This window comes from Carcharhinus amblyrhynchos, chromosome 1 (genome assembly GCF_965287045.1).
Source record: "Carcharhinus amblyrhynchos chromosome 1, sCarAmb.v2.hapA, whole genome shotgun sequence".
Classification (NCBI taxonomy): domain Eukaryota; kingdom Metazoa; phylum Chordata; class Chondrichthyes; order Carcharhiniformes; family Carcharhinidae; genus Carcharhinus; species Carcharhinus amblyrhynchos.
In genome coordinates this window covers 178,670,338-178,774,399 of record NC_137324.1, presented here as the reverse complement: position 1 = coordinate 178,774,399, position 104,062 = coordinate 178,670,338, and the positions used below count along the sequence as shown (strand labels likewise).

Here is a 104,062-nt window from a genome sequence, read left to right as displayed (position 1 = left end):
ATGAGATGTTGAACTGTTCTCCCTGTGTCTGCGTGTTTCCTCCAGGTGTTCCAGTTTCCTCCCACAGTCCAAAAGACGTGCAGGTTAAGTGGATTGGCTATGCTAAATTGCTCCTTAATGTCAGGAGTAGCAGCTAGGATAAATGCATGGGGTTTTGGGAATAGGGTCTGGGTGGGATTGTGGTCAGTGCGGACTCAATAGGCCAAATGGCCTTCTTCTGCACTGCAGAGATGCTATGACTTATACTCAGCAGGAGAGAGAAGCAGTGGTAGCATCAGGTGTCTCTGTGGCTGCTCATAACACTGTAAGAAGTCTCACAACACCAGGTTAAAGTCCAGCAGGTTTATTTGGTAGTAAAAGCCACTAGCTTTGGGGGGGTCTGCCCCTTTGTCAGGTGAGTGCAGAGTTCTGATCACAGAGTTCTGATCATACACACACACACAGTTCACAGAATACTGATTAGAATGCGAGTCTTTACAGCGAATCTTAAAGATACAGACAGTGTGAGTGCAGATAGCATTATAGGTTTCGGTATCTTGTTTGCTTTCTTGCATCTTTGTATAAACTGGATGTCTGTGTTGATACGCGCGATCTTCGTGGGGATCCTCTCCATTTGGAGCCAGTAGATTTTGCTACCAAATAAACCTGTTGGACTTTAACCTGGTGTTGTGAGACTCCTTACTGTGTTTACCCCAGTCCAACGCCGGCATCTCCACATCTTGCTGTGTGCACTGGGCCCACTCTCCCGGGATGGGTCAGGCGCTATAGAAACGCACTCCTCCCCAGCGTCCACATTGCCTCAGGAGGCGGGGCCTAACGGGCGTCATGACGTCAGTGCCACTGCACCGCCGGCGATTGGCCAATGGGAGCGCGACGCCTGCAGAACGGGTCCACCCAGATCACACTGCAGGGGCGCGCCCGAGCCGAATACAGAGAGAGAGAGAGACACGTGCAGGGGGACCGAAAACAGGGTGACACCACTGGCGGTGAGGGGGACCGGAAACAGTGCGACACCGCAGGGGCGAGGGGGACCGGAAACAGGGTGACACCGCCTGGGGGAAAGGTGAGGCGGACAGGAAACAGTGTGACACCGCAGGGGGGGAGGAGGAGGGGCGCGGGGGACCGGAAACAAGGTGACACCGCTGGGATGAGGGGGACCGAAAATAGGGTGACACGGCGGCTGTGCGGGGGACTGGAAACAGTGTGACACTGAGGGGGTGAGGGGGGACCGGAAACAGTGTGACACCGCGCCGCCCGGACCCTTCCGGCTGACGCACACGGCGAGGCAGACACCCGGAGCGGCCGCTTGCTGTTGGGATCTCGCAGGTACCGGGGAGCGGGCCGGGGGGGCGGGAGAGAGGCCGCGGGGCCCGGGGAAAGGTCGCTCTGGGCCCGGCTCACCGCCACTGGGCCTCGACCCCCGGCTGGGGCCTGATTCCCCGGGCCGGGGGCTGGGAGGGCGGAGGCGCCATTGTCCTGGGGCCTGGTAGAGATTACAGCCTGTGTGTGTGTGTGCAGACAGGGAACAGTGGCTCAGTATCAACCCCATAGAACCGAATGGAGACCTCCAACACTGAGAAAAATCAGGGAAACGTTCCCCAAAGCAACAACAATCAGATCGTAAACCCAGTATGGAATTCAGGAGAAACCTCTTTACCCAGAGAGTGGGGAGAATGTGGGACTCACTCCCATTAGAGAGTAGCTGATCTTGTTCCCCAGGGCCAGATAGGGTCTATCCCAGAATACTGAGAGGATGAGGGAAGGAATTGCTGAGGCCAAAATCTTTGCATCCTCTTTAGCCAGAGGCGCAGTCCCACCGGATTGGAGAGTAGCTAATTTTGTTCCTCTGTTTAAGGAGGGAGTGGGAAAATTGTCGGAGAAGATTCTTAGGGACAGGATGTACTCGCATCTGGAAGAGAATAGACTTACTAGCGAGAGGCAGCATGGTTTGCAAAAGGGAGATCATGTCTCACAAACTTGACCGAGTTCTTTGAGGAAGTGACAAGAAAAATTGAACAGGGCAGGTTCCTCATGGCAGCTGATACATAAGGTGAAATCATATGGGATCTGAGGTGAGCCGGTAAAATGGATACAAAACTGGCTTGGGTATAGAGTGATGCTAGTGTTGGACCTGGGTAAACACAAGAAGAAGTCTCACAACGCCAGGTTAAAGTACAACAGGTTTATTTGGTAGCACTAGAAAGCTAGTGGCGTTTGCTACCAAATAAACCTGTTGGCCTTTAACCTGGTGTTGTGAGACTTCATATTGGGTATAGAAAGCAGAGAGTAGCAGTGGAAGGGTACTTTTCTAAATGGAGGTCTGTGACAAGTGGTGTTCCACAAGGATCAGTGCCAGGGCCTCTGTTGTTTGTAATATATATAAATGATTTGGAGAAAAATGTAGGTGGTCTGATTAGTAACTTTGCAGATGATACAAAAATTGGGGGAGTAGCAGATAGTGAGGAGGATTGTCAGAGGATACAGCAGGATATAAGTTGGCTAGAGACCTGTGCCAAAGTATGGCAGATGGAATTTAACCTGGACAAATGTGAGGTGATGTAACTTAGAAGGTCTACTGTAGAAGGAAAGTCAACAGTAAATGATAGAATCCTTAGAAATATTAGCATACAGAGGGACGTAGGCATGCAGATCTATAGTTCCCTGAAGGTGGCAGCTCAGGTGGACAAGGTGGTCACGAAGGTGTAAGGCATGTTGGCCTTCATCGGTCGGGGTGTTGAGTTTAGGAATTGGAAAATCATGTTGCAGCTGTATAACTTTGGTTAGACGGCTTTTGGAGTCTTGTGTACAAATCTAGTCACCTACTACCGGAAGGATGTTGTTGCATTGGAAAGGGTTCAGCAGAGATTAACCAGGATGTTGTCTGGTTTGGAGATTATGGATTATGAAGAAATGTTGAACAAACTTGGATTGTTTTTGTTGGAGTGTTGGAGGATGAGTGGGTCTGATAGAGATTTATAAGATTATGACAGGCTTGGATAGAGTGGATAGTCAGTCTTTCTCCCTGGATCAAAGGATCAATTACTCGGGGGCATAGATTGAGAGTGAGGGGGGCAAGTTTTTCTCTCACAGGGTGGTGAATGCCTGCCAGAAGAGGTGGTGGAAGCAGATTCTATAACAGTGTCCAAAAGGCATTTGGATAGATACATGAACAGGCAGGGGATAGAGAGATATGGACCGCGTAGAAGCAAGAAAATGTTTGATTACAGAGGCATCTTTTGACACAGACTTGGTGGGCTGTAGGTCATGTTCCTGTGCTGCACTGTTCTTTGTTCACCCATGCGGGTGGTAAGAATATGGAAGTCATCCCACAGGGGAGTGGTGAGAATGTGGAACTTTGTTAAGGAAAGAGAAGGCTGTGAGATGGCCTGATAAATGTCTTTAGGAATATGAAAGAGATTCAATAAGGTAGACAAATGTTAAAGAACTCTGGGTCATAAATAAAATAATTATTAATAAATCCTGTTGGAAATTCAAGAGAAACTGTTTCATCGAGAAAGTGGAACTCACTCCCATGGGGAGTGGTGAGAATGTGGGACTCGCTCTCACGGGGAGTGGGGAGAACGTGGGGTTTGTTCCCACGGTGAGTGGGGAGAATGTGGGACTCGCTCACACGGGGAGTGGGGAGAACGTTGGACTCGCTCACACAGGGAGTGGGGAGAACATAGGACTCACTCACACAGGGAGTGGGGAGAACGTGGGACTTGCTCCCACAGGGAATGGGGAGAATGTGAGACTCACTACAGTGGGGAGTGGTGTGAATGTGGGACTCGCTCCTATGGGGGAGTCGTGAGAATGTAGGACTTGCTCCCATGGGGGAGTAATGAGACTAGAACAGGGGGTGGTTGAGATGAATAGTATAGAAGGGAAAGGTGGATGAACCCAGGAATGGAACAGAAAACTAGATAAAGAGGGGTAAGGAGAGGTTTATTTGGGGCATAAGTAACAGCATACAGGGCGAATGTCCTGTTTTGTTGCTGTAAGTTCTATGTTATTTGTACTTATCGGGTTATCAGGGTGAGGGACTTCAGTTACTGAGAGAAGGCAGATCTGAAGAATAGTTGTACACAGCTGAGAACATGAGCTCTGCCTTAGTGTCCATGGATGCCTCCAGATCTGCTGAGTATTTCAGCAATTTCTCTTTCTATTAGTGGAGAGGCTGGGATTGTTCTTAGAGCAACAACATTTAATGGGAGGTTTAATTGAGGCATTAAATTGTGAGGGGTTTGCTTGAGTAAATGGAGGAACTATATGGAAAGTAGACACAAGACCAAGGTTTAAGGGAATCAAAAGGAAAATGAGAATAGTTTGTCCCCAGTGAGTTATGATCAGAAAGAGCGGTGGAAGCAAATTCAGCAATAACTTTCAAAAAGACAATTTACCAGAAACATGAAAAGGAAAATAAATTCTGGACTAAGTGAAAGGAATACGAGAAGAATTAATTAGCTAGCTGTTTGAAAGAAAGCACAGGACTGAATGACCAACTTCTGTATTGTCTGTGCTCTGACAGTGGATCACCCAGAGTCAAAATGAGGGCACTATCCTCTCTCCATAGGCGCTGTCAGAACTGCTGACATTTTCCACATTTTTTTGGTTTCAGATTTCAGCATCCGCAGTGTTTTGTCTTTATCCTGTGTTGTCTAATTCCATTGTAATTTTGAAATTAAAAGTTGTGGGTGATTGATATGAAACCGCACTGGCTTTCCTCAGTATATCCAGGTTTAAAACGTATATTGGACCATGTTTATGTTTGATTGCACTCCTTTGCAGAGCTTTCAGATGTTTGACTACATTTAAAGCTCTATATGAATGCAGACTCTTTATGTCCTTGAGGCTGATGTTGCATTTCTGTCTAATGGTGGGGAAATCACTTCTTCCTCAGCAGTGACAGTATATCCCAAGGGCTTCATGGAGACTTGGGTCTGCCTTTTTTATTTAGTTAGGAATTTGGTTCACTTCAAACAAAAATCCAGCTCTGAAGGTGAAATGATTTATTTCCATAAGTTAACCCGAGTTTATAATTTATTTGCTGAAGTCACAGAGCCGTCCACCCAACACTACTCCTCACAAAAAAATAGATTCAGCATCTCAGCTGATTTGAAAGTTGTCAAGCACGGAATTTGGCCAAAGTGAATTGAATAGGTTTTGCTGGAGCCCGGGTCTGCTGACACATTTCTGTATTGTAACCTACGGCTTTAATATCAGGACTTCATCAAACAAAAGTGAGGTGGTAATTACACATCTTCCTAATGTGCAGGTGCTTATTTCTCTCTTGGTCCGGAGGTTAAACACTGACACTTTTTCACATGTGGGCACATTCCAAACTGCACCCTGTCCTGTGGTTTAGTTCACGTAATCTGTTCTCCCCATGTTTATTGTGTTTTGACAATGCTTGTTGCCATGTTGACCAAGGTGTTATCTAATTGAGGTCACGGAGCAAAATTTGAGAAAAGTTGTGGTTAAAAATCCAGCCAATAGAGTACTTATTCTCAGAGCTCTGTAAGTTGCAGGATTCAAGCTTGTGCATTGCTGCATTACCACATTGTTAATTCATTCAGATTAGCTCAAAAAATATCAAATTCAGGCTTGATTTATGCGACAGTTGCATTATGGCTGAAGAGAACATAGTTTGCGACATTTTAAAGTTTGTATTGTAAATTGGAGCATTGTACCCAGTCAGAAGTTTACAGGCCCTTTGGCCCAACTTGTCCATGCCACCCGTTTTCTTTTTAAACCCCGAAGCTAGTCCCAATTGCCTGCATTTGGCCCATATCCTTCTATACCCATCTTACCCATGTAACTATCTAAATGCTTTTTAAAAGTCCTCTACTACCGCTGGCAGCTTGTTCCAGGTACTCACCACCCTCTATGTGAAAAAATTGCCCCTGGACCCTTTTGTATCTCATTCCCCCTCAGTTTAAACCTATGCTCTCTAGTTTTAGACTGCCACACCTTTGGGAAAAGATATTGACTATCTAGCTGATCTATGCCCCTCATTATTTTATAGACCTCTATATGATCACCCCTCAGCCTTCCACACTCCCGGAAAAAAAGCCCCAGTCTATCCAGCCCCTCCCTGTAACTGAAACTATCAAGTCCTGATAGCATCCTAGTAAATCTCTTCTGCACTCTTCCTAGTTTAATAATATCCTTTATCTAATAGGGTGACCAGAGCTGTACATAGTCTTTCAAGTGTGGCCTTACCAATGTCTTGTACAACTTCAACAAGACGTTCCAACTCCTGTATTCAGTGTTCTGACCAATGAAACCAAGCGTGCCGAATGCCGCCTTCACCACTCTGTCCACCTGTGACTCCACTTTCAAGGAGCTATGAACCTGTATCCCTAGATGTTTTTGTTCTGTAACTTTGCCCAATACCCTATCATTAACTGAGTAAGTCTTGCCCTGGTTCTGTCTACCAGAATGCATCACCTCACATTTATCCAAATTAAGCTCCATCTGCCAATTGTCAGCCCACTGGCCCAATTGATCAAGATCTCGTTACTGCACTTGTATAGGATACTGTTGCTTACTTCATGCTGAATGTATTTTTGGATAGGGCCTCAGGTGGGGGTGGGTGACGGCAGTGGTGATTATTTGTGCTCATTTGTTACCAGCCATTATCGAAGGAAGTAAATAATTAACACTCTTACTCCTTCTCCTTCAGAAAGCAACATTGTGTACCAAAGAAATGGTGATGGAGAAGCCAAGTCCCCTGCTTGTAGGGCGGGAGTTTGTGAGGCAGTATTACACACTGCTGAACAAGGCACCAGACTTCTTGCACAGGTAATTACTTTTGTACAGTTTAACCACTGTTCTTACTGGAATTACTGCAAAAGACTTCTGTATAAAATTTCCAAAATGTTAATGGTAACGAATGGCCCAGGTGATTTAATTTATTATTGTCATGTATACAGTGAAAAGTATTGTTTTTTGTATGCTATATCAACAAAGCATACCATTCATAGAGTACAGAGGGGAGAAGGAAAGAAGAGAGTGCAGAATATAATGTTATAGTCAAAGCGAAGGTGCATTTAAAGTTCAGCCTAATATATCATAGGTCCATTCAAAAGTCTAATGGCAGCAGGGAAAAAACTGTTCCTGAGTTGGTTGGTACATGACCTCAGAGTTTTGTGTCTTTTTTCTGATGGAAGAAGGTGGAAGAGAGAATGTCCAGGGTGTGTGGGGTCCTTCATTATGCTGGCTGCTTTGCCGAGGCAATGGGAAGTGTAGACAGAGTCGATGGATGGGAAGCTGGTTTGCGTGATGGACTGGGCTACATTCACAACCTAAAAGTTAAAAATTAAAATTTAACTCTGTAGTTTGTACAAACCATTTGTAGTTTCTTGCGGTCTTAGGCTGAGCAGGAGCCATACCAAGCTGCGATACATCTGGAAAGGATGCTTTCCTGGTGCATCTGTAAAAGTAGGTGAGAGTTGTAGCTGACATGACAAATTTATTTCTTCAGCTCCAACACTGACAGTAAAACAACATCACACATTAGGTGGAATAAGTAGCTAAATTCTCTCATTAACCTACTGCTTGTTATATGTTGCCATACCCAGTGAGTGTACTTGTTAATCACTAAATTAAATTTTATATGTGATATATATACATATAATGCAACCTGTGACTGTTAAATTAGATGATGATACTTCTGAAATCTTATATTTACCCAAAAGTTGAAGTTTTTCCATGTTGTATTCACTTGTATAGCATTTACGTTTGTTGTACAAGCACCCAAATCTCCACCTGACCTGCACCAGCTGTTATGTTCTATAAAGGCTTCCTCCCACCTAGTTTCATCTCACCCGGTCCCCGCAAATCCTTCTATTTCTTTCTTTCTAATGTACTTGCCTAAGTTCCCTTTCAATACATCTCTGTTCGTTGCCTCGGGCAGCAAGTTTTACTTTGCCAGTACACTGTGGGAAGAAATTTCTCCTGAGTCCCTTGTTTGATTTGTGATTATCTTAAATTTCTGATCTTAGAAGCGGAGACATTTTCTCAACCGATACCCTATCAAATTCCTTCATTATTTTAAAGATCTTTCAGGTCATTTCTCAAGTTTTCTCTCTTCTGGAGAAAAGCCCCAGTCTTTTCTGACAGACCTATACATTCAGTATTGGTTTTATCATTGTGAGTCATTTTTCTTTTGCCTCTGTATCCTTTTATTATTACAGAGACCAGAATCTGCAGATTTCCTTCAGTTTTGATTGAGTTAGAAACCATAAGGACTTTGGACAGCTTGTCACTGTTTGTTAATGCCTTTGAGGATTAACCTTGCCTGATGACATTGTATGTCATATATTGAAAGGTAATGTCTAAGGCATAAATCGGCAATCAAGCGGTACCCAAACAGGAAAGTCTTGATTCACCACTAATCGTAGTTTGGATCTGTAATGTAACTGCTTATCCAAAATCTAAATTTGATTAGATTATTCCACCAGCATGTTGGGTTGAATTGCCTCCACCTTTATGGTTCTACTGAGAGCTTTGGCCATTGTGTTGTGTTAACTCATTGGCTGCTCTGGGTTAGAGAGATTTTACTTATGGAAAAACTCCTATTCAGGGAGACTGGCATCTTGCAGTTCTCACTAAGTCAAGTTTGCTATTGGTGTCCTTTGTTGTGACCTTTCCAGTATATCTAATTCACAGCTGCTTAGACCTGGGCAGATTAATACTGTTAACCTATGCCGTTTCAGCAGGCAGTTGAAACCACTCTTGTAGGCGTTGACATTTCACGCAAGTGACGCAGTTCTTTACCGTTGCTAAAGTTAGCAAATCTCATTAGAGGCATAAAAAAAATGCAGAAGGAAGCCATTCATCCCACCAAGCCTTTGCCAGCCTTGTGAAACTATCCTGCATTTACTCCTACTCTCCCTGCTCTTTCCCCAATAAAATTGGGGAATTTTTATTTAAGTATTAATCCAATTCCCATTTTTAAAGTTATTACTGAACCTACATCCACCACCCTCTCTGTAAGCACATTCCAGGTAATCACAACTTCTTAGCTGGATTGAAAGAGTCATGTGAGGTTTCTGAAAATACCTTGCTTGTTCAGACTAGACATCAGAGGTCCCAAGCACACAGAGAAATCTGTAGTCTATTGAAAATGCTATTGCAGAATGTTTTTATGCTATTCTTATGTCCTTGTGTCATATGTGTGCCATTTTTCAATTGCGTGCACTTACTAGCAACTGAAGCCAGCATCTTCACTTGGTAGTTTTGGTTGTGACCCTTGAGTGGTGCAATTGAATGGGTGGCTATAGAATCATAGAACCCCTACAGTGCAGAAGGAGGCCATTCGGCCCATTGAATTCTACTGACTTTCAGAGCATTTTCCCAGATCCACTCCCCTGTTCTATCCCCATAACTCCATATGTTTACCCCGCTAATCCCCCAAACCTGCATATCTTGGGACATTAAGAGGCTAGTTTAGCCACCTGACCTGCACATCATTAGATTGTGGAGGGAAACCACACAGACACGAGGAGAATGTACAAACTCCATACAGGCAGCCAAGGCTGGAATTGAACCCGGGTCCCTGGCGCTGTGAGGCAGCAGTGCTAACCACTGTGATGCCATGGAGTCCTAGTTTGAATTAACTCTACATCTCAACAAAATTATGGCTATGAGAATGGGAACTCCAGTTTCCTCCCACAGTCCAAAGATGTGCAGGTTAGGTGCATTGGCCAAGCTAAATTGCCCCTTAGTGTCCCAGGATGTGCAGGTTAGAGGGACTAGTGGGGTAAATATGTGTGGTTACAGGGATAAGGCCTAGGTGGGATTGTTGTTGGTGCAGAGTTGATGGGCCAAATGGCCACCACCTGTACTGTAGGGATTCTATGATTTGCTTTACTGAAGGTAGAATGATGTGTTTCATGGCACTGTGCGCATACATTCAATAATGTAGCATTGTGCTGTCTTTATTAGTTTATGGAGAAAGTATTAAATTGGAGATTTGGACTGAAATTTGGAATAGAATATTACACAATGTAGTTCAGTATTGTCTGCCCATTTGTTAATAGCTAGTTTTAGTGAGAGGAGGAGGTTAAATTAAATCCCAGTTACCATTGAGTGATCTGATACCAGGAATGCATGGATTGTAAAGCCAGGTTCTTTCTGATACGGTACCTTTTGTTGATCAGGCCCTTGTTTGTATAAACTTTGAGTAGACCAAAGACTCATTCCTTTTCTGTCACCATACTGATCGTTGTGTCAGTTTGGATTACCAAAAGGCTGGCACTTGGATCACAAATTTGACTTGCAAAAATGCAGGCAGTGACTGAAAGTATAACTGAAGCTGCATCTATTCAATTCACGGCAGACTTCTGTTCATCCGTGAAGATTTGTTTTGGAATTGCACTATTGAAAACTCATTGTGACTCAACAAGGCTGTTTCTGATTGAGCAGAATTGAGGTGCAGAAACAACGTGTTCAGATTTGCTGCCAAGAGTTTGAAAATGGGTGGATTTATTTGGCTATGTTTCCTGTTTTATATCATGACTGCCACTACTTGATTAAAATCAAATATGAAAAGCTGACTGGATGGAGATTACTTCTGGACACTGGAATCCTATCCTACTCCCTGATTCTTTTTGCTCCTTGTGAAACAGTGTAATCCGTGTTGCTTTCCTGTGCACCCTTTCTTATGGAGAAATGTTACAGTGAGAGGGCTTGTGTGTTCTTCAGAAAAACCTAAAAGAAGGAGAGTAGAAGATAGTTGTTCGCCAATCCTGCACCTTAAGCAGAGAAAATGTTCACCTTGTTGCGGAATGCAGTTGGGACCTCTGAGTGAAACGTGTAATCGGATCTCAAAATGGCTTCCTCTATCCTTTTCTCCTTGGCAATGGGAAACACATTAGCATTTCCAGTAGGATATAATGCTAGTCTGTTTTCACTAATTACAACAGCCTTTCATCTTAGAAACAAAGAGATAGGTAACAATTTCCAATTTGATATTGTTTGGGGAGACCTTTTCTCCTCATTGTAAGCTTAGAACCAACTGTTATTATCTCCATGTTTAAGCAACCAGGATCTCAGCCTCAATAAAACAACAGAATCATAGAATCCCCATGGAGCAGAATGAGGCCATTTGGGCCATCGAATCTATATTGAATCTCTGAAAGAGTATCTTATGCAGGCCCGTGTTAGTTTTCACAGAAGTTTCTGTGTACTTTGAATAGTGTCTGTTGCTGGGTATGCAGTTATATAATCACAATGACGCAAGGAGGCCATTCAGTCCATTAACTCCATGTCAACTTTCTAGAACAATCCAGTCAGTCCATTCTTTCTCACTATCCCCTTAGCCTTCAAAGTTTATTTCATTTAAGTACTTATCCAACCTCCTTTTGATATTGTTGATCATTCCCACTTCCTTGTGAGGGGAGCAAGTTCCAATGACTCCCACCTTACCTTTGTCAGTAGACTTTGTTTCTGTTCCCAGTGCTTGGTCTGTACTAACTTGGCATTTATCGTTTTCTGAATATATTGCAACCTAAGATTGCCAAGAAATGCACTTTTTATATTTTCTGATGTTGGAATATCCAGCGCTGTTGACAAATACTCAGAGCGTAAATCTTTCCAAGATTACTTATTAATGGTTGGTTTTTCTTGGATATGTGTGCGTCCAGGTTTTACGGCAGGACCTCGTCCTATGTTCATGGTGGACTGGATGGTAATGGGAAGCCTGCAGAAGCAGTTTATGGCCAAGCTGTAAGTACTTAAGATACTTTATGTTTCTTGCAAGCAAGGTGCTTCGGTTTTAATATCAAAATGTAATCTTATGTTGTTGAGAAGATTATTGGGATGGCTTTTCTGTGATTTGTATAATACTATGTACAGACATTTCTGTCTTTGTGCACAGCTTAGACTTTTATCCATACACAACAGCTCTATATGTTCAAGATGTGTCATCCAAGTTATCAAATAAAACATATGGCCACTTTCTTCTCTCCCCTCCCTGTGTGTATGTTTGATCCACGTTTCTCTCAAATTTTCTTATTCTCACTCCATCTCTCTTCTGTGGCCCAACTTTCGGTCCTGCTGCAGTCTTACAACAGCAGTTGTTGGACAGTGTTTAACACAAGAATACATTTTCACCCTCTTCCACCCTAATCTCAGAAGACCATGAGCAGGTGTAGTTCTACTTACAGCTTGCATTTATATCCTTACTGTCAAAGAGAGCTTTTTCATTACTCTGAAAGACTTTTGTAGAATTATACAGAATCACACAATTGTTAGAGCACAGGAGGAGCCATATGGTCCATTGTGTCTGCACTAGCCTGCTTAAATATATGGTCAACATCTTTTAAATCACTGTTCAGAATAAAGCATCGCAAGAGTTCCAAATGTTTATAAAGTTCAGTGCCAATTCCCAATTGTTTTTGTCTCTTTTGGTAGGAAATCCACAAAAAGGTGATGTCTCTTCAGTTTAGTGATTGTCACACAAAGATACGCCACGTGGATGCACATGCTACGCTAAGTGATGGGGTGGTGGTACAGGTGATGGGAGAGCTGTCAAACAGTGGTCAGCCAATGAGGAAGTTCATGCAGACTTTTGTCTTGGCGCCAGAGGTAAGTTTATAACATTAAAAATAATTTGTTTTTAATGTTTATGTTATAAGACAGTGCGAGTTGATGCTGAATTCACTGTATTTGAATACATGGTAGGAGCTAGAATCAACCATGCAGTCTTTCGAGCCTTTTCCATCATTCAACAGGACGGTGGCTAATCTTATACCTCAACTCCACCTCCTTCAACTCTCTCCATATTTGTTTTTCCCTTTAGTGTCCAAAAATCTATTCACCTCTGCCTTGAATATAAACACAGTGAAAAGTCTGACAACACCAGGTTTTCGTCCAACCTATTTATTTGATAATATACTCACAAACTTTCGGGTTAGTCCCTTTGTCAGGTGAATGGAGAGTTCTGGCCTCAGACAGAGCATATAAAGCACAGACAGTTTAGAGATTACTGATTAGAATGCGAATCCTTACACCTAACCTGCTGTTCAAGACCTGAAGTGGCTGATAATGTGAGTGGAAGGAGCACTGATCACAGTTTAAAGAGATGTGTATTGTCTCCAGACAGTACAGTAAGTGAGGTTTTGCAAACCCAGGCAAGTCACGGGGGTTACAGATAGTGCGACATGAACCCAAGATCCCTGTTGAGATCGTCCTCATGTGTGCGGAACTTGGCTATCGGTCTCTGTTCAGCGACTCTGCGCTGTCGTGTGTCGTGAAGGCCGCCTTGGAGAATGCTTACCCGAAGGTCAGAGGCTGAATGCCCGTGACCACTGAAGTGTTCGCCAACAGGAAGGGAACAGTCTTGCCTGGTGACTGTCGAGCGATGTTCATTCATCCGTTGTCGTAGCGTCTGCATGGTCTCCCCAATGTACCATGCTTCGGGACGTCCTTTCTTGCAACGTATCAAGTAGACAATGTTGGCCGAGTTGCAAGAGTATTTACCATGTACCTGGTGGATGGTATTCTCACGTGTGATGATGGTATCCATGTCGATGATCCGGCATGTCTTGCAGAGGTTGCTGTGGCAGGGTTGTGTGGTATTCAGCCTTCAGGAGAACAGTGACCACAATACCACACAACCCTGCCACAGCAATCTCTGCAAGACATGCCGGATCATCGACATGGATACCATCATCACACGTGAGAATACCTTCCACCAGGTACATGGCAAATACTCTTGCAACTCGGCCAACATTGTCTACCTGATACGTTGCAAGAAAGGACGTCCCGAAGCATGGTACATTGGGGAGACCATGCAGACGCTACGACAACGGATGAATGAACATCGCTCGACAGTCACCAGGCAAGACTGTTCCCTTCCTGTTGGCGAACACTTCAGTGGTCACGGGCATTCAGCCTCTGACCTTCGGGTAAGCATTCTCCAAGGCGGCCTTCACGACACACGACAGCGCAGAGTCGCTGAACAGAGACCGATAGCCAAGTTCCGCACACATGAGGACGATCTCAACAGGGATCTTGGGTTCATGTCGCACTATCTGTAACCCCCGTGACTTGCCTGGGTTTGCAAAACCTCACTTACTGTACTGTCTGGAGACAATACACATCTCTTTAAACTGTGATCAGTGCTCCTTCCACTCACATTATCAGCCACTTCAGGTCTTGAACAGCAGGTTAGGTGTAAGGATTCGCATTCTAATCAGTAATCTCTAAACTGTCTGTGCTTTATATGCTCTGTCTGAGGCCAGAACTCTCCATTCACCTGACGAAGGGACTAACCCGAAAGTTTGTGAGTATATTATCAAATAAATAGGTTGGACTAAAACCTGGTGTTGTCAGACTTTTTACTGTGTTTACGCCAGTCCAACGCCGGCATACCCACATCTTGAATATAAACATCCATAGCTTCTGAGGTCAAAAATTTCAAAGAACAAATACGTGGACTGCAGCGATTCAAGAAGGCAGCTCACCACCACCTTCTCAATGGCAACTAGGGATGGGCAATAAATGCTGGCCAACCAGTGATGCCCATGTCCCACCAATGAATAAAAAAGAAACATTCAGTTGTTGCTTTCAGTGAGGACCTTGAGTTTTATTCTCCGTGCTCTCAGAGGAGAATCTCCAAGCCATGTTTGACGCCTTGGTGGAAGCGTGCTGAAGAAACGGCCTCAGCCGTGAGAAGACTCGAGCCCTTTACCAATCCGTGCCAGGGCAAGATCCAGTCTCTGCCTCCATCAAGATCTATGGAGAAATGCTCCCAAACGTGGAGCATTCCCCTTATCTGGAAAGCCACTTCTCGTCTGAGGCTGAGCCGATGTTGATGTGGAAATCCAACATTGTATCCAGTCTTCAAGCGCTGCCTTCTGATACTTAAAGATGAGAGTCTTCGACTAACATTTCTGCTGATACTCAGATCCTCATGTACAAGGCAGCCAACATCCCAACTCTTTTAAATGACTTTATTATAGAAAGGATATTATTAAACTTAAATGGAATTATGACATTATAGCCATTAGTGAAGCTTGGCTACAGGAGGGGCAGGACTGGCGGCTCAATGTTCCAGGGTTCCAACGTTTCAGACGTGATAGAGGCAGAGGGATGAAGGGTGGTGGGGGGGTGGCATTGCTAGTCAGGGAAAATGTTAAAGCGGTGCTCAGGCAGGACAGATTAGAGGGCTTGTCTACCAAGGCCATATGAGTGGACTGAGAAACAGGAAAAGTATGACCACCCAATAGTCAGCGAGAATCGAAGGAGCAGATCTGCAGAGAGATAGCAGACAACTGCAGGAAACATAAAGTTGTGATAGTGGGGGATTTTAATTTTCCACATATAAATTGGGGCTCCCGTGCTATTAAAGGTCTGGACGGGGTGGAGTTTGTAAACTGTGTTCAGGAAAATTTTTTGAATCAATATATAGAGGTACCAACTAAAGAGGATGCGATATTAGATCTCCTATTAGGAAATGAGTTAGGGCAAGTGATAGAAGTGTGTGTAGGGGAACACTTTGGTTCCAGCAATCATAACGCCATTAGTTTCAACTTGATCATGGATAAAGATAGATCTGGTCCTCGGGTTGTGATTCTCAACTGGAAAAAGGCCAAATTTGAAGAAATGAGAAAGGATCTAAAAAACATGGATTGGGACAGGCTGTTCTCTGGCAAGGATGTGATTGATAAGTAGGAGGCCTTCAAAAGAGAAATTTTGAGAGTGCAGAGTTTGTTCCTGTCAGGATTAAAGACAAAGTGAATAAGAATAAGGAACCTTGGTTCTGATACAGATGTTATGACATGTATAGGCAACAGGGAGCAAATAAAATGCTCGAGGAATATAAAAAGTGCAAGAAACTACTTAAGAAAGAAATCAGGAGGGCTAAAAGAAGAGATGAGATTGCTTTGGCAGTCAAGGCGAAGGATAATCCCAAGAACTTCTACAGGTATATTAAGAGCAAAAGGATAGTAAGGGATAAAATTGGTCCCCTTGAAGATCAGAGTGGTCGGCTATGTACGGAACCAAAAGATATGGGGGAGATATTAAATGGGTCTTTTGCATCCGTATTTACTAAGGAAACTGGCATGGAGTCTACGGAAATAAGGCAAACAAGTAGGGAGGTCATGGAACCTATACAGATTACAGGGGAGGAGGTGCTTGCTGTCTTGAGGCAAATCAGAGTAGGTAAATCCCCAGGACCAGACAGGGTATTTCCTCGTACCTTGAAGGAGACTAGTGTTGAAATTGCAGGAGCCCTGGCAGATATATTTAAAATGTCAGTATCCATGGGTGACATGCCTGATGATTGGAGGATAGCTCATGTTGTTCTGTTGCTTAAAAAAGGCTCAAAATGTAATCTGTGAAATTTTAGGCCGGTAAGTTTGACGTCAGTAGTAGGTAAATTATTGGAAGGAGTACTAAGAGATAGGATCTACAAATATTTGGATAGACAGGGACTCATTAGGGAGAGTCAACATGGCTTTGTGCGTGGTAGGTCATGTTTAACCAATCTATTAGAGTTTTCTGAGGAGGTTACCAGGAAAGTGGATGAAGGGAAGGCAGTGGATGTTGTCTACATGGACTCCAGTAAGGCCTTTGACAAGGTCACACATGGGAGGTTAGTTAGGAAGGTTCAGTTGCTAGGTATACATGGAGAGGTAGTAAACTGGATTGGACATTGGCTCAGTGGAAGAAGCCAGCGAATGGTAGTGGGGGATTGCTTTTCTGACCGGAGGCCGGTGACTAGTGGTGTGCCACAGGGATCAGTGCTGGGTCCATTGTTTTCTGTCATCTGTATCAATGATCTGGATGATAATGTGGTAAATTGGATCAGCAAATTTGCTGATGATACGAAGATTGGAGGTATAGTGGACAGTGAGGAAGGTTTTCAAAGCTTGCAGAGGGATTTAGACCAGCTAGAAAAATGGGCTGAAAAATTGCACATGGAATTTAATGCAGACAAGTGTCAGGTATTGCACTTTGGAAGGACAGACCAAGGTATAACACACAAGGTAAATGGTAGGACACTGAAAATTGTGGTATAACAGAGGGATCAGGGAATACAGATACATAATTCCCTAAATGTGGCGTCACAGGTAGATAGGGTCATAAAGAGTGCTTTTGGTACGTTGGTCTTTATAAATCAAAGTGTTGTGTATAAGAGTTGGAATGTTATGGTGAGGTTGTATAAGACATTGGTGGGGCCAAATTTAGAGAATTATGTGCAATTTTGGTCACCAAATTACAGGAAGGATATTAATACGGTTGAAAGAGTGCAGAGAAGGTTTACAGAGATGTTGCTGGGACTTGAGAAACTGAGTTACAGAGAAAAGTTGAATAGGTTAGCACCTTATTCCCTGGAGCGTAGAAGAATGAGGGGAGATTTGATAGAGATGTATAAAATCATGATGGATATAGATAGAGTGAATGCAAGCAGGCTTTTTCCACTGAGGCTAGGGGAGAAAAAAACTAGAGGACATGGGTTAAGGGTGGAGGGGGAAAAGTTTGAAGGGAATATTGAGGGGGGGGGGACTTCTTTACAGAGTGGTGGGAGTGTGGAATGAGCTGCCAGATAAAGTGGTAAATGCGGGCTCACTTTTAACATGTAAGGAAATCTTGGACAGGTACATGGATGAGAGGGGTGTGGAGCGATATGGTCCAGGTGCAGGTTAGTGGGACTAGGCAGAAAAATGGTTCGGCACAGCCAAGAAGGACCAAAAGGCCTGTTTCTATGCTGTAATGTTCTATGGTTCTAAACTAGAAAGAGTGCAGAAGAGACCTACTAGGATGCTGCCGGGACTTGATGGTTTGAGTTATAAGGAGAGGCTGGATAGACTGGGACGTTTTTCTTTGGAGCGTAGGAGGCTGAAGGGTGACCGTTTAGAGGTCTATAAAATAATGATGAGCACAGATCAGCTAGATAGTCAATATCTTTTCCCAAAGATAGAGCAGTCTAAAACTAGAGGGCAGAGGTTTAAGGTGAGAGGGGTGAGATACAGAAGTGTCCAGAGTGGTCATTTTTTCACATAGAGGGTGGTGAGTGTCTGGAACGAGCTGCCAGAGGTAGTAGTAGAGGTGGGGATAATTTTGTCTTTTTAAAAGCAGTTAGAAAGTGACTGTAGAGGGTTGTGGGCCAAACATGGACAATTGGGACTAGCTTTGGGCATGGGCAAATTGGGCCGAAGGGCCTATTTCCATGCTGTAAACCTCTATGACTGACTCTAAATGTCTCAGAAATCTGGATTAGGTACAGACTACATCTCGTGGCCCTGAAGAGGTGCCATCAACACTATCTGAAATGAATTCTCCGCATCAGCTTGGGGCAGGCATGCTAACCCGCTCCTTGAAGGAACCAAGATCATCGGCATTGAGGCATGATCCTCCGAAACCAACTCCACTGGCTAGCTGTGTACTCAGGATGGCAGATTCCCGACTGCCAAAGCAACTCTTGTTCACCCAGCTCGAGTAAGAGCCCCTAACAAGAGGAGAACAAAGGAAAGTTTTCAAAGACACGCTGAAGATTTACCTCCAGAAACGCAGCATGGGTGTAAATGCCTGGGATACCTTTGCTCTGAAGTGACCTGCTTGGACGTACCTCCTGATTGAAGGGACACAATTCTTCTAGAACTCCCGAAGGCAAGAGGAGGTCCAGAAAAGGAGTATGAGAAAACAGTGCAGTGATCCTGAGTGCAAGGACTGAATCCACCTTCCAGGAACACCTACCAGATGTGTGGTGGAAGATTTGGCTCTGAAATGGGGTTCATCAGCCATTCCAGGGCTCTCAGAACCCAAGACCAGTGACATGGAGTTTCCATGGACAATCATGTTCATCAGCAAATGATCGCTGAAGAAGGAACATTTTATTAACATGATAGTATGTAGGTTTCCATGTAAAACAAAAGAGAAAAACTCCATTTGTATAGCTCCTTCTATGACATTAAAATGTCCCAAAATGCAACAGCCAATCAAGTATTTAAAAATGCAGTCACTATTGTAATGTAATCCAGCCGCTGCAAGCGGCACAATAGAGAGGCTTTCCAGGGTGTTCGCCCCTCAGCCTTTAATTATTTTTAGCTGGAGAAGGAAAAGGTTTCTTCTTTCCCAAGCTAGAAGCAAATCTAGGCAAAAGTTATGGGTTTTCTTGGAAAAAAAGTGCATCATAAAAACCTGAAAGGTGTGGGGAAAAATGAGAGAGAGCATCACCAGACACTGGTGGAAGATTCTCACCGTAACAGCTTCACTGGATGTTAGCTAAAACAGTCACAATACCAGAAAGCTGTTGTTTCACTGAACCTACAGGCAGGGTAAGGTTTAAACTATGACTCTAACAATGATCTGAGTTGACAAGATATAAGTGAACCAACAGAGGGAGAGAGGAAGAAAAATATACTGGGGTTTATCCCCTGGACCAACAATAACAATGACTGTCCTGTTCTAGCTGAGTTGCAGTTTTGTAATGCTCAGTCGAACTGGGTTCTGTCATGCAATTTGCTTTCTTCAATTGATCTGCCCCATTATTTATTTTGAATGCTGAAGTCCCAATTGTAATTTCAGCATTGGCTTGCGTTTCAGATTGGTATTTGGTAGAGTCACATTGCATTACTTAGATTTGTTGGGAGGAATGCTTAATAAGAAGGTTAAGTTTGCAATGTACAGAGAGTTGTATAGATGCGTGATGGATTTTACTGTTATTATAGAATGGATGAGGCTAGTAAAGGCAGGGTTATTACAATATTGATAGAGACTAACTTGATGCTGTTGCTGTTCTTAAAAATAAACAGGGTTCTGTTCCAAACAAATTCTACGTCCATAATGATATATTCCGCTACCAGGATGAGGTTTTCGATTCAGACGCAGAATTGGAAGAAGGTAATGAAATGAGGGGGCAGATTAACCTGGCAATGAAAGTATATTATTATCTGCTTTTAATGTCAATTTTAATGTGTTCCAATCCAGAATGTCAGTTGCAGGTTTTTCTTGACTTATTTGTCAAAATATTTGGAGCTGCTTTAACTCGGCTTGCCAAAATTGGCAATGGATTGATTACAGCCTCTGTTCACTCAGCTTCACCCTAAGCAGCGTTCTGAGATGGACAGGCGTTTCTTCCAGAAACTGCTGGATGTCCCTCAGGAAACGATAGCTTCCTTGTCATGATGAGGCAAAGGAATGCCCTTTCAGCTTTCTACAATCCCACGCATAGTCAGATATAACAGCACTTGTTTTGTGGCCACAGTGCCGAAAGGCTGAACTATGGGTCACAAAATGGTTTTGGGTTGTCACCCAACCCCTGAGTTGTTCTTTCCCAGTTAAAAGCAATGCCATCATGGGTCTGAAAGATGAGGAATTAAATTTTTTCTGGCTCTCCTGACGTCCATCACTGGGTAATAGAATCTCGACAGTGGAGAAGGAGACCATTTGGCCCAACGGGTCTGCGCCAACTCTCCATCAGAGCATCTTACCCAGGCCCTATCCCAGTAACCCCACTAATCGCCCTAACCTACACATCTGGGACACCAAAAGGCAATTTAGCATGATCAGTCCACCTAACCTACACACCTTGGGACACTAAAGGGTAATTTAGCATGGTCAATCCACCTAAAGTGCACATCTTTGGACTGTGGGAGGAAACCGGAGCAACAGGAGGAAACCCACGCAGACATGGGGAGAACATGCAAACTGCGCACAGTGACCCAAGGCTGGAATTGAACCTGGATCCCTGACACTGTGAGGCAGCAGTGCTAACCGCTGTGCTGTCTGATAGAAAAGTGACTGGGTGGTATGCCTGGTGTCACCTGACACAGCCCCATGCGTACTTCCTCACTCTCACATCCACTCCTTCAGTGCCTCCTATCACCCTTCCAGCATAATTCAGCAATGCCTTCTGTATTGCTGCACTCCTTTCCACTCGCCTGTCTCTTTTCTTTGCCTCCTGACTCTCAGCATCTTGGGTCTTTCCTTTCTCTGGCCACCCGCACCCTCTCAGCCTCCTCTGAGGCACCAGTCTTTGTCTTGTGGCCCCATTTCTCTGCAGTGAGTAATTCAATGGAGCAGGCAAGGACCCACATTTCCAGGTGCTGCTGAAGTGGGCGGTATTTGCTCTGGATGAGGAATCCTGCTGGTCTACAAGTTGTTAGTTCTTGAGTCTCAGTACCCCTGGTTATTTGTACTGTACTGCTTAACTTAGGAAGTGTTCAAACCAGAGCCCTTTAGATGTTTTGTTATTCTTGAAATGAATGCCTAAGTTAGTGGAACTCCTCTTTAAGTCAATTTGCACTTTCAGAATCTGAAGAAGATGTGGAGGAAGAACCAGAGGAACGTCAACAATCTCCTGAACCCGTGCAGGAAAATACCAATAACACATATTATGAGGCTCATGCCGTCAGGTACATTCCAAATCTCTCAAATACATTGCACAAGAATGGTGACCACAGCTGAAGGCAACAATAAAAATTAGATAGAAAAGTTAAATAGTGTGGAAGCTGAGAATCTGAAATACAAACTGGAAATGTTGGGAATATTCTGGTTCAGCAGCGACTGTGGGGAGAGAAAGAGAGATAACGTTTCCCGTGACGAGAGATCATTTACCTGTAGCAACCTGATAAGAATGAGGACATTTGCTTATTGCTGGACTTGTTCAGGTGCACATCGTCTGTCTGAGCTGTCATCCTTTTTGAAGCAACCAAAAGATATTGTGCATCAGGATTTGGGGCAGGATGTCAATGGTAAAAGGGTTGACTGAAATAGACAGATTTTTGGTATCTCGGAATCACGGGAAAGTGGAGTTGAGGGAGATCAGCTAGTGACACTGACTGACTGAGCACACATGATGAGCTGTGAGATCTATTTCTTACATTTTTAGGATGATTTTTTTTTTTACAGGAGTCTTTACTTTGGCAGCAGTGGTCAGTGTTAGCAGTAATGCCCAGAATACCAAACCATACAGAGTAGTGAACTTCCTTAGAAAACTCTGGCCTGCTGAATTATTCCAGTGTACATTTTTTTTTGTATTTTGCCAACCTATAATCCTCCTACATGTTTTATTTATTTAGGGACGTGAGCATCATTGGCTAGATCATCGTTTATTGCTCATCCCTAATTGCTCTTGAGAAAGTGACAGGGAGCTGCCGCCTTTAAGTGCTAAATATTGTGTAGGTACACCCATAGAGTGGTTAGGAAAGGAGTTGCAGGACTTTAACCCAGCAACAGTGAAGGAACGGTGATATATTTCCAAGTCAAGACAGTGTGAGACTCGGGAATTGGGGCAAGGGAGGGGAGAACTTGCAGGTGATAGTGTTCGCAATTGCATACTGCCCTTGTCCTTCTAGGCATGTTTGCAAGATGCTGTATTGCACCTTGTAGATGTTGCACCCAGTAAGTGTGATGTGCTAGTGATGGAGGGAGTGAACGTGATGGGGTGCCTGTCAAGCTGGCTGCTTTGTCCTTGATAGTATCCAGCAGCTTGTGTGGTTGGAGCTGCACTCATTCAAGTCATAAGAACATAAGAAATAGGAGCAGGAGTAGGCCATCTAGCCCTTCGAGCCTGCCCCGCCATTCAATAAGATCATGGCTGATCTGTTGTGGCTCAGTTCCACTTTCCCGCCCTCTCCCCATAACCCTTAATCCCCTCTCTTATCAAGAACCCATCAACCCGCTTCTTAAAAATATTTAGCGAGGCAGCCTCCACCACTTCAACGGGCAGAGAATTCCAGAGATTCACCACCCTTTGAGTGAAGAAGTTCCTCCTCAACTCCGTTCTAAACCGCCTCCCCAGCAGGAGCAGGGATGTCTGTTGATTTTGGTTTCCAATTTGCACCTGAGAGTTGGTGCTAATGGCTGAGTATGTGAGGGAAATGCAGGTTGTTGTTGCTGGGTGCAGTTTTTAAGTAGAATTCCTTAAACCGGCAGCAGCGCTGTTGCTTCCAAAGCTGTTTGTACAAAGTTTTGTTGGTTAACGTTATTTAGTCACACCAGCCACATTTCCTTTGAAACCGAAGCGCAGTTGCGTCGCAGTTCCGTTTTCTTTGCATCACAGTTTCTTTACAACTTTCCTGAGGGTTGCTGGAATTTGGAATTCCTTTCCCTAGAGAGCAGCAGCAGAGAGGGGCATTGAACATATTCAAGGCTGAATTAGACAAAGTGTTGATAAACAGGGAGTGAGAGATATTTTGGCTTTCTTAAAGCAAGTTTTTGGCATGCTGTGTAGAAATGTGTCCAGATTTTAACCATTGCATTTTAAAATTTTGAAGTAATGGTGTGGAGGAGACCCTGGAAGAGCCGGCTCCTGAGGCTGAACCTGAACCGGAATCCAAAACTGAGGAGACAAAACCTGAACCTGAGTTGGCAGAAAAGAGTGTGGAAGAGTTGGAGGAGAAGGCGCCATCTCCTGCCCCAGTGGAACCAGTTTCTCAAACTCCAGAGGCTCCCAAGGTTAGTATGAGTCATCCTCATTGTGTGGCTTACTCTTAGTGGCAGGTGTAACTTTTTAAGAAGCCTAGTTTTAAAAAAAGCAAAGTGCTTTCCAAGTAAAACTACTTTGTATATAGATAGGACTGCAAAATGATGTATGGATTGGTAAACTAACTCAATATTAATATTAAATCATAGTTACTAAAGGTTCAAACTAAATGGTAAGTTGTAGCAGTTTTAATTTGACCGTATGAAATAGACATGTTAAATGCAACTGCCCGATATAATTAGCACCAATAAGGTGCCAGACTGCAATCTTACCCTGTGTAAAGGCTCAGGAATTTTTATATTTAAGGGAATGCTTTATTTCTTGATAGTAGCATAGGTATGTGTTGCATTCTCTGCAGGCTTTCTCCTGGGCCTCAGTGACAAGTAAAAATCTGCCTCCTAGTGGTACAGTTCCTTCCTCTGGAATTCCTCCCCATGTTGTTAAAGCACCAGCCTCACAGGTAATCTGTGAATGGACATGCATATATATAACAATTAATTCAAATTGCTTTTCTTCAAAAGAAAAGCTTAGATATTCTGTCGTGTTTTTCAATTTGGATTGGGTAACAATTAAATAAAGAAAGAACTGCTAGCATAGCTTTGTGTTGGTAATTGTTGGTACATACCCGTGATAAAGTAATGTCGGTTGATTACTAGAGGAAGACTGCTTTTGTTTTAGGCAGGAAGTTGTTAATACAAGCCTTTCTTTTTCAAGCGTGCGTTCGGTTTGTTACTTGTTGCAGCAAGCCAATGTAGCCACTTCATTATTTTCTTTTCTTCTTCCTCCACTTTTAATTCCAGCCAAGAGCTGAAGCTAAAACGGAAACCCAAGCTCAGCCCCCACGGCCTCGTGACCAGAGACCCCGGGAGAGGATGGGCTTAATGTCCCGAGGGCCAAGAACAGGTGAGCTGTACAGATTTCACTAACAATGTTTCGAGTAAAAGTGGAACTTTATAAAGATTGCCAGAACTGTCAAGTTTGTAAGAAAAGATTGAACAGTCTAGGGCTATTTTCCTGGGAAAGGATTTGATAGGGTGGGCAAAGATGTTTCCGCTTGTCGGGAGACCAAACCTAGGGGTCGTCGATACAAGATAATCGCAATTGAACCCAACAGGACGTTCTTGCCCTTAGGAGCAGTGAGAAAATGGAACTTGTACCACAGAGTGTTTGAGGCAATTAGAGTGAATATACTTAGACGAAGCTGGATAAACACGTGGGGAAAAGGGATAGAGGATTATGACAGGATTCACTGAAATAAGGTGGAAGTCTGCATGGACTGTTTGGGCCAAATGCCCCGATTCTGTGCTGTAAATTCAATATCAATATAGGAAAAATGTGAAGTGGAGCAGATAGCTGATGGAGCCTGAGTGGATGAGTTAGCCGCCTTCCTCATTTGCATTTAGGTTCAGTGCCAACAGATGTGAAGGGCGGTTGGCTCTGTCTCCCAAGCTGCATGTGGCATGAAGTTGACATTCTCAATGCGGTACCATGGCAGCTTAAAAGCATCTTATTTTGGCATCAAGTTGGCAATCTTGTTCAAGTGAGAGAGTCTACAAGATAGTGTTAACACTGGTGCTGTTTGATGGTGTGGCTCTTTATCTGTCCAGAGGATGCTTGACATTGAGATTAGGGTATTGATATAATAAATGTTACCTTCCACAATGCTAACATTGTATATCAGGAACAGGCAACAATTCAGAGCAAACTATAGCTGAGATGTTGGGGATCTTAAAATGTAAGGGAACACAGTTGGGTGATGGGCTGGTACAAATTGGTACAGGGCTTGATAATCACAGCAGCTTTGCTCTGGACAAAAGTTAAGAGGGTGGAGAATACGAGGCCAGTCAAAAGAGGATGGAGTGCTCCAGTCCAGAGGTGAGACAGCATCAGCAAGGGACATGGCAGCAAATGGAGGGAGGTTAGGAGAGGCAGTGGGTGATGGAGGAAATTTGGAGTTAGAGAGGATTGCAGTATGTGAAATAGTCACCAGGAATCGCCATTGAGTTAGTAATGAGGGGATGACAGTGGCGTATTTAGCCACAAAAACTCAGTGACTTACCTGAGACTGCATGTTAGACAATGAGAATGGCAGCATGGAGATTGGGGGTGCTGGGGTACAGGGGTTGGTGGGGTGGTAGAGATGTGTGTCATTGGCATACATCCGGAAGTTGAGCTGTTGTCAGTGATTGGCATTGCCAAGCTGCAGCATAGACACAGGGATGAAGAGTGAGACTCCTGTGGTGCCAACACAGCGCGGGAAGAGAAACTTCAACTACAACTGAATAGGCAAGTGTGATAACTCATGAGCAATAAAGTACTGTATCCCCTTTTTGAATGTGATCATTAGTTATTTGTACAGGTATGGATGACATGTTTAAAACAGGAATGTTATTGTGTATTGCAGGTCGAGATATTGAATCAAATGAGATTGAGAACCGAAGAATTATCCGTTACCCAGATAGTCACCAGCTCTTTGTTGGCAACTTGCCCCATGACATTGATGAAAATGAACTGAAAGACTTCTTCATGAGTGAGCAAGGATCATTATAGTCCAATTTAAAATGTCTGAGTAGTCCTTTACAGAACGTGGATAGATTAATCTAGCAGACACAGTGAAACCCCAATTTTACACGCCCCAATTTAGCGCGAATTTGGATATAACACGATGAATTGTTGGGCCCTGTTTTGCTCTTTCCGGGGAACTGAAAAGCTCTTGGTTACTGCAATCTATTTCTAAGGTGAAATAATTTGCCTTGGAAAGAAATTGTGGACAGAAAACACTTGCTTCCCCCCTCCTCCCTGCCCAGTTCAGATAAAAGGGGTTCTCACTTAGAAAAAATCAACATTAGACAGTTGTTCAAAAGAGGAAATACTTCACAGTTAATGGACCCTGAAAGTGTTTGTGTAAACATCCCCACTGCCTGTTTTAAACTAGCCTGGACCTGCCAATCAAAGAGTTTGTAATGAAGCGTGTAGTGATTGTATAAACAACCAGAGCTCTGACGGACGCCGAGATCATCCGTAACATAACTATAGCACCCCGATTTGGGCGACCCAGCTTTTCGCGCGATAACATTTTATGGACCCCAACAACCGCGTTATAACGGGGCCACACTGTACTAACCTGCAAATCTCAATATTTAATCGAGCAGCAGTTTGCTGCAGCTTTACATTTATACATGTTTGAGGTCTGGTGTTGTGTGTGACCTCTTGTGCATCATAATCCCAGCTTCTGAGCTCTCCAAATCTCACAGGTGACTTCTGAATCAGTGTGGGGCCTGCTGCTACATTATTCATTTGGGGTGAAAAGGGGAAAGAAACCAAATCAATATTGTGGATCAATCAGCCCGACCACATCATATTTCTGACTGTCCATCAGATAAATTGAAAGCAAAAGTAGTAAAGGCTCACTGCTACATGGGAAGAGAATATTTAACCAGGTTATCTTGTCCATAGCCTCCTGAGTTCATTTGCTTCAGTTGTTCCACGTTCTTGTCTTTTATCTGTCCCCATTCCAAGGGTTGGCCGCACTATGAACAATTTTTCTCCACTGATTTCTATTTCCCACTGCCCTCACTGAGAGAGGCCAGTTCATGTTCTGATCTTATCCGTCCATCCATGCCATCTTGGGTCTTTGTGCACATTCTGCAGCTCTGTCACCTCACATTGCACCTGTTTCCAAACACTCCCCTCCTGTTTGCATCACATGTCCAAAACATGTCAGCTTCCTGGTTAATACTGCCTCAAGTAGATTCCTCTTAACACCAGCTTTGTGAATGTTTGGCTGTCCATAGCACACGTAACATCCGCCTGGGACCTTTCATTTGTAGTGCTGTTATTCGAGCTTTGTTACTCTTTATGATGGTCCGGTTTTCACAGCCACACATTGTTCTGGCCACACAGAGTTCCAGAAGCTGAATTTTCACTGTGATTGAGATTCTGTGTCTATTCCATGCTGTTATAAGTGATTCACAACACCGTTAATCTAAATAAAGTTAAAGTTTATTTATTAATCGCAAGTGAGGCTTACATTAACACTGCAATGAAGTTACTGTGAAATTCCCCTATTCACCACACTCCGGCACCTGTTCAGGTCAATGCACCTAACCAGCACATCTTTCAGACTGTGGGAGGAAACTGGAGCACCCAGAGAAAACCCACACAGACACAGGCAGAACATGTAAACTCCACACACACAGTGACCCAAGCCGGGTCTCTAACACTGTGAAATAGCAGTGCTAACCACTGTGCTACTGTGCCACCTCGCCAAAGTTTCTTAGTCTTTGCATCACCTGCGATGAGTGACCCACGATAATGTAAGAACCAGCTGCATGGTAATCTCTGTTCTTCAGTCTGCTAAAGTCTCTTTTATTGTTAGCCTTGTTGTTGCATTTGAAAGTTTAAATTTGTGTTTTCTCTTTGCACTGCCTAGGTTTTGGCAATGTGGTTGAGCTCCGTATTAACACAAAGAGCAGTGGGGGGAAGCTGCCCAATTTTGGATTTGTGGTGTTTGATGATCCAGATCCTGTCCAAAGAATCTTGAGTGCCAAGGTAACATCTGAACTAACAAAATTGCATTTCTGTAGTGCCTTTCGCAATCTCGGGACATCCCTGCACGCTTCAGAGCCACTGAAATGCCTTTGAAGTGCAGTTGCTTTTGCAACATAGCAAATGCTGCATCCATATCACACACAGCAAGATCCCATAAACAACAGTAACTGTAAATTAGCTGGGGGTTCTCATCCAATCGTGCCTGCTGGAAAAAGCAGCTATTTGGTCTTCAGCCAAGAAAAGGGACTGTCCTTTCCTACACAGCTCATACAATCAGGTTAAACAGGAAGACATATGCTAATATCACAGCCTCAGGAGTACAAAATAATTTACACCCGGTGAAGTACTTTGGAAATGGAATTGCTGTTGAATTGTAGGAAGCTGGCAGCCACTTTGTGCACAGTAAGATCCCACAAACAGTTAAATGCACATCATGTGGCCAGTGCAGTGGTTTAAGGTTAAATAATGACCTGGGGAGAAAACTCCCGTTCCACAGATAGTGTTGTAGAGCCTTTTGCATCTACCTAAGAGAATACACACAGCCCGAATTTAATATCTCAGCTGAATTGTGGCACCTCTGACAGCGCAGTTCTCTTTCAGTACTGCATTTGAGGTTTCAGCCTCTTTTAAGGGTTAAAGTCTGGAGTGGGGAATTGAGCCAGTGAGCTATGACCCACTGAACTGACCTGTACCCGAAACGATGCAGACATCAGAAAAATGTAGTTTTTTTTATGAAGTTGTGTGGAGTTTTCATCTAGCTGCCCACTAAACCTGAAATCTGTGTCCACAGCCCGTCATGTTCCGAGGCGAGGTCCGCTTAAATGTGGAAGAAAAGAAAACGCGAGCAGTCCGTGAAGGAGAGCGCAGGGGCGGAGATGACCGCAGGGACAATCGCCGCAGTGACAGAGGCTCTGGTCCACGGGGCATGCTTGGCGGTGGGATGATGCGGGACCGCGATTCCCGGGGACCTCCGCCCAGAGGTGGCATGGCACAGAAGCTGGGTCCTGGACCCGGGAGAGGTGGATTGCCCAGTGAAGGCCGGTTTGCTGGACCCCGTCGTTAAGAGCCACCGCTCCTGATAACTCGCTGGTGACACCACACTCTTCATTTTCTCTTCTTTCTTTGCGTTATTGTTAATTTTGGCTTTGGAATGTGACACAGCCTGTTTTTCATCTCTCTGTGAAAACAAGCCTTCTTTTTACCAGTTACATCAAAGTGATCATTTTCCCTATTTTTGGAACAGGATTTAAGCAAAAAAAAACATGGTGTAAGGACCTGGAAAAAAAACCAAACAGATGGCTTTGATTTAATTGGAACCCTTCTTAAAGGTCTGAAGATTCACCCATTTCGAAACAAAAACACAACCTCGGGTCTTTGGTGCAACTTGGCTGCTTTATTTTATAAATGTGTCAAGTTTCTGCTCAGTTCTATTGAGGCAATCAAATCGGTGCAATTTGAGAAGCTTGCCTTGATATTTTTCTTTTTAGAAATACTAGGCTCAAGAACTTGCGTTCATGCACTCATCATAATGCACTAATGGGTACTCTTTAAAGCGTCATTCGCCATGGCAACTGCAGGAGGAGACGGGTGAAAATCCAGCCACTGTCCACTATGACAAGGGAAGGATGACTGACCAGATGTGGGCTCTGAATCTTATATTTGCTGCGGCCGACACATTTTCCCACATCTGTAAACCGTAATGGACAATGTTTGAAACAGTTTCAGATGGAGATGGATTTTTTTTCTTGAACTAAAAATTGAAATACAAAAGCAATTGTGAACTCATTAACAGCCCTGAACTCGCGTTTGGTGGCATGTCTGCTAGTTTTTCTATCTACCCCACTGCAATACAGGGATGCCTCGCTGCTTGACACCAGTTTTTCTTTCCCTTGACCTGTGCAGTTATGAATGTGCAGCGAAAAATCATAGCTAAACTTTACTGTTTTAGTTCTTTCAACGTGTAAAGAGCATGATGGTGCCTTCTATTGATACGTCATTCCAGTCTCACTGGCAACTCTTCTACGGATTGTACTAACTGCTGTGTTGTACAAAGCCAAACAGCTGTAAAACCTTACGGAATCACTAGTGTGTTGACAAAATGCAAAGATGTGAAAAGCTGCAGCATCCTTGCTTGGGGGGTGGGGGGGTGGGAGTTGGGGGGCCAGGGAGAATTTAAAAAAAAAATTGAAAAAAGAAGAAAATTGCACAATCCAGTCATCTATTCCAAGCTACGTGTTTTTTTTGTACCATTCCTGCAACCTGATGGTTGTTTCTGCATGTTTGTGTTTTGACATTGGAAAATTAGGTATTTAAAATCCAAACCCATTACTGTTACCTTGATGAAAAATATGCAAAGAGTATGGTCGTGCATATAACGGTTATTTAAAGATGTGTTGCTGATCTGTACGATTTTGACCCGGTCTATATATATATACATATATACATATATAGTATAACCTCGAGGGAAAGCTACATTATGCAAAGGTTCAAACTGATTACTGCGTGTTCTTTCTGGGGAAAAAAAACAAAATGGAAGAAACAGCAGTGCGGTCAACATAAAGGATTCTGCAGCTTTCAATCCAGGAACAGCAGCTTCTTGTGCTCCATTTGTGCCAATGTTTGGCTTCACCTGAACGACAGCTTGAGAAGAAGGAGCATGAGATGTGTGGGGATAACCCGTGCGAGCTTGGTACAGGTGAAAGCTGTTTGTTGTAATGAGTGATGTCATTAAGTCACAGCTTCTAGCAGCAATGCACATTTATCAGTGGCGCAGTGATTTGTTTACATGCACAGCTTTAAGGCTGTCCTTTGTTGACTGTTCAGCAAAACTGGCAGACACATGGCAAAGTTTACTTGTTTCTAGGTGTTGATGGAAAGGAAAAAACGTGTCTGTTGGTTTTGATTTTTGTTTGAAAATTTCTGAGGTCTTCCTTGTTTTGATGGTAGTCTTGCACTATTTCTCAAATTCTGGGATACATTAGTAGTTTTTGTGTTTCCAATCTTGTTTAAACTTATTCCCAACTGATACCTACTTCAGATTTGTCAATGTGGCCTGGAAATATTGTACTTGAAGTTTCCATTGGGCAAGGAAGGGTTACTGTCTCTTTTCTTCCACGACCCCCCCCCCCCCCACCTCAAATCTTACTTGAAACCCTCGCCCTTGGACGCAGAACTTGGTTTCAGTATCGTTTGCACAAGTTCATTGCCAAGCAGTTTACCAGAATTTTACAGATTTCTGCTGTACTAATCGCTACACCTCACCAGCACTGAACTTCATCTTCACTTCAAACCACTCCTGGGAACGGACACTAATCCCAGAAAGTGCTTGCGTACCAGTTTAGTTAACTTGAGAAAAGCAGGTGAGCCACCCTTCAACCCAGCTTGCTTCTCACTCACTAAGTATTGAACAAACGTACAAAACAGAAAAAAAACAAGAATCTGGTAACATCAGAATGTGGTGACTTGTGATTTTTTTCACTGAATTTAATTGTGTGCTCTTGTCCTGTTTCCCCATCCCCTAGAATAGTCAATAATACCCCAAAAGCAAAGTTAGTAGACTTTTCCCACTGAGTGTTATTACTGGGTGGCACTAGATGCTGGTATATATTACTGTACTCAAGCAATATCATTCCATTTTGCCAATGGGATGGACTTTACCACCTTGGCTTCTGTGGGTATTATAGATAATGGTTTTTCATCTTCAAAAGCTGATATGTTTGGCCATCTTCTGCTGTTAGAGCAAGTAGTAGTTACACGTGTTGCAGGTGGCAAATCTTCATTTTTGATTTTCATTTTTTTGAATGTGTTGGACTAAACATACAATAAACTACTGATGTCTGAAGCATTCAAATTGGTCTTCAGTCTTGTCATTCCTGTCTCATGGCTTTAGAATTTACACTTTTCATGTCCTTGAGCATCCAATAATGTGCATTTTTGAACTGTAATCTCTCCTTTCCCCCTTCCTGTAAGTGATATGTTTAATATGATCATCAAGGTTCCACAAGCAGATGAATAGTGGCGGTTGAGGACTTGAATGTTTGGGCCATAAGAACACCACTAGGATGGGGGGAATGGCCATTGGGCTCCTTGACCCTGCTCTACCATTCAATAAGGTCATGGCTGGTCTGATCTTTGCCTCAACTCCACCTTCCCTGCCTGTTCCTCGTTATCCTGGACTCCCTGACGTTGCGGGCCAGCGGACAAGGAAAACTCCTGATTGTTCTAGAAAGGCTGCAAGAACTCCCACATGGCAGACTGGTACAAAAACTAAAATCAGTATGATTCGGGGTGGGCTGGCTGGATGGATACAGAACTGGCTTAGTTATATAAGACAGGATGGGATTTTACAGCCTCACTCGAGCGAGACTGGAAATAACCACCCAAGGTCAACGGAATTTCTGTTGTCCGCTCCTCGCCTGCTGCGTTTCCTTGGTGGGTACGGTGGTAGAGTTTTGGGGAGAGAGTAGTGGTGCAAGGATGTTTTTCAGATTGGAGATCAGTGCTGGGACCTCTGGTGTTTGAAGTATATATAAATGATCTGGAGGAAAGTGTGGCCTGATTAGTAAGTTTGCGGATGAGACAAAGATTGGTGGAATTGCTGTAGTGCCAGGGATTGTCAGAGGATATAACAGGATATAGATAGATTGGAGACTTGGGCAAAGATGGAGTTTAATCCAGACAAATGCAAGGTGATGCATTTTGGAGGATCAAATTTAGGTGTGAATTATACTGTAAATGGCAAAACCCTTCGGAACATTAATGTACAGAGGGATCTGGGTGTGCAGGTCCACAGTTCCCTAAAAGTGTCAGCTCAGATGGACAAGGTGATTAACGTGGCATATGGCATGCTTGCTTTCATCAGCTGGGTCATTGGGCATTGAGTATAAGAGTTGGCAAATCATATATTAAACCTTGGTTAGGCCTCATTTGGAGCATTGCATATAGTTCTGGTCACCACAATATCATAGGATGTGGAAGCTTTGGAGAAAGTGCAAAGAAGGTTCACCAGGATGTTGCCTGGTGTTGGCTATGGGGTGAGGTTGAATAAACCAGGATTGTTTTCACTGGAAGGATGGAGGCTGAGGGGAGACCCGATAGAGGTCTACAAAATTGAGAGGAACACTCCGGATGGATAGTCAGAGACTAGGCAGAGTGGAAGTGTCAATTACAAGAGGGCACAGGTTCAAGGTGAGAGGGGGAAAGTTTAAGGGAGATGTGCAGAGGAAGTTTCTCATGCAGAAAGTAGTAGATGCCTAGAAAGTGCTGCCAGAGGAGGTGGTGGAAGCAGGCACATTAGCAACATTCAAGAGGCATCTGGATGGGTACATGAATAGGGAGGGAATAGAGAGATATGGGCCAAGTAAGGGCAAGTGGTTTTTTTTAGTTAGGGCATCATGATCGGTACAGGCTTGTAGGGCCGAAGGGCCTGCTCCTGCTCTGGACTTTGTTCTCTATATCTTGTGGAATGGTCATGTGGGGTCTTGGACATCACATCCAAAAGGTAGAACCTCCAACAGTGCAGCACCTTCCTGTTACTGCCTGGTAGATACTTAATATCGAGGGTGGGATTTCAGCTGCTGACTCTGGTCTGAGTGCGATCATTGAGCCAAGCTGTTACTTGCATGTTTCTCTTGCGGGACAGCCATAACGGTGTAGATATTTACAGTAAAGTGCTAATAGTCTTTGCACACATGAGTCAGCATTTGAGGTGTTTCCAAAGAGCCTTTGGCATTGCTCCCAGTTTGCTTGCAAACTCGATGCTCACTTTCCGTTTTGCCCTGGCGGGATATAGATTGAATGATTGTTTCACCACCACTCTAGCCAATCTGCAACCTTTGTGTGAGGCTGTTGATGCAGTGATTAGGGAGGGGGTACATTTCTGTGGATATACAATTTGAAAGGCTTCTCTCTAATGGAAAATAAACGATTCTGCCAAAGGATTAATATCAAAATATATGTTTGTTTTCTCTGATCTAGAACTGGCACTCCAGCTGCAGAACTTAAATGCTGGCTTGTCAGTCAGTTTGTTCCTTATCTGTTGCAGTTGAACCTTTAACAAAATAATGTGTCTGGTTTCATAAATGTTGCATTCATATTTGTCAATTGTTTTTGAACATTGCTCTCTCTGGAACATAAGGGTTAATCATTCAGAGGTTTGTGCGTAACAATTAACTCAATTTCTTCTTCTAACTGTCCTTTTTATTGTATTGTTTTTGATAAGATAGTGGTGTTAGAATTATGTACTTAATAAAATTAATTCAAAGTGTACGGATAGCAGCTGGCCAGTGTTGTTGAGCATCGTTCACATATAAAGGCTACTACAGATGAATAAGATTGGAGTGGGCAACCAACATCCAGTTACCCTCAGTGACTCATTTGATGTAATGGAATAGCAGAAGAGTCTTGAGGGACTGAATAGCCTCCACCTGGTTCCTGTGCTCCCACACAATGCAACTTCAAACTGAATCTTGATATTGTCTTCACATCAGTCTCTTCATCAGTGCTTTAAACCTGTTGTGTCTTTCTGAAGCTCGTTTTTCCTAAGTAGAGTAATAAGATGGACCAGCAAGTTAATATTGTCTCTTGAGTATTTGATTGCTGAATTTGTCTTGGATCTTTGCTGCACCTACTTGTGTTTTGGCCCCCATCTCGCACCAGAGGATTTGCATCTTTCACAAGCTGATTCACCTGTATTCCTGGTGAGTTGAGATGCCTAAAGCAAACTCCTTTTGGAAAACTGCTTCCCAGATTCCCGCGATGGGGCAACAGGAAGGCAGCTAATAGTCTGAAATCCTCATTCTAAACCTCCCTCTCCTACCTCTGACGAATCAATCCCAGTCTCTTGGTATGTCCTATCACAGCAGTAGGACAGGTCCACCGGATGTGTTGGCACAGTGCTGTACAGTTCAAAGGCAGTGGAAAGGAGACCATTGTCAAATCCAATATCAACATCCAGGCGGTTACCACTGACCAGAAACTGAACTGGAATAGCCATATACATACAGTGGCTACAAGGATAGGTCAGAGGCTGGGAATCCTGTGGAGAGTAACTCACCTCCTGACACCCTAAAACCTGTCCACCGTCTACAATGCACAATTAGGAGTGTGATGGAATACTCCCCACTTGCCTGGATGGGTGCAGCTCCAACAACACTCCAGAAACTCAACACCATCCAGGACAAAGCAGCCCCACTTGATTGGAACCTCATCCATTAGCTTCAACATTCACTCTCTCCACCATCAACTCACTGTGTGCCACCTACAAGATGCTCGCCAAGGGCTCCGACAGCATCTTCCAAACCCATGACCGCTACCACTTTGAAGGACAAGGGCAGCCAATACCTGGGAAACCCACAGCCCTCCAAATCATGCTCCAACCTGACTTGGAAATATATGGCTGTTCCTTCACTGTTACTGGGTCAAACTCCTGGAACACACTCTCTAACAGCACTGTGGGTGTACCTACATCACAGTGGTTTGAGAAGGCAGCTCACCACCACCATCTCAAGGGGTTACCATGGCTGGAGCCTAGCAGCGATGCATACATTCTGTGAATGAATTTGAAAAAAGTAAGTATATGAATGATTAAAGTTGGTTTTAAGAAGTGTGTTTAGGAGAGGAAGGAGAAGTGGAGGGGTTTTGTTTTGGACTGCTTCAATATCATCACCTCACAAAACTCTCAATCCCAGTTTGACCCCCAGCTTTTATTTGGGGAGAGTGTTCCAGATTTCCACTTGCCCTTTGTGTGAAGGAATACTTCCTGACGTCGCATCTGAATGGCTGATATCAACATTCTGTCTTCTTGTTCAGCTCCCTCCAATCAGAGGAAATAGTTTCTCTCTATCTGCCTTATTAACTCCTCTAATCACCCTGAGTAGATCACCTTTCACCTTGAGAGAATACAAGCCAAGACTGGTTAAAATTGAACCCCGTTGCTCCTGATATTCTGTTTGATCTGTGCTGCACCTCGGGTGTGAAACGGAATTATCCTGATTCTTATTTCTCTATTTGTCCATGTTTATATTTTTTATTTCCATCGGGATTGTGGGACTGCTGGTGAGAGGTGGCTGTTTAATGGGATGTATCATAGCAATGTGAGACAGGAATGGTCATATTTTCCTGTTCCTCATTTTTGAACATTCATACCTGCGTGAGCAAAAACACAAACTTTAGAACACAGACAATATCCCACTCAGCTCTCGTCAAGCTGGCTTTCAGCTTGAAGTGGGGTCACTCCAACATGTTCCACATCTCTGTACATTTCACCTGGAAATGAAGAGAATGCTACAGACTGAGAATTTTACCATGTCACTATTATAGGAGCTAGGAACCCTCTTGAGTAAGAGTTGGGAGCTGAGGTTTTTTTTTTATTCATTCATGGGATATGGATGTCACTGGCTGGGCCAGCATTTATTGCCCATCTCTAGTTGATCTTGAACTGAGTGTCTTGCTAGGCCGTCTCAGAGGGCGGTTGAGAGTCGGCCCCATTGCTGAGGCTCTGGAGTCACACGTGGGCCAGACCGGGTGAGTACGGCAGATTTTCTTCCCTAAATGACATTAGTGACCCAGATGGGTTTTTCCAACAATTGACAATGGTTTCATGGTCATCAGTAAATTCTTAATTCCAGATATTTTTATTGAATTCAAGTTCCACCTTGGTGGGATTTGAACCCTGGTCCCCAGAGCATTACCTTTGACAAAGAGTAATCTGGACTTGAAACGTCAGCTTATTCTCTCCTCACAGATGCTGCCAGACCTGTTGAGATTTTCCAGCATTTTCTCTTTTGGTTCCCAGAGCATTAGTGGAGTTTTGGTATTAATTGTCCAGCGATAATATCACTAAGCCATCGCCTCCCTGATTCTGATTCAGATCCTTCCATGGTCTCGTTTCGCCCTATCTCTGTAACCTTCCTCAGCCCTACAACCCTCCAAGATCTCTTCACTCTCCCAATTCTTGTCCCTCGCGTGTCCTGATTGCCCTGGGCAATCACACCTTTACCTGGTGGAGCCCTAAGCTCTGGAATTCTCTCCCTAAACGTCTCCACCTCTCACTCTCTCTCCTCTTTAACCTACTTATTAAAATCTACCTCTTTGACCAAGCTTTGGTCGCTTATCCTAATATCTCCTCTGGTGGGTCAGTGTCCAACTGAGGCTCCTGTGAAGCACCTGAAGATGCAGGTTGTTGGAGGTGGATTTGTGTATAGTTGGCTGTGGCACTAGGGGAGAAACGAAGATACTGCATTAAGATTTAATTACCACGGTGAAAGTGAGCATCGTTACTTTCCCTCCTGCTTTTAGTTTCTTGCTGTTATTGCATTCCACAATAGTAGATGGTGCTTTGTGATTCTGCCCTGTTGCGAGATTTAACATTTTAAGCAGCAGTTTTAATCTGGAGTGGACGGGGGGGGAGCTGGCTGGATTATCTGGGAGGGGGTATGTGTGTGTGGGGGAATTTTACCAAGAGACGGCAGTATTCTTTCTGGTGAGATTCTCCAGATTCTACCCCACTTTAGCAAAAACAAAACAAAGGGACCTGATTCACACTGTCGGGGGGGGAGAGGTGGGTGGAGGCAAAGTTTAGCTGCACACAGAGACAGGGCGCTCTGCTCAGAATCTGAGTAAATTTCCCCCCACAAGCCCACCACGCTGGTCTCAGGGTCTGCCCCTCCCCACCCCTGATTACAGTTGGCATGTTCTACCCCTGCCCCCAGTCATCGGCCCACTCGTAACCCCCCACCCCAACAGCCAGCAGCCACCTCCAACAACCCCCACCCCCACAGCCATTACCAGAATCTCCAGCTCCTCCATCCACTCCTGGCTAACACCACAACTAAATGAATTCCGCCCCCACCCCCTTCCATGAGGCTCCCATTGGGACCTGCCACTTGGCACAAGTTGGCATGGGCATGGTGCCAAGGGGTATTGCCATAGCACTGCCAGGCCTTGTCCCTCCCCCCCCACCATGGGCTATACTTAGTTTTATGCCCCCAGGGAGACATCCACAACAGCTTCACATCACGTTGGTGCACTGTCACCATACAACAGGATGCCAATATCTGCTGAGGGGGCAGATTAGGGCAGTATGGTGGCATTGTGGTTAGCACTGCTGCCTCACAGTGCCAGGGACCCAGGTTCAATTCCCAGCTTGGGTTCACTGTCTGTGTGGAGTTTGCACGTACTCCCCATGTCTGCGTGGGTTTCCTCCGGGTGCTCCGGTTTCCTCCCACAGTCCGAAAGACGTGCTTGTTAGGTGCATTGGCCGTGCTAAGTACTATCTCAGTGTACCCGAACAGGCACTGGAGTGTGGGGACTAGGGGATTTTCACAGTGACTTCATTGCAGTGTTAATGTAAGCCTACTTGTGGCATTAATAAATAAACTTTAACAGGATCAATTATATTTAAATCTATTCAAATCTAAGTAAACAGAGTTCACACCCATCCTTGGGTTGGGGGTCAATATCACCCCCTGTGTGAGTGAGGGAGGGAAGGTGAGGTGCAGTGAGATAGTGTCACCAATCTTCCTGGATTATTCTGGGTTTATAAATGGATTTAAAGAGAATTTGGAGAAACCAGTTTGAAGGAATTTAAAAATATCTGCTTCCATATAACATTGAATTCATCTTAAAACTTTCCTGTTGATTACAGGCCTTTCTTGTCTCACTGTTATTTTCTTATCTGACCTACAAAAACTTAGTGAGAAGTCTCACAACACCAGGTTAAAGTCCAACAGGTTTATTTGGTTGCAAACGCCCTTTCATCAGGTGAGTGGGAGTTCTGTTCACAAACAGGGCATATATAGATACAATCTCAATTTACAAAATACTGGTTGGAATGTGAGTCTTTACAGGAACTCAAGTCTTAAATGTGAGCGGAGTATAATTAAGCCTTTGAAACACAACAGCGCAGAGTCGCAGAGCAGAGACTGATAGCCAAGTTCCGCACACATGAGGACAGTCTCAACAGGGATCTTGGGTTCATGTCGCACTATCTGTAACCCCCACAACTTGCCTGAACTTGCAACATCTCACTAACTGTCCTGGCTGGAGACAATACACATCTTTTTAACCTGTGCTTAACCCTCTCTCCACTCACATTGTCTGTACCTTTAAGACTTGATTACCTGTAAAGACTCGCATTCTAAACATTATCTTGTAAATTGAGTTTGTATCTATATACGCCCTGTTTGTGAATACAAGTCCTCATTTACCTGATGAAGGAGCTTGAGACTCCAAAAGCTTGCGCTGCCAAATAAACCTGTTGGACTTTAACCTCGTGTTGTGAGACTTCTTGCTGTGCTTACCCCAGTCCAACACCAGCATCTCCACATCATTATAAAAAGTTAGTCAGCTGGTAATATTGGTGGATTACAATTAAGCTGTCAGTTTTGAAAGGCCACTGTTACTTTCATTCCCCCAATTAAAATAGTAACAGGAACGGTGTTTTGGTATTTGAACTACAGCCAGTAAAGCCATTACTCACTGGAAAGTCTACAGTATTATTTATTTGCTGGTTTGCTATATAGCTTGTATATCTGATTAGTTTTAGAGAAATGCATAGATGATACGAGTTCTAGCACTCCCATAGGCTTATTTACAGTATTTTAAAATACTGTAACTCAATAATCACAGGATTTCTAGACACATGTTCTCAGCCCAGATCCCGGAACCTTCTGTAGAGTGTCAGTTACTTAGCTCTATCACTCCAGTAGCAGGTGTAAGCAGAGTGATTAAACCATTGAACACTACAAACAAGTGTGTTTGGAGACTGGAGGCAGACATAAGGATGGTCCCAGCCCTGTCTGTATAATCAATAACACTCACCTGAGGAAGGAGCAGCGCTCCAAAAGCTCGTGATCCCAAATAAACTGTTGGACTTCAACCTGATGTTGTGAAACTTCTTACTGCAAGTCACTAAAATTGTGTAAGTGGGGAGGAATACAGGGGAAAATTTGCTTGGAAAGATTCTACTTTGAGCTCTCTGAGAGTGAGAACCTGGAGAGTGGTAGAGTGATAATATCACTGGACTAATAATCCAGAAGCTCTGGCAGTGTAGGTTCAAATCTCACCAGAGCAGCTGGGGAAATTTAAATTCAATTAATTAATATTTTTCAAATTGAAAGCTAGACTGAATAATGAAACTGCCGCTGCTTGTTGTAGACTCAATTTGGTTCACAAATGTCTTTTAGGGAAGGAAATCTGCCTGGTGTGACTTAAATCGATTCCCAATCCACAACAATGTGCTTAATTCTTAACCGTCGTCTGAAATCACCTATCCACTCGGTCCAAGGGCAGGTAGGGATGGGATGTAAATAGATAGTCCAAGTGAGTGGGCGAGGGTCTGGCAGATGGAGTACAATGTTGGTAAATGTGAGGTCATCCGTTTTGGTAGGAGTATTATTTAAATGGTAAAAAATTGCAGCATGCTGCTGTGCAGAGGGACCTGGGTGTCCTTGTGCAAGAATCACAAGCAGTTGGTTTGTAGGTGCAGCAGGTAATTAAGAAGGCAAATGGAATTTTGTCCTTCATTGCTAGAGGGATGGAGTTTAAAAACAGCCAGGTTATGTTGCAGCTGTATAAGGTGCTGGTGAGGCCACACCTGGAGTACTGTGTACAGTTTTGGTCTCCTTACTTGAGAAAGGATAGACTGGCACTGGAGGGGGTGCGGAGGAGATTCACTAGGTTGATTCCAGGGTTGAGAGGGTTGGGTTGTGAGGAGAGACTGAGTAGACTGGGGCTATACTCATTGGAATTCAGAAGAATGAGGGGAGATCTTATAGAAACATATAAGATTATGAAGGGAATAGATAAGATAGAAGCAGAGAAGTTGTTTCCACTGGGGGGTGAAATTAGAACTAGGGGGCATAGCCTCAAAATAAGGGGAAGCAGATTTAGGACTGAGTTGAGGAGGAACTTCTTCACACAAAGGGTTGTGAATCTGTGGAATTCCCTGCCCAGTGAAGCAGTTGAGGCTCCCTCATTGAATGTTTTTAAGGCAAGGATAGATAGATTTTTGAACAGTAAAGGAATTAAGGGTTATGGTGAGTGGGTGGGTAAGTGGAGCTGAGTCCATGAAAAGATCAGCCATGATCTTATTGAATGGTGGAGCAGGCTCGAGGGGCCAGATGGCCGACTCCTGCTCCTAGTTCTTATGTTCTTGTGAAACCAATGGGGAAGTCCTGGAACACCCACATCTCTGAATAAATCAGAACAAGGATGAAGTTCAGGAGGAAAATGGAAGAGGACAGCTTATGACTTATACCAAAGGATCAGTACTTTGTAAACTGCAACTCAAATACTATAACTTATTAATTCTTACCCAAATTGAATAAAAACCTATCCCCTAACCTGATGAAGGGGCAGTGCTCCGAAAGCTTGTGATTCCAAATAAACCTGTTGGACTTTAACCTGGTGTTGTGAGACTTCTTACTGTGCAACACCGGCATCTCCACATCCCGAATAAAAACAGCTTTGGACGAATTGGAAAGAATTGGAGAGGATCATACAAGTACAAACCGGCCAGTCGTGAGTGGCACTGATTGAGATTATTGTCTCAAACTCAGGCAGAGATCTGAACTGTAATGGAACTAAAGTTGGAAAACTGAAATTGGAAAGAAAATGCTGGAAAATCTCAGCTTTGGTGAGTTTGTGTTTCAGGTTAGTGACCTTTCATCAGCTGTGATAAACAGCAGATACCTTTAGTGACCTCTGTACAGTTAGAAGCTAAGAACATAAAAGTTAAAAGCAAATTACTGTGGCTGCTGGAATCTGAAACCAAAAGAGAGAATGCTGGAAAATCTCAGCAGGTCTGGCAGCATCTGTAAGGAGAGAAAAGAGCTGACGTTTCGAGTCTAGGCGACCCTTTGACAAAGTTCAACAACCTTGACAATATAAAAATTGGCTGAGTCTATAACTATTGGATAGGGCTTCATTTGCAAACATTTACAATTTACTTCATTATTTCATCCCTTCATTTTCAAATGCTGTGTAATTCTGCAGCATTGTGGCGAGGCGAGGCGCTGCGTTCTGTATCGGCGAGGCGGTGCGTTCTGTGTCGGCGAGGCGCTGCGTTCTGTATCGGCGAGGCGCTGCGTTCTGTATCGGCGAGGCGGTGCGTTCTGTATCGGCGAGGCGCTGCGTTCTATATCGGCGAGGCGGTGCGTTCTGTGCCGGCGAGGCGGTGCGTTCTGTGTCGGCGAGGCGCTGCGTTCTGTATCGGCGAGGCGCTGCGTTCTGTATTGGCGAGGCGGTGCGTTCTGTGTCGGCGAGGCGCTGCGTTCTGTATCGGCGAGGCGGTGCGTTCTGTGCCGGCGAGGCGCTGCGTTCTGTGTCGGCGAGGCGCTGCGTTCTGTGTCGGCGAGGCGCTGCGTTCTGTGTCGGCGAGGCGCTGCGTTCTGTGTCGGCGAGGCGCTGCGTTCTGTGTCGGCGAGGCGGTGCGTTCTGTGTCGGCGAGGCGCTGCGTTCTGTGTCGGCGAGGCGCTGCGTTCTGTGTCGGCGAGGCGGTGCGTTCTGTGTCGGCGAGGCGCTGCGTTCTGTGTCGGCGAGGCGCTGCGTTCTGTGTCGGCGAGGCGGTGCGTTCTGTGTCGGCGAGGCGCTGCGTTCTGTGTCGGCGAGGCGCTGCGTTCTGTGTCGGCGAGGCGCTGCGTTCTGTGTCGGCGAGGCGCTGCGTTCTGTGTCGGCGAGGCGCTGCGTTCTGTGTCGGCGAGGCGCTGCGTTCTGTGTCGGCGAGGCGCTGCGTTCTGTGTCGGCGAGGCGGTGCGTTCTGTGTCGGCGAGGCGCTGCGTTCTGTGTCGGCGAGGCGCTGCGTTCTGTGTCGGCGAGGCGCTGCGTTCTGTGTCGGCGAGGCGCTGCGTTCTGTGTCGGCGAGGCGGTGCGTTCTGTGTCGGCGAGGCGCTGCGTTCTGTGTCGGCGAGGCGGTGCGTTCTGTGTCGGCGAGGCGCTGCGTTCTGTGTCGGCGAGGCGCTGCGTTCTGTAGCAGTAGGTAAAATGTTCGAATCCGTCATTAAGGAGGAAATTGCGAGGCATCTTGAAGGGAATTGCTTGATAGAGCAGACGCAGCACGGTTTCATTAAAGGGAAGTCGTGTCTGACAAATTTACTGGAGTTCTATGAGGATGTGTCTAGGGCGGTGGATAGAGGAGAGCCGGTGGATGTGGTCTTTCTGGATTTTCAGAAGGCGTTTGACAAGGTACCTCACAAGAGGTTATTGCAGAAGGTCGAGGGACATGGAGTTGGGGGTAGGGTGTTAGCGTGGATAGAGGATTGGTTGTCAAATAGGAGGCAGAGAGTGGGGGTCAACGGGTGCTATTCGGATTGGCGGATGGTGACTAGTGGAGTGCCCCAGGGGTCGGTGCTGGGGCCTCAGCTATTTACCATTTATATAGATGATCTGGAGGAGGGAACCGAGTGTAGGGTGTCGAAATTTGCTGATGACACCAAGATTGGGGGAACGGCAAATTGTGCGGAGGGTGTGGAGAGTCTGCAGAAGGATCTAGATAGGCTGGACGAATGGGCCAGGAAATGGCAAATGGAATTTAATGTTGGCAAGTGCGAGGTGGTCCACTTTGGTAGGAATAATGGTAGGAAGGACTATTACTTACGGGGCGAAAAACTGCAGCAGGCGACGGTGCAGAGGGACCTCAGGGTCCTTGTGCATGAGTCGCAAAAACCCAGCTTGCAGGTGCAGCAGGTGGTCAGGAAGGCGAATGGGATGCTGGCCTTCATAGCGAGGGGGATTGAATATAAAAGTAGGGAGGTCTTGCTGCGGCTGTATAGGGCATTGGTGAGGCCGCAGCTGGAGTACTGTGTGCAGTTTTGGTTGCCGTACTTACGCAAGGATATTTTGGCCTTGGAGGGAGTGCAGAGGAGGTTTACTAGGCTGATACCGGAGTTGAGGGGGTTGAGCTATGAGGAGAGGCTGAATAAACTAGGCTTGTACTCGTTAGAGTTTAGAAGAATGAGGGAAGATCTCATTGAGACATATAAGATGATGAATGGGATGGATAGGATAGAGGTGGAGAGACTCTTCCCGCTCAGAAAAGACAGTAGGACTAGGGAGCACAGCCTCAAGATAAAGGGGGGGGGGGCGCGGTTTAGAACGGAGTTGAGGAGGAACTTCTTCACTCAAAGGGCGGTGAATCTCTGGAATTCTCTGCCCGTTGAAGTGGTGGAGGCTGCCTCGCTAAATATTTTTAAGACGCGGGTTGATGGGTTTTTGATAAGAGAGGGGATTAAGGGTTATGGGGAGAGGGCGGGAATGTGGAACTGAGCCAAGACAGATCAGCCATGATCTTATTGAATGGCGGGGCAGGCTCGAAGGGCTAGATGGCCTACTCCTGCTCCTATTTCTTATGTTCTTATGTTCTGTGGCGGTGAGGCAGTGCGCTCTGTAGAAGCGAGGCAGTGCATTCTGTAGCAGAGGCATTGTGTCAAGTGTTCTCTACACATTTGCTGAGTATTTCAGTATTTTCTGCAGGTTAGACGGATGAAAGGCTTGGCCCTTTTCTCTCTGCACTGAGAGAAACTCTGAGAAAGGATTTTTTAAAAATCCCAGCTTGAGCTACATTTTTGTTCTGTCCTCATCACTCACTCAGTTACCCGCTTGCAAAAACACTATTTGCTGCTTCTCACCTCCAACAAAAGCTTTCTGAAGGAAATGGAACACTCAGTTCTGCAAACTTGGTCAACCTTCTCACAATTGTTTTTCTGCGTTTTAACTCTCGAATTTATGGGGGGTTGGAACCATCACAGTGGCTGATTCTGCGGTTCTGAGCTGACGTGAGTGCTACATGTTGTGGAGAGAGTCATTTGTTGCTGTTAGTAACCTGGAATCACACAGCCTCCTGTTCCATTGTGCTCCCCCTGGCTCCTGGCCAGTTGTCTGCTGTCCTTGTCCCTCACATTCGCTGAAGAACCACCCATGTCATCAAACTCATTCAGTATAACCAGAGGTTTAGTGTCACAGGGATCTGACTGGCTCCACACTTAGCAATAAACAGCAGGCAGTGAGTGCTTCACACACACACACCAGTACAGGGGCTCAGGAATGAGGAGACAGTGTGTGTTCTTCAGAAGATTAATGGTGTGCTTTGACAGTGGATGAGCTGGACTGGAGGGAATGTGTGTAACAGAACTGCTGGAGGTACAGTAACTAACCTTAGCAAAACCAGTCTGAAATTCAATAGCCCGGAATCACAGAAAGGGAGATTACTGCAGTGAGAATTGTGTAACAGAATTAAATTGCAGGGAGCGATGGTTAAAATCACTGAGAGAGACTCGGAAACAGTACCGGAAATAATTGAATATATAGTTTGCAAACTGGAGAATAAAACTGTGCAGAAGAAATCCGGTCTTTGGGAATTTAACTTAATTACCTGTAAAGACTCACATTCCAACCATTATCTTGCAGTTGTGTCTCTGTCTATATAAGCCGTGTTTGTGAACCTACTTCTCCACTCACCTGATGAAGGAGCAGCGCTCCGAAAGCTCGTGATTCCAAATAAACCTGTTGGACTTTAACCTGGTGTTGTGAGACTTCTTACTGTGCTCACTCCAGTCCAACACCAGCATCCCCACGTTATGGCATTTTTCTGTTGAAGGAATTTGCCATTGGAACAATCTCACTTTGGGAGCAGGCATCTTGGCAGTAGTTCTTTTCTATCTGTCGAATTTTTAGAAATTTGGTTTAAAATAATTGAAATTTCCAAACTTTATATTTTTATGGCATTTTGTTTTTCTGCGTTTCCAAAATGAAGAGGTCTTGTGGCACAGAAACCACAGGAGACAGAAGCTGCAGGTTCGAGTCCCACCCCAGGACTTGCTGTGTGAAGAGGGAGCATTCATTGCGCTGCCAAACTAGCTGAGTGTCAACCTGCAAAATCCTCCCAAACACTCGCCAATGGCTGGCAGTGAGAGGAGAGGGTCATGGCTGGCTGTACTTGATGGAGAGTGGCTCCCTACCAGCTCTGGTGCCAAGTCTAGGGATCTGTTCCAGGGGAAACTGGGAGGTCTGCCTTTGTACACCACTGGGTGTGGGAAGAGAAACAACAACAACCTTTCCAGTGACGAATCAATCTGAGCTCTTGTGTCTCTGAATGAAATGTTATGAACTGTTGGGGATTCTAGAAGCAGGCAGCAGGAGGGCAGCGATATGGTGGAGGAAGATGCCAAGGTTTAGGCTGCATCAGAATGTTTCAAACACACTGTCATTGGAAATGAATGAAGTTAGGGAGATGGAGGTTAGAACTGAGTAGCCTCATTAGCGATAGACAACATGGTTTCGTACAAGGGAGGTCATGCCTCACACATTTGGTTGAGTTTTTTGAGGAGGTGACAAAAATGATTGATGAGGGAAAGGCCGTGGATGTTATTTACGTGGATTTTAGTAAAACATTTGACAAGGTCCCTCATGGCAGCCTGGTGCAAAAGGTTAAATCTCACAGGATCAAAGGTGAACTAACTAGATGAGTACAGAATGGCTTGGCCATAGAAGACAGAGGGTAGCGGTGGAGGGGTCTTTTTCTGATTGGAGATCTGTGGCTAGTGGTGTTCCGCAGGGCATATGGTAATGGGTAGAGGGTAATGGGTAGAGGGTAATGGGACCTCTGCTGTTTGTGATATATATAAATGATTTGGAAGAAGATGTAACTGGTCTGATTAGTAAGTTTGCGGATGATACAAAGATTGCTGGAGTTGCGGATAGTGGTGAACATTGTCGGAGAATACAGCAGGTTATAGATAGGCTGGAAAATTGGGCAGAGAAATGGCAGATGGAATTTAATCCAGATAAATGTGAAGTGATGCATTTCAGTAGAACTGATGCAGGGGGGAGCTATACAATAAATGGCAGAACCATCAGGAGTATAGACACACAGAGGGACCTAGGTGTGCAAGTCCACAGATCCTTAAAGGTGGCAGCACAGGTGAAAAAGGTAGTGAAGAAGGCAAATGGCATGTTTGCCTTTATTGGACAGGGCATAGAATATAAAAGTTGGCATGTGATGTTGCAGTTATATAGAACATTGATTAGGCCACATTTGGAATACTGTGTCCAGTTCCAGTCGCCACACTACCAGAAGGACGTGGAGACTTTGGAGAGAGAACAGAAAAGGTTTACCAGGATGTTGCCTGGTGTGGAGGTTATTAGCTATGAGGTGAGATTGAGTAAACCAGGATTGTTCTCCTTGGAAAGACAGAGGTTGAGGGGTGACCTAATAGAATTTATAAAATTATGAAGGGGATAGATAGGGTGAACAATGAGAAGCTTTTTCCCAGGTCGGAAATGACAAACACAAGGGGTCACAAGTTCAAGGTGAGGGGGGCAAGGTTCAATACAGATATGTGAGGGCTGTATTTTACACAGAGGGTAGCGGGGACCTGGAATGCACGACCAAGTAAGGTAGTTGAGGCAGACACACTAGGATCATTTAAGACTTATCTAGATAGCCACATGAACAGACTGGGAATAGAGGGATACAAATGGATAGTCCAGTTAGGAACACATGATCAGTGCAGGCTTGGAGGGCCGAAGGGCCTGTTCCTGTGCTGTATTGTTCTTTGTTCTTAAAATGTTGGCTTTTGACAGAAGAAATAAGGAGAAACTGGAAAATGGAGAAACAGAGGCCACAGGGTGAAGGTTATTGGGAAAAGAGAGGGTGATGAGGAGTTTTTTCATACAGAGAGTTGTTCTGATCTGGAATGTGTTGCCTGAAAGGGCGGTGGAAGAAAACTCAATAATAAAGAGGGAATTGGATAAAAACTTGAAAAGGAAAACAAAGAAATCAGGGCAATGGAGATAGAAACATAGAAACCAGGAGCAGGAGGGGGCCATTCGGCCCTTCGAGTCTGCTTGCCATCATGGCTGATCATCCAATTCAATATCCTGATCCCGCTTTCCCCCCCCATATCCTTTCATCCCCTTCGCCCCCAAATTTACATCGAATAACTTCTTGAAAATCTACATTATTTTGGACAACTGCTTTCTGCAGTAACAAAGTCCACAAATTCACTACTCTCTGGATGGAGGGAGGAGTGAGACATTAAAGACTTTGGACAGGAACCACGTGTAAGAAGGAAGAAAGACTTGCATTTCCATAGCACTTCTCACAACCTCAGGATCTCCAAAGAGCCTCACAGACAATTAGGTATTTTTGAAGTGTTGCCACTGTCATAAAGTAGGAAGCACAACAAACTGTGCACAGCAAGATCCCAAAAGCAGCTGCATGACAATGACCCGATGATCTATTTTTAGAGATGTTGTTTGAGGGATAAATATTGACCAGGACAACGAGGAGAACTTCCTCGCTCTTCTTCAAGGTGGTGGCATGAGACTTTTACATCTGGCTCAGAGGGCAGATGTTGCCTGCGTTTGAGGGATACCCCTTCTGGCAGTGCTGCACTCTCTCTGTACTGCACTGTGAGTGCCAGCCTGGGTGATGTGTTCAATTCCTAGCAGAGGTGAATAGCTTGTTGACATAGTCTTGTTGATGTTAGCTGTTTATGTAAGGAAATGTGTAGCAGTGTAGGAAATGTGTAGCTGTTTGTTTAGATGCTGGCTCTCATTCTCACCCATTTCCTGGGGTTGGCAACATTGTTCTATGTATTTTCTCAGGATTCAAATCAATGCTGTGTAGAATGGGCGGCACGGTGGCACAGTGGGTTAGCACTGCTGCCTTACAGCTCCAGGGACCTGGGTTCGATCCCCGGCTTGGCTCACTGTCTGTGTGGAGTGTGCACATTCTCCTCGTGTCTGCATGGGTTTCCTCCAGATGCTCTTGTTTCTTCCCACACTCAAAGATGTGCAGATTAAGCTGATTGGCCATGCTAAATTGCCCCTTAGTGTCAGGAGGACTAGCAGGGTAAATATGTAAGGTTACAGGAATAGGGCTGGGTGGGATTGTGGTCAGGGCAGACTCGATGGGCCGAATGGCCTCTTTCTGCAGTGTAGGGATTTCAATGAAATGCTGAACTTCAGCTGACTGTCAGAAAACAATCTACGTGTGTTTAATTGTTAATGTGGGAGTTCATTATCACTTCTAATGATTTGTTCTAAACTATTAAATTATTCTTCCTCAGTCTCATATAACCCATTGACAAAAATAATCATCTGCCTTAGATTAATGCTGCTGTCATTCCTGCTGGCAGGAGTTGAGATTGAGAGGGGTTTTGGGGAATTATTCAGGGGAGGAGAGCAAAGTAAAGCAGAAACCTCAGTCTGTTGTGCTGAGCTGTAAGAGAGATACTCGGGGTGTGTGACTGGAGATTCAAGGTGTTGATGTCTGTAATTCCATCAAACTCTTTATAACAAAGCTCAGGTTCCTATTGTGTGAGCACATTCTGATCCAGTGACAGGAACATGTTTCAAAACAGGCATCACATATATCTGAACAGTTCACACCGCTTTGTATCTGTGATATTCCACAAAGGGCAGACATTCCCATTCATTGTAGCAGAGTGACAAATCGTCCATTCTTCCAAATGTGAAGCTAAATCTTGAAGCTGCTCAACTGGGAAATATCTCAAACTCCTAAAATTACTCAGACTCAAATTTCCGATACTCACCCTTGGGTTCAAATCCCTCCATAGCCGCCCCTCCTAATCTCTGTGATCTCCCACAGCGAACCTGACCTCCGAGATCTCAGCACTCCTCCAATGCTGGCTCTTCTTAAACATTCCCAATGTTAATCATTCCACCAATGTCAGCTCTGCCTCCAGTTGTCTGGGGTCTAAGCTCTGGAGTTAGAGTCATGGAGTTATAGAGGTTTACAGCAGGGAAACAGGCCCTTCAGCCCAACTTGTCCATGCTGCCCTTTTTTTAATCCCTAAGCTAGTCCCAGTTGCCCGTGTTTGGCCCATATCCCTCTATACCCATCGTACCCATGTAACTGTCGAACTGCTTTTGAAAAGACAAAATTGTACCCACCTCTCCCGAATCCCAATCCTACCTCCCTCACTTCCTTTAAGACACTCCTCAAAATCTGCCTTTTTGATTAAGTTTCTGGTCCTAATGTCTCATTATTTAGTTCAGTGTCCAAATTTTGACCCAATCCATGCACTTTGGGAGATGTTAATAAAATCTTTGTATAAGTGCAAGTTGTAATGTAAAGTTGAAACTTATATTTTGCTCTTTTAGCAAGGTATGGATTAAATTCTTCAAATATATGACATTTTTCTGCTAATTACAGCAGCAACCACTTGTAATTAATACTGAAAGTTCCCCTATAACTCACTCACCATCCTGACTTGGAAATATATTGGCCGTTCCTTCCCTGTCACTGGGTCAAAATCCTGGAGCTCCCTCCCGAACAGCACTGTGGGTGTTTCTACATGACATGGACTACAGTGGTCCAAGAAGGCAGCTCACGCCACCTTCTCAAGGGCGATGGCCCAGTCAGTTGCCCATATCCAGAGGATGAATGAATAAAACAATGGAACAAAATGACAATCTGGTCAGCCTCACATTGTTACTTAAGGGGGAGTTCAGAACTAGTGGGTCAGAGTTTGAAGATAAGGGGTAAACCTTTTAGGAAATTTCTTCACCCAGAGGGTGGTGAATGTGTGGAATCCACTCCCACAAAAAGTAGTTAAGGAGAAAATGTTGCCTGATTTCAAGAAATTAAATGTAGCTCTTAGGGCAAAAGAGATGAAGGATATAGGAGGAATGTGGGGGGAGGTATCAGGATATTGAATTTGATGATCAGCCATGATCAAAGTGAATGGTGGAGCAGGCTGGGAGGGCTGAATGGCCTCATCCTGCTTCTAGTTTCTATGTTTCCATGTCACGTACCAGTTGGCTGCTTTATTTTCTTCCTTCTTGGGCTGTCCATCAGGATTGAGGCTGGTTTGCTGGGTTCTGAGATAGCTGATAGGTTCGCTGTGTGATCTGTAGCTTCTGTCGCCTGTGGGGCTAGTGGTGTTCAGAGGGTCAGTTAGCTGATTGTTTGCAGGTTTGAGCGCTTCCTCCAATTTCCCAACTTCACCTCTTCCTGGTCCTGGTGAAGTCTCTCTCTGTGTTTGGTGTCTTAAAGAACCTTCTCCATTTTGGTTGCTTACGAGTCAGGGTCTCCTCAGAGACAGCAGGGATATTTGACCTCTTTGGAGTTGCTTTGGGGAATGTTTCTTCTCGTCTCCTGGGATTCTCCTGCCTGAACCTAGTTCCAGGTGAAGCAGCTGCTTTGAGAGTCTAATCCTGCCCAATGGGACTGGTTTTGAGTGATTAGCGCCTCGAAGCTGGGTGTGTTGACCCGGGAGAGGACGCTGCTATTAGACCATCCTTCTTGGCACCTCGATTTGGTGAATGCAGCGTAAGTGCTGCTGGTGGTATTTCTCTGGGGCTTGCACGTGTCTGCTGTAGGTTGTCCAGTTCCTGAAGAACTGCACTGGGGAATTGCGGCTGCCAGCTAAAGCCTGACCTCAGCCTTGAGATCCTGGTCTTCAATACTCTTCCTCAAAAGCTGAGTGGAACATTGGAGGTGTTGAATAATTTAATAAGATCTGTAAAATGATGAAAATGTCCCACTCTCACATTCTCCCCGCTCCCTGGGTAAAGGAGTTTCTCCTGAATTCACGACTGGATTTATTAGTGACTATTAGATATTATTGAGCCCCTAGTTCTGTCTCTCCCACAAGTGGAACCATCTCCAAATCTGCTCAATCAAACATTTTCATCATTTTACAGATCTCTATCAGGTCATTCCTCAATCTTTTCCTTCAGCGGAAAAAGCCCCAACTTGTTCAATCTCTCCTGATAGTTATAAGTTCTCAGTTCTGGATATCATCTTCGTAAATCTTTTATTTTGTTTTGTGATATCATACTGTAAAAGTTTAATGTCCTTCCTTTCCAACTCTAACCCTGTAAAAATGAAGCAAAGTGCTGGGTTCATACTTTACTGCATTATAGATAAAAACTAAAATATATTTTAAAAAGTCACACTGCATCTTTATGCTCCTTTACTTCCAGCCCACAGACTGATGTGAATCCACATGGAGAAGTATGAACACCTGGGACTGGTGGGAGAAGGGAGTTATGGAATTGTGATAAAATGCAGGAACAAGGAAAACGGAAGAATTGTTGCCATCAAAAAATTCCTGGAGGACGATGATGACAAAATGGTGAAAAAAATTGCCATGAGAGAGATTAGGTTGTTAAAGGTAAGATACCTCCCTCATATCAAACCAATAACCAACAGTCACCTGACAGCAGTAAATGATCGAATTTCCTGCGATGTGTAAAGGCAGAGTGAGCCGGCAGAGAGTGACAGGGCTCAGGATCCACTTCCTCCATAGACCGAGACAATGACAGATAATCAGGGGGTTCAGGGATGTGGTGTGAGTTGCAGATTGCCACAACTTGGTGGCTGACTTGGCAAACTCTGCCCCTTCGTAGAATCCCTACAGTGCAGAAGGAGGCCATTTGGCCCATCGAGCCTGCACTAACAACAATCCCACCCAGGGTCTATCCCCAAAACCCCACATATTTACCCTGCCATTGACACTAAGGGTCAATGTTGCACGGTCAATCTACCTTAAACCGCACATCTATCAACACTTACACCCCATCATTGTTAATAAACACACTCTCCATCTCATTGGTGAAGAATTGAAGATGCACTGAGGAACAATCTACATTAATTGCCGGGAGCCGTGGAGTGTTAGCCAGTACGAGATAAGAAAGAAATTGAGGGTAATAGTCAGCATGAAACCATCATGAACTGAACAGAAAAAAGGTCATTATTTCTTTTTGTGGGTGTGAGGAGACATTGGATTGGAACACGTCTTGTTGCAGAGAATTACCTGGAGTTCAGAAACACCATCGTTCAGCTCAGCTGCTCCCTCTGGGCTTGATGCACATTCTCTATCACAACCGATCAGCATCTCCTGTCCTTCCCTCTCTGCCAAGTGTTTAGCCAGCCTGACTCGAAATATATCGAAAATATTCACCAATCTGCCTGAGAGCAAAGACATAACTGAGTTAAAAGCAAATCTCAAATTACTGTAATAACTTCCGGTGAGGTGGAGCGGGTGGGAGGAAGAATTTTGGGAGCAAAATGATGGATTAAATGGCCAGATCCTGGGCTGTAAATATGATGTAATTCCACATTTCCAATTGTGAATTTTACTGGGACACAGCTAATACCCCACACCCCACAATGTGAGCATGAAACCTGTGATTAAATATAGTTTTGAAGGACTGTCAGAGGGTCATTGCTGAGGGAGTGCCGCGCTGTCAGAGGGTCAGTGCTGAGGGAGTGCCGCACTGTCAGAGGGTCAGTGCTGAGGGAGTGCCGCACTGTCAGAGGGTCAGTGCTGAGGGAGTGCCGCACTGTCAGAGGGTCAGTACTGAGGGAGTGCCGCACTGTCAGAGGGTCAGTACTGAGGGAGTGCCGCACTGTCAGAGGGTCAGTGCTGAGGGAGTGCCGCGCTGTCAGAGGGTCAGTGCTGAGGGAGTGCCGCACCTTCAGAGGGTCAGTGCTGAGGGAGTGCCGCACTGTCAGAGGGTCAGTGCTGAGGGAGTGCCGCACTGTCAGAGGGTCAGCGCTGAGGGAGTGCCGCACTGTCAGAGGGTCAGTGCTGAGGGAGTGCCGCACTGTCAGAGGGTCAGTGCTGAGGGAGCGCCGCACTGTCAGAGGGTCAGTGCTGAGGGAGTGCCGCACTGTCAGAGGGTCAGTGCTGAGGGAGTGCCGCACTGTCAGAGGGTCAGTGCTGAGGGTGCGCCGCACTGTCAGAGGGTCAGTGCTGAGGGAGTGCCGCACTGTCAGAGGGTCAGTGCTGAGGGAGTGCCGCACTGTCAGAGGGTCAGTGCTGAGGGAGTGCCGCACTGTCAGAGGGTCAGTGCTGAGGGTGCGCCGCACTGTCAGAGGGTCAGTGCTGAGGGAGTGCCGCACTGTCAGAGGGTCAGTGCTGAGGGAGTGCCGCACCTTCAGAGGGTCAGTGCTGAGGGAGTGCCGCACTGTCAGAGGGTCAGTGCTGAGGGAGTGCCACACTGTCAGAGGGTCAGTGCTGAGGGAGTGCCGCACCTTCAGAGGGTCAGTGCTGAGGGAATGCCGCGCTGTCAGAGGGTCAGTGCTGAGGGAGTGCCGCACTGTCAGAGGGTCAGTGTTGAGGGAGTGCCGCACTGTCAGAGGGTCAGTGCTGAGGGAGTGCCGCACCTTCAGAGGGTCAGTGCTGAGGGAGTGCCGCACTGTCAGAGGGTCAGTGCTGAGGGAGTGCCGCGCTGTCAGAGGGTCAGTGCTGAGGGAGCGCCGCACTGTCAGAGGGTCAGTGCTGAGGGAGTGCCGCACTGTCAGAGGGTCAGTGCTGAGGGAGTGCCGCACTGTCAGAGGGTCAGTGCTGAGGGAGTGCCGCACTGTCAGAGGGTCAGTGCTGAGGGAGTGCCGCGCTGTCAGAGGGTCAGTGCTGAGGGAGTGCCGCACTGTCAGAGGGTCAGTGCTGAGGGAGTGCCGCACCTTCAGAGGGTCAGTGCTGAGGGAGTGCCGCACTGTCAGAGGGTCAGTGCTGAGGGAGTGCCACACTGTCAGAGGGTCAGTGCTGAGGGAGTGCCGCACCTTCAGAGGGTCAGTGCTGAGGGAATGCCGCACTGTCAGAGGGTCAGTGCTGAGGGAGTGCCGCACTGTCAGAGGGTCAGTGCTGAGGGAGCTGTATCTCAAGTGAGATATTAAACTGAGACTGTGCCTCTGCTCTGGTTGATGTTTGGGGTTAAATCAGAGTGCTGCACTGTTACGGTTCAGTATTTCAGACAAGATGTTAAACCAAGGCCATGTTTACTCTGTCTCTATTGGAGAAGGGTGGGAGTGTAATTCCTGTTGTCATGGCCCATGTATATCCCTCAGTAAAGATCACAAAAACACTTGGTCAGAATCACTTTCATAGGCCCTTCGGCCGAACTTGTCCTTGCAGCCCTTTTCTTTAAAACCCTTAAACTCGTCCCAATTGCCCACATTTGACCCCATATCCCTCTATACCCCTCGTACCCATGTAACTGTCTAAATGCTTCTTAAAAGATAAAATTGTACCCGCCTCTACTACTGCCTCTGGCAGCTCGTTCCAGACACTCACCACCCTCTGTGTGAAAAAATTGCTCCTCTGGACCCTTTTGTATCTCTCCCCTCTCACCTTAAACCTGTGCCCTCTAGTTTTAGACTCCCCTTCCTTTGGGAAAAGATATTGACCATCTAGCTGATCTGTGCCCCTCATTATTTTATAGACCTCTATAAGATCACCCCTCAGCCTCCTACGCTCCAGAGAAAAAAGTCCCAGTCTATCCAACCTCTCCTTATAACTCAATCCATCAAGTCCCGGTGGCATCCTAGTAAATCTTTTCTGCACTCTTTCTAGTTTAATAATATCCTTTCTATAATAGGGTGACCAGAACTGTACACAGTATTCCAAGTGTGGCCTTATCAATGTCTTGTACAACATCAACAACGTGTTCCAACTCCTGTATTCAATGTTCTGACCAATGAAACCAAGCATGCCGAATGCCTTCTTCACCACTCTGTCCACCTGTGACTCCACTTTCAAGGAGCTATGAACATGTAGCCCTAGATCTCTCTGTTCTCTAACTCTCCCCAACGCCCTACCATTAACTGAGTAATTTCAAGCAGGCTTTGAGATATTTAAAAGGTGGAGAGAGAGTGCGTCAGAACCTCATATTTAATCGGAGCCGGAGGAGGCCGTTCAGTTAATTGGGCCCTTCAATAAGATCATAACTAATCTGAAGTAGCCTCAACTTCATTTTCTCCTCAGTCTCTCCATCGATTCCTTTCTCAATCAAACATCGCCCCCCCCAACTCATCCTTGAATATATCCACTGACCCATGGTCCACATTGCTCTCTGGGGATGAGGGGAGAGAATTCCAAATACTAACAACTCACATTGAGAGAAAAAAAATCATCCTTATCTCAACTTCTCAAAGCAAATTTGAAGGGTTTAGGAATAATGTTTCAAGTAGAAATTTAGATGCTAAATATTAATCTGCTCAATAATGTTTGCTTTGATTTATTATTGTCACATGTATTAACACACAGTGAAAAATATTATTTCTTGCCATCTATATTGAGCATACTGTTCATAGAGTGAAGTTTGTAGTGTTACAGTCATAGCTAGGCTGTAGAGAAAGATCAACTGAATGCAAGGGAAGTCCATTCAAAAGTCTGACAGCAGCAGGGAAGGAGCTGTTCTTGAGTCGGTCGGTACGGGACCTCAGACTTTTGTATCTTTTTCCCGATGGAAGAAGGTGGAAGAGAGAATGTCAGGGGTGTGTGGGGTCCTTAATTATGCCGGCTGCTTTGCCGAGGCAGCGGGAAGTGTAGACGGAGTCAATGGATGGGAGGCTGGTTTGTGTGATGGATTGGGCTACATTCACAACCTTTTGTAGTTCCTTGCGGTCTTGGGCAGAGCAGGAGTCCAGACCAAGCTGTGATACAACCAGAAAGGATGCTTTCCATGGGGCATCTGTAAAAGATGGTGAGAGTCGTAGCGGACTTGTCAGATTTCCTTCGTCTTCTGAGAAAGTAGAGGCGTTGGTGGGGCTTTCTTAACGATAGTGTCGGCATGGGGGGAGGACCAGGACAGGTTGTTGTTGTAATGTTCTCGCCAATAAGTTACACAAACAATCCGTTGATAAGTTCCTCAAAGAGCTGGTACAAAACAGAATTGCCGGAATTCTACCGCCCCGCCCACCACGGAATGGGAGCGAGTGAGGGGTGGACAGCGGTAACGTCCGCCGGCCTCGGGCGGGAATTTCCAGGCTCGCTCGAGTGAAGCTGTAAAACCCTGTCCAGTGAAGCAAATGAGAGCTTTCTGGACCGAACGATTTGATGATTCTGAAGATGTCAGATTTGGAAAGAAAATGAAGCTGTTAATTGAAGGCAGCTGGATATCATGAATTTAATCTTCCCTTCTGTTAATAAGCGTTATAGTCCAGTTGAATTCGCCTCACCGGTTGTTATGTAGCAGCGCCCTGCAGCCGTTTTAACGATCTTGTTGGTTAATGTGTTGTTGAAGTTATTTTAGTCTCTTTGTTTAAAGTGTTCTTGATCCTCTGGACAAGCCTGGACAAGCTTTGGAATGCAGTTTGCCTGCTGATAAAGTCTATACAGATGAAGGGCTTTCAGACCTGCTTCAGTTTATTTGCTTTGTCTGAAGGACATTGATTCGAATTCAGCAGTTGGGAAATTGTGTTCTCTGTCGTTGCAACAGACAGCCCAACTTCTTAAAACCATGTTGCTGTTCCAAACAATCCTCCTCACATCAGTCTAAACTGTTCACCTCAGACACTCTACCTGCTGCATTTCATCCTTCACCGTCTTGGGAACTGGAACTTTCTTGGCTACGCTGTTGATATTTCCAAAAATACAGACATCATAGAACCCTACAGTGCAGGAAGAGGCCCTTTGGCCCATCGAGTCTGCACCAAACACAATCCCACCCAGGCCCTACCCCCATATCCCTACACATTTTACCCACTAATCCCTACACATCCCTGGACACTAAGGGGCAATTTCTTAGCATGGCCAATCAACCAAATTCGCACATCTTTGGACTGTGGGAGGAAACCGGAGCACCCGGAGGAAACCCACGCAGACACGAGGAGAATGTGCAAACTCCACACAGACAGTGACCCGAGCCGGGAATCGAACCCAGGACCCTGAAGCTGTGAAGCAGCAGTGCTAACCACTGTGCCACCCAGAGGCAGCGATTGATTTCCTAGCTGCTTATTAAACTTTCCTAGGCACCGAATTCTGCCTCCAATCTGGAACAAACAACAGATCGCTCACTCACTGTTAGTGAGAACCAACATTCTCACCCCACTGACAGTGAGACAGATAACAAAATCCAATAATCCGGGGCAGCACGGTGGCACAGTGGTTGGCACCACTGCCTCACAGCGCCAGGGACCCAGGTTCAACGCAAGCCTCGGGTCACTCTCTGTGCAGAGTCTGCACATTCTCCCTGTGTCTGTGTGGGTTTCCTCCGGGTGTACTGGTTTCCTCCCAGACTCCAAGGATGTGTGGGTTAGGTTGATTGGCCAAGCTAAATTGACCCTACTGTCAGGGGGATTAGTGGGGTAAATGCATGGGGTTGGGGGAAATCGGGCCTGGGTGGGACTGTGGTCGGTACAGACTCGATGGGCCACATGGCCTTGTTCTGTAGTGTAGGGATTCTATGGAATCTATGATAAAGAGATACACGACTTTCAATCGAGAAAAAGAACATGAAAATTGAATTAATAAAGAGAAACTAGGAAAGGATATTGAGTTTCAATTTTGACCTATTGCTTAATTCTGCCGGAGGTCAGAGACATGGATGTTAAGTTTGTTTTTTCTCTCCACACATCCTGTCCGAGTGTAAAAAATAGGAGCAGGAGTAGACCACCTGGCCCCTCGGGCCTGCTCTGTCATTCAATATCATAACATCATAGGACCATAAGACACAGGAGCAGAACTAGGCCACTCGGCCCATCGAGTCTGCTCTGCCATTCAATCATGGCTGATATTTTTCTCATCTACATTCTCCTGTCTTTTCCCCATAACCCCCGATCCTCTTATTAATCAATAACCTATCTATCTCTGTCTTATCAATACTCAATGACCTGGCCTCCTCTGTGGCAAAGAGTTCCTCAGATTCACCACTCTCTGGCTGAAGAAATTCCAGGTCATGACTGATATGATTGTAGCCTTGACCCCCTCCTTTCCTGTCTGTCTCCGGTAAGCCTCAACTCCCTTGTCAATCAAAGATCTAACTCTTGTCTAACTCAGCCTTGAACACATTCAGTGACCCAGCCCCCAGTGACCCCGGGAAAGAGAATGCCGCAGGCCAACAAGGATAACCAAACCTCAGTAAAAATACATTTTACAAACAAATCCAGGGAACCTGATGAGGAGACTCTCCAGATATCCCAACATCAAACTCACAAATAAACTAGTTTAAGGTTTATTTATTAGTATCACAAGTAGGCTTACATTAACCATGCAATGTGAAAATCCCCTAGTTGCCACACTCCAGTGCCTGTTCGGGTACACTGAGGGAGAATTTAGCACAGCCAATGCACCCTAACCAGCACGTCTTTTGGACTGTGGGAGGAAACTGCAGCACCCAGTGGAAACCCACGCAGACATGGGGAGAACATGCAGACTCCACACAGACAGTGACCAAGCTGGGAATAGAACATGACTAAATGAAACTGAAGCCCTGTTGTACCTTTTTTCACAGTAAGAAGTCACACAACACCAGGGTAAAGTCCAACAGGTTTATTTGGTAGCAAAAGCCACTAGCTTTCAGAGCACTGCTCCTTCATCAGGTGAGTGGGAGTTCTATTCACAAACAGGGCATATAAAGATATAAACTCAATTTACAAAATAATGGTTGGAATTTATGGTTAATCAAGTCTTAAAGGTACAGTTGTCTGTTGGACTTTAACCTGGTGTTGTGAGATTTTGTTTCTGTCTTCACGGAGGAGGACGTGAATAATTTGCCGGGTGTTAGCGATGGAAAGGTGGTAGGACTGGAGGGTCTTAATGACATTACTGTTACTAGAGAGGTGGTGCTCGACAGACTGGAGGGGCTGATTGTGGACAAGTCCCCAGGACCGGATGGAATGCATCCGAGGGTTCTGAAAGAAATAGCGGAGGTTATAGTGGATGCCTTGGTGGTTATTTTCCAGACGTCGCTGGATTCCGGGGAAGTGCCGGAAGATTGGAAAACGGCTAATGTTACGCCGTTGTTTAAGAAAGGTGCCAGGCAAAAGGCGGGGAATTATAGGCCGGTTAGTTTAACGTCTGTGGTAGGTAAAATGTTAGAATCCGTCATTAAGGAGGAAATTGCGAGGCATCTTGAAGGGAATTGCTTGATAGGGCAGACGCAACACGGTTTCATTAAAGGGAAGTCGTGTCTGACAAATTTACTGGAGTTCTATGAGGATGTGTCTAGGGCGGTGGATAGAGGAGAGCCGGTGGATGTGGTCTTTCTGGAATTTCAGAAGGCGTTTGACAAGGTACCTCACAAGAGGTTATTGCAGAAGGTCAGGGGACATGGAGTTGGGGGTAGGGTGTTAGCGTGGATAGAGGATTGGTTGTCAAATAGGAGGCAGAGAGTAGGGGTCAATGGGTGCTATTTGGATTGGCGGTTGGTGACTAGTGGGGTGCCCCAGGGGTCGGTGCTGGGGCCTCAGCTTTTTACCATTTATATAGATGATCTGGAGGAGGGAACCGAGTGCAGGGTGTCGAAATTTGCTGATGACACCAAGATTGGGGGAACGGCAAATTGTGCGGAGGGTGTGGAGAGTCTGCAGAAGGATCTAGATAGGCTGGGCGAATGGGCCAGGAAATGGCAAATGGAATTTAATGTTGGCAAGTGTGAGGTGGTCCACTTTGGTAGGAAGAATGGTAGGAAGGACTATTACTTAGTGGCGAAAAACTGCAGCAGGCGACGGTGCAGAGGGACCTCGGGGTCCTTGTGCATGAGTCGCAAAAACCCAGCTTGCAGGTGCAGCAGGTGGTCAGGAAGGCGAATGGGATGCTGGCCTTCATAGCGAGGGGGATTGAATATAAAAGTAGGGAGGTCTTGCTGCAGCTGTATAGGGCATTGGTGAGGCCGCAGCTGGAGTACTGTGTGCAGTTTTGGGCGCCGCACCTGCGCAAGGATATTTTGGCCCTGGAGGGAGTGCAGAGGAGGTTTACTAGGCTGATACCGGAGTTGAGGGGATTGAACTATGAGGAGAGGCTGAATAAACTAGGCTTGTACTCGTTAGAGTTTAGAAGAATGAGGGGAGATCTCATTGAGACGTATAAGATGATGAATGGGATGGATAGGATAGAGGTGGAGAGACTCCTCCCGCTCAAAAAAGACAGTAGGACTAGGGGGCACAGCCTCAAGATAAAGGGGAGGCGGTTTAGAACGGAGTTGAGGAGGAACTTCTTCACTCAAAGGGTGGTGAATCTCTGGAATCCTCTGCCCATTGAAGTGGTGGAGGCTGCCTCGCTAAATATTTTTAAGAAGCGGGTTGATGGATTCTTGATAAGAGAGGGGATTAAGGGTTATGGGGAGAAAGCGGGAAAGTGGAACTGAGCCACGACAGATCAGCCATGATCTTATTGAATGGCGGGGCAGGCTCGAAGGGCTAGATGGCCTACTCCTGCTCCTATTTCTTATGTTCTTATGTTCTTACTTATAGTTTAAATGTTTAGTATAATTTGGTGCAGCCAAAGCTGGTGTGGTAATCTGCACAACTTTCAAGTTCTCAAAAGTACTTTGACACTTCTTTGTGTGTTCAAATTTTTTGCCTCTCTTTAACAAGCTTGTCAGGGCTTTTCAGACTTTTGAATGCATCTACCTCGCATTAAGCTGATCTTTCTCTGCATCCTATCTATGACTGTAACACTACATTCTGCACTGTCTCATTTCCTTCTCTATGAACAGTACGTTTTGTCCGTACAGCACACAAGAAACAATACTTTTCACGGTACATGTGACAATAATAAATCAGATGAAATCAGAATCAAAGGGAGCCACTACAATGCTGAAATTCAGAATGAAATTCCGATTGAATCTATTCGTATCAGCATATCAGTAAATCTCTCACTTTGTCTTAAGCACAGGAAAATCCAGGATAGAACATAGAACACTACAGCACAAACAGGCCCTTCGGCCCACGAGTTGCGCCGATCACATCAACACCTACCAACCTACAGACCTATCTATAACCCTCAATCTCATTAAACCCCATATACTCATCCAGAAGTCTTTTAAAAGACCCCAGCGAGTTCGCCTCCACCACCACTGACGGCAGCCGATTCCATTCACTCACCACCCTCTGAGTGAAAAACTTACCCCTAACATCACTTCTGAACCTCCCTCCCCGCACCTTAAATCTGTGTCCTCTCGTAGCAACCATTTCAACCCGGGGAAATAGCCTCTGAGAGTCCACCCTATCTATTCCTCTCAACATTTTGTAAACCTCTATCAGGTCGCCTCTCAACCTTCGTCTCTCCAGGGAAAAGAGTCCCAGCTCCCTCAACCTAACTTCATAAGGCATGCCTCCCAGTCCAGGCAACATCCTTGTAAATCTCCTCTGTACCCTCTCAATAGCTTCTACATCTTTCCTATAGTGAGGCGACCAGAACTGCACACAATACTCTAAATGAGGCCTGACAAGGGTCTTATAAAGTTGCAGCATTACCTCCCGACTCCTAAACTCAATCCCTCGATTAATGAAGGCCAGTACACCATATGCCTTCTTGACCACCTCCTCCACCTGCGAGGCCGATTTAAGAGTCCTGTGGACCCGGACCCCTAGATCCTTCTGCTCTTCAACACTACTCAGACTTCTGCCCTTGATAGTGTACTCGTTCATCCCATTGGTTCTGCCAAAATGGACGACTACACATTTATCCGCGTTGAAGTCCATCTGCCACTTCTCCGCCCAGTCCTGCATCCTATTTATGTCCTGCTGCAACTTTTGCCATCCTTCCAGACCATCCACAACACCACCGACCTTAGGTCTGTTTCTCTGGGAGTCTCTCGGCCTTCTCACACAGTCTCACCAAAGCAAATTCCTTTCACTTTGGCAAATTCACTTTTTGCCAAGTTTATGACCAAATTGGTGCATTATAACCAATCAAACAATTTGTGCAGATGTTGTAAATGTTTGTTCCAGGATTGGCCAAACGCTACCAAATCGTCAATATATACCCCACAGAGACATCACCCATCCTTCCACAACCTGCTGCTTAAACCCTCAGAACCTTCCGGGGTATTTTTATTCTGAAAGGCATAACTTTACATTAATAAAATCCACACAAGGTTAGGAAAGGTGATATTTCTTTGGCTGTGTTGATTAGTTGAATGTGCCAATATCCCTTCAATAATTACATTTTAGTAATGAACATGGCCTATCTAATCTCCTCACTAACATCTTCCAATTGTGAAATTGGATATGAATCTGGCTCTGAAATCGCATCGACCCTGGTGATAATCGATATTTAATTGCTGGGACCAACCTGGGTGCAGTACCATTGCAATAGGTGAGCTCCGGTTACTGTGACGCTTTTAAAAAATTTATCATTATCACATGTATTAACATACAGTGAAAAGTATTGTTTGTTGCGCGCTATACAGACAAAGCATACCGTTCATAAAGAAGGAAAGGAGCGGGTGCAGAATGTAGTGTTACAGTCATAGCGAGGGTGTAGAGAAAGATCAACTTAGTGCGAGGTAGGTCCATTCAAAAGTCTGATAGCAGCAGGGAAGAAGCTGTTCTTGAGTCAGTTGGTACGTGACCTCAGACTTTTGTATCTTTATCCAGATGGAAGAAGGTGGAAGAGAGAATGTCCGGGGTGCCTTGGTTCAACAAGGTCATTTTCCATCACAAACTTGATTGCCTCCCTCACGTGGTCTATCCTCTCTGGATTGAAGCTGGAAGGATGTTGCATTATGGGTGACGCAGCCCCCACATTGCCGTCATGTGTGGCCAGACCTTTCTCCTGCCTATCCACACAAACTAGTTCATGAGTTTGTAATAGTTTTCATTAGTCACCTGGACAGTTTCCTGGAATATATTTCTATAATATTTCTGTCTTACCCAATCTGATGACTGGAGGGTTGACGTTAGAATTTGTAGCTCCTGATTCATTCTCAGACCGTTCTGATATTTTTATTTCACTCGATGTATTTTTTAACCACTGCGAACAAACTCCTGTCCTGACTATCGCCCCTGCCATTACATTGCTTTAACTTCTCAACGTGACACACATGTTGATTTTTCATCCTATTGGAGACGTCCTGAGATCATTGAGTTTCTTTCTGATTTGTTGACCTTGCTTTTAACAGTAACGACATCACCACCTCCAGTGACGACATTGCGAACTTTAGTGTTTTTATCTGCTTTAACTTTCATTTGTGAGTGAGTGCTTTTCAAATGCTCTTTGGCCAACTCACATGCTTTGGTTTGACTTTCCTGGATATTTGTGTAAAGAAGGAGAGGAGAGTGAGGCCATTAAGATAAAGGACAGAGAAAGGGAAATGAGAGACAATAGATTGGTCAACATTCTAGAAAGTGTAAGGAGCTCAAGAAGGATAAAGAATCTAACATGATGCCTCCCAAAGGATTTCACTGGTGAGTTAGGCAGATACTGTGGGCTGAATGGCCTCTCTCTGGTATAATTCTTTGTTTCATTTTCACAGAAAAAAATTCATGGAATATGTGATGACAGACCTGCTTTATCCAAATGGAATAAAGTATGATCTTCATAACACTTTTTATACCTTTATTGTATTCTGTATTTGTTTTGTATCTATATGTGGATTGTGTAAGAAGGAGAGTTATTATCTATCTTTAGTCACCCTGGAGATATCCTCTTTTCTTAGACACACGGTCTCTTCACTTGTTGAAAATTCCAGAGATTTCCCAGAAACCTACAAACAGTTCAGGAGAAACCGATCTCATTTTCCTTCTTGTCTTCTCAGCAACTCCGACACGAGAACTTGGTCAATCTGCTGGAAGTGTGCAAGAGGAAGAAACGCTGGTACCTGGTTTTCGAGTTTGTGGATCACACGGTACTGGATGATCTGGAGCAGTCCCCAAATGGGTTAGAGTACAACAAAGTTCGGAAATATCTGATCCAGATCCTGCGAGGAATGGCATTCTGTCACAGCCACAATGTGAGTGTGGTGTCCGGGGATACACACTGTCTCACACTTCTCTCAATCTTCATCAGAGAGGTCTGAAAACAGGCAAAACTGGTCAAAACCAAGCTTTGCAAACAAAACACAAATCATAGAATCATAGAACCCTACAGTGCAGAAAGAGGCCCTTCGGCCCATCGAGACTGCACCGAACACAATCCCACCCAGGTCCTATCCCCATATCCCTACACATTTTCCCGCTAATCCCTCTAACCTACACATCCCTGGACACTAAGGGGCAACTTTAGCATGGCCAATCGACCTAACCCGCACATCTTTGGACTGAAATCATTCAGAATAATCAGTGAAATCTTCTGTTACACTCAGTATAATCAGTAGGTCGATTAGAGTAAAACTCAATCCCTGTCTCAATGTGAAAACCAGTTCACCTCCTGAATCCCCAAAACCTCTCCACCATCTACAACTCAGGAGTGTGATGGAATACTCCCCACTTGCCTGGATGGGGGCAGCTCCCAACAACACTCAAGAAGCTCGACACCATCCAGGACAAAGCAGCCACCTAATTGAAACCACATCCACCCCCTTAACATTCACTTTTTCTATCACCAATGCACAGGGGCAGCTGTGTGTATGATCAGTGCTAACCACTGTGCCACCGGCACAGACTCATAGCGCCAGGAACCAGGGTTCAATTCCCGGCTTGGGTCACTGTCTGTGTAGAGTTTGCACATTCTCCCCGTGTCTGCGTGGGTTTCCTCTGAATGCTCCGGTTTCTTCCCACAGTCCAAAGATGTGTGGGTTGGGTGGATTGGCCATGCTAAATTGCCCCTTAGTGTTAGGGGAATTAGCTGGGGTAAATGCAGGGGGTTGTGGGGATAGGGCCTGGGCAGGATTGTTGGTGATGCAGACTCAATGGGCTGAATGGCCTCCTTCTGCAATGTATGCTTCTATGATTCTATCTACAAGATGCAGTGCAGGAACTCACCAAGGCTCCTAAGGTAGCCCCTGCAAACCCACTACCTCTACCTGGATTCTATTTTTATACATTCACACATTCTGAGATTATCACAGGCGACACCAATTCAAGTTTAAAGCTGGAAGATGCTTCAGTTTGACCAATTGGCTGTAAGGAATGAAGCCTACCCAGCGAAATAAACCGTGTGCAGGAGTGGATGGGAGAATTGGGCAGTTAGATATCTGAGGGAGTGCCAGTGGAATAATCGGTAACTGGAGGATTCAGCCTGTTTAAACTACCATCTGTTTTCTTCCAGATCATTCACCGTGATATTAAACCAGAGAACATTCTGGTGTCTCAGTCCGGGGCTGTTAAGTTGTGTGATTTTGGTTTTGCGCGAACGCTTGCAGCCCCAGGGGAGACCTACACCGATTATGTGGCAACCCGCTGGTATCGGCCCCCTGAACTCTTGGTCGGAGATACCAAGTACGGCAAGTAAGTATTCCAGCTGGCGAACACTCGGAGCGAGGAGATCACTCTTAAACAACCACTGTCCAAAACACCAGCCACATTCTCACTTTCTGTCTCTCTTTCCTTATCTTACTCAGCATTTAGATCAAAGGAGTGCAGCTGGAGGGAGGAACAGATACTAAAGGAACAAACATAGCTTTATAGAACATTAGTGAGGCCACACTTGGAATATAGTGTTCAATTCTGGTCGCCACACTACCAGAAGGATGTGGAGGCTTTGGAGAGGGTACAGAAAAGATTTACCAGGATGTTGCCTGGTATGGAGGGTATTAGCTATGAGGAGGTTGGAGAAACTTGGTTTGTTCTCAGTGTAATGATGGAGGTTGAGGGGTGAACTGATAGAAGTCTACAAGATTATGAGGGGCATGGACAGAGTGGATAGTCAGAGGCTTTTTCCCAGGGTGGAAGAGTCAATTACTAGGGGCACAGGTTTAAGGTGCGAGGGGCAAGGTTTAAACAAAATGCATGAGGCAGTTTTTTTATGATGTGGGTATGCCGGCGTTGGACTGGCGTAAACACAGTAAAAAGTCTGACAACACCAGGTTTTAGTCCAACCTATTTATTTGATAATATTCTCACAAGCTTTCGAGGGGACAGCCTCTTCGTCAGGTGAATGGAGAATTCTGGCCTCAGACAGAGCATATAAAGCACAGACAGTTTACAGATTACTGATTAAAATGCGAATCCTTACACCTAACCTGCTGTTCAAGACCTGAAGTGGCTGACAATGTGAGTGGTAGGAGCACTGATCACAGTTTAAAGAGATGTGTATTGTCTCCAGACAGTACAGTAAGTGAGGTTTTGCAAACCCAGGCAAGTCACGGGGGTTACAGGGATCTTGGGTTCATGTCGCACTATCTGTAACCCCCGTGACTTGCCTGGGTTTGCAAAACCTCACTTACTGTACTGTCTGGAGACAATACACATCTCTTTAAACTGTGATCAGTGCTCCTACCACTCACATTATCAGCCACTTCAGGTCTTGAACAGCAGGTTAGGTGTAAGGATTCGCATTTTAATCAGTAATCTCTAAACTGTCTGTGCTTTATATGCTCTGTCTGAGGCCAGAACTCTCCATTCACCTGACGAAGAGGCTGTCCCCTCGAAAGCTAGTGAGAATATTATCAAATAAATAGGTTGGACTAAAACCTGGTGTTGTCAGACTTTTTACAGTTTTTTTACACAGAGAGTAGTAGGTGCCTGGAACTTGTTGCTGGGGGAAGCGGATACGATAGTGAGTTTTAAGGGGCATCTTGACAAATACATGAATAGGAGGGAATAGAAGGATACGGTCCCCGGAAGGGTAGGGGGTTTTAGTTCAGTCGGGCAGCATGGTCGGTGCAGGCTTGGAGGGGCCGAAGGGCCTGTTCCTGTGCTGGAATTTTCTTTGTTCTTTTTTCTTTAGAACAGTAGAAGGTGATTCATCCTCCCAGGACTATTCCACCATTCAGTTAGATCAGGATTCATCTGTACCTGGAATCCATTTGCTTGTTTTTGCTCTGCTTATCTCACTGAAATCTCTCAATCAGTCTGGAAAGCTCCAAGTGATACCCCTGAGCTTCTGTGTGAGAAAGTGCTTTACTCTGAAACTACCTATCTAATTTTCCCATTGTTGGGGGAGATGGTGGTGTTCTGGTAACATCACTGGACGAGTAATCCAGAGACTCAGACCGATACTCTGGGGTCACGAGTTCAAATCCCACCGTGGCAGTTGGTGGAATTTAAATTCAATTAATAAATCTGGAATGTAAAGCTGGTCTCGGTAACGGTGACTATGAAACTTTCATTGATTGGTGTAAAAACCCATCTGGTTCACGAATGTCCTTTAGGGAAGGAAATCTGCCGTCCTTACCCAGTCTGGTCCACGTGTGACCCCAGAGCCACGGCAACGTGGTTGACCCTCCATCACCCTCTGAAATGACCGAGTGAGACACTCAGTTCAAGAGCAGCGATTGGTGGGCAACAAATACTGGCCCAGCCAGTGAAAGAATAAAGAGAAAGAATTGTTCCCCTTCCCCTCCCCCAATAAATTAACACAGCCCCCCGTCAACCCCCCCACGCCACCCCCCCACCCCCCACCAATGGAAATCGTCTCTCCAGTATTTAATCTATCAATTCCCTTAACATCATCTAAACAGCCAATCAGTTCACTCCTGAAATGAACACATCCTGGTTTGAAACCAGATCCACACTAACCCGAGCAAAGCTCTTCTCGTTACTGTCTGTAAAATAATTGTTTCTAATAAACACTTAACATCAAATTACATTTGTGTAGTGCCTAATACGGTTTATTGTTGATAATTTACTTTGCAATGTAGTCGGTGTGCCTATCAATTTGCACACGGCAAACTCCCATATACAGCAATGACCTGATAATCTGGTGATTGAGGGATAGATTTTGGTCAGGGTTCTGGGAGAACTCACCTGTTACTCTTCAAAACAGTGTCTTATTTTCAAATCTCTCCTCAGCCTTTGTAATGACTTAGGGAGCCTGACTAGAAAGGAGCATTGTTTATCACAGAATATAAAGTAAAACCACTCCCATGGTGCACACACACACACACACACACACACACACACACACACCAGTCCCTTCCTGAGACTACAGTTCAGCAGGCCCAGTCCTGGGCCTGCCTTATAAAAAGGGGCGGGATGGTAAAATTCCAGCCTTGTCAGACTCTGAGAGATGCGACTGGACGATTGTAGCCTGGAATTGGTGAGGATTATTGGAGGTTTGGTGGTTACAAATACCAGAGAAATGTTAGCTTGGGGCTGTGCCTCTCCCACAGTAATACCTCAAACACCGAGCTGAGAAATGTGGGTTTTGAAAAGAATCAGCTTGTACAGCAGAGAGTTTTTATCCTGATAGAGTTGTGGCATCTTGCAATTAAATCATAAAGGCACAGAATGTTCCCCAAACAAAATAATTCAGTATAATGTGTCGGTTCAGGTACAGGAACTCTCAGTTCCTTTTTGCTTTTCCATCGCTGAATCACTGGATCGCTGTCAGTTTATTACTATCCTTCCCTGGAAAAAACATATTTTTATCTCCCAGTAACTGGCCAGGAACTAGACTAAAACCAATGAAAAGGTAATGTAAAACAACCCTGTCCATTCAAATCAGCCCCTGTGCTTACTACTGCTAATTATCCGGAAAATCCGTGTAAATAATCCCATCCCTTATTGAACAATCCCATATCCAATTGATTTGATTTGATTTATTATTGTCACATGTATTAACATACAGTGATAAATATTGTTTCTTACACGCATATAAAGCATACTATTCATAGAGAAGGAAAGGAGAGGGTGCAGAATGTAGTGTTACAGTCACAGCGAGGGTGTAGAGAAAGATCAACTTAATGCGAGGTAGGTCCATTCAAAAGTCTGACAGCAGCAGGGAAGAAGCTGCTCTTGAGTCGGTTGGTACGGGACCTCAGACTTTTGTAACTTTTTCCCAATGGAAGAAGGTGGAAGAGAGAACGTCCGGGGTGCGTGGGGTCCTTAATTATGCTGGCTGCTCTGTTGAGGCAGCGGGAAGTGTAGACATCGAGTCAGTACTGACAACCATCTCACCCAAGCCCTATCTCTGTGTTCCATCTAGAATGGCAGGTGGAGATTAATTTAGATAAATGTGAGGTGATGCATTTTTGTCGATCGAACCAGGGCAGGACTTACTCAGTTAATGGTAGGGTGTTGGGGAGAATTACAGAACAAAGAGATCCATGAGTACAGGTTCATAGCTCCTTAAAAATGGAGTCACAGGTGGACAGAGTGGTGAAGAAGGCATTCGGCATGCTTGGTTTCATTGGTCAGAACATTGAGTACAGGAGTTGGAATGTCTTGTTGAAGTTGTACAAGACGTTGGTAAGGCCACACTTGAAAGACTATGTACAGCTCTGGTCACCCTATTAGATAAAGGATATTATTAAACTAGAAAGAGTGCAGAAGAGATTTACTAGGATGCTATCGGGACTTGATGGTTTGAGTTATAAGGAGAGGCTGGATAGACTGAGACTTTTTTCTCTGGAGCGTAGGAGGCTGAGGGATGATCTTATAGAGGTCTATAAAATAATGAGGGGCACAGATCAGCTAGATAGTCAATATCTTTTCCCAAAGTTAGGGGAGTCTAAAACTACAGGGCATAGGTTTAAGGTGAGAGGGGAGAGATAGAAAAGAATCCAGAGGGGCAATTTTTTTCACACAGAGGGTGGTGAGTGCGGGGAACAAGCTGCCAGAGGCAGTAGTAGAGGCGGGTACAATTTTGTCTTTTAAAAAGTGTTTCGACAGTTACATGGGTAAGATGGATATAGAGGGATACGGGCCAAATGTGAGTATTGGCACTAGCTTAGAGGTTAAAAAAAGGGGCAACGTGGACAAGATGGGCCGAAGGGCCTGTTTCCCTGCTGTAACCCTCTATGATTCTGTATTACAGAGTATATTTACAGAGTATATTTACAGTCCTAATCCCCCTGACACTAAAGATCAATTCAGCATGGCCAATCAACCTAACCTGCACATCTTTGGACTGCGGGCGGAAACTGGAGCACCCAGAGGAAACCCACGCAGACACGGGGAGAATGTACAAACTCCACACAGACAACTGCCCAAGCTGGGAATCGAACCTGGGTCCCTGGAGCTGTGAGGCAGCTGTACTAACCACTGTGCTGCCCTTTTAATATTTAATCCTCCTGGTCTCTGTGTTCTGTTAAAATTGCACCATTCAGTTTATGCTGATACAGCTCCAGAAGGATATCAACCCTGTCAGGTTGAGGTAGTCAGTGACCTTCCCGGAATGGGAGCCACAGTGGATGATTTGTTGGTCTATTAATGTGGAGACAGATTGGAAAACGTTATTACTGAACATGAGGAGAATCTGATGGAGCTGCTGGAGAGAGCTCACTGGATAAACCCGAAACTGAACAAGAAAAAAACTGCAGCTGAGAATGCCTGAAGTCAGGTATACAAGTCACGTACGGATAACAATAGGTCTTCACTCAGATCCTCAGAAGATGAAAGGTATAGCTGTGATTCCGTGACCGGCAGGCGTGAAAGCACACACCAGCCGTTACGGTGTGATGAGTGACCATGGCCCTCACTTCACGAGTGAAGAATTCAGCTGACTCATAAAGGGTTGGGAAATTCAGCACCATATCGTCTCCGCACTGACCCTAATCAAATGGAAAGCTGAGGAGACAATGAAAATTACCAGAGGAATCATCTAGGAAGTGAGTGAATCCAGCACAGATGCCCAGGAGGCAATCCTTGGGTGAGATACACACCAACTTTAGGCATGGAAAATAATGCTGTCCAGAGGCTAATGTCACCCAAACTACTCCCCCAGAAACAAACAATCTACTAAAGACAGAGGTAGTAACAGGCGTGAGTGAAAAAATCAAGAAGAAATGGCAGGAAGTTGAGTTTCTTTTGATAAAATTGCCAAAGTGTTACCCGCTGTGCATTGGAGAGCAATAATCTCAACAGGAGTCAGGCCACTTGGCAACTTGGCTCACGTGTGGAGAAGTTGTCTCCTCGATTGCACACAGTGGAAGGAAATAATCAAATCTACCAAATCTTCTTTCACTGCAGGCAGCCAATCAGGAAATGGGATCTCACTATGTGCACAGAGTGGTGAAGGACCATCACCCCCAGAGGTCCATCAGTTCCCAGTAAGGGAAACGGAACAACAACTATAGTAACAACAAGAGCAAAGGGAACAGCACATCCTGGAGAAGGAGCATCACCCAGGCAGAGGCTCACTAGAATAATGAACAGTTTATTAATGCATGAGTGAGGTTGTGGTACAGTGGGGAACTCGGGTAACTCACTGTTACACTTGATAGGACATGCACATTTCTGTTTTGTTCTTTAGATAAAGGGGGATATTTGTATTTTGAAATGCAATCATTGTCACAGCTCCCATCTGGCTCGTTGTGTGATTCTGCCATGAGGGGCAGGGCTGGGGGAAGGGGGAGAGTGTGGGGCGGGGGGGGGATGGTGGAGAGACATATTGCAGCCTGTTCAATGAAGACATTACACGAGAAGCAGTGTAGTCTTTGAGCTTGGAACAGACTCTCTGTGTTCCTCTGTCCAAAGTTCAAATCACTACACGTTCACTACACCTCAGTTATAGAGTCATAGAGGTTTACAGCACGGAAACAGGCCCTTCGGCCCAACTTGTCCATGCCGCTTTTTTTTAAAACCCCTAAGCTAATCCCAATTGCCCACATTTGGCCCATATCCCTCCGTACCCATCGCACCCATGTAACTGTTTAAACACTTTTTAAAAGACAAAATTGTACCCCCCTCTACTACTGCCTCTGACAGCTCAAACACTCACCACCCCCTATTGAAAAAATTACCCCTCTGGACCCATTTGTATCTCTAATCCGCACATCTTTGGACTGTGGGAGTAAACCGGAGCACCCGAAGGAAACCCATACAGACACGAGGAGAATGTGCAAACTCCACACAGACAGTGACCCGAGCCAGGAATTGAACCCAGGTCCCTGGAGCTGTGAAGCAGCAGTGCTAACCACTGTGTTCCCATGCTGTCCTTTTTTTTTCCTGTTTTGTTTTGAAATAAAATCCTGCTTTTATTAACAGCCTCTCAGTTGTTGTGTGCTCTGCTCTCCTCAGCCACAGTCCTGGGCAGAAGCGCGGAGTCGGAGTATGCTGATCCTGTAAGATGTGGGAAATGGGCAGTGCTCAGCCCAGAGGGTTTACTCCTTTCCCTCTTCTTCCTCGTGCATCTGCACTCTTCGCTCTGCACTGCCGTCTCCCATTTTCTCAGACCCGCCTAGTCCCCGTTCGGGGGCCAAGTCCTGCCTGCTGGTAATTGGCACCCCGGATTTGGGCTTGGTGCCCGCGTATTGGCTCTCGCCATCGCTGTCCTGTTGCTGCCTTCCTGCTGCACCCCTGTTGGCCTCTTGGCGAGAGGCGACCTGCTCCCTCTTTCTCTTTTTCTTCTTCTGCATCGCCCCGCCTTCTGTCACCTCGCCAGGCGGGCACTCCCCCTCTGGCACCCCCTGGGACACAGCGCCCAACTGGAAGCCCAGCCTGTACCTGGCCAGGAGCTGGCACTCCTGCTCCTCGAACCGGAGCAGCTTGGCACTCATTGTCACACTATGGCGGGCATCTCTGTGGCCAGTGCGTCCCCTGCAAACCCGTAGCAACTCTTCATCTGTTAGGCGTGAGGCTGAGGACAGGTCGAACTTATCATCGGCCTCACTGTCACTGGAGCTGTCCCGATTTGCCCGCACTGTCTCACTCCCTGGTATCAGCCTGGCTGCCTTAATGAACCACCCATACAGCAGCTCCTCGCAGAGCTGGGCTTTCCGTGGTTTCTTGTTCGAAACGGACAGTCCTCCACCTTTGCTGACCTCCCTGACCTCTGCACCACCCTCTTTGTTTTCCACAGTGATGTTTGTCACAGTGTTATTGAAAACGCGATCCCACCAGTGAAAGGTAAACTCTTCCCCACCTCGGTCACCAACCCCTGTGCTGTCACATTTCAGCATCACCTTCAGGGTTTCAGATATCCCATCCTCATCCCTTCCCGATCCTTTCCCCCTGCTCCAGCTCTGCTCCCTCAGTTATCTCTCTGCAAACTCCATCTTGCTTCTGCTACTGCCTGCTGCTCTGAGCATGTGTGGCCGCCATCTTTCTATGTCTTGTACACCTTCAACAAGACGTCCCCAACTCCTGTATTCAATGTCCTGACCAATGAAACCAAGCGTGCTGAATGCCTTCTTCACCACTCTGTCCACCTGTGACTCCACTTTCAAGGAGCTATGAACCTGTACCCCGAGATCTCTTTGTTCTGTAACTCTCCCTGATGCCCTCCCGTTAACTGAGTAAGTCCTGCCCTGGTTCAATCGAACAAAATGCATCACCTCGCATTTATCTAAATTAAACTCCATCTGCCATTCGTCAGCCCACTGGCCCAATTGCTCAAGATCCCATTACTATTGGAGATAACTTTCTTCACTGTCCACTGTGCCACCAATCTTAGTGTCATCTGCAAACTTACTAACCCTGCCTCCTATATTCTCATCCAAATCATTGATATAAATGACAAATAACAGTGGGCCCAGCACTGATCCCTGAGGCACACCGCTGGTCACAGGCCTCCAGTTTGAAAAACATCTTTCTACAACCCCGCTCCGTGTGAGATGATGTAAGCGATGACGCTGATCTGTATTTGCTGTGGTTTCTTTTTCAGATCTGTGGATGTGTGGGCTATTGGTTGCCTGGTGACCGAGATGTTGACGGGAGAGCCGCTATTTCCTGGAGATTCCGATATTGATCAATTGTATCACATCACTAAGTGTTTTGGTGAGTGCAGTCCTCTGTCTCTGGAGAATGGATCATGTGAGGGAGCTCATAAACCCACAAGGTGCTGCCCAATCGTGTCCTTCGATTCCAACCGGAGAGTATCCGTAAAAACAACAATCACTTTCTTCACATTCACCCTTCCCTGATTCTGACACTTGATATTTCTCGCAGTTTGTCCTCAGGATGTGACTGTCACTTGCTGACCAGTGTTTATTGGCCATCCCTAATTACCCCTTGAGAAGGTGGTGCTGAGCTGCCTTCTTGAACTGTTGCAATTCCTGTGGTGTAGGTACACCCACAGCGCTGTTAGGGAGGGAGTTCCAGGATTTTGACCCAGTGACAGTGAAGGAACAGCCGATATATTTCCAAATCAGGATGATGAGTGGTTTGGGGGGGGAAACTTGCAGGTGGGGGTGTTCCCATTTATCTGCTGCCCTTATCCTGCTAGATGGTACAGGTCATAGGTTTGGAAGGTGCTGTCTAAGGAGCCCTTGGGGAGTTGCTGCAGTGCATCTTGTAGATGGTACACACTGCTGCTACTGGTGGGGGGAGTGGATAGGATGCCAATCAAGTGGGCTGCTTTGTCCTGTTGAGTTTCTCGAGTGTGATTGGAGCTGCACCCTTCCAGGTAAGTGGGGATTTACCTGACTTGTGGACAGGTTTTGGGGAATCAGGAGATGAGTTACTTGCCGCAGGATTCATAGAATCATAGAAACCCTACAGTGCAGAAAGAGGCCCTTCAGCCCATCGAGTCTGCACCGAACACAATCCCACCCAGGCACTACCCCCATATCCTATACCCACTAATCCCTCTAACCTACACATCCCTGGATACTAAGGGGCAATTTCTTAGCATGGCCAATCAACCTAACCCGCACATCTTTGGACTGTGGGAGGAAACCGGAGCACCCAGAGGAAACCCACGCAGACACGAGGAGAATGTGCAAACTCCACACAGACAGTGACCTGAGCCAGGAATCGAACCCAGGACCCTGGAGCTGTGAAGCAGCAGTGCTAACCACTGTGCTACCATGCCACCCTCTGAGCTGCTCTTGTAGCCTCAGCATTTATATAGCTGGGCCCAGTTCAGTCTCTGGTCAATGATAACCCTCAGGATGTTGATGGTGGGGAACTCAGTGATGGTATTGCCATTGAATGTCATGGGGAGACAACTGGATTCTCTTGTGTTGGAGATATGATGTTACAACTTGGCATTTGTGTGTTATAAATCCTCCATGTCAACCATCAGCACAAACCCAAACTTTCCACACAACCTTCTACAAATGGTCACGAATCCTGATTGATATTGAACAATGTGCAATAATCAGCGAACATCCCTACGTCGGACCTTATGTTGGAAGGAAGGTCACTGAAGAAGCAGCTGAAGATGGTTTGGGTCTTGGATGCTCCCCTGTGGAACTCTCACAGCGATATCCTGGAGCTGAGGTAATGGACTTCTAACCACCACAACCATCTTCCTTTGTGCCGGGTGTCACTCCAGCCAGCGGAGAGTTTTCCCCCTGATTCCCACTGACTCCAGTTTCGCTGGGGCTCCTTGATGTCACTCTCAGTCCAATGCTGCCTTGATGTCGAAAGCGTTACTCCTCAGCTTCGTTTACAATAGAAGTTGGGGTGGGGAAAGGGGTTTTGGTGCGTGGGGTTTTTGTTAATAATGGGGTACAGTCAAAGGCAACAGGGACAAGATCAAATGCGAGGTGGATGAAAGGTGTGATGGCCTGGGAGGGGTGAGAAGATGTACCTGGAGATTTCCCACTCTGATACAACATTTAAATCCTGTCTAGGTTTTTGTTTAGCCATTGACTCTCAAAGCGATGAAGGCTGGGTGCTCGGACAGACGGAGTATAGTTGCAGCCAGTATTTTGCATGTGATCTTTGGATTGACGGGGATTGGGCTGAGGAACAGTTTGAGTGATGCTGGTATCCCCATCGCACAGGCCTGACATTCTGAGTCCTGCCCTCACACACAACTCACCCCAGCCAGGAGCTAGCTGTCCCGATGCGGAGAGGAGTGAGCACACTCGTACATCGACTGGGAATACTCATTAGCACTTGGCAGCTGCAGGCTGGAGTGTGGACAATGAGGCACTATCAGAGAATGGTTGTTAGACTGTATTAAAATTGCATTAGCCTTCATCAGCGTGCGTTGCCGTGGATACAGCAACATAGGATTTTAACAAAACCATTTCCAGCCAACATTTGGCTGGAGTATTGGATTCTGAGGGCTTTTATTTCGCTCGGTTTCAGCAGTTGAAATGCCTCCCAACTGTTGAGTAGTGTCCCTGTGATTCCAGTGGGTTTGGGATTGGAGCCAGTGCTGTAATAATCCCATCGGCTTTCCAGGAAAACATTTGTAACATCGATATCCCATCAGACTTTCACCAATTGTGCCTTGGCTTTCATGGAGTGGATTGGAAGTCTGTGATGTACACATTCACCCTGCCACTGTTTTTACTCCAAAGCTCAGTTATTCCTGAGTTCCCATCGTACTCGCTGCTCACTGACCTGTGAAATCAGTAACTGATGGATCCGTGTTCTATAATAATTAGGATTGGCTTAGCTCTAATCTTCTGTACTTTTGATCATTTTCTGAGCTCGTTTAGACAAAAAGAACTTACATTTCTACAGCGCCTTTCACAGCCCCAGCGCACTTTACAGCCGAGGAAATACTTTTAAAGAGCAGCCACTGTTGTAACCTTGCAAACGTGGCAACCAATTGGCACCCAGTAAAATCCCGACAACAGCACGGATCTAATGACCTGATAACCTGTTTCCGGGTGAGTTGTTAAACTGAAGCTCTCTGTCCTCCCTCCACCTCTCCCTGATGTTACTGCGGAAGAATTTCTGATAGAAGGGGATAATCTTCATGAAACAGAGAAACTAGAAGCAGGGCGAGGCCATTCGGCCCTTCGAGCCTGCTGCATCATTCATTTTGATTGTGGGTGATCATTGAATTCAATATCCTGATCCCCCCCTTCCCCCTGCTCCACCCCCCCGCCCCCCCCCAATATCCCTCAATCCCATTAGCCCCAAGAGCGAAATCTGATTTCTTCTTGAAATCACACAACATTTTGATCTCAACTACTTTCTGTGGGAGTGAATTCCACACATTCCCCACCCTCTGGGTGAAGAGATTTCTCCCCACCTCAGTTCTAAAAGGTTTCCCCCTTATCCTCAAACTCTGACCCCTAGTTCTGGACTCCCCCCACCATCGGGAACATTCTTTCTGAATCTACCCTGTCTAACCCTGTTAGAATTTTATTAGTTTCTATCAGATCCCCTCTCACTCTTCTAAACTCCAGTGAATATAATCCTAACCGACTCAGTCTCTCCTGAATGTTGGACCCCAGACAATTTGGACATCAGTGTGTTGTAGTCCTGCTTCTCAAAATGAATAACCTGGAATGACCTCTTTAGAAAGACTGATCGCATTCTGATCCATTCAAATTTGCATGGCTGGTTCCCCCGGATTTTTGGTATCTTAATGAAACAGTTTAATCCTTGCAATGCCTTTTCCTGCTCCAGGTAATCTAATTCCCAGACACCAGGAACTTTTCTACAAGAATCCACTGTTTACTGGACTGCATCTGCCTGTGATCAAAGAAACTGAACTTCTTCAGAATCGCTATCCCCAAATCCCGCTGCTGGTAATAGATTTGGTGAAGGTATGTGATTGTGTTTGAGTGAGCAGGACAGAGGGATACTCAGTAATTAACAGTAATTAATTATTTTAACCTGGTCATTGTGCAGTGCTGGTCAAACTCTCAAACTGTATAAAGAAACAACTTAAAACTGTGGGGTTTCACTCCTACAAGTGGAAAATAGTTGTTTGAGATCTTTTAAAAATGTCAAATTTAAGATTTAAAAATGTTCTCACTTTATCTTTCTTTCTCTCTTTTTATTTCATTCTCCGCTCCTGATTTGGTTCTTAGTTCATCCAGTTTCCTTCTCCCTTTATTTCTCAGCAGGGTGGCACAGTCATTAGCCCCAAAGCCCCAGAGACCCGGGTTCGATTTGCAACTTGGGCCATTGTGTGTGCAGAGTCTGCACATTCTCCCCATGTCTGCATGGGTTTCCTCCGGATGCTCCGGTTTCCTCCCACAGTCTGAAAGACGTGCTGGTTAGGTAAATTGACCCGTGCTAAATTCTCCCTCAGTGTACCCGAACAGGGGCCGGAGTGTGGTGACTAGGGGATTTTCACAGTAACTTCATTGCAGTGTTAATGTCAGCCTACTTGTGACACTAATAAATGAGTTAAACTTTAAAAACTCTGTTTCTCTCTCAATCCTTTAAATCTGATTGGTTAAGGAGCTAGGCCGTTCACATTGAGGTCTCACATGTGCTGTCCCTCTCACCGTGCCCACGGTCAGCTCACTCTCCAGACCCCCACGGGGAAGTCCAGCCTTCGACAGGAGGGCGCCCTGGGGGGCTCCGGATGAGATGCCCGCTCTTCAGGAAGTCCTGAACCCTGTACTCCCCCAATCACCATAGCAACTGATGCCAAGGAAATAACTACTTCCTCTTTTCGTGAGACAGATATTTCAGCAGCTGAAAGATTTTTATTTGTAATTTCATCCGAGATATTTTAAAATGAGGATTGATTTTTCCGTTAGTAGTGTTGAAGTGAATGTTAAAAGCAGATGGGATTGGAGGGTTCACACTGTTCCAAACTCCCTTTTCTTTTCAGCAATGTTTACAGATAGACCCCGATAAACGTCCATCCTGCGCTGAGTTGCTGGAACACGGCTATTTCACATCGGATGGCTTTTCGGAGAGGTGAAGGAATGCGGAATGAAGATGAATTTATGCTAATATCGGGGTTGCCAACCCTCCAGGATTGGCCAGGAGCCTCTGGAAATGAAAGATGTTTGAGTGGCAATCAACAATCCTCCAATCAACTGGTGATGTTTCCCTGATTGGCCTTGGAAAGGATGGTTGACATGTTGGGTGACCAATGGCAGCACGGTGGCACAGTGGGTTAGCACTGCTGCCTCACAGCGCCAGGGACCCGGGTTCGATTCCAGCCTCGGGTCACTGTCTGTGTGGAGTCTGCACGTTCTCCCTGTGTCTGCGTGGGTTCCCTGTGGTGCTCCGGTTTCCTCCCACAGTCCAAAAGACGTGCAGGTTGGATGAATTGGCCATGCCAAATTTCCCCTTAGTGTCCAAAGATATGTGGGTTAGGGGGGTTGGCCATGGGAAATGTGTGGGTTACAAGAAACAGCCTGGGTGGTGCCCTCTGTTGGAGAGTTGGTGCACAAGCGATGGGCTGAATGGCCTCCTCCTATACTCTAGGGATTCTCCTGCCTGCCTCAGATACCAGAATACCACAAGCAGCTTGTGTTTGTCGGGGGACCAGTTGGAGCATTGGAACAGAAGGAGGCCATTCAGCCCCTCGAACCTGTTCCATGGATGATTTGTATTTTAGCACCATCTTTCCAACTTGAGTCTGTAGCCTTCAATCCCCAACAAATTTCTGATTCGAAATTCCCAACTGATCCCAGTCTCAAGAGTTCCGGATTTCCGCTCCTCTGTGTGGGGAAATGCTTCCTGACATCCCTCTAAACAACCCGAGTTTCAGTTTAGATCCTTCCCCTTTCTCCTGGAACCCCCAATCCACAGGGGATATCTCTATCTACCTCCCAACTCACTAAATAAAAACCTCAGGTACATCATCCCTCCATCTACAACACTCTGGGAGCCTAGTGTTCAAACCTGGCCGAGTACCTTAATCCCTTTAGCCCCAGTCTCAGTCTCAGACAGATGTAGAGGAGTTAAACTTGATCCCCTGTGTTCCATCTGGATTTAACAATCTCAGCGTAACGGATCAGACAAGAACAGTCACCAATTATTGGCTAAGCTGCTTAATTTCCTTTCCGTTCCAAACCAGATACTGTCCAAGTCTCAGCATCAAATCCACTCTCCTTTACATCACCTGTACAACAACAAGTACCACCTTTATAAAGCCCCTAATAGAAAGTTCCAATCCTCTTCACAGGGGTATTATAAGACAAATGAATGTCTCCCGAATCACATCTGGAGATATTAGGGTCACATGTCCAAAACCTTGGTCACAGAGGAAGGTTTTAAGGGGGGGTCTTTAAGAAGGAAAGTGTGACAGAGACACAGAGCGGGGGAGCGAGAGAGTTCCCGAACCCGAGGCCTTGTCAACTGAACAGACGATCAGTGCTGATGAGATAAACATCGCTGATACATAATAGACCAGAATGAAAGGAGAATATAAAATGTGGCGGGTTATCAGATTGGAGGAGGTTACAGAGATAGGGAGGGGTGTAGAGCTGGAGGAGGTTACAGAGATAGGGAGGGCTGTAGGGACTGGAGGAGGTTACAGAGATAGGGAGGAGTGTAGGGACTGGAGGAGGTTACAGAGATAGGGAGGAGTGTAGGGGCTGGAGGAGGTTACAGAGATAGGGAGGGAGTGTAGGGGCTGGAGGAGGTTACAGAGATAGGGAGGGAGTGTAGGGGCTGGAGGAGGTTACAGAGATAGGGAGGGAGTGTAGGGGCTGGAGGATGTTACAGAGATAGGGAGGGAGTGTAGGGGCTGGAGGAGGTTACAGAGATAGGGAGGGAGTGTAGGGGCTGGAGGAGGTTACAGAGATAGGGAGAGGGTGTAGGGGGCTGGAGGAGGTTACAGAGATAGGGAGAGGGTGTAGGGGGCTGGAGGAGGTTACAGAGATAGGGAGGAGAGAGACTATGAAGGGATTTGCAATCAAGATTGAGAATTTTAAGATCAAGACATCCCTTGAGCTGAAGCCAGTGTAGGTAGTGAGTACAGAACGGGAGTTAATCACACTTGCTGTGAGTTGGGACCCAGGCCGCAGGGTTTGGGATGGTCTCTGCTTTATGGAGGTCAGACAGTGGGAGAGCAGGGGGCAGTGTCGGAATGGTCGAGTGTGGCTGGGGGGTAACAAAGGCCGTGGACGTGGGTTTCAGAGGGAAGAGGAGCTGTGACCACCTCCCCCCCCCCCCATCACCTCCCACCTCCCCCCCCCCCCCCCCCCCCCGGGGGTGATGTTAAGGAGTTGGAAGTAGACGATCTTAGAGATGATGCAAAAAGTCAAAAGTTCATCTTAGGATCAAACCTGGGTTCACCTCGGACTGTTCCCAGGGACCGGGATGGAGTCAGTAATCCGGATATATCCTGGGCTTTCTGCACTCCTCTCAGGCCCCTGGGGATTTTCACTGTAACTTCATTGCAGCGTTAATGTAAGCCTTACTTGTGGCACTAATAAATAAACTTTACTTCAAAGACTTTAAAGGCTTAATACCAACCTCCCTGATCACCTGTCCTGACATCTCCCCGTGTGGATCTGTGTCAGATTCTTTCATCCTGATGTTCAAAATCAGGAAGAGGTTGGGAGAGAGCAGATAGTGAGAACCCTGTTAGTAAATGGATTGAGAATGAGAGGGCACAGATTTAGAGTGATTTGAAAAAGAGCCAGCACAGACACGATGGGCTGAATGGCCTCCTCCACTGTGATTCTTTTGATAATCACTGCTGCAAAGACCTTGACATGTTTAATTTCATTAAAGATGCTACATAAATGTAAGTTGTTGTTGGTTTGTGGCCAGTATCTCAAAGGGCATTGTGATAAGGGCCAGACATTCAGTTTTTGCTGATCTTAATTGAGGGGTAAGGATTGGCCGGTGAGCGAGGGAGAACTCCCCTGCCCTTTGGAATGGTGTCCGGGGGGTCTTTGACATCCACTTGAGTGGGGTCTTGTTTCAATGTCTCACTTTAAAGACATGGGCTGGGGGAGGAATGGAACGGTGTGGATAGGGTGGGAGCGGCGAGAAGGGTCTGAGTGACCCATTTCTGAGCTGTAATTTCTACATCATTCCATTTGATCTGATCTTGTGTCTGGAACTAGATTTACCCGGGAGGTTATTCTTCACAATCAGAAGGAATCGAAAGACTATCTCCCAGTCCCCAAGAGGACCAACATTAGCAAGAAGGATCTGGAGGAGATATCAGAAGAGCGGAAGAAGTCAGGTGTGACGGTGGGTGTTTTCTGGCCGTGAATTCCTGCTGGGAATGTGTGAACACAAAACAAATCGATTCACAAACAAAATGAAAATCTTCCACTGCAACTAGTCTTCAATCACCATCAGTGACGAGGAACTTTGGGCCTCTCTCCCTGTTGGAGAAGGACACGGTTTTGTGTAACTTGAGGGGTTCCACATCAAACATAACGCAAGAAACTTGTATTCAGCACAAAGAGGCAAATTTTCCCGTTCTCCCACCGCGGGGATCGGAGTGGACAGGAGGAGGGGGGAGGGGCAGACCATTCAAGTGTCCGTTGACCTCGGAGTGGGATTTTGGGGCAAGCGGGGCTGGAAAATCCCGGCCAAAATCTTTGCCTTGCTCGTCTTGATACATGACCCTTGTTGAGGTCAGGCCTGGTTGGTTCTCCCATGTCCACACAGAGGAAAGGACGGGAGGTTTTGCTGATGAGGTTAAACAAAGTGAGGGGGAAGAGGATGGTGTGGCCCCTCTTCCCCCTCCCACATTTGCCCCCCTGCCCCGGCCCCTCTCCCCCACCCCTAACAGGGATGGTGGGATCTGAAGCTGCCGCTCACTGTCCCGGCTCAGACACGCCACCTGCTGTTCCTCCTGTGGAAGGTCAGGCACTGAGGTCCACCTACTGCCTACACTGGATAATCATCGGGGCAGCTGGGCACTCAGTCTTAAAGGCGTCTCTGAGCTTGAAGAGGGCTCACCGTCCACCCTGAGAGATGTGACAGAAAGCTGTGAGTAAGACCAGTCTGCCTCGCCAGGGTCTCCTGTCCATAAACACCGTTATCACCTCGGAACAGGAAGCCCCAAATACTACCTCTGAGACCTCATTGGGAACCCCTGACCTTAATTACTGCCAAACAACCTCTCTGGTGCTGAAAACTGACTTTTAGAAATGTGAGCTAGAATTCCCCCATCCCGCTCCCCACGGGAATTTTAACGGGTGGGTTGCGGAGAATGTGAAACCCCATTGACAGCCGGGCAGGAATTTCCAGCTTTTGGACCAGCGCAGCTGGAGAATTCTGCCCGTGGATTCTCATTCCATCAGGTTTTAATTGTTGTTGGTGATTTTAAAGAGTAAAATCATGGAAATTAAAAATCTCCTTCTAACTTTTCTTACTGCTCTATTAATCCTGACTTTTTTTCCCCTTTATGGTTCTTTCTACCAATGTCTGAACATTGAATTAAATATTCTAACTGATACAATCTGGGAGCTCAGTAAGGAATGGACAACTTCATTTGTTAAGGAGACACACAGTTATTTATTCTGTTCACACGAGTTCCAGATTCCTGGGGTCTTCTGAATATTTTAGATGCAGCAAGTTACAGTGTGAAAACTCACAGAAAGTCTGTCAACATTAACACTGAACAACAAAGGGGTGTGGCAGAGACACAGTGGTTAGCATTGCTGCCTCACAGCGCCAGGGACCCAGGTTCCATTCCTGGCTTGGGTCACTGTCTGTGTGGAGTCTGCACATTCTCCCCGTGTCTGCGTGGGTTTCCTCCGGGTGCTCCGGTTTCTTCCCACAAGTCCAGAGGTTTGTGGGTTAGGTGGATTGGCCATGCTAAAGTGTCCCATGATGTGTAGGTTAGGGAGATTGAGAATGTGGGTAATGGGGATGGGGCCTGGGTGACTCAGTGCAGATTTGCTGGGTTGCTTCTGCACCGTATGGATGTTACTGTAGACCAGTCCTCCCTGCTGCCTGCTGCAGTGTCCCGTGTGGTCCTCTCTTAGCAGTGAGCTTGGGGATTGGAATAACATTTCCTCGTCTTCTCGGAGAGCAGGGTGAAGATGTGGACTTGAGGAACAAGCCTGACAGTAAACTACCGAAGACAAGAGTCTCGAAGGTGGAGTTGGAGAAACAAGTGAGAGCTTTGGAGGAGAACCTTGTGGATGGTGGAACTTTCCGGGGCTTGGAGCCGAGTAAGGTCACACCCCAGGGACTGGGGAAAGAGCAGAAGTCCAACTCTGAACATCCCAGGTCACCGGCTGGCACCGTCATCCCTCCCATTGCTGCAAACCCCACCAAGCTCTTCAGCTCTGGCATCTCAGCTCAGCACACCCTCGGGTGAGTCCTGACAACCAGACTGGCACCAATGCTGTTCTCTTCCCCATTCGGATGGACTGGGAAACAGGAGGAGTTCCCAAACTGGGAGCCAATAACCTTCCACTTTCTCAGCATTGACCACAACTGGTCATAGACCAAAGATCATAGAATCCCCACAGTGCAGGAAGAGGCCATTCAGCCCATCGAGTCTGCACCGACCGCAGTCCCACCCAGGCCCTATCCCCATAACCCCACATACTTACTCTAGCCAGTCCCCCTGACACTTTGGGGCAATTTAGCACAGCCAATTCACCTAATTAGAATGTCTTTCGGAGTGTGGGGGCATCCGGAGGAAACCCACGCAGACATGGGGAGAAGGTGCAGACTCCACACAGACAGTGACCCGAGCTGGGAGTCAAACCCGGGTCCCTGGCACGGTGAGGCAGCAGTGCCAGCCACTGTGTCACCGTGCTGTCCGAGCCATGTTATCTGTGGCATTGATAGGGGCACACTCTCTGGGGGGTATTTTAATTTTGTGTGGGTGGGGGGGGTTGTAATGAGTCAGTGAGTGATTGAGTTCACAATCTGTCCTCCGCCTTCTCCTTGCTCTATTCCTGTTGAGGTCTAACCTGGCGGCAGGGAGCTGGGGGTGGGGGGCGGGGAGTGGGTTGGGAGGGGGGGGTGCGGTGGGGCTTGCAGGGGGGGATGTGGGGGGGCGGGGAGGCTCTATCCTGACCTCCAGCAACTCGGAATCAACCTTCCGAAATGCCGGGTCTCGCAGGTGACCAAGGGACTGAGGGATCCTCTCCTGACCGATGAGATTGTAAACCAGGATCTTTTCCCATGTTTATCCCATCAGGTTTCAGGGTAAGATGAAGAAGCCTGTAAATCCATTGGGAATATTGAAGCAACCTCTCACATCCAATTTCTTCAGCATCTACTTGAACAGCCAGGTATGTTTGACACAATCAAACTGAGTACTCACTCTGCCATCGCTAACTCTTCCCCTGTACCGGGAAGGGAATTCCAGGAGTTCACTAGAACAGTTTCCGGCCAGTTCCCAGCGGAGTAATCCCTCCAGTGTGTGTTTTCTCAGTGCGGGTGTCACTGGCAGGGTCAGTGTTCGCTTCCCATTCCAAATCTCCTTGAAATGAGACTTTCACTTGGCTGTTTCAGAGGGCAGTTCAGAGTCAACCCCTTCACTGTGTGTCTGGAGTCACATGTAGGCCAGACCGGGTAAGGACGGCAGAATTCCTTCCCTTCCATCCACCAACTTAGATATTCACTCCTTCTATCCCCGACGCTCAGTAGCAGCCGTGTGTACCATCTACAAGATCCACTGCAGCAACTCACCAAGGGCTCCTTAGACAGCACCTTCCAAACCCACCACCACTTCCATCTAGAAGGACAAGGGCAGCAGATACCTGGGAACTCCACCAGCAGCAAGTTCCCCTCAGAGTCACTCACCATCCTGACTTGGAAATATCTCACCGTTCCTTCACTGTCGCTGGGTCAAAATCCTGGAGTTCCCTCCCTAACAGCACTGTGGGTGTACCTACACCTCAGGGACTGCAGCGATTTGAGAAGACAGCTCACTCCCACCTTCTCAAGGGGCAATTAGGGATGGGCAATAAATGCTGGCCAGCCAGGGACACCCACATCCTGTGAATAGATTAAAAACCAGGTAAACAATGCGGGTTTCTAAAAATGCAATCATTTTGTGGCTGTTTTACTGATACTCTTTACATTTTATTTAAATAACTGGATTTAAATTTCCCTGGCTGCTGCAGTAAGTTTCAAACTTGTGTTTCTGGATCATTTGTCAGTGGCACTTTTGGTGTGCAGGATTCTTGGAGAATGAGTTGACCATTTCATTCCTCCCGCTGCTGTGCTGTTCCCTGGTGGATTTAAATCATTCCCGTCTAAACTCTCAATCCGAATCTGCCCCATTTATAACATGGACTCTGCTGCCACTTGCTGGCCAGGTCCAGCAGTGCAAGTTCTGCTGAAGGACCTCAAGTGTTCAGGTGTGACTGTCTCAACAACCTGTACTTACATCCCATCTTTAACATAGCCCAAACAACAGGTATCATCAAACAGTCAGGAGATATCAACGCAGGTGACCAACCACTTTTACAAGAGAGAGACCCGGACAGAATCATAGAATCCCTACAGTGCAGAAACAGGCCATTCAGCCCATCGGGTCTGGACTGATCACAATCCCACCTGGACCCTACTCCCATAATCCCACATATTCACTACGCTAATCCCCCTGACCTATACATCCTGAGACACCAAGGGGCAATGTAGCACCAACCCATAGAACCCTACAGTGCAGAAAGAGGCCCTTCGGCCCATCGAGTCTGCACCGAACACAATCCCACCCAGTCCCTACCCCCATATCCCTACATATTATACCCACCAATCCCTCAAACCTACACATCCCGGGACACTAAGGGTCAATTTCTTAGCATGGCCAATCAACCTAACCCGCACATCTTTGGACTGTGGGAGGAAACCGGAGCACCCAGAGGAAACCCATGCAGACACGGGGAGAACATGCAGACTCCACACAGACAGGGATCCGAGCCGGGAATCGATCTCGGGTCCCTGGAGCTGTGAGGCAGCAGTACTAACCACTGTGCTACCGTGTCACCCCAAAGAGGTTTAAGGAAGGAATTCCAGAACTTGGTCCCAGGTAGCTGGTTTCTGATGGTGAGGTGATTAAAATCGGGCTTTTTAGACAGGTCAGAGTAGCGGGAATGTGGAGATTTCAGAGGGTTGTGAGGTTGGAGTTGGAGGTGGTCTTTTAAAGATTATTTCACAGGATTTGGGCTCCGCTCCGGACACAGCATTTTTATTGCTCATCCTAAACTGCCCTCGAGAAGGTGGTGGTGGAGGTTCGGTGGGGGGGGGGGGTGACAGAGATAGGGAGGAGGGGGCATTCAGAGCATTCAAATAGGGGAGCCGATGGCCCAGTGGTATTCTCGTTAGATTATTAATCCAGAAACTCAGCTGGGGACCTGGATTCGAATCCCGACACAGCAGATGGTGGAATTAACATGCAATAAAAAATACCTGGAATTATATTGTTGTTAAATTTTTAAGGTGTTGCTGCTAGAAGATGCAGTACCTCATTCAGGCAGCAAGTGGCATCCAAACTCTAAATTATTAACAATCAAATAACTGGACAACATACGGCACAGAAAGAGGCAATTGGGCCCATCACACCTGTGCTAGCCCTTTCCAAGAATTATTCAATTAGTCCTACCCACCTCTCTTTTTCCTGCAGCTTCTTCCTGTTTGAGTATTTATCCCTTTGGAAAGTTATTATTGAATCAGATTCCGCCCCCTTTTCAGATCACAACAGCTCATTGGACAGGATGTCCTGTTGTCCCATTGGTGGGATTGGAGGTGTGGAGCAGGTGAAATGTGTAAAATTTCACCGGGGGCCTTCTTACCGCTCTCCCGGACAACCCATACCCCCCCCATACCCCCCACCGGACCGTTACCCCCCACCCCACCCTCTCCACCCCCCAACACCAAACCGTTCTCCCCCGCAACCCACCCAGACTACACCCAACCTGTCCTCTATTTCACAGGAGGGAGGCCAGGCCCAGCGTAACCCACCGCTCTGACCTTTAACCCTGTGTCCAGTTATTGGCTAATTAGGGGTCACTTCCTTCCCAGCTGCAATAGTTCAATTGGCAAGTAAGGGTCAGAGTGAGGGTGAGGGTCAGAGTTAGGGTGAGGGTCAGAGTGAAGGTGAGGGTCAGAGTGAGGGTGAGGGTCAGAGTGAGGGTGAGGGTCAGGGTGAGGGTCAGAGTGAGGGTGAGGGTCAGAGTTAGGGTGAGGGTCAGAGTGAGGGTGAGGGTCAGAGTGAAGGTGAGGGTCAGAGTGAAGGTGAGGGTCAGAGTGAGGGTGAGGGTCAGGGTGAGGGTCAGAGTGAGGGTGAGGGTCAGAGTTAGGGTGAGGGTCAGAGTGAGGGTGAGGGTCAGAGTGAAGGTGAGGGTCAGAGTGAGGGTGAGGGTCAGAGTGAAGGTGAGGGTCAGAGTGAGGGTGAGGGTCAGAGTGAGGGTGAGGGTCAGAGTGAGGGTGAGGGTCAGAGTGAAGGTGAGGGTCAGAGTGAGGGTGAGGGTCAGAGTTAGGGTGAGGGTCAGAGTGAAGGTGAGGGTCAGAGTGAGGGTGAGGGTCAGAGTTAGGGTGAGGGTCAGAGGCGTAAGGTGTTAGCGTGGATAGAGGATTGGCTGTCAAATAGGAGGCAGAGAGTGGGGGTCAATGGGTGCTATTCGGATTGGCGGTTGGTGACTAGTGGAGTGCCCCAGGGGTCGGTGCTGGGGCCTCAGCTATTTACCATTTATATAGATGATCTGGAGGAGGGAACCGAGTGTAGGGTGTCAAAATTTGCTGATGACACCAAGATTGGGGGAACGGCAAATTGTGCGGAGGGTGTGGAGAGTCTGCAGAAGGATCTAGATAGGCTGGGCGAATGGGCCAGGAAATGGCAAATGGAATTTAATGTTGGCAAGTGTGAGGTGGTCCACTTTGGTAGGAATAATGGTAGGAAGGATTATTACTTACGTGGCGAAAAACTGCAGCAGGTGACGGTGCAGAGGGACCTCGGGGTCCTTGTGCATGAGTCGCAAAAACCCAGCCTGCAGGTGCAGCAGGTGGTCAGGAAGGCGAATGGGATGCTGGCCTTCATAGCGAGGGGGATTGAATATAAAAGTAGGGAGGTCTTGCTGCAACTGTACAGGGCACTGGTGAGGCCGCAGCTGGAGTACTGTGTGCAGTTTTGGTCACCGCACTTGCGCAAAGATATATTGGCCTTGGAGGGAGCGCAGAGGAGGTTCACTAGGCTGATACCGGAGATGAGGGGGTTGGACTATGAAGAGAGACTGAATAGACTGGGTTTGTACTCGTTGGAGTTTAGAAGGATGAGGGGGGATCTTATGGAGATGTATAAGATAATGAAGGGGATGGATAGGGTAGAGGTAGAGAGATTCTTCCCACTCAGAAAGGACAGCAGGACTAGAGGGCACAGCCTCAAGATAAGGGGGGTGTAGTTTAGAACGGAGTTGAGGAGGAACTTCTTCACTCAAAGGGTGGTGAATCTCTGGAATTCTCTGCCCGTTGAAGTGGTGGAGGCTGCCTCGCTAAATATATTTAAGTTACGGGTAGATAGGTTTCTGATAGACAGGGGAATTAAGGGTTATGGGGAGAAAGCGGGAATGTGGAACTGATCCACTTCAGATCGGCCATGATCTTTTTGAATGGCGGGGCAGGCTCGAAGGGCTAGATGGCCTACTCCTGCTCCTATTTCTTATGTTCTTGTGTTAGGGTTCAGGTCAGGGTGACAGTCAGGGTTAGGGTTAGGGTGGGGGTGAGGGTCAGAGTTAGGGTTCGGGTCAGGGTTGGGTTTTTGGGGTTGGACTGAGATAGAACATGTCTCCGGTTCCTGTTGCTCTGTCTCTGTCTCATGTCCAATCCTTGTTGCCCCTGTGATGCTCCTTGCCTTTAGATTGTGACTTGTTGTCTTCCTGTACCCCTCGGAGCTTTCCATTTTTATTCATGTTGGGTTAGGATTTAAAGTTTTAAAGTTCTTTTTTAAAGGTTATTCATTTGTCACAAGTAAGCTTATGCTTACGCTGCAAAGAAGTTACTGTGAAATTCCCCTCGTCGCCACTGAGGCCCCTGTTTGGGTCAATATGGTAGGGTTAGTCTTACGGTTAGGGTTAGCGTGAGGGGTGAGGGTTAGAGTTAACGGGATGGTGAGGGTCAGGGTCAGAGATGGGTAAGGGTCAGAGTGAGGGGTCAGGGTCTAAGGGGAACAACCCCAGATTCTCCAGTCTCTCCACACTGGCCAAAGTCCCTGTCTCCTGTCCCCATTTGAGTCGTTGTTCCTGACACCTCGCTGTGTGGTCACAGATCCCCAAGCTTTGAACAGGTTCAGGGCAGTGTGTTACTGCTGGAATCAGTCAGCTGTAGTTCACTCCAGAGTTTGGGGATCCAGTGTGGAATATTCCGGATCAGTAAACAACATTAACACAAGCCTGTTCTTCATTTCCTTAGCCTCAAACTGAGAGATCTGAGTGTTCCATCCATCCGGAGAGAATGGGAATAACAAACAAAAAGAAACGGGAGACGTTTAAGTGGGAAAAGGAGGATGTACATCTCCCGGAACTGAACAGCTGGAATCACCTCCCCGGGGTCAAAGCAACAGAAGGTAGTGACATGAATTTACAGTAAATAGAGTAGAACTCACCATCAGTCTCTGTCCTATCATCTCACTGTCTGTAATCTCACAACGACAGAGAATTTACAGCTCAGTAACAGGCCATTCGGCCCAACTGTTCCATACTAGTATTGATGCTCCACACAAGTCTCACCCCGATCTCTACATCTCACCCAATCACATCTCCTTCCATTCCTCTCCCCCCGTGTGTTTATCCAGCTTCTCCTCAACTATATCGATACTGTTCACTTCCCCCACTCCCCATGGGAGCGAGTCCCACATTCTCCCCACTCTCCGTGGGAGCGAGTCCCACATTCTCCCCACTCCCCGTGGGAGCGAGTCCCACATTCTCCCCACTCCCTGTGGGAGCGAGTCCCACATTCTCCCCACTCCCCGTGGGAGCGAGTCCCACATTCTCCCCACTCCCCGTGGGAGCGAGTCCCACATTCTCCCCACTCCCCGTGGGAGCGAGTCCCACATTCTCCCCACTCCCTGTGGGAGCGAGTCCCACATTCTCCCCACTCCCCGTGGGAGCGAGTCCCACATTCTCCCCACTCCCTGTGGGAGTGAGTCCCACATTCTCCCCACTCCCCGTGGGAGCGAGTCCCACATTCTCCCCACTCCCCGTGGGAGCGAGTCCCACATTCTCCCCATTCCCCGTGGGAATGAGCCCCACATTCTCCCCACTCCCCGTGGGAGCGAGTCCCACATTCTCCCCACTCCCCGTGGGAGTGAGTCCCACATTCTCCCCACTCCCCGTGGGAGCGAGTCCCACATTCTCCCCACTCCCCGTGGGAGCGAGTCCCACATTCTCCCCACTCCCCGTGGGAATGAGTCCCACATTCTCCCCACTCCCTGGGTAAAGGGGTTTCTCCTGAGTTCCCTGTTGGATTTATTAGCGACTATATTGTGGCTCTGAGTTCTAGTCTCCCCCACAAATGGAAATTATTCTGTTTTGTAAATTAATGTGTCAAGTGATGGAATCCCTACAGTGCAGAAGGAGGCCATTTGGCCCATTGAGTCTGCACCAACCACAATCCCACCCGGGCCCTGTTCCCCTAACCCCACATATTTACCCCCCAGTCCCCAAACACTAAGGGGCAATTTAGCATGGCCAATCAACTTAACCCGCACATCTTTGGACTGTGGGAAGAAACTGGAGCACCCGGAGGAAACCCACGCAGACACGGGGAGGATGTGCACAGACAGTGACCTGAGGCTGGAATTGAACAAAGAACAACACAGCACGGGAAACAGGCCCTTCAGCCCTACAAGCCGTGCTGCCCATTTTAACACTCAGTGAGCACCTCATTCCCATCCTCCTTCTACCTACAACTCTTGTCTAAGCCTCTTGGACTCCACAATAAAGGGGTGCAAATTTAGAGAATTATATGTGCACCAGATTAAGGGGGGTCTAATTTAGGGACAATTTGTTAACACCAGTCAGCCTAAAAGCACATTTTTGGGGTGTGGGAGGAAACCGGAGCACCCGGAGGAAACCCACGCTGACATGGGGACAACGTGCAAACTCTACATAGACAGTGACCCGAGGCTGGAATTGAACCTGGGCCCTTGGCGCTGTGAGGCAGCAGGGCTGACCCTGGCTAACCATGGTCACATGACTGATACGCCGTGACATCACTGTGCGCATTTATCTCTTCCGTGTTGGATTTCAACTGGGGAACAGTTTGTAAATAAAGCTGCGTTGGTTTGTTTGTAACCCGCAGTGTGGCACCTCAGAAACCCCTCTTCCTTGTTGTCAAATCAGAAACCATCACACCCACACAACGAGGATAAAAACTGGCGACCGGGCTGGCTCTGAGTGAAAGTTGAGAGGCTTTGCAGGTTTTTAATCACAATGTTGGTGTGAAACGGAAACTCCGACACCAGGAATACAGAAGAAAAACTCAGTTCCTCGGCTCTGAAACAGATTGAAAAGCCGTGGCAAGGGAGAGTTTGTGTATTGGTTAGTGGCTGGGGAAACCTCCGAACGGTGGGGATCTCACAATGTGGGGGATTCAGTAACTGGACCCTCGCACTGATTAAAAGGAGAGAGAGAGAGAGAGCATTTGGATAAAGGAAAGCCATTCCTCCCATCAAACAAACCAAGAGTCACTCAGGGATTACAACAAAGTCCTCTTGTTTAGAGAATAGAGATTGGCTACCAAAGAAGTGGTTTCCAACTGAAACAAAACAAATGACACAAATTAATGAGCAAGAGGCAAAAATAATAAGAAGGGAAGGAAAGATATCTGATGATGCTGAAAATTTCCGAGAGTGTACCAGACTCGGAAAGAACCAAACCCTGAAACTAGGTGTCTGTCCACAAAAGGTTCTGGGTTTATCCAAAATTAAACAGACAGGAAATAAAGATGGAAGTAGATATGAGAGCTGCTGTATAACTTGGCCCAGAAAACATATCCAATCAGGAGCTTAAGCACTAAAACCTTCTAACGTAGTCCTGTGAATTTACCCTGAGGGGGAGGTTTTACTGAAGGGATAGATTACAGTTCCAGTAGAGGTTGATGGTCAGTGAGCAGAATTGTCTAAGGGGAAATTCTGCTACACTCTTTGGAAAAGTGTGGTTATTCACAAAAAAAAGCTAAACTGGAGACCAATTAACTAGTTGGTTAACAGCAAGTACACATTACCAATACCTCTGGAGAAGAATAGGAAGGTGTTGGAGAATATTCTAGAATCTATGACTAGAGTGGAGACAAAGCTCGAGATCAAGCCTGATAGCAACTCTCGATGCTTCAAGGCAAGACCTGTGCCTGATGAAATTAAACCCAAGGTAAAATCAAATTAGCCAAGGATAGAGCGATTGGACCTGTAACAACAAGCCATTGGACAACCCCAATCATCAGTTATTAAGTCTAATGGCTCTGTACGTATCTGCAGGGACTTTAAGACAAGTGTGGGTGTACAGTACATTAGGGAGCACTCCTTGCTACTAATTGAGGTTGGCAACTGAGTCGCAAACGCTAATGGGTGTTACCCACAGGGATTGTTCCGGTATCAGTGCTGACTGCTCACCATAAACATACGTGCTAGTCATATTTCAGAAACCAATGCAGCAACTCTGAACTGGCCTCTGTTGTTGAGTATTATTGGACTACATTCTAATCACAGACAGAACGAAACAGGAATATTTACACAACTCAGAGGAAACTCTGCAGCCTCTAGAGAAACAAAATCCCTCCCCCACCATGGAGAAAGAAACCTGAATGTTTCCAAACATCTGTCAGTTATCAGGGGCAGCATGGTAGCACAGTGGGTTAGCATTGCTGCTTCACAGCTCCAGGGACCTGGGTTCAATTGCCGGCTCGGGTCACTGTCTGTGTGGAGTTTGCACATTCTCCCTGTGTCTGCGTGGGTTTCCTCCGGGTGCTCCGGTTTCCTCCCACAGACTGAAAGATGTGTGGATTAGGTTGATTGGCCATGCTAAAATTGCCCTTAGTGTCCTGAGAGGTAGAGGTTAGAGGGATTAGCGGGTAAAATGTCTGGGGTTATGGGGATAGGGCCTGGGTGGGATTGTGGTCGGTGCAGACTCGATGGGCTGAAGGGCCTCTTTCTGCACTGTAGGGTTCTATGATCTAGTTATCTCGGTCACCCAGTCCACCGCACAGAATCTAAGAGAATGACAGTGATTCAAGATGCAGCAAGACCCAGAGTGTGTCACAGTTGTGACCATTTTTAAGACCAATTAATTATATCAGGAAATTCATCCCAAACCTTACAACACTACAAGAGCCACTTGTGAGATAACCAGCAGTGGGATTGGATGAAACCAGGTGTCTTGTCCACTGCAGGTTCTGGGTTTATCCAAAGTTGAACAGTATAATTATTTTTATAAATACTACTGTGAAATTCCTCGAGTTGCCACACTCCAGCACCTGTTCAGGCCAATGCACCCTAACCAGGGTGTCTTTCAGAACTGTGAGAGGAAACCCACGCAGACACGGGGAGAATGTGCAAACTCCACACAGACAGTGACCCAAGCCAGGAATTGAACCCGGGTCCCTGGCACTGTGAGGCAGCAGTGCTAACCACTGTGTCACCGTGCCATGGAGGAAGGAGTGTGGAAGTGTGTACGATAGGAACATGCTCCAGCAATCGAGATTCTGGTCCACTCTGACCCCGAGTTGAATATTTAATCAGTGTGTGACGCATCGCCCAATGGGGTGGCTGCTGGTGTATCTCACGTTATGGTTACTGGGGAAGAGCGGCCAATCGCATTCACATCCTGAACATTATCGAGCGCAGAACAAAATTATACACAACTGGAGAAAGAATCTCTCAGCGTAACGTTTGGCATCAAACCATTTCACCAGTATGGCAGATGGTTTACTTTGACCAATCACAGGCCGTTAACAATCATTTTTGATCCATACCAGGGAATTCCATCATTGGCTGCAAGTTGGTTAGAAATATTTCGGTTCTGTACACCCAGTGCTGTATAACCTGTGCTGCATGCCCTGTGCTGTATACCCTGTGGTGTACACCCTGTGCAGTATACCCTGTGTTGTATATCCTGTGCTGTATACCCTGTGCAGTATTCCCTGTGCTGTGTACCCTGTGCAGTATACCCTGTGCTGTGTACCCTGTGCCGTGTACCCTGTGCTGTATATCCTGTGCAGTATATCCTGTGCTGTGTATCCTGTGCTGTATACCCTGTGCTGTGTATCCTGTGCTGTATACCCTGTGCTGTGTACCCTGTGCAGTATAACCTGTGCTGTGTACTCTGTGCTGTATACCCTGTGCCGTGTACCCTGTGCCGTGTACCCTGTGCAGTATACCCTGTGCAGTGTACCCTGTGCAGTGTACCCTGTGCTGTGTACCCTGTGCTGTGTACCCTGTGCAGTGTACCCTGTGCTGTACACCCTGTGCTGTGTACCCTGTGCAGTATACCCTGTGCTGTATACCCTGTGCTTTCTATCCTGTGCTGTGTACCCTGTGCAGTATACCCTGTGCTGTGTACCCTGTGCTGTATACCCTGTGCTTTCTATCCTGTGCTGTGTACCCTGTGCTGTATACCCTGTGCTGTGTACCCTGTGCTGTATACCCTGTGCTTTCTATCCTGTGCTGTGTACCCTGTGCAGTATACCCTGTGCTGTGTACCCTGTGCAGTATACCCTGTGCTGTGTACCCTGTGCAGTATACCCTGTGCTGTGTACCCTGTGCAGTATACCCTGTGCTGTGTACCCTGTGCAGTATACCCTGTGCTGTGTACCCTGTGCAGTATACCCTGTGCTGTGTACCCTGTGCTGTATACCCTGTGCTATATACTCTGCGCTTTGTACCCTGTGCAGTATACCCTGTGCTGTGTACCTTGTGCTATATACCCTGTGCTGTGTACCCTGTGTAATACTGCCCTGTATAAAATCTAATTGCAGAGCACCGACTCTTCAGAGGAAGTGAGCTGGTGGGTGAGACTGGGAGTGAAGGAACCAAACTGGGAGGAGTAGATTAGATGTTTTTACAATTCTCTGTATTGATGGATTGTGAATTTGTGCAGAATCTGTTTAATCTATTCACATTTTCACATCTATTTGTATTTTCAGTGTTGTTGTTGAGTTGTTCACATGTTTGTGTTCGGTGCTGGGTCAAACTGTGCAATTTGGTCCTTTCCAGTTAAACATTCAAAAATCCGCAAAGAAAACAGGAAAATCTCTGAATCCAAAATTCCCACCTTGGCAGCCTTGGAACTAATTCAGCAACCCAGCCTAACCTCACAGGTAAGATCCACAAACACTAGAGACACTCACAGCCCCCTGTATGTGTACCTTCCTCTAGCCTGCACATACACCCTCCCAGTGTGCACATACACCCATCCCAGTGTGCACGTACACCCCTCTCAGCGCACACATATACCCCGGGTACAAAACCTCCTGTGTACACACACATGCAGATACACTCCATCAACACATACATTCACCTGAGTGCACACACACGCTCAGACTCCAGTGTCCATTCTTTAAAATATACACCATCACAACTCGTGCACAACCCCCGTATGCCCCCCGCCCATACGCACCTCCTATGTACAAACACACACCACACACACACTCGCATGTTCGTACACTCTGTGTCTACACATGCCCTGATGCATATACTCTTTTGCATGTTCACCCATATCACTCACACTGACATATGTACACAGACACACATGCAAACCTGTATATACACGCAGTCTTTCTCTCTACACACACACACACACACACACACACACACACACACACACACACACACACACACACACACACACACACACACACACACACACATCCATCTCAGATTGTGAAGGATAAAATTGAATCCAGTTTTTGCACACTTTTCCATTTACAGAGTTACACTTTACAAGCACAGACCTCCACACCCGACACCACAGTTTCAGTCTGTGTCTATTTAAAGTTACACAAGTGAATCCCAGTTAATGTCACCACCCACGTGCACTCCATTACAATTAATATACAATTACCAGCAGGGAACACTCTGACACAAACACTCTCATAATTACACTCACATGTACACCCATGTTCTCATCCAGACACAGTGAGTAACACAAAGTCAGGGTAACTCAGACATCACTTTGTACACATCAGAATGAAGCTGATTTTGACCAGTCACACAAAATGGTTAACTGTGAGCCAACAGCTCCTGGTGGCACAGTGGCACAGTGGTTAGTGCTGCTGCCTCACAGTGCCAGGGTTATGGGTTTAATTCCTGGCTCGGGTCACTGCCTGTGTGGAGTCTGCACATTCTCCCCATGTCTGCGTGGGTTTCCTCCGGGTGCTCCGGTTTCCTCCCACAGTCTGAAAGACGTGCTGGTTAAGGTGCATTGGCTAAATCCTCCCTCAGTGTACCCGAACAGGTGCCGGAGTGTGGCAACGAGGGCATTTTCACAGTAACTTCATTGCAGTGTTAATGTAAGCCTTAATTGTGAGTAATAAATAAATTTAATCTTTCCATGTCCTGAGGATGGAGCTGATTTAGATCAGTAATACTAAATTGGTTTTCTTTGAGACAACAGCTTCATTAGCCAATGAATATCGGTGATATAATTATTCATTTATAACAGACCTTCAAAAATTATTTACTATTTCAAAACTGCATACTGACAAAAACCGATGTGAAAAGTGAGAGATGCAGTGAAGGGTAGATGCAGAGAAATTCATTGTGTAAAATACCTGATATAATGCGCTTGTTTGGGGGGGGGGATTACAGGTGGGATTTTACAGCCTCACTCATCCCAAAACAATAACATCCCGCCTGAGGCCAATGGACCTTTCCATGGTCTGTCCCTTCCCTGCTCCGATACCAGGTGCTCGAGGATCTGTCACTGGGTCTAAATGATCCCTGGGCACCATTTTGATGTGGAGATGCCGGCGTTGGACTGGGGTGGGCACAGTGAGAAGTTTCACAGCACCAGGTTAAAGTCCAACAGGCTTATTTGGTATCTCGAGCTTTCGGAGCCTCACCTGATGAAGGAGCAGTGCTCCGAAAGCTCGTGATTCTAAATAAACCTGTTGGACTTTAACCTGGTGTTGTGAGACTTCTTACTGTGCCATTTCGAAAGGGAGAGGATCAGTTCTCCCCAGTGTCCTGGTCAATACTTATCCTCAGTCAGCGTATATAGAATCCCAACAGTGCAGAAGGAGGCCATTCGTCCCATCGAGCCTGCACTGACCATAATCCCATCCAGGCCTCATTCCCGTGACCCCACGCACTTACCCCGTTAATCCCCCTGACACCAAGAGGAAACTTAGCATGGTCGATCCACCCCTAACCCACACATCTTTGGACTGTGGGAGGAAACCAGGGCACCCAGAGGAAACCCACGCAGACACAGGGAGAACGTGCAAACTCCACATAGACAGTGACCTGTGAGTGGAGTTGAACCCAGGTCCCTGGTGCTGTGAGGCAACAGTGCTAACCCACTGTGCCACCATGCCACCCCAAAACAAATCGCTGAAAAAGATCCCAGATTCTGCTGTGTGTGGAATCTTGCTGTGTGCAAATTGGCTACGGTGTGTCCTGCAGTGGTTACAATTTGAAAATAGTATTGAACTGTCTGTGGAGTAGGAAACACTGAGATTGTGAAAGACTGTGTGGAAATGCCAGTCTTTCTTTTATACATAATGGGTTCGCTGTCTGAGTGAACGCTCTGTCCCCACCCTAACATTTCATCCCATTGTTTCCCCTTGTATTTGAAAAACAAACACTCTGCACAGACTGAGGCACTGGGTGACGTCTGCAGTTTCCTTGTTGACTGTTTTGCTGATGTTATTGAGAGGTTGGAGTTTGGGGCTGGTCAGAGCTTTAGGGCTGGTCGGAGTGGCTGGATACAGAGCAGACACTGTGCGTTTATGTGACTGGCCTTGTGTATCTGGACAGAGGAGGAGAGGGAGGGGAACCGGCAAACCTGAAATAATTCACACTGGATTTGATTTGATTTATTACTGTCACATGTATTAACATACAGTGAGTAATATTGTTTCTTGCACGCTATACAGACAAAGCATACCGTTCATAGAGAAGCAAAGGAGAGGGTGCAGAATGTAGTGTTACAGTCATAGCCAGGGTGCAGAGAAAGATCAACTGAATGTAAGGTAGGTCCATTCAAAAGTCTGACAGCAGCAGGGAAGAAGCTGTTCTTGAGTCGGTTGGTACGGGACCTCAGACTTTTGTATCCTTTTCCCAACGGAAGAAGGTGGAAGAGAGAATTTCCGGGACGTGTGGGGTCCCTAATTATACCGGCTGCTTTTCCCGAGGCAGCGGGAAGCGTAGACAGAGTCAACGGATGGGAGGCTGGTTTGTGTGATGGATTGGGTTACATTCACAACCTTTTGTAGTTGATGAAGACTAACTCCTCTTCACTCTATTCCTCCCTAGAGCTCGTTTGATTCCCTGCAGGAGGGTACTGAGGGCAATTTTCCTCGGCTGAAGCATTTTCCGTAGCGTCTGAAGATTCCCGTCTGGATGTGGATTCCGCCATTCCTGCCATTCCATTTATAATGGATCCCACCTGGATTCCCCACGGAGTCATCAAATATCCAGTTTCTTGGAGTTTCAATTCCTGCTTCCACCTCCCTGGATCATACAGGACACTGAAGCTCCAATCAGAATCCAGAGCTGGAGGCAGGCGATAAGCTGAAAATGTCACCAAGTGTTGCCACGGTGACCTGCCCCCATTTTCCCAACAGAATATCACCCATATCGGGCCTACGCTCAACCAATCAGCCTTTGACTTATTGAGGGAAGAGTGTTTCATAAAGAAACAAAATGAAGAAGAAAGAAGGTAGATTTCTATAGCCCCTTTCACAACCTCATAATGTCCCAAAGCCAATCGAATCACTGTTATAATGCAGGAAATATAATTCAGGCTATTTCCCAGGGCTGAAATGGTCGCTATGAGAGGTTTAGGGTGCTGGGGAGCAGGTACAGAGGAGATGTCAGGGGTAAGTTTTTCACTCAGAGGGTGGGGAGTGAGTGGAATCGCCTGCTGTCGGTGGTGGTGGAGGCAAATTCGTTGAGGTCTTTTAAGAGACTTCTGGATGAGTATATGGGACTTAATAGAATTGAGGGTTATAGGTAAGCCTAGTAGGTAGGGATATCATCGGCACAACTTGTGGGCCGAAGGGCCTGTTTGTGCTGTAGTTTTTCTATGTTCTATGTTCTAAATAATAAAATAATGGAATACTCCCCACCTTCCAAATCCATGACCACTTCCATCCAGAAGGACAAAGGCAGCAGATACCTGGGAATACCACCACCTGCAAGTTCCCCTCCGAACCACTCACCATCCTGACTTGGAAATCTATCGCCGTTCCTCCGCAGTGGTTGGGTCAAAATCCTGGAATTCCCTCCCTGACGGCATTGTGGGTCAACATGGATTGCAGGGATTCGAGAAGGCGGCTCACCACCACCTTCCCAAGAGCAACTAGGGACGGGCAATAAATACTGGCCAGCCAGTGACACCCATGTCACAACAATGAATTAAAAAAAGTCAGTTGGTACACAGCAAGATCCCACAAACACATGTGATCATGACCAGATCATCTGGTTTGTGTGGTGTCCGTTGAGGGGTAAATATTGGCCAGTGCGCTGGGACTAACTCCAATGCTCTTCCCCCATGTATTAGCCCGAGATAGCCCCACGAGAGGGCAGGCAGGGCTTTGATGGAATATCTTACCAGGAAGCTGTCACCTCCGACAGGTCAGCACTCCCTCAGTGCTACACTGTCATCTTCATCTCGGCTTATGTGCCCTGGACACTGGCCTGGGAGCTGGTGTATATTTAATGTAGAAATTCTCACTTGAAGCAAGTGACAAAGCAGCTTTAGTGCATGGACTTAATAAAAAAACAAAGATTATGTTAATTATTCAAATATAAACTTATCGACAGCAGAAGGAGCTGGAGGCCAGCAAAGAGAACAAGGTCACTGTAATGGACAGTACGACTATCGTAGGGTCAGTTGTGTTGTATTACTGAGAGATATCTGTGACAGAGAGTGTAAATCAGATGAGGTCAGGGCTGTACAGGTCCTGAGCCTGGTAACACCAAGGCAATAGGAATAATTTACACTCTCTGTGAGGAGTGGAATAAACTCGATCGCACACGAATCACAGAATCAAGTCTTTTCATTCTCAGTGTGAGAAAATGGTCAATGCACAAAACAGTCTCCCACACAGTGTCCAGTATCGGACTCACTGACACAGTGTCCGGTATCGGACTCACTGACACAGTGTCCCGTATCGGACTCACTGACACAGTGTCCGGTATCGGACTCACTGACACAGTGTCCAGTATCGGACTCGCTGACACAGTGTCCGGTATCGGACTCACTGACACAGTGTCCGGTATCGGACTCACTGACACAGTGTCCGGTATCGGACTCACTGACACAGTGTCCGGTGTCGGACTCACTGACACAGTGTCCGGTGTCGGACTCACTGACACAGTGTCCGGTATCGGACTCACTGACACAGTGTCCGTTATCGGACTCAGTGACACAGTGTCCGGTATCGGACTCACTGACACAGTGTCCGGTATCGGACTCACTGACACAGTGTCCGGTATCGGACTCACTGACACAGTGTCCGGTATCGGACTCACTGACACAGTGTCCAGTATCGGACTCACTGACACAGTGCCCAGTATCGGACTCACTGACACAGTGCCCAGTATCGGACTCACTGACACAGTGCCCAGTATCGGACTCACTGACACAGTGTCCACTATCGGACTCAGTGACACAGTGTCCACTATCGGACTCAGTGACACAGTGTCCGGTATCGGACTCAGTGACACAGTGTCCGGTATCGGACTCGCTGACACAGTGTCCGGTATCGGACTCGCTGACACAGTGTCCGGTATCGGACTCGCTGACACAGTGTCCGGTATCGGACTCGCTGACACAGTGTCCGGTATCGGACTCGCTGACACAGTGTCCGGTATCGGACTCGCTGACACAGTGTCCGGTATCGGACTCGCTGACACAGTGTCCGGTATCGGACTCACTGACACAGTGTCCGGTATCGGACTCAGTGACACAGTGTCCGGTATCGGACTCAGTGACACAGTGTCCGGTATCGGACTCGCTGACACAGTGTCCGGTATCGGACTCACTGACACAGTGTCCAGTATCGGACTCGCTGACACAGTGTCCGGTATCGGACTCAGTGACACAGTGTCCGGTATCGGACTCAGTGACACAGTGTCCGGTATCGGACTCGCTGACACAGTGTCCGGTATCGGACTCGCTGACACAGTGTCCGGTATCGGACTCGCTGACACAGTGTCCGGTATCGGACTCGCTGACACAGTGTCCGGTATCGGACTCACTGACACAGTGTCCGGTATCGGACTCACTGACACAGTGTCCGGTATCGGACTCACTGACACAGTGTCCACTATCGGACTCACTGACACAGTGTCCGGTATCGGATTCACTGACACAGTGTCCAGTATCGGACTCACTGACACAGTGTCCGGTATCGGACTCACTGACACAGTGTCCGGTATCGGACTCACTGACACAGTGTCCGGTATCGGACTCACTGACACAGTGTCCACTATCGGACTCACTGACACAGCGTCCACTATCGGACTCACTGACACAGTGTCCGGTATCGGACTCACTGACACAGTGTCCGGTATCGGACTCACTGACACAGTGTCCACTATCGGACTCACTGACACAGTGTCCGGTATCGGACTCACTGACACAGTGTCCGGTATCGGACTCAGTGACACAGTGTCCGGTATCGGACTCGCTGACACAGTGTCCGGTATCGGACTCGCTGACACAGTGTCCGGTATCGGACTCACTGACACAGTGTCCGGTATCGGACTCACTGACACAGTGTCCGGTATCGGACTCACTGACACAGTGTCCGGTATCGGACTCAGTGACACAGTGTCCAGTATCGGACTCACTGACACAGTGTCCCGTATCGGACTCACTGACACAGTGTCCGGTATCGGACTCACTGACACAGTGTCCGGTATCGGACTCAGTGACACAGTGTCCAGTATCGGACTCACTGACACAGTGTCCCGTATCGGACTCACTGACACAGTGTCCGGTATCGGACTCAGTGACACAGTGTCCGGTATCGGACTCAGTGACACAGTGTCCGGTATCGGACTCAGTGACACAGTGTCCGGTATCGGACTCGCTGACACAGTGTCCGGTATCGGACTCGCTGACACTGTGTCCGGTATCGGACTCAGTGACACAGTGTCCGGTATCGGACTCGCTGACACAGTGTCCGGTATCGGACTCGCTGACACAGTGTCCGGTATCGGACTCACTGACACAGTGTCCGGTATCGGACTCACTGACACAGTGTCCGGTATCGGACTCAGTGACACAGTGTCCGGTATCGGACTCGCTGACACAGTGTCCGGTATCGGACTCAGTGACACAGTGTCCACTATCGGACTCACTGACACAGTGTCCGGTATCGGACTCACTGACACAGTGTCCGGTATCGGACTCACTGACACAGTGTCCGGTATCGGACTCGCTGACACAGTGTCCGGTATCGGACTCACTGACACAGTGTCCGGTATCGGACTCACTGACAGAGTGTCCGGTATCGGACTCACTGACACAGTGTCCAGTATCGGACTCACTGACACAGTGTCCGGTATCGGACTCACTGACACATTAGCTGCTATTCCAAATCCTCCTCCGACTTTTCAAATTCCTCAATGACCTCACACTTCCCTATCTCTGTAACCTCCTCCAGCCCCTACACCC

At 46.5% G+C, this 104,062-nt stretch overlaps 2 protein-coding genes and 1 pseudogene across 3 annotated transcripts; 2 read left to right on the top strand and 1 right to left on the bottom strand.

The window, feature by feature from the left end:
* Positions 1-1,228: 1,228 nt before the first annotated feature.
* LOC145348008 (ras GTPase-activating protein-binding protein 2-like) lies at positions 1,229-31,841 on the top strand. Of its 2 annotated transcripts, XM_080196099.1 has the most exons (12): positions 1,229-1,326; positions 6,686-6,804; positions 11,652-11,733; positions 12,421-12,594; positions 19,773-19,860; positions 21,272-21,374; positions 23,238-23,418; positions 23,805-23,906; positions 24,247-24,349; positions 25,851-25,976; positions 27,879-27,997; positions 28,788-31,841. In XM_080196099.1, the coding sequence occupies exons 2-12, from the start codon at positions 6,710-6,712 to the stop codon at positions 29,058-29,060; spliced, it is 1,446 nt and encodes a 481-aa protein (XP_080052225.1). In that variant the 5' UTR covers positions 1,229-1,326; positions 6,686-6,709; the 3' UTR covers positions 29,061-31,841. The 2 variants fall into 2 exon arrangements, with proteins under 2 accessions (XP_080052225.1, XP_080052234.1); XM_080196108.1 differs by lacking the exon at positions 23,805-23,906.
* Positions 31,842-44,959: 13,118 nt separating this feature from the next.
* On the top strand, positions 44,960-101,406 carry LOC145348000 (cyclin-dependent kinase-like 2). The gene is made up of 13 exons (XM_080196086.1): positions 44,960-45,133; positions 51,950-52,140; positions 64,454-64,648; positions 65,905-66,083; positions 74,344-74,456; positions 78,000-78,139; positions 79,162-79,250; positions 82,364-82,493; positions 84,295-84,578; positions 85,417-85,510; positions 90,630-90,783; positions 96,427-96,530; positions 99,688-101,406. Exons 2-13 carry the CDS (start codon positions 51,973-51,975, stop codon positions 99,751-99,753), a joined length of 1,716 nt encoding a protein of 571 aa, XP_080052212.1. The 5' UTR covers positions 44,960-45,133; positions 51,950-51,972; the 3' UTR covers positions 99,754-101,406.
* On the bottom strand, positions 72,842-73,738 carry LOC145348408 (G patch domain-containing protein 4 pseudogene; annotated as a pseudogene).
* Positions 101,407-104,062: the final 2,656 nt, after the last annotated feature.

Bases quoted from the DNA above. Each gene is read 5' to 3' on its own strand.
- LOC145348008 (XM_080196099.1), top strand. From the start codon at position 6,710: ATGGTGATGGAGAAGCCAAGTCCCCTGCTTGTAGGGCGGGAGTTTGTG. The intron at 12,595-19,772 runs GTAAGTTTATAA...AAAAATAAACAG, and splicing joins CTTTTGTCTTGGCGCCAGAG to GGTTCTGTTCCAAACAAATT. The intron at 19,861-21,271 runs GTAATGAAATGA...TTGCACTTTCAG, and splicing joins AGACGCAGAATTGGAAGAAG to AATCTGAAGAAGATGTGGAG.
- LOC145348000 (XM_080196086.1), top strand. From the start codon at position 51,973: ATGGAGAAGTATGAACACCTGGGACTGGTGGGAGAAGGGAGTTATGGA. The intron at 66,084-74,343 runs GTAAGTATTCCA...TTTCTTTTTCAG, and splicing joins GGAGATACCAAGTACGGCAA to ATCTGTGGATGTGTGGGCTA. The intron at 85,511-90,629 runs GTATGTTTGACA...TCATTTCCTTAG, and splicing joins GCATCTACTTGAACAGCCAG to CCTCAAACTGAGAGATCTGA.